The 144,179-nt window shown below is 43.6% G+C and overlaps 1 protein-coding gene and 1 long non-coding RNA gene across 6 annotated transcripts; one reads left to right on the forward strand and one right to left on the reverse strand.

Annotated features, from left to right (window-relative positions):
- Window positions 1-28,519: 28,519 nt before the first annotated feature.
- On the forward strand, window positions 28,520-29,572 carry LOC129148878 (uncharacterized). Its single transcript, XR_008555891.1, has 3 exons — window positions 28,520-28,561; window positions 29,271-29,361; window positions 29,480-29,572. It is a non-coding gene; the product is annotated as an uncharacterized LOC129148878 (long non-coding RNA).
- A 43,920-nt stretch (window positions 29,573-73,492) lies between these two features.
- On the reverse strand, window positions 73,493-113,395 carry MED10 (mediator complex subunit 10). Of its 5 annotated transcripts, none has more exons than XR_008555888.1 (5): window positions 113,193-113,395; window positions 111,957-112,040; window positions 108,629-108,731; window positions 101,850-102,099; window positions 73,493-73,581 (listed from the first exon to the last, which is right to left on the reverse strand). XR_008555888.1 is itself a non-coding variant. In XM_008161804.3 (4 exons), exons 1-4 carry the CDS (start codon window positions 113,312-113,314, stop codon window positions 106,756-106,758), a joined length of 408 nt encoding a protein of 135 aa, XP_008160026.1. In that variant the 5' UTR covers window positions 113,315-113,395; the 3' UTR covers window positions 106,304-106,755. The 5 variants fall into 5 exon arrangements, 1 of the variants encoding a protein (XP_008160026.1); XR_008555889.1 differs by lacking the exon at window positions 73,493-73,581 and adding an exon at window positions 84,648-84,974; XR_008555887.1 differs by lacking the exon at window positions 73,493-73,581 and adding an exon at window positions 100,524-100,811.
- Window positions 113,396-144,179: the final 30,784 nt, after the last annotated feature.

Consider the following 144,179-nt stretch of genomic DNA (forward strand, 5'->3'; position numbering starts at 1 on the left):
AACGTGTGTAGATATTCTAAATATACATTTTAGAGTCTTCCATCTATCAAAAAGTTGATATTTGTAGCATTCAGCTAATGTCTACTGTTTTACTTGTCTCTTTTTGGGAACAGCATCCCCCTTTTTTGGCAAACTGATCCCAGCTTCCATGTGGTTCCACTGGAGACAGAGAGAGGCAGAACACAGCAGGCTGGTGAAGAGTTTGGGCTCTGCAATAGACCCTATAAGATGATAGTATTGTTATTCTCATAAAATAGGTGAGGAAATTATGACATGGAGAGGTTATATAACTCTCCTTATGTCAGGCAGGTTTTACTATATTGGCAAGAAATGAATACAGACCTACTTCTCCCAGTTTTTAGCTATCAGGATCTATCCAAACCATACCTCTCCAGCTCAATCAGAGAGAAAGAGGGGGGAGCTTTACTTCTTTGTGATGCTGAATCATTTCCCTAGGGTTGTCATAACAAATTAACACAAAATTGATGTCAGCATCAAGGTGTCAGCAGGGCCACACTCCCTGCGAAGGCTCCAGGGGAGGGTCTATTCCATGCTTCTTCCATTTCCAGCAGCTCCAGGAAATCCTTGACATTTCTGGGCTCATCTACATCACCCAAATCTCTGCCATATTCATCCATCTTCTCTGCCTCTCTGTGCGTCCTCTCCTACCATTATAAGAACACATCATTGGATTAAAGGCCCATCCTAAATTCAGGATGATCTCATCTCAAGATCCTTAACTTATTTACATCTGTGAAGACCCTATTTCCAGTAAGGTCATATTCTTTTTTTTTTTTTTAAAGCTGTTTTGTTTGTTTGTTTTAATATATTTTTATTGATTCTTTTACAGAGAGGAAGGGAGAGGGACAGAGAGTTAGAAACATTGATGAGAGAGAAACATCGATCAGCTGCCTCCTGCACACCCCTACTGGGGATGTGCCCCAACCAAGGTACATGACCTTGACCGGAATCGAACCTGGGACCCTTCAGTCCGCAGGCCGATGCTCTATCCACTGAGCCAAACCGGTTAGGGCCAGTAAGGTCATATTCTAAGGTTCAAGGTGGGCATACATTCTGGGAAAACACTATTCAACCCACTCTAAATGCTTACAGCTAAAAGAGAGATTTCACATTCACTCTACTTGTCCCATCACACCAAACTCAAGTGTAGCAACATGCCACGTCCTTGAACTCATGCCCACTTCTCTGACCCACTTTGTTGCACATTCACTCCCACACTTGTTGAACGTGATCACGAATGGAGGAGAGGAAGAGGGAGGGAAGAGCTGGTTTGGGGTGGGAGGTAATGAGACCCTTTTCAAGCATGTCACATCAAAACATCTCTCAGGCACACAAATGGAAATGGCCAGTGGACAGGCACATCGGCTGTCTGGAGCTCAGGGGAAAATGGGGCTGGGATAATTTGGAGAGTCACCAGTATATAATAGTATTTAAAGCAAAGGTATTGGATGAGAGCACTTCGGAATGAGGATAGATAAGAAAACAGTTCAAGGACTGAGCCATGGGGCTGAAAGAAGAGGAAGACCAAGAAAATAGTCTGAAAGAAAACTTAGGGCAGAGGGTCAGAATCCTATTAATGGAAAGTTGAAGCTTTTGCTCTAGTGGAAAGCAAAGAACTATAGAGAAAAGGGATATGCAAGATCCAAAAGGTTTATGTTTTATCTTTGTTTTTCTTAGGAATGGCATTGAGCACAGTATGGCTTTTGGCTGATAGGAATGAGGAGATATTGATGCAGAAGAGAGAAATGATCATTAGGAGCTCAAACTTAGCAGTTAGGACCCACACAAGTGGAATTACAGGGAAGATGAAATGGGTACTTAAGTCCAAAGGCTGATGAATACTAAGATGGAGAGACAAATAAAAGACTAATGGATAAGAAAGAATGGATTGATGAAAGAGGAGAACAACAACATACCCAAACTATGAATATGCACTATCCATAGTACCTGCAGTTTTCTCAAGTACAATTGTTTCTCCAGAAGGCATTTGTCCTACATAATTGTCTTTAAAATACAAAGCCAAGACCCTGCTTCTTTGGATAAGCACCACACATTATGACATAGACAGGCAGCCGCTAGTTTGCGAATGTGTGACTCATGCAACAGGAAGTAGCCTGAGAATGAGCACACTTGTGACTGGATGGCTCTAATGGCCCTTCTGGGATGACATCCAGGGAAGCTTCTGGTGGCTGGATGCAAGATTACTAGCAACATTTGTGCGAACTATATATTAATCAGTTGTTTACAGCTTTTATTTTTCAGGAAGATATGTGTCCCATGGCAGAGAATGTAATTACTAACTGTCTTATAATGAGTTTCCTTGAATCTTTATTTCTTCTGGAACTAATATTCTTCTGTTTCTGGCTAGATAAGATGCACTCTCAGAAAGCGGGAGTGGAAAATGGCCCATCCACTCCCCAGCTCCGTGCCCCTGCATGTGTCCCTTCACCTCTCTTAGCTCTGTTTGCTCCTCTATAAATAGGTGCAATCGCACCTGCCTCTTGAAGTTGTCATTTAGATTAAGTGAGACAGTATGTTTGAAAACACCTGATGGAGTGCAAAAAACATAGGAGTTGCCGAATAAGGAAAATCTTTGTTTCTTAAAAGAGCTATCAAAGCTGGAGTAGGCTGGGTACCTGTGTTGTTCATACCAGCTACTCCAGAATTATTCCCAAGAACATTCACACAACAGTTGATTTTTTAGTACAGTCTTTTTTCTTGTGCATGTCTTATAACTTCACAATTCAACACTCTGATGATCATCACATCACTCATATACATATTATGTCTGAGTATTTGGATTCTGAATGGCATTAAGTTCACCCCGATATTAGCTGGGAAGCTGATTCTCTTTGTTTTAGGTTTTTAATATTAAAAAAAAACTGATTTGATGTCAGCCTTTAGGCCTTTACACTCTAATAAAAATGCGCCAAGGAGGAATATGAATTTGGCATAGTACTGTTTGGTTTGGTTTGATGATATTTACCTCTTCACCCAGAAGGATTTCTCAGCCAGGAATCATAGGACCAGGAATCTGTGTCTCTTACTGGAACCTGAGAAAGGTGTGTGGGAGTGGCAGAATGCAGTGGTCAGGAACCTGGGTCCTAGAAACCCTAGGAGAGGATTGAATTCCCAGTTCTTCCATTTGCTCTATTCTGTCATGTCCCAACATGAGATAGAAGGCACATTGTAAATTGGGGCATTTGAAGAGAATTTTTACCCAGGGATTATTTTAAAATTTTCAGTGCATTTTTGACTCAGAGTAGGAGACACACAGGGTTTTGCACAAGGCAGGAAACCAGGGCTGGCAGCAAAAAGAGCTATCGCCAAGTTGAGACTGAAAAGATGACAGGAAAGGGCAGCAACCAGGCCAAAGGAGGCAAATCCTATAGATTTGGTCCCTTGAGAGAAACTGGCCCAAAGGGATCTCCCAGAAAAGATATCAGGAGAATATTTTACTTCCTGCTGAAGCTTTCTACTGGGCAACCCCAAATGGAAGCCGAGGACAGAGAGCAGGGAACAGTGAGGAGGCAGGGTAGCAAATGGAAGGGACCAGCACACTCTCTGTGCAAAAGTACTAATTCCCAGCCTGGACTCCCTGGTGATAATGTCTATTTTATAGGGTTAAGGTAACATTACATAAAATACAGCCCTTAGCACATAAAAATACATCATTAAATAGTTCTTGATGACGTCTTCATCTACCTCCTCAAAGAAAGAAGATGATGCTATTGATGCAATGTTGTAGGACAAGAATTGAAAAGCCAGGTGATGAAGCAAAGAAAGAGATATTATTCTTGTAAGTTACTGCCTGATCATGTCTCGCATTCTTTACTCTGACTCTAGACTTCCTAAAGGAAGCAACAGCAAGATGAAGCCTCTAGGAACTGAAACAAATAAGGGGAAATGTGGAGATGAATGTTGGCAGGCAGAGGAAAGAGTGTGTCCAAGACTCAGAGTAGGAGACACACAGGGGTTTCTGTACTGCAAGTATTTCCAGAATGGTGGCAATGGTGAGGGAGGCTGATGAAAGGCAAGGCTAGCAAGAAAGGCAGCGGTGAGGTTGGGAAGTGCCCTGGATGCCATGCATGGAATTGGAGTTCTATCTTATAGGAAATAGAAACCTTTTGCATTATTTTAACCAGGATTATGTCTTGAGAATTTTTTTTAAATATAATCAATAATATTAAGAATGAAATGGGAGATATCACTATAGATCCTGCAGCCATTAACAAGATAATCAGGAAATATTATAAACAATGTTATGCTCATAAATTTAACAACTTAGAAGAAATGAACCAATTGCTCAAAACTATAAATGACTAAAATGCAATCAAGATGAAATAGATAATCTAAAACGCCCTATTAAACACAACTTCCCTCCTCTGCTGGCCTGGTCACCCCTAACTGCCCTCCCCTGCAGGCTTGATCGCCCCCAACTGCCCTCTCTTGCAGACCTGGTCTTTCCCCTGCTGGCCATCTTGTGGCGGCCATCTTGTGTCCACATGGGGGCAGGATCTTTGACCACATAGGGGCAGCCATCTTGTGTGTTAGAGTGATGGTCAATTTGCATATTACTCTTTTATTAGATAGGATAGAGGCCTGGTGCACAAGTGGAGACCGGCTGGTTTGCCCTGAAGAGTATCCCGGATCAGGGTGGGGGTTCCCTTAGGGCGTGGGGTGGCCTGGGTGAGGGGCCTGTGGTGGTTTGCAGGCCGGCCATGCCCCCCAGCAACCCAAGCGGAGGCCCTGGTATCTGGGATTTATTTATCTTCTATAATTGAAACTTTGTAGCCTTGAGCGGAGGCTAGGGCAGGCCAGGAAGTTTGACTTCCTCCATCACCTGTGAAACCCAAGCCTTCTGCTCGCTCAGTGGCTGCAGCCATTTTTGTTGGGATTTATTTATCTTCTCTAATTGAAACTTTGTAGCCTTGAGTGGAGTCCACGGCTGGCCAGGGTGTGTGGGAAGCTTGGCTTCCTCCATTGCCAGGGAAACCCAAGCCTCCTGTTCACTCCATGGCCACAGCCATCTTGGTTGGGTTAATTTGCATACTCACTCCTGACTGGCTGGTGAGCGTGGCTTGTGGGTGTAGCAGAGGTACGGTCAATTTGCATATTACTCTTTTATTATATAGGATTTGCCCATTTTAAATAAAATCAGATTTTGTTTGCTTGTTTTTTGCTATTGAGTTGTAGGAGTTCCTTGTGTGTTTTGAATGTTAATTCTTTTCATGTATGGTTTTTAAATAAGTTCTCCCATTATGAGTATGTAGGTTGCTTTTTTACTCTGTTGATGGTTTCCTTTGCTGTCTAGAAGCTTTTTAGTTTGATGTAGTTGCACTTGTTAATTTTGCTTTTGTTGCTTGTGCTTTTTGTGTCATAACCAAAAAAATCAATACCAAGCCCAATGTCATGAAGCTTTTCTCCTTTATTTTCTTCTAAGAATTTTGCAGTTTCAGGTCTTGCATTTAAATCTTTAATCCATTTGAATTGATTGTTTTGTATAGTGTAAAATAAGAATCCAATTTTGTTCTTTTACATGTGCATATCCAGCTTTCCCAGCAAATTTTTTTTTAAAAAAACTATCCTTTCCTCACTGTGTATTCTTTCACCATTGTTGAAAATCAGTTGACTATATATATGTGGTTTTTTCTGGGCTCTCTATTCTGTTCCATTGGCCTTCTGGATATAAACAAAAAAAAAATTGAAATCAAGATCTCAAAGAGATATCCACACTTTCATGTTTATTGCAGCACTATTTGTGGTAGCCAAGATATGGAAACAACCTATGTGTCCATTAACAGATAAATGAAAAGAAAAGGTGGTATATACATACAATGGGATATATTGGACCTTATAAAAAGAAGTTCTGTTATTTGTGACAACATGGATGAGCTGAGGGATATTATGCTAAGTGAAATAAGCTAGTAACAGGACAAATACTGCACAATTTCACTTATATGAGATATATAAAGTAGTCAAACTTACAAAGTAGAGACTATAACAGTTATCAGGGGTTGGGAAATGGGAAGCTGTTCAATTGATGTAGTTTCAGTTACACAAGATGAGTAAGTTCTAGATCAGCTGTACAACAAAGCACCTAGAGTTAGCAACAAGATATTTTTCACTTAAAACATTTGTTGAGAGTAGATTTTATGTTAAGTGTCACCACAAAAAAATGGGTAGAACACCAAAAAAATTTTGGAGGTGGTGGATATGTCTATTACCTTGATTTGTGTGATGATAACAAGGATATTTATATATGTCCAAACGCATAAAAATGTGTATTGTGTACATTAAATATGTGCAGTTTATTGTATGTCAATTGCACCTCAATAAAGCTGTTAACATTTTTTTTTGCTTGGAGTCCTACAATTTCAACCTATAGCAGGGATAGGATCCGAGGGTAACAGATGCATCAATGGGAGGGGGGAGGTCATTGAAATCAAGTTAAGATGAGGTCATAGTGGATTAGAGTAGGCCCTAACTCAATGACTTATTTCTCTATAAGAAACTTGGGCAGACACACACACACTGAGAACACGATGTGAAGACTCAGGCAGAGACTGGAGTTTTGATGCCACAGTAAAGAACGCCAAGGATTACCAAGGATAACAGTAAACACCAGAAACTGAAGAGACAAGGAAGAATAGTCTTCCCTAGAGCTTCAGAGGCTCTTCCCCACTGACTCCTTAATTTTGGATTTCCAGCCTTCAGAACCTGAGATAATAACTTTCTATTGTGTTACTGTGTATAGCAGCCACAGGAAACTAATCCATGACTTTATAGGAATTCAATAGGCTTGGATGAGCCACATGCATGAAAGAGCTTCACCAGTTACCACCAACATTACCCTTCTGTTTCACTCTTGGGGCTACCCTAGCAATCTTGCCACCTCCTTCTTCCTGAACTCACTGTCATTCACCAAAACTCCCCTTCACGTTCACAGGTGCACATCTGTGCAGTTTGGGTGTGTGTTCTAGGGTTCAGACTAGTGATCGTAGAGATGTAGCTCGTCCCCATGGAGACAAGAGCATCACAAGGATGTCATGGAAACTGCAGAGCCAAAAATTAAACATGAATCATAGGCTTGTCATACACAGGACATGCGACCAAGCATGCACACACACATGCTCACCCACCTCCACCAGCTGTCACATAGAGTTCAACTGCATTACATAAGACATGGCCATCATGTGGGTGTCCAGCCCCCTGAGCCAGGTTCAGCAAGCATGTCATGTGCTGGTGACCTGGCCCAAAGGCTACTATAGTCAACAGATTGTCTGCAACTTTGGGCTTTGGGATTACTGGGTCCACACTGTGACCACCTAATTCACACATTGCTGCAGCAAACTATTTTGAATTTATGGTGAGTATAAAGGCTTTTATGATTGCAATCCATATTTCATTTCCTGCCATAAAATAATAACTTGAGAAATGCAGAGGAATACACCGTTAACAATTTAACATTCGCTTTCAATAAATAGGAAGCATTTTACAGGGAACTACAGCCTATTATGGAGATCATAATTTGTGCTCTGTGCCAGAAAAAATGTATTCTCAATTTCACTGCACCCTCTGCCCAGCCACAAAACCTGAAACTCCCTTTGCATTATAGATTCTCATTATGATAGATTAGCAAATCTAGTGTAAAAACTCCTGTTGAACACAGCTTGCACCATTTTAAATGAAGATGCCAAAACATGTCAGCCTTTCTTGCAGTGATGGCAGAATTGAAATTACCCCTCATTTATATGAGACAGCTATAAATGCTGAGATACAGATTACCATACATTCACAACGGTCCTGCCTGTGCACGTCCCCTGCTAATTTATGCTTTCTGCAGTCCCTGGTGCAGCAAGCCTCTTCTTCTGAACTTTTCAGAAAATACCAGTATTTGAATCTTGAAATTAAATTGCATCAAAGCAACACCACAAATCCTGCCCCTGTTAAGATCTTTTCCTGTGCTCTTATGACTTGCATTTATGATAATCTGCACCCATCTGTCATCTAATCTGGAATTCAGATCTAATAAGACATAAGGCTTCCGTGGTACAAAGGCAGCAATCTCGTTCATCTTATGGGTAAAGAGTAATAAAAAGATGTCAGGTAATGTAAATACCATGATTTCAATGAATTAGAATTAGAGGTGAGGAATGACTCAGCTATTTATTTTGCTGGTTAAAGAAAGGGCTTTTTTCTTACATCCAAGTCAGAAGTGACATTCAGATACCAGATAGTCATCCACAGAGGGTGGGGAGGAAGTGAATGAAACCTTTAAGTGTATCATTGCACCTACAAAGAAATTCCCAGATCAAGTCAGATTCTATGTTAATGAGGAATCTCAAGCAGATATGACTTTCTTTCCTATATTCCAGAACATGCTTTGTGAAATAAAATAAAAATATATCTTTAAAAAAAACAACAAACAATGAATTCCCTAATAAAAATATAATTATTTCACATTTCTTCACAGCTTAGAGGTAAATGGGGTAGAGTGAGAGAAAATGGAGGACATTTGATTTATTTAATTCCCAACACAATAAACACAGCATTTCTGCACCTTGATATTATAGTGGAAATACTATGTAATTTGTTGAATTCCCTTAAAAATGTGGAATTGAGCATAAGGTACTTTTTTACATTTTTGCTGTCTTCATGAATTGTCATCCTGTGTACTTACTTCCTATCAAGGTTGTGAGTGTGAAGTATTTCCCAGTGGGATGCAAAGGGCAGAGATAGAAAGCAAGAAATGAAGCAGGCCTAGAACTTAGGAGGGTCTGGGCCAAGGGGACAAACCGGCAGAGGAGGCCAGATAACTTCTTGGTTTAAAGATGACCTTGAATTTGGCTCTGCTCCCTTGAATCTGTGCTTTCCTCCTGTCCATACTGTAAATCGAAATGGCAAGACTCCAAGCAAACTTGTACAAAGGGTACTTAGGCTTGCCCACGTTCACCAAAATTCTGTTAATTCAAAGCTCGGTGAGGATGGTGGTATGTTCACCTCAGTCTATGGGTAATAGCTAAAAAGCCTGACAAGGGGCTCTCAAACCCCATTGTCCAAATCTATCAGCTGCTATGTCATGGGGAGCAGCAGTATTCTGTGTGATTATAAAAGTAGAAGAGCCACTGACAAGAGGAAATTACAGGCAGGAGAGTTTTAGCTGACCCTAGGAAGAGCTTCTCCACACTCAGAGCTGCTGACCAGACCATGGGCTGTTGAGGGAGAAATTTGATTCTTTGGCTTCAGAAGAGTGGAGTGGAGCCTGAGTGATGGAGGTCTCATGTTTGGAGTAATTTGAATTCCAAGATTCTAGCATTCCTGGCGTGTGTGGGGCGGGGGATGGGGGGGAGTAGCGGGGGGAATGAGTGAAGTTCTGCATGCTGGCAAGTACTGTGGGGTTGTTAGAATCCCAAGATGTCCTGAATTGGAAGTTGGATGCACCAAGAAATGGAGCAAGAATAAGCACTAGCAACACGTGGAGCCTCTCGGGTGAAGGTAAAAGAGACTTGACTCCCACTTTTGGCTCCATCCCACTTGTGTCATCACCACATAGACTTCTCATCATTAAAGCAGGCCATGCTGGAAGATGATCAGTGAAATCGGCCAGGTGGCTTAAAGAATGCTGGGTAGCTGAGCTGGAATGTCCCTGGCTGAGTCAGAACAGGATGATAGCACATGAGGCACGCTGAAAATAACTCCAGCCTAGGAGTTAGCCAAATGAGAGTTGGAATCTCACTGTATATGAGACCTTGGGAAAGTCACTTAACCGCTTTGAGCCTCCCTTCCTCATGTATGAGTGAGGATGAAACTTTCCCCCAGACTTAGTATAAAAATGAAGTATCCCTGGCACACATGAAGCACTCAATAACAACCTTTATAATAAGGTTAATTGAGAATGCCACATATTGAATGTAATTGAAATCTTTGCAAAGGAAAAGCTTTCTAAGCACTTCCTATGTGTCATTTGGTTTATTGTCAGCTGCTCACACCAGTCACAGGAGAAACCATTCAATACCCACAAGAAAAGATGTCCCAGATGAACTCCCCTCTTAGAGTTTGAAGTTTCACAGTAATCTCTCTCTAAAATCCTGCTGACCAGCAGAACCCAAGAACACTTGAACACTCTGTCATGATCCGACCGGAGCACGCAGCCAGCATTCTCATTTTTCCCAGCAGCCTTGCAAGAAGATGAAAAGGCTGGCTTCCCAGTTCAGTCCTCACCTATATGTACATCCATCTTAAACAATTAGTCAAAGCCTTGGTCAGCTGTTTGCAAAGAGCCACCAATTTCAGCTACACACTAGTAAAGCAGATGACTCTCCAGTAATCTTGAAGTGTCCCTTGTACTTTTTTGCTCGATTGCATGCCTTTTCTCTGTATATTATCTTTTTTAATGAATAAACTTTGTTTTTAAGAGCAGTTTTAGGTTCATAGAAAAACTGTGTGGAAAGTACAGAGATTTCCCTTGTCTTCACACATGCACAGCCTTTCCCTCCATCAACATCTCCTACCAGGGTGCATTTATTACAATAATGAAGCTACAATAACTCATCATTATCACCCAGAGGCCATAGTTTACATTAGGGTTCACTCATGATATTGTACCTTCTATGGGTTTGGAAAAATATATAATGGCATGTAAAAATGTGTAATGACATGTCATATAGTGTAGTTTCCCTGTACTAAAAATCCTCTGTGCTCAGCCTATTCATCTCTCCTCGCACCAAACACCTGGAAACCACTGTCTCCATAATTTTGCCTTTTCCTGGATGTCATATAGTTGGAATTACACAGTATGCAGCCCTTTTAGACTGGCTTCTCTTACTTAGTAACATGCATTGAAGTTTCCTCCCTGTTTTCATGGCTTGATAGCTCATGTCTTTTTAGTGTTGAGTAATATTCCATTGTCTGGATAGACCACAGTTTATCTATCACCTACGGAAGGACACCATGGTTACTTCCAACTTTTCACAATTATGAATAAAATTGCTATAAACGTTTGTGTGCAGATTTTTGTGTGAACATAAATTTTCTAATTCTTTGAGTGTATACCAATGACCTCAACTGCTGGAACGTAGGATAAGAGTATGTTTAGTTTTGTAAAAAAAAAAAACAACAAAAAAAAAACACCAAACTTCCAAAGTGGCTGCACCATTTTGCATCCCCACCAGCAAAGAATGAATGTTCCTGTTGCTCCACCCTTTCTCAGCATTTGTTGTCAGTGTTCTAGGTTTGGGGCATCTGATAGGTTGTAGGGATATCTCATTGTGTTTTCAGTTTACATTTCCCTGATAATATAGGATGTGGAGCATCTTTTCACATGCTTGTTAGCCATCTGTGTATCTTCTTTGGTGAGGTTCAAGTCTTTTGTACATTTTTAAATCAAGATGTTAATTTTCTTACTGTTGAATTTTAAGAGTTCTTTGTTTATTTTGAAAAACAGTTATCAGCTGTGTCTTCTGCAAGTATTTTCTCCCAGTGTGTGGCTTGTCTTCTTTTCTTGATGGTTTCTTTCACAGAACAGAAGTTTTAAAATTTTTTAGACCTCTCCTTCAAGCAATACTGGCTCACTGGAAATTTTAAAATATGGCTTTGGTTTTCTACCTCCTGTAGTCTTGACCAACTGAGAGCTAGCTTTTACTGTGACATTCACTGTCAAAGCTAGATGGCACCGAGACTGGCTATGTCCCTGTGACCTGCAGAGATGCACAGTAAGAATGGCCCCTGCTGGTACCCTGCTGACACCAGCCCACATCCATCTGGATGTGGAGGATTCAGCGTGCTGATGGGAACGCAGCCTCCAGCTGTTAGACCACATCAGACTAAGAGGAAAAACAATGTGTATTACTAGCACAGAACCTCAGTGATTATGCCTGTCCTCTAAATGACAGCACTGATTAAATAGTAATTAATTCCTCAACAGGCTGAATTAAATAATCTAGTAAGCTGCAGGTAATACACTTACAATAGTTATTTAATACTTAATGAAATACTTTTGTACGTACCAATATGGCAAGTCTCCCCTCTATCTTGAAGCAGCCCCATTATTATGGAATGAGTTTCCAACAAGGATCTAAGTAAGGATCTGATTATCAATCCATGGTCCCCTGGTAGGACTAAATAATTAGGGGGAAATGAGTCCTGTTTCTAAATGAGTCCTGTTTCTCACCCTCTGCCCAGACTGCAATATGCACCAGCCCAGGCCTGCCAACCAGCAATGAGACTAAGCACACCTGATGGGCCTCTGGGCAACCAAGACCCGAGTGACCAGAAGAGGAGGAAATGGGCCAAAACCAGAGCACTGTTGTTTCTATACAAATCTGACCACCAGGTGAGCACAAGCCCCTGAAGAGGACACAGCTCAGGCCCAATTGAACTGGTAAAAGGGAAGAAAGAAAAGGTGAGTACCAGAAAGAGGTGTTACCTTTAGCAACCATCTCCCTAGCTCCTGGGAACTCAGACTTCTGGGGTCAAGCTCCTGGGGAAAAGTGCTCAAAACAACATTCAGGTTTTACTTGAAGTTGCCTGTGCCCATACCCATTTCTTCTTTTGTGGAACTCTCTGAAGGAAGAGTGCCTCAGAGGGCAGACATCTGTGTCATAGACAGAGCACCTCAGGTTGGCTCATCCGAATGTGTCTCACAGGAAGGTAGAAGCATGTTATGAGACCAGGGGCTCTGAGGCTACTCAGAAGACTATTAATTACACGTTGACTGTCTCAGGTTTTAATCCCATTTCCCTGTGACCCAGTATTATTAAACAAATGGACTGGACAAGGTGCTATTACGGTAACATTACCAGTTAATAAAGATATCCCTATATTCCTTCTACCTCCATGGAAAGATTGGACATTAATGAAGTCAAACCTCAACTGTGAGGAGTGTTCACACTTCCCAGGGAATTTTCTAGAGTTTGATACTTTAGCTTCCCTGTTTTAGCCTTAAGACAAATTAGCTTCCTTTTTTCACCCCCAGCAGCGTAATGCTGACCGTGAATAATAAAACCCATTGACAATGCAGTTTCTAACCTCACAGTCTTATCATGAATATTTACTATCTGGCTGGGAGCTGGCACTGGGCTGCCTGCCTCTCTGCTTCTCCCCCTGCAGCAGCCTAAGCCATTGTTAGGAGAGTGTTGCCATGGCAACAGAGGGCCTCAGAAGGCAAAGAAACCGACAGTCACCCACACAAAATGTACTGTATCTGTGGGCTAATTAAAAGGTTCTGTGCTCAGGGGTCACCTTGTAAACGAGAAATGTCAGTCGGAAACCCATGACCACAAACAGCACCTCCCAGAAGCCCCAGGAACTCCCAGCCACACCGCAGGTGCTGGCTGTTCCTGAGCCCAGTCTGTTGCTCACTGGGTGAGGCACTCACCGGTCTTCCTAACTCATTGGCCAGGCCATCTTATTAAATGGACTGAATCTATTTTTTGCTAGTAGGCACATAAAGCAGTGAACTGGAGTGATTGTTTACAAGGAAGCTGCTTTCCTGATTTAGATCTGATATCATTTGTAATTAAAATTGCTTTCCAGCCGAAACCGGTTTGGCTCAGTGGATAGAGCGTTAGCCTGCGGACTCAGGGGTCCCAGGTTTGATTCCGGTCAAGGGCATGTACCTTGGTTGCGGGCACATCCCCAGTGGGGGGTGTGCAGGAGGCAGCTGATCGATGTTCTCTCTCATCGATGTTTCTAACTCTCTATCCCTCTCTCTTCCTCTCTGTAAAAAAATCAATAAAATATAAATAAAATAAATAAATAAATAAAATAAAATAAAATAAAATAAAATAAAATAAAATTGCTTTCCAAAGCCTATTGGCTGGAAGATGGTGAGGGTGTGGGTGGGGAGGGGCAGTTGGAAATTTAAGACTAGCTTTCAGGGTCTAGGAATATGGTAGAATACCATCAGTCTAAACAAGGCTGAGCTGGGACAAGCACTTTCCTTGGACCTTAATCAGTAGATGTCATATTATAGGGTTTTTTCTGGGACAGCTGGACTCTTAAGTATCTCTAATATATCAAGTAACTTCAAGAACATAGGATCTGGATCTTGCCCCAAAATGGCATAGCTGCTCATTGGCCAATCGGTTCTCCATTATCCAGCTCCAACAGAACTCTGCAGCCATCCCCAACACTACACCTCATATAGTATACTCACCTCCAAATAAATAGCTCCATGAACAACATAGAGGAGCCTGGATTCCCATACTGAAGCTGAACTCTGGCCCTTTAGTAATCCACGGATGTTATGCAAAAACAGAAAGTGAAGTTCCCAGAGAAACAGCCACAAGGAGACAGATTTCATACAAGAGTCCAACACTCACAAAGTAAATCCCACAGACACAAGAAGCAGCAGCTTCTGAATTCCAAAAACTTCACTGTGACCTGCCTTGGGCTCCCAAAAGACTGATCCATGAACTCCTAGTACAGGCACTGATGTTGTCATCCTGGTATTGGAATCTCTCTGCGACCTCTCGGATCAAAATAGTCTAACATCTGAAGTCATCTGGGGAGTGCTTGGTGGGGCTAAGATTCCCAGAGACAGACTCATCCATTGTTCCTCTTCTTCCCAATGGCCAAGGATTCTAGATACAAGCTGGGGTCTAGATTCAGACTTGTCCATACACTAAGGTGACCAGACGTCCCGCTTTTGGCGGAACAGTCCCGATTTTTAACAATTTGTCCCGCGGCCCGCGGCGTTTTAAAAAAGTCCCGATTTTTGGAAAGAATGCACGACAAGCTAGGGAACAGCAGGAGAATGGGAAGGAAATATACGGTTTTCGGCGGCCATGTGGCTATTTAGCCAGGATATGAGTTTTATATTATTTTTGTTAATTTTATAATGTTAAACTTTAATAATAACAAATAATTGTTGAGAACTGATTATCGAGAACTGCTTATCAAAGTTTGCATTGTTGATCAGTTGTTAGAATTCGACCACCATTGTTTGGACTTAATGAACAATGGCATTTTTTGGGATTGGCAACGACGACAGACGATACACATCGTACTGCGTGCTAGTAAGCTAGTTAAACAAGTGATGTCATTACAAATCAGCTATTCAGATAATTTAGGTAAGTAATTTATTTATTTATTTCATAAATACATAAATTTGCAGACAGTACTCATATTATTTATATTTTATAGTGGCGGCAAAAAGTCTAGCGCCGGCCTTGAAAGTGACACTTACAACTTAAGTTACGGCAAATTCAGAGGAAAAATAATACAAGTTAGTATTGTTATTATTTAGAAAGAAATATAGGATTAAAATAATTTTTAAATATAGTTACTTTATAACAATCAAATTAATTTAATTTATAAACTAACAATAAAATACGTTCATGTAATTATGTACCTACTTACTGTGTTTTTAAGCAATATGTATATAATAATTTATAATATAATTTTAAATTATATATTTTAGATTTTTAACATAATGAGTAAGAAAAGAGGATGCAAATTCAATGATGATCTAAGAAGTGAATTTCCTTTTATTAAAAAAAACAAAAGCGATTACAATATAGACCAAATTTTTAATCAAGAACCCCCCCTCCCCCCTCCCCTGGGCCAAAACCAGTTTGGCTCAGTGAATAGAGCGTCGGCTTGCAGACTCAAGGGTCCCAGGTTCAATTCCAGTCAAGGGCATGTACTTTGGTTGAGGGCACATCCCCAGTAGGAGGTGTGCAGGAGGCAGCTGATCGATGTTTCTCTCTCATCGATGTTTCTAACTCTCTATCCCTCTCTCTTCCTCTCTGTAAAAAATCAATAAAATATTTTTTTTTTTAAAGGAACCCCCCCCCCACCCCGGTCAATGGTGTCCCGCTTTACCAATGTTAAAATCTGGTCACCTTACCATACACCCAGTAACCTTAGCCACTGTGTGGCCTGTAGCAAGTTCTCTCCTATTTCTACATGCCTGTTTCATAATCTTATGAAGCAAGAACAGCAGTACTTCCTTCATAAAGTTACTGTGATAATTAAATAAGGTAATCTGTGTAGAGGCTTGGAAAGAAGCTTACAATGTTTACAATAAGTCCTCAGTAAACATTGATGTGCATTATGGGTTGAATTGTGTCTCCCAAAAAGGTACATTGAAGTCCCAGCCTCCAGTACCTCAAAATGTAACCTTATTTGGAAATGGCCTCTTTACAGAGGAAATGAAACTAAGATGAAATCATTATGGTGGGCCCCAAACCACTATGACTGGTGTCCTTATAAAAAGTAGAATTTGGAGAAAGAGGCAGACATATATAAAGGAAAGACACACCATGTGAAGATGGAAGATTGGTGATGCAGCTACAAGCCAAGGAGTGCCAGAGATCGCCAGCAGACCACCAGAAACCGTAAAGAGGCAAGGAAGATTCCCCTACAGGCTTCAGAAGGTCATGGCCATGCTGATACCTTGATTTCAGACTTTTAGCCTCCAGACCAATGAGATAATAAATTTCTGTTTGTATAAGCCACCCAGTTTCTTATGGAAGCTTTAGGAACTAACACAGTGTGATCATTAGAGTGCATGTTAATAGGTTCTCACCTTAAAATGCAGTGCTTTTACAAAGAAGTTTCTCATTAACCAGTCACATACATTGTGTTCAGTCCTGGGCAGGCAGAACTGCTCTGCTCCACAAGCTCATGGAAGGACCCAGAGTCTTTCCATCTTGTGGCTTCACCAGCTGCAATCCAATCAGGAGACACTCTGGGGCATGTGACACTGGAGCTTAGAAGTTCAGGATGTAAGTCAGAGGTTCCGGAATAACTTCCACCCACTTCCCATCAGCACTGGCTAAGTCATATGTGACACCAGTGCTTCCTGTTGTAATTTTTCTATTGTTATTACAGTATTTATTGGATGAGAAAGCAATGCCAGATTAGTTCGTGTTAAAACCAAGAACACAGACATGTACGATGCAATGATTAAGGTTGGACAGAATCAGCCCATTCAGAGCAAGGGGTCTCCCTAAAGTAGCTGGGCAGAATGTCCCAGGAGACTTGCTGGGAATGCTCACAACTGAGCAGGCCATGCATTGCACCTCGGCTCTTTATTAAGAATTAGGCCTCCCAGGGACCAGTTTAATTGCTGTCTGCAGCCTCTGGCAGCTAAATTGTCATTTCTTTAGCTGCTGCAAGGGTTGTGTCATCTCTCTGTCTAGCAGGTATATTAATATCTATTTTTTAGTCACAACTGAGAGATAAATAGGCAAGGAATTCATGATTGATATAAACCTTTTCGTTAAAAATAGCCATTCATCATGGACTGCCTTAGAAATTACAGACAAACCATGCACCATCTGAAATAATTTGAAACATAAAGATGCAGTGATTTATCAATTAATTTAAACTCCAGTGGACATTCTGTATGTACAGGGACTTTAGGGTTTGCTCTAAAGGATTGAATTTAGACTACTCCACAAATGAATTCCCAGATCTGGGTTATATATACTCACAGAGCTGAGACTTTGCGAAGTTTCCTTGGCAGAGCGAAGGAATATATTAAAATCTGGCCTCCTTATGTGTTTCCCAGAAGAAATCAGCAGTCAGTTTCTTCTACCATAAAATTAATCCAGAAAGTAAATGAAATAATGTAAAAAAAAAAAAATCTTTCTGTTGGGACAGTCAGGTACTTTAATGGCAACAATACCGAACAAGGCTTTGGCCCTGTTATTCTGAGGCTATTTGAAAAATATGTCAAATCTTATCAAATAGATTTTGAAACAGACCATAAAAGATTTCCAGGAAGCCCTTTGTGGGAATAAAAATTAAGATTTATAACAATGGAAATAAATTTGATTTCTAAAATGACTTTTGGTAACATTGTGTTAATGACCTTTAGGAAAATTTTTCCCGGGAGGAATATTCGGTCACAGAGTATTAAATCAGTGAAGCAATGTTGAAGTAGGGAACTTACAAATTAAAGATCACACCATTGGTTTCAAATCAATAAGAGGTAAGATTACAGGAAAAAAAGTTCCCCAAATATAAAGCAGAAATCAAGACTGATTTGGTTTATGTTGCCCAGCTCCTGGTGATCTAAATACCACAAGACTTTATTCCAAAAATGCTATAGATGAATTCATGGTCAGAGAAATTAGTTAAATGATTCCACAGAAGGAGGAGAAAAGGAGAAAGAAAGGGAAAAAGAGGTGTGGGAGGGGAAGGAGTGAAATGCCTGAATGTTTCCCAAAAAAGATGGTTATAAATTGTCCAGTGACTTGGAATTGGGTTTAGATCAAAACTAGAAACTGGCAGAAATACCCCATCTTATCCTGATTTGTATGTTAACAATCCTCAACCTGGATGCTGCACAGGGCCCTGAACATCTGGGCCAAGAGCAAAGCTAGGGACTCAGTCTCCCCTTCTTCAGTGGCCTTGGGCTGCTGGACACCCACATGGCAGACCCAAAGAGACGGGGAGGGTGCTTCACCCAGAAGCAATCAGAGAACACGCAGCCCAGAGACTCATGACTGCAGACTCTTCGGGTCCTGGAGAGACCAGCGCCCAACCTTGATACCTGCACTCAAGGTTTGCCCCAGATGCCCTGTACCAGCCACACCTGAGCAATGGGGCACCCTACCCTGGCCACTCATGGAAGACTCTTATAGACTGTATGTGCCAGTCTCATGGCTGTCATTTCATTTCTTAATGGGAGAGAGATATCGAATTTGGGCTCATCCCCCTCGGAAAAGTTACAGAACTGGAAACTGTCAACCATTTTCTGGGAACAGATACATTCTAGTACATTTTTGTTTAATGTACAATGAGCCCAGCCTGGCTCCCTGGGAGAGGGTCAAGGCAGCTGGGCCTCTGGGAAGGTTACATCACAACATGAGAGAAAGCTAACATCCAAGAACCCAACCATTAAAACTCGGCCAACAGCTGACCAGGGAGGTAACAGGCTGCTCCTGCCATCTCTATATCTCGGTTGTCCTGAGAGCTAAGATATCTCTTACAGTAAATATGGGTTGCAAGTGACTACATTTGTACCCAGCACAGAAAACCCCTTGATCCAGAAAGGAGATCAAAGCTTAACATGTGCAGTAAGTTCCTTGAAAACAGAAGAGAAACAGCTTAGGGAACATTCTGGCTACCTCTATGAATTTTCCCCAGAGCCTCCCTCCCTCTCATGGATCCTGTGGTTAAAATCCAGAGGTCTCTGGACAGAATCAAACAGGTTGTCAAGACAATATGAGTAGGTGAGTGGGTGGTCCATAGAATATTTCTTGAGATAATGTCAAAAAGGCTCCTTGGCAAAGGCAGTGGTCATGGCAGCCAACAAGCAGCACGTTAAAAGCATAAAAAGAAAGTCATTTGGACTGCATCTTAACTAGCTCCAGAATTTTCAAAGCTCAAACAGCTCCTTTAACAACTGAATAAGGAGGCAGGGCCTTGAAGTTTCCATTACCTCTTGTGCTGATGATAATGACAAGGCCAGTCCTCTCCTCACTCTTTCCCCTCCCTCTCAGATGCTATAAAAGGACAAAGGATGGAGGAACTAACAGGCTTAATGGAAACATTTGAGTCTCCTTTGCAGCCATTTCAACCTCAGTTTAAATGAATAATCCTGTGTGTGCAGTCAGGAAGAAGTGAGAGAGAAATATAACCTGTGACCCAGTGTCCTCTCCCTGTCCCGAAGGTGGCTTCAACTCCTATGTACCAATGTTTGGCACCCTCTTTTTCCCTCAGATGCATTCTATGTCCTAAGCTTCCCAAGGACTCTACCCTTAATCCTAAGCAACAGAGTCCAGTAGCTAACCCTCTCCTTGACATCTCCACTTGAGGGAGAGAGGGGTATATCATGTTCTATTAGGAACCTCAAGCATGGCACACACAAACCCCCAAAGTCTGATGCTCATCCAGTATCCCCCACTTTGTACATTGGAACACCATAGTTCCAGTTGCTCAGACAAAGACATTAAGAATTATTATTGATTTCTACCTTTTTTGTCATATCCCACATCCAACTCTTCAGCAAATCTCATTAGCTCCACCTACAAGACATAACCCAAAGCCATCCCCTTCTCACAATTACTACTTTTGCCAAGATTCCCAACTTACCCCATCTCTCACCTGAATTATCAAGATAGAATCATCCAGTTTCTCTGCTCCACTGACACCCATCAATCTACTCACCACAAAGCAGTCAGAGTGACCTTTAAGAAATGCAAATTGACCACTTCACTCTTCTCCTTAGGTTCTCATTGACAGAAATTCTGGATCTAATAGAACTAGTAGCTAAAAATATTAATATGTTGATGATAAGATGATGCAGACTCTCTCTGTAGGCAACTTTATGGATGGTAGTGTCATCCCCCAAAGATCCTCGGGTGTATTTTAGGTGCGGACCTCCTACAGAGCTTTAGACATTCATATCCAAGGGCTTGCTCAATATCTTCACTTGGATGTCTCAACACAATCTCAAGCTCTTCACAGCAGATGCTGAACTCATCATCTCCACCCATATCTCTCCACCACAAATGGGGTCCCCAAATGTTCCCACCCACCCACTGCCAAAGTCATAGCCTTAACACGATCCTTGCATCCTCCTCTCCTCTCCCAGTGTCAACTCAGCACCAACTTCTGTCTGTCTCATCTCCTAAATATTTCTTAAATAAACTCATTCCTCACCATAGCCACACCCCCCACTGGTCCAGGAGAGCCTTGTCTTTCACCTAATTGGTCTCCCTGAATCCACTGTGGCCTCTCAAGCCAATCCATTTCCAAAGTGTAGACATCTCAACAAGTGACCTTCTCCTCATGCTCCATGTTCTTTGTGCAGTGTCTTCTGTTTCTTCAAAAAAATGTATCTAACATATTCATCAGTGTGATTCTTTGATTAATGACTATCTTCACATCAAAGTGATCTCCAAGATGGCAGGGACCACCCCTGATTTGCTTATCATTCTATCCAAGGGCCCAGTGCCATATCTGTCTCAATGACTAATTTTTTGAATGAATGTCTTCTTACTAGCAACATATTTTCCTAGAGAAGCAAAGTCTGAACCTAAGAACTCTCACTAACCCTAAAGGATAGGTCAGCTTAGTATTTTGGTGCAGTTAAGCTTTCTCTTTTTGAGAAGATGCTTTTAGTTCTGATATCAACAACATCTGACACAATTCCCTGATGTCCAGAATTAGTTAAAATAACAGTAATAATGCCCTCATAGGGTGGCTCAGTTGGTTGGAACATTGTCCCATACACCAGAGGTTTACATACACCAAAATGTTATAGGTTTGATCCCCAGTTGGAGTGCATATGGGAGTCAACCTATGAATGTTTCTCTCTCACATTCATGTATCTCTCTCTCTCTCTCTCTCTCTCTCATAGTAATAATAATTATTCTATAGTTTCAGAGCACCCATTACTAAATGCTGCAAAGATGTCTGAGGGAAGTCACAGCCACCAGGCAGAGTTGATGCAGCCCCACTCCCTAACCTATTTGCAATATTGGTTGGATGAGGAGTGGAAATGGTCCAAGGAATGCACTGAGCTGATACATGCTCAATACACAGCCACAGACAAGCAGAATGTGGATTGAAAGCAGTTTCTGGTTCAGTGAAAGATGACACCACCCTCCAAAGATGGATGAGAGCCAGTCCAGAGAATGGCAATAGCTTCTCCTTTACACATTCTCACCTGTCTTGTAGTGCTCTCGTGTCCTATATCATCAAGATGCCACTGCCAGGACCTTCCTTACATCATTGCCCAAGTCCTGATCACCTCTCCTTTAAAGAGAGCCCTTGGTTAGCACATAAATTGTGAATACATGTGCCTCATGTCTGTATAAGGAAGCAAAGCCCATCAGGTGATCTATTGTTCAGCACCACATTGTGCTGTGCATCATGAATGACTCTCTCTGTACCCTCATCAGCCTTCATGCAAACATTGTCATGTAAACAGGAGACCTGACAGTGAATGCTGCTTCCCAGCAAAGTCAGATGAAGTGTTCTCATTCCACCGGAAAGACCTATCTATCTGCCTCTTTTACAGGAATTAGAAAAGGGCTCTGAAATGTGGTCTTGCATGCCAGATTTTAACGTCAGAGGCTACAAATTCACCTGCTGAAATGCCTTGTTAATCCAAACTGCTCTGCTATTCTTATCATTTTATTTGAGCTGATTGTTTTTATTTCATTTTTTTCTCCCCATGAATCAGTGTTGTTTTCATGTAGCAGATGTTCAAGGGTTTCATAGAAAATGGTGTTAAGCATGTGCATGCATGCATACTTCCTATAGTTATGGAATATAATCCAAATCTAATCCTGCCTTGTAATATAGCCCAAATATTGTTCTGCTTAGAAAAAAGGTCAAAAGCAACAAAAAGTGAAGGAGAGTCAGGGCAGAGAAAGTCTTTACCAGCGGCTTCTAAGTTACTCTCTGCCAGATACCTGATCAATAATTCTTAATCCCCACTGTGCCTCCAAATTGCAAGGAGAGCTTGTGAAAAATTTAGATTCCTGGACCCCACCCCAAAAAGTCTGACTTAGTAGGTTGTGTGTGGCTATAAATCAGATATTTTGCCAGCACATTGTTTGATTCAGCTCTTGATCCAAGGAGCTAACTGAGATCTGACCTTGAATGTGCTGTTCTCTTACTTATGCCCTTTAATCATCCTCTGAAAAGAGAGAAGAAACACCCAGGCCAGGCCTGGGGTGCTCTGGCCCTGCCTCATTTCTTCACTTCTCTCCACTCTGCAGGTTCATCTCATGTTCCAATCACAGGGAACAGTCTCCTTGACAACATATGCTGAATGCATCCCTCCTGGTCCTTAGCTTGTGGCTAAAATACCTTTCCCTCTAGGAAGTCATCCCCACTTCTCAGAAGACCATGTTGTGATCAGCTCAGCAGCTTCCCTTACTTCTGGCCCTTTCCCTGCCTCCAGAGTGGCCCCTCCAAATCATTCACATGGTTACCCCAGCACAGCTAAGTTGGCCTAAGGTAAGCCAATTCAAGTCCTGCCCTAGGGAATTTTAAAATTTAAACTGAGTCAAGGATATCAGTGTTTTCTCTAGGTGGCTGAAGGCCCACTCTATAAAACATAGGGAATTTAGGACTAGTGGGTCAGAAGCATGAATTCAAGTGTACCTGGAATAGAGTGGTCCTGGCTGCCCAGAGGCAGGGAGCTAAATGGGGAGCCAGGGTCCAGGCTCCCTGAGAGGTGGAGAGTAAGTGAGTCACCTGTAAATGCATAGTTCAGTCATGATATTAGCAATCAACAAGGCTTGGTAAGTAAGTCTCTAAAAAAATTTGAGCATTCAATAGACATGTTTCCACTGTGTAGACTAGAGAAGAGGAGAAAGGGGCTGGGGGTAAGAAACAAAGTAGATGGGTACCAGCAGACTCTCCTGCTTCCATACCCATACCTGTCACTGCAAGTCTTCCCTGAGGTCAGTTCGTTATTGTCTTCAAGTCCTTCAATGATACACCCTATATTCATTTCTGAGGGCTGCCATAATGAAGAACCAAAGACTGGGCACTTCAACAACAGAAATTTATTTTCTAACAATTTTGGAGGCTGGATATCCAAAATCAAGATGTTAGCAAGATTGGTTCCTTATGAAGGTTTTCTCCCTGACTTATAGATGAATGTCTTTTCCCTGTGTCTCCACACCACCTGTCCTCTGCACTTTCTGTGTCCTAATCTCTGCTTCAGTATGACCTCAGTTGTATTAGATTAGGACCCATCCTATTTTAACTTAATTATCTCTGTAAAGATCCTATCTACAAATACAGTCACATTCTGAGGTGCTGGGGGTTGGAAAAACAGCATATAAATTTTGGAGATACATAGTTTAGCCTTTTACATACCTCAGTATTGTCATATTAAGTTCTGCTTTTAGGTTTAAGCTTCTCTAAGTTGGAAGTTCTCCTGCAAACCACAGTCATTCTCACCTTCTCTGTTTCCTAGGCAGATCCCCAGGGAGGACAGCTTGGGTACTGCTGATTAGGTGTCCTTTGCCCCCTGGACTAGGAGTGTCTCCTCTACTGGACTGAGTCTCCCCAGAAAGGACACAGCACCGGCAGATGCTCAGTAACATCTATAAAACCCGTGAATGGACATCCTCCTCCTGTCCTCCTGTCACAGGAAATCCAGAGAAGAGAGCCCCTGTAGAAATCCTTGCTGAGATATGCAAAACATCTACCTTGCATCAGGCCCTATTCCTAGTGTCCCTCAGTCAAAAAAAAATAAAAAAGTACTGTTAAGAATGATTGCTTAGATATTAGAGTTTTTATTGGAGTTCTAGGAAGCCAGGGATTTCTGAGTAGTGTATGAATCACAGGAAAGAACTCTGATTATTTTTTATGCAGAAACTGGCAGTATTTTGTGATGAGTCATTGTTATAGCTCATGATCTGCAACTTCTTTTGATGCTATTTCAATGTTATTCAGGCGCACCCTTGCCAGAGATGGACATGGTTAGGGAGGATCAGCCTCTGCACTGTCTCTCTGTCTGGCCCTGATCCTATATGCACTACTTCCAGCAGCTTCTTTACCTGTAAGCACTCTTGCTTCCCAGGTGTATGTATTCCTTAAGAACTGTAATCAAGGGAAACCTCCCCTCATTCTGACTGGATCAGTAAAAATTGGGCTAATAAACATTGGCAAAGAGGTAAAGAAGCAAGTGGAATTGTAAGGTAGGTACAATTTGGAGAGTACCTTCTTGTGCCTAGCAAAGTTGAAGATATGTATACATTATAGTCCAGAGATATCTTGTACATGTCCAAGAACACAGAAGAATGTTTCTTGTAGTAGTATTTGCAGCCATGAAAAATAAGGAACAACTTAAATGTTCATCAACAGAATACTATAAAAATTCAATAAACTAAACATATCAGATACATAAATCTTAAAATCAAAATGTTGCCTATAAAAAGCAGCAATATAGACACTGTACAGAAAAGAGATAATATGATTGATTGAGACTGCTGTCCTTAGAAAGGCCTGGTTGCAAGGTGGGCCCTAGGCTGACATCCGGGAACTTAGATTTCAAGGAGGGTCCCACCATTCCCTAAATGATAAGAGAGGATGTGAATAAACTATTTGTACAGAAATGTGGTTTATGCTAAGTACCTGCTTTCCTTTGGGGAGTCCAGAGTTTTGGTGCCATGCCAGGAAGTTTTGGTGACCATGCCTGTGTGGTCAGCCCCCAAGGAAAACCCTAGGCCCTGAGTCTCTAATGAGCTTCACTGGTGGACACTTCTCACATATTGTCATAACGTGTTTCTAGAGGAATTCAGAACATTCTGTGTGACTCCTCTGGGAGAGGGTTTTGGAAGCTTGCATCTGGCTTCTCTCTGACTTTGCCCCATGAGCCATTTTTGTTGCTAATTCTGCTCTGTATTCTTCACTGTAATAAGTCAGAGCTGTGAGTACCACTATATGCCAAGTGCTGTGAGTCCTCCTCTGGGATTGCCAAACCTAGGGGCAGTCTTAGAGACCCCCAACATAGATACGAGCAAAATGACATCATTTAGTTTTTTTAATATTTTTATTGATTTCAGAGAGGAAAAGAAAAGGGAGAGAGAGATAGAAACATCAGTGATGAGAGAGAATTATTAATCAACTGCTTCTTGCACACCTCCTACTGGGGATTAAGCCTGCAATCCTGGCATGTGCCCTTGACTGGAATTGAACTCAGAACCCTTCAGTCCACAGACCAATGTCTATTTGTTAGACAACTTTATATGAGATATGAAAGCTGAGTCCAAAGGCAGCATTCAAAATATAGTGTCAGGAATAGTATAAAGGACTTTGAAATGAGTAAATATAATTACTGTCTAGGGCGCCCTCCCAGGCGATTTCTGCCTTTCATTGTCTTTGAGCTATTACACAACTGGGTAAGTTGTAGAATACTGACAAAATTCAAATGATTCTTGCCCAAAGAAAAGCAGATTGTGTCTCGTGGAGATGCACTTGATTATTACTCTGTGGCTATTGATCAATTTTATATCTATTTTAAAATATATTTCTAGCCCTAGCTGGTTTGACTCAGTGGATAGAGCATTGGCCTGCAGACTGAAGGGTCCCGAGTTCAATTCTGGTCAAGGGCACATGCCCAGGTTGCAGGCTCAATCCCCAGTATGGGGGCATGCAAAAGGCAGCAGATCAATGGTTCTCTCATCATTGATGTTTCTATCTCTTTCTACCTCTCCTTTCCTTTCTGAAATAAATAAAAAATAATAAAGAAATAAATAAGTAATATGTGTTTCTATAGTCCTGATGGTCTATATGTATGTGTTTATTTGTTTGAATTTTTCTTGAACCAGTTATAACATTGTACTGATTCCCCCATTAATTAAAGAATTAAATAAAATATTTGATGTGTGTTTGTTAAAATCAACTCAAATAAAATGGTATCAAAGGTGTCTTGTGACTTTAACCATTCAAAATTAATTCTATGGTTATATATAAATGGCCATGGTTATGTACATTTTTTAATCTGCAAAAAAAATGCCTGATGTGAATCAGAATTAATCCATTTCATTGCAATGCACAAATTCTTTCTAACTAGTTGTTTAAAAATGTATCCTTGCATGGAAGCTGCATGAAATACTTTTCAATCTGAAGTCATTTTTGAGAATATTTTTATGGAAATAGAAGGTTAACCTAATGTAATGAAATTCAGAGGATGGGAGTAATAATACTTCTGATTGGCATCTCCATGGAGCTTCACAGCTCCTGGGAGGCAGGTACACTTTTCTTTCATTCCCATGTTTAAAGGTTGTAAATGTCACTCATTCAGATGGAGGCAACAAGAAGTTGACAGCAGAAGTTCCCTGAGAGCTGGCAAAGATAATGACTGTCTCAAATTGTGTTTATATATAGTGTCGGCTCTGTGTTTAAACAATTAGGGAGTCATTTTGACCTCCCTTGGAATCCTATTGATAAGTTTTATTTGGAATATGAAAAGACTTTCTGGTTTTACCATAGTCTCTTTGAGTGTGACTTGATGTGCTAAGCAAAAGGAATCAAGTCTGACAGCAAATTGCTTATTTGAATCTGAAGGAGGCTGGAACTTCTGCTCTGAGACAGCTATCTCAAGGATGTGGCTTCCAAGACACTTACTCTTGAGTTTCTGACCTGGGATATTTAAGATTATTAAAAAGACCCCAAGACCACTTAACATTTAAACATGTCCAATCCCCTTATAGGGGCCTGAAACTCAGAGCCACCAGAAGGTACTGACCTACCAAGATCATTTTGCTTAATCAGGGATGGCACCAGCTGCTCAGAACTTCCTCACCCAAGATCATGCTTTCCCAGGGATGGTTTATGTTCAATGCCTGCTTGAAACAAGAGTATAAAGGACCAGCTACTTCAGCTAATTTAGAACTCTGATGGGCTATTCTAAATCCAGCAGTCTCATGGAGACAGCCAAGGCATCACAGTCCAACTTCTCCCTCTGTCCAGTCCTGCTTATCTTCCCTCCCTTCTGCAGCTGATGATCTGGTGAGCGTAAGGGACCTCCACAACAAATGTCCTGCACCCTAAACTCTATTTCAAAGCCTGCTTCCTGGAGAAATCAACCTGCAAAGGAGCAGAAGACATGGGAGTGAACATACTCAGACCTCAAACCTCAGAGCACTGGGGAAATCACCATGAATAAGAGCCAGGCAAAGCCTTTATTTCTTGCAAACCACCCAACATTTTACCAGTCTAGGAGTGACCTCATAAAGGTAACATGAAACAGCTTTCCTCTCGTTGTAGGATCTAGCACACAAAGGTACTCTTTTGGGAGAAAATTGTCCTGCACTGCTATTTGCTTCCCAATAATAGTGCTGGGCAAGGAGAGGTCTCTCTCAAAACTTGTGGCCCCAAAATGGGATAAACACTGTGGTGGCTGGCACGTCTTGGCTCCCCCTCATACTCCCCTATAGATGGTCCTAATGTGACAACTTAGGCAGTTTCTTTGGATATTTTATTTTATTCTTTATAAAAAAGATGTGGAGAAAAAATAAATCTTTAATTTCAATAATATTAGCAAATCACATAAAGGGAAAACCAATTTCTCATGTGTTAAAGATCACAGTATAAAAGCTCATTAGTCTCTAAAGCTGTGCTATTCATTGAATAATATCAATAAATGGAAGTCATAGGCTTCTCCCATCTCAATTGCAAAGGGCTGAGGTCAAAGACATCCATTCTAGGGAAGACCTATATTTGTTGAGTAAAGGCTCCTGCACCATTACATCACACACACACACACACACACACACACACACACACACACACACACAGGTTTTATATGTATGTAAACCTGTTAGCCATGGTTGGGAAGAAACAAATGGTGAGCATCCATGATATTGAATGTTTTTGGTGTTACTAACGATACATGATTAGAAAGATTTTGAGAGCACTCCGGTGTTCCAGGCTTTGCATAGCATGTCTTTTGTGACATCATTTTTCTTTCTGAAATGGTGGAATATGTGTCTGGTGTTTTATTTCTCTCTTCTCTTTTGCCACTCTTTTCAGGAAAGCTCAACTGTGTTTCTAACAGTTCAACCTGCATCTTCAGCTATTTCTTGCCTTTTCCACAAAACAGAAGGTTAACAAGATTTGCTAGAATTCAGTATCATTCTTTGTTTATCTTCTTTTACCTCCCTAGCCTTTGACATTTGTTTCTCTAGCTTATCCCACTAGATTTTGTCTTGTGAAGTATCCCATACTGAGAGATGTGATAGGGAATTTCTAAAGATGCCAAAGGCATCCACTGTTCAAAGTAGCAATGCCTTTATGCCTCTGATAATCTTTCCCAGGCATGGTCCTTTATCAGAGCCAATCTAATCCACTCCTAAACTCATGTTACATATCCTGGCTCACCTGGAATATTTCATCTTTCATGTGCCCTCTCTTGAGGTCCTAATTCCATAACTGCCTTGGTATGCTATTGTTGGGCAAAGACATCAAACTAACTGGGTCTTACATTGCTTAGACATTATTTGAATTCTTTACGCTGACTTTCCCAGTCTTCCCCTCTCAAATCCCCAGTTTCTGGCCTGCCAGGTTGACACAGTCCACAGAATGCAGTTGGTCTCCAGGTTCTCTGCCCAGGTCACTAGGTGGCCCAGACCCCAACTCCCTCCTGAGGAGTCACCCCACAATGTTTTCAGAGACCTCCCTTCTCCTCTGTTAAATATCTCTGGTCTTATCACCCGCCAGTGATCTGACAAAAACAAAGAAATCTTCTCATTTAAAATATCCTCCTTAAGAGAAGTTAGACTGAGTGTAGCTCGTATTCACTTTTATGTCTGAAGGCTTCGAGCTTTCCCAGCTTCTCCAGCCTGCCTCACGAAACGCAGCTTCTGCTCCCCACAGCTCCTGCCCTGATTGTGAGTCTAAAAACAGGTTAAGTATCACTGCAGTGACTCCCTGATTCTGAGACAACCAACTATGGCAGGTCAGCAGTTCCCTAACTCTTGTTTTTGCACTAGCTCTATTTCATTTTTTCTCCATCTTCACCCAGGTAGGTAGCATATGATGATAATGGTGGAGAGGAGCCAGAGAACCATGGAGACAACACAGAAAGAAACCATATTGCTCTCCACAAAACAGCCCAGAGGAAGAGAGCTGAGAGCTTTCTAATAAAATTGCTGCTGGAAGCTGAAAAACAAGAAGGATGCAAAGGCTCTTCTGTATTTCGAGTCCCATAAACTGCACGTCACCTGTCATCTCAGAAACCTGCACACCACATCCGATCCCTCCTTCTTCTCCAAACAGAAGAACCTCTGGATCCTACTTATTTAACCACCTATCTATTCTCCCCTTCTCGGTCCCTGCTGCCAGAGCCTTGGTTCCTGTGTCAACATCTCCAGTTTGATCAGTGCAGCAGTGCCCCTCTACACACCCATCCACTCTCCACAAAGTGGATTTTTCCAAACATATCTCTTGGTGTTCCACTCCTTGTTTAAAAACAAGGTTAGTTAGGAGCAGGGACAAACAAGATGGGTCGGGAGCATAATCTGGTGCGACAAAGTAAGAAAGTGCCCAAAAAATAAAAAGAAATAGAAGGAAGGAAAGAAGGAAGGACACAGGAGCCAACCTAAAACAGTTCTCAATGGCCAAAGCAAAGGGATTTGAGTAATAAAATACATAATAATGATAGTATTGTATTATAACCCAAAGAATCAAATATTCACAAATGCATACTGATATAACTAAATGATTGAATAAATAAAGTGGTAAATATTCTTACAGATGATTCTAATTAATAAATGTAAAAGGAATTAGGGAAATAGAAAATCACCATTAGAACACTGAGTATAAATTCTTGCAGGCAAGGTCCACCAATGAATGCCAACATCAATGGGCAGAAAACATTAATGTGCAAGAAAAATGAGAAAAATGATATTTACATAGACTCAAAGTATCTCCCCCCACCCCCAATTAAAAAGGGGAAAATACAATGAAAAAAACACACAACAGAGAGAACACCTTAGCCAAGTGACCAAGGTTCATATCAGCAGTTGAATACCCCCTGATTTCCCGGGCTGAGAATGGCCTGTGTGGTACTCTTCCTAAAAACTCATGATCTTAACCTATCATGAGAAAACATTGCACAAACCCCAATTGAGAGACATTTCACAAACTACTTGACCAATAGTCTTCAAACTTTTCCAGGCAATGAAAGGTTTAGGAAATACTGAGGAACAGAATGGCGGAGAGAGAAGAGACATGAGGACTAAATGCATCATGGAACCTGGATTGGCTCCTAGAATAGAAAAGGGCATTAGTGGAAAATATGTTGATACTTTAATAGTCTGTGGTTTAGCTAATAATACTATACCAGTGTTAATTTCTTACTTTTGACCAATGCACCATCCTATATAATAAAGAGGTAATATTCAAATTGACCCTCACACCCTTGCACAAGATGGCTGCCCCCATGTGGCTGCCACAAGATGGCTGGCAGGAGAGGGTAGTTGTTGGCGATCAGGCCAGCAGGGGAGGGCAGTTAGGGGTGATCAGGCCAGCAGGGGAGGGCAGTTGTGGGGGACCAGGCCTGCAGGGGAGGGCAGTTAGGGGCAACCGGGCCTGCAGGAGAGGGCAGTTGGGGGTGACCAGGCCAGCAGGGGAGAGCAGTTGGGGGTGACCAGGCATGCAGGGGAGGGCAGTTGTGGATACAAGGCCTGCAAGGAGGGGCAGTTGAGAGCAACCAGGCCGGCAGGGGAGGGCAGTTGGGGGCGACCAGGCCTGCAGGGAAGGGCAGTTGGGGGGGGACTAAGACTGCAGGGGAGGGCAGTTGGGGGAACAGGCCTACAGGGGAGGGCAGTTGGGGGAGACCGGGCCAGCAGGGGAGCAGTTAGGCATCAATCAGGCTGGCAGGAGAGTGGTTAGGGGGTGATCAGGCTGGTAGGCAAGCAAGCGGTTGGGAGCCAGCAGTCCCGGATTGTGAGAGGGATGTCTGGCAGTCAGACATCCCCAAGGAGTCCCAGATTGGAGAGGGTGCAGGCTGGGCTGAGGGAAACCCCCCTCCAGTGCACGAATTTCATGTACTGGGCCTCTAGTAGTAATATAAGATGCTACTCTTAAAGAAAGTTGGATGAAATGTATACAGGAACTGTCTGTGCTATCCTTGCAACTCTTCTGTAAATCAAATATTATTTCAAAATAAAAAGTAAAAAGAAATGCAAAAGCCCATTAGCTAGCTCCCCATAGTCACTAGAGTAAAACCTAAATTCTTTGCTGTGGCATTGAGACCACTCGTGAGCTTAGCTCCTTTTGTTATCTGTCTGTTCCATCTGTCCAGATCCATGATGAAAGGTCTCCCTCCACCCCCCACACATACACTCAAACACCATCCTATCCAACCACACAAATTTATTCACAGGCTCCCAAAGGCAGCACACACCTCATTCCCAGGGTGCCAGGCCTTCATAGCTCTTTCATGTTAAATTTTCTTTCTCAGCCAAACCTTTTTTCAAATCTTAAACAAAACATAACTTTTCTAATCCCCCACTTTCACCACAAGCTGAATCAACTACTCCCTCCCCATATCCCCCAATCCCTACACACCCTGAGCTCACTCTTCTTCATGGCCCCACCCCAGTAACTGGACTCTGATGCCCAAGACAGGTGTATATTTATCTTCATAGTCCTCACTCAATACAAAGTCTGGGTGGCTTAATTGGGAAGAAGAGTGTTCTGGAGTGGAATAAACCTGTCTGGTTAATCAGAATCTGTAGACAGAACCTTCTGAGGGGGCTGGCAGTGTGAGTCCTGGGAGGTGTTGTTCATCCATCACTGTCCAGGGTGTGGGACCTGCCAGCAGCCACCGGCAGAGTGCCGGCACCAAAGGTCACATCTTTGGGTTCTATGAAAAACCAGTGTCTAAGTTAAAATGTATAACAATTATGAATAAGGGTTTACTACTCCAGAGAATGAATTGCTTTTAAATCTATCTGAACTAACTGTTAATGAAAGCAGGGTTACTGAACCATGAACAGGAACCAAAATTTTTCCTTATTAAATCAAGCCCTTTAATAGGGAGCACTTTCCATGGCCAGCTTGACTTAGTCCATGTATCTAAAAGTAATAAATCTGCATTATTTTATAAAAGTCTAAACTTCACATTTTTCAATATTTTGCTCCTTCATGCTCCCCTGTACCCCAGTGACAGCAGACTCTAGGCCACCACTACCGCCCACACATGGGATGTGGGGATTCTGAAAGAAAGATGTTCGTCTTATGATTTAGAGTATCCTCTCTCTTACGTGATATCAGTACTTTTCCCATACCTTAAATTAACTGATGTGAGCACTTTTTGAGTCTTGCTTTTTTAGGTCAGCAGAGATTTAAAAAAAAAAAAAAAGATGTTCCTGGTATGTATGTTTTCATATTGATTTCCACAATTCCCAAATAGAGTTCAAACAGTACTCCCTTGATAGGGCTGGGGCCCCCCACCCCACCCCCACCCCCATCTCAATGTACGGCACTTAATGTTTCATTCCTGTGGCTCTTACATTACTCCGCTCCTCCACCTTGGTATCAATTTCCCCACATTCACCTTCAATATTTGATCACAGAGATGAGAACAACCAAATACATAATGGCAGCTTTTGGAGCTAAACTCCAACTTAATTCTTTTTCCTGTTAGTGCAGACAAAAAAAAAGAAGAAAGAAAATAGCATTTATTTTTCAGAAGAGAATCTTACTGGATTTTTTTAAATGATGATTTTATTGAGTCTCTTTTCACAGGGAAACACTGAAAAGAGATCTATGAGCAACCCTCACTGTCTCCTTCCAGCTCCTTCTCTGCCTCTGGACATGCTGAGATCAGCAGCAACTGGCTGTCCCCTCTGGTTCTCTGTCAATGAAAAGTGAGACAAGAGAAGCCTGGAATATTTCTGCCCCAAAACCTCCCAGTGACCTGCAATAATGAGTCCTTTTTCTATCCTCCTGAGCACACACTATAAAGCACAAACATGACCACAGCAGTACTCCTATTTTAGCTTCAGTGGCCCTCTTGATTTTCCCATCATCATGGAAAGATCTATCAGTTTTTCAGATATGTTCAGGGCATAATTAACCAATGACTCATCCAGCCAATCAACTTCTCTTCCTGGCACTTGAACCCTGGGAAGCCTGGTGTGAGGCTAGGACCCCTCGCTCCTGAGTGAGGAACTCTGCAGCTGAGATACCCCTCCCGATTTTTAGCCTCCACATTTGGGTATGGGACCAGCCCATTCAGAGTATCTGTCCCTCTTACCAGCCTCCACATGGATTATTCTAGATCCTTAATTATAGGACTTCTGTTTGGCTCAACCTCAGGTGGTTGTTCTGTAGTTTAGTTGTAATTTTGATGTGCTCATCGGAAGAGGTGAATAGAACATTTACCTATTCTGACATCTTGACTGGAAGTTCTTACTTAATTCTTAACTAACTGAATTTCTTAAGTTCTTTTTTTAACTTGTTCAATTCTGAAATATTATAAAGAAAACCCAAACTGACATAATGTTGATCAATCTACTCAAATCCCTCTTCAGTTGAGATTGTATCATGATTCACAATGGACACAAGTTTTACAATCATTAATGCATAATCTTCTTCATAGTCATGTAAGCATTTTTGTTCCCTGGTTTTATGTTTTTAAATTGTATTAGAATGTCACCTTTAGTGCATAGTTCACAGAAACAAAATCCACTTCTCTCTAAAAATAAAGTTCAAACTATTTTAATCCTAAGGGCAAAATACCTAAATTTAGATTTGGCTTTTTGTAAGCTTTTTGCTATGTATTATTAGCATGCAATGGTTCATACTAAATTTCACATTAATTTAATCTGTTTGCTGAATACCATATTAACTTTTGATTTGGAGATCCTCTTCTGTTTTACTTGACTCTTCTAGTGAATTTTTTACTTTGTATAAACCAAATCTAATTTATCTAATAACAGCATCTATTTGGTGTTCCCTTTTATGTGTTCAATAATGGTTTAAAGGTCACATTTGTAAGAGATTCTATCTTTGGAAAGATCCAGAAAATAGCATATGTAGTTACTGCATTCATTGCTCTAAAATTGTTATCACTATGGGTATAATTGAGTCATGACTCCTAGTAACAAATGGATTTTCAGCCAAAATTCTGACTTTTACATTTTTCTCTTTACCAACATTTTTAGTGCCTTTACCATAGGCACTCAACTATCTTTTAAATCAATGTCAAAACTGAAAGTTGTTCATCCTATCTTTTATTTAACTCAAAACCAATACACTTTACAATAAATTTTAAACTAATAACATAAATACTCTTTTTGATGTCCCTGTGCTCTTTATTCTGGTATTTAACACTGCATATCATAAATATTAGTTGTTCAACAGAACATTTGTCCCTGGTGCAATCTGATTGAAATGAGTAATATTCACTTTTTTAAACACCCTATCTAATAAAAGAGTAATATGCAAATTGACCGTTACTCCAACACACAAGATGGCTGCCCCCATGTGGACACAAGATGGCTGCCACAAGATGGCCAGCAGGGGAGGGCAGTTGGGAGGGATCAGGCCTGCAGGGGAGGGCAGTTGTGGGTGATCAGGTCAGCAGGGGAGAGAAGTTGGGAGGGACCAGGCCTGCAAGGGAGGGCAGTTGGGGGCAATCAAGACTGCAGGGGAGGGCAGTTGGGGGCGACCAAGCCAGCAGGGGAGCAGTTAGGTGTCAATCAGTTGGCAGGGGAGTGGTTAGGGGGTGATCAGGCTGACAGGCAGAAGCAGTTAGGGGCAATCAGGAAGGCAGGCAGGCAAGCAGTTGGGAGCCAGCAATCCTGGATTGTGAGAGGGATGTCCGGCTGCTCGTTCAGGCCCGATCCTACTGGATCCAGTAGGATCGGGCCTAAACCCAGTAGGATCTGGCCTAAACAGGCAGTTGGACATCCCTCGAGGAGTCCCAGATTGGAGAGAGTGCAGGCTGGGCTGAGGGACACACACCCCCGTACACGAATTTTGTGCACCGGGCCTCTAGATTAGTATAATTTCTTTAGTATTCATTAAAATCTGGGTCTCATATGAATATTCCATCCTTGATAATGTTCCTGTGCTTCATTTTTGTTTATATTCCAATTTCAGTCATTCTATAATCTAATTTTGAAATCATTTCTCTAAAACTAGGAGATTTATATTGTTTTCTCTAAATATTGTACTAGTGGCATCACACACAAAAAAAGAACACATCATTATGTTTGCTAAATATTGGACATCAATTTACTCTGATAAAGACATGTTCATGCATCTTTCTTGAACACTATTGATCGTTTGCTGTTCATTCAGACTTTTTTCCATGTTGTTAATTACATGTGTATTATGCTCAAGGGATGTTTTATGTTCTTATAATTAAGAAGTTGAATGTTTCCAGCCACAGATACCATCGTAGCCAAAACTGACTTATAAAATATGGGGAAAAGTTACCAAATACTTTGCCTTTAAACCTAAAATATAATAGTTGGTTTCTATACCCTTTTTGCATTTGTAATAATTTTTTTGTAAAATACTAAATTTTCTGTCAGGCTTACCAAAGGAAAATCAGAATCAACCATTTAAATCAGTGAGTTTGCAAGAAATATTCACACGCTATCAAAACAATGTGATGAGATTTCATCTTTCTTGCCCAATTTCATGAATATCATTTCTTTCACCTTCTAATAGCAGGCTGAATCTGAGTCTGTTGCTTCTAGTTGTGGATTTGATAAAAATTACTCTTTCAATTCTTGTAAGTTGATCAAAAATTCAGTGTCCCTTTAGTGCTGAGTGGGAAGTAATTATATCTGACCTGTTTACATTTTATGTTTGGTGAGAATAATTTTCTTGCTCATTGTCATTATTTTTTCAATAATTTAATCTGACTATAATATTTAAAATATACTCCTTGTAAAGTTCATATAACTCACACTGCACAATTTTATTGTTTCCAGATTATTTTTTAATTTCAGCAGCACTCCCTCTTTGAAGATTTTTTTATTTCCTTTTCAACTTTTTCCATAGGAGGTCCACTTCTATATTTTCTATTTCTACTGAAAAAAAATTGACTTACATTTATTCTCTATGATCAAAGACAATCCTTTAGTTTATAATATATATATTTCATATTAAAATTTATAATGAAGCATATTTTAAATGCATAACTTTGAATATTCCTATCAAAAAATATAAATTATGTACATGAAATATAGAAGTCTATAAACATATAAATTAAAATAATACCTAAAGTCAGCCATTTAAAAATACTTTTTATGATTTTCTTTAATAGTTATTTTTTTCTAAAATACCTTTTAAAGTTAAATTAAACATAACTTGTAATTTATAAACTCAAAAAATTTAAATCAAAGTTGTATTTAAAGAGCTGTAATTATGTAAATTTTTAAAACTATAATTCAATTGTAATAAATGTTTTGTAGAAATTAAACTCTTCACCATTCTTGTGCTGAAAACCTTCTAGATGCCAATGTGAAGAATTACCATCTAGTATAGCTAGACCTTCCCAAGCAGCTTCTCCCTCACAGCTTCCACACTTCTGGGGTGACTTGCACTTCTCCAAGCATTCAGAGGCAGATGGGAAGAAGTTTATCTTGGGGCCTGAAAGGTGTCTGCCACAAGGTGGGAGGTCACGGGTTAAGGGCCATGCTGTGCCCATGCCGAGGGACAGGTGCTGAGTGGGGGAGGTGTCCCCGTGTCCCTAAATAAATGTGTGCTTGTCTATATCTGTTCTATGCACAGCCCAGTATAGGGACCTCCTGCTGAAGTTCAGGGGCAGCACTGCCTACATGTATTCCCCTACAGAAGCACAGGCATGGGTGATAAGGGCCCATGTGTGGTGCTGCTCACAGAGCATGCCCACAGCCCAGATGTCCATTAAGAGTAAGATAGTCGGTTGGAACCAAGATGGCGGCAAAGTTAAACAACTAAACTGCGCTGCTCACAACAATTTCAAAAATACAACTAAAAGACAAAGCATCTACCACCCAGAACCATGGCAAAGCTGGCTGAGTGGTAGATTTACAACTAAGAAGGAAAAAGAAAGAACAAACGCGGAAGGGCTGAGATATGGAGGCGCGTGAATCGGGCTGGTGGCGGGCAATGGGGCACGTGGCTTTTTTTCCAACCCGAAGGGAGATAAGCTCCTGATCACTCTGAAATCCAGTTTCTGGGGACGCGCAGGGGACCCAGACACCTACGGGGAGAAGCTGGATTCTTGGCCATCGTGTCAGAAAGTGAGAGTGACTTTCTTGCAGAGGTGCACCCAGCAATCAGTGTTTACTGAGCTGGAGCACGGGATGCAGGGACTTGGAAAAATGCAGAAAGGCAGAAAAGGCAGACCAGCAGCCATTGCTGTTTGCCACGCCCTAGCCTAGTGACGCCCTGAGACCCTGCCCCGCCCTGAGACCTACCCCTCCCTGAGACCCACCCTGCACATTCTACAAACCCACCCAAGCTCCAAACAGCAGCTTTTGCAAATAAATGGCCTGCCCTGTGGCAGCTTAACCAAATAAACTGCAGCTCCAGTCAGACTGCTCCAAAACCACCCAAGCAAAGAGGAGAAAACTGCAGTTTTTGCTGTAACTCCTGCTGCGTGGCCACAGACAGTAGCTGACCTGCACCCCATTGGAGATCCAGAAACGAGGGCATCTAGTGGTCAGTGTGAGACAACACCAGATTTCAACCACTCACATAAGGGACACATTCAAGAGGCAGACTCAGTGAGCACCAAAGCCCTACTGGAACAAGTCCCAGCCCATAAAAGTGTCTCCAGCACAGCAATTCTTCCTTTATAGACACAGCGGGTCCTCACAGCCAATTGGCCTGGAGGTCAATTCCTCCCAGTGACACCAACAACAATCAAGACTTAACTACAACAAGGCTGTACACACAGTCTAAAAAGGGGTGCACCAAGAGCGTCCACCTCAGGTAACTGGGAGGCTGACCGTTGAACCAATAGGACACAATAGGACACAAAGCTACCCTACCAACTCAGGGAAGCAGCAAAAATGAGGAGGCAAGGAAACAGATCCCAAACAAAAGAAATGGAGGAGAACAAACGACTGGACATAGAGTTCAAAACCACGGTTATAAGGTTTTTCAAGAATTTCATGGAAAAAGCCGATAAATTTAATGAGACTCTCAAGGATATGAAAAAGGTCCAACTAGAAATGAAACATACACTGACTGAAATAAAAAATATTATACAGAGACCCAGCAGCAGACTAGAAGAACGCAAGAATCAAGTCAAAGATTTGGAATACAAAGAGGCAAAGGACACGCCTCCAGAAAAGCAAGAAGAGAAGAGAATTCAGAAAGTAGAAAATAGTGTAAGAAGCCTCTGGGACAACTTCAAGCATACCAGCATCCGAATTTTGGGGGTGCCAGAAGAAGAGAGAGAGCAAGACGCTGAAAACCTATTTGAAGAAATAATGACCGAAAACTTCCCCCACCTGTTAAAAGAAATAGACTTACAAGTACAGGAAGCGCAAAGAACCCCAAACAAAAGGAATCCAAAGAGGACCACACCAAGACACCTCATAATTAAAATGCCAAGGGAAAAAGACAAAGAGAGAATCTTACAAGCAGCAAGAGAAAAACAGTTAGTTACTTACAAGGGAGCACCCATACGATTATCAGCTGATTTCTCAACAGAAACTATGCAGGCCAGACAGGAATGGCAAGAAATATTCAAAGTGATGAATAGCAAGAACCTACAACCAAGACTACTCTACCCAGCAAAGTTATCATTCAGAATTGAAGGGCAGATAAAGAGCTTCACAGATAAGAAAAAGCTAAAGTAATTCATCACCACCAAACCAGTATTACATGAAATGCTGAAAGGTATTATTTAAAAGGAGGAAAAAGAAGAAAAAAGTAAAGATAAAAATTATGAGCAACAAATACATACCTATCAACAAGTGAATCTAAAAGTCAAGTGAATTAAAAATCTGAAGAACAGAATAGACTGGCAAACATAATAGAATCAGGGGCATAGAATGGGAGTGGATTGATAATTCTCAGGGGGAAGGGGGTGTCTGTGTGGAGGGCACGGGAAGAGACTAGACAAAATCATACACCTATGGATAAGGATAGCAAGGGGGGGAGGTAAGGGCAGAGGGAAGGGTGAGAACTGGGTGGAGGGGAGATATGGCGGGGGAAGGAGAAACAATTGTAATAATCTGAACAATAAAGATTTATTTTTTAAAAAGAATAAGATAGTCACATAAAGTGTTGTTCATTCATACAACATAATGCTAAACCACAAGACAATTAAAGTACTACGACATGCAACAATGCAAATGAACATCACACACATAAAGTAATCAAGAAAACCAAACCCAAAAGGAAACATACTGATTAATTTTATTTACAAAAATCAGCTCTGGCAGGGATGTTGCCTGCCAGGTATAATTGTAAAGAGAATCCAGGAGGGGGTCACCACCAAAGTCGGGATGCTGGGAGCCTTTCAGGAGAGAAAGGGGCAATGACTGGGAGGGAGCACAGGGGGTTTCTAGAGTGCTGGAAATGCTCTTGTTATTGTCTGCGTGTTTGTTTGTATCCCTCAAAATTCACTTGTTGAAAACCTAATGTCCAAGGTAATGGTATTAAGAGCTAGGGCCTTTGGGAGGTGATTAGGTTATAAGGGTGGAGTCCTCATGAATGAGATGAGCAATCTTATAAAAAGTGGCCCCTGAAAGCTCCCACACCCCTTCCACCATGTGAGGACACAGAGAAATATGTCACCCAGAAGATGGCTCTCTCCTGACATGTTGGCACTCTGATCTTGGACTTCCAGCCTCCAGAACTATGATAAATAAATCTGTTTTTAAACAACCCATTCTTTGGTACTTTGTTATAGCAGCCTGAGTAGGCCAAGATAGTTCTCTTTCTGAATTTGAAGGGAGGTTACATGGTGTTTCATTGGTATGTTTCACTATATAATTTATTAAACTTTACATTTATGCTGGTGCATTTTTCTCTATACGTTATACTTCATGAGAAAAAAAACTGAGTGAATGGGGGGTTAAAAAGTAAAGAGAGCAACTCTAGACAATTATTTAATCATTCAGCAAATATTTATCAGCACTGTAAACCAGGCTCCTCACAAACTTTTTAGAAGTAAATTCAATATCTGAGCCTCTGCTTTGTCCTCTAAGCTGATGTCCATAAATTGTCCTGTCACTTCCTCTCATCTTGTGGTTCAAAGTACTACAAAGAATAAGACATGGGAGTGCACTCTTGTAACCTGGACCCTGCCCTTCCTAAGAGCCAGTCGGATTCAGGGATCTTTTGTAATGATAACTCTGGACAGAAAATATTGGCATGTGTCACACTCATCCATTAGCGTCCTTTATTAAGTAACCTTCAAACTCCCTTCCCTCCACTTTCCATAGAGGCAGGGAGAGCTGGGAATATGGAGGCCCACCCTAGAGCTGGCCTTGGTGCTGAACCTCCCAGCGGAAGGAACACTGATCTTTCAAATCTCCTTTGTTCTTAAAAATCTATCAGCTTAAATGTAAGACCCAACACCATAAAACTCCTAGAGAAAAACATAGGCAGTAAACTCTTTGACATGGGTGTTAGAAATATTTTTTTGTATTGACTCCCTGGGTAACAGCAAAAATAAACAATGATATTCTGGCAAACTTAAAAGCTTTTGCGCAATGAAGGAAGCCATCAACAAAACAAAAATAAACTTACTGAATGGGAGAAGTTATTTGCAAATGACATATCCAATAAGGGGGCTATATCCAAAATATATAAAAACTCATATAACTCAATATAAAAAAATTGAATAAAAATTGGGTAATATAAAAAATGAATAAAAATAAAAATCAATAGATATTTCTTCCAAAGAGGACCTGAAGATGGTCAATAGACATATGAAAAGATGATCAACATAATTAACCTTCAGGGAAACTCAAATATAAACCATAATGAGTACATACCTGTCAGAATGACAATAAATCAAAAAGATAACAAATAACAAGTGTTGGTGAGGATGTGAAGAAAAAGGAACCCTAGTATACTGTTGGTGGGAAAGTAAATTAGTGCAGCCACTACGGAAAACAGTATGGAGGTTTCTCAAAAAATTAAAAATAAAACTACCATGCAACCTATCAATTATATTTCTGGATATTTATCCAAAGAAAACAAAAACACTAATTCAAACAGATATAGGCACCCCTATGTTCATTGTAGCATTATTGACAATAGCCAAGATATGGAAACAACCTAGGTGTCTACCAATAAATGGATAAAGAATATGAGAAGATGTGAGATTATATATATATATATATATATATATATATATATATATATATATATATATATATATTACTCAACAACAACAACAAAGAATGAAATCTTGCCATTTGAAACAATGTGGATGGTCTTAGATGGTATTAAGCTACATGAAGTAAGTCAGACAGAAAAAGACAACTACCATATGGTTTCACTTACATGTGAAATCTTAAAAAACACAGAAAACAAACTGATGGTTGCCAGAGGGGAGATCATGGGGAGATAGGTGAAAAAAGTAAAGGGGAATAAGAGATACAAACTTCCAATTGTAAAATACAGAAGCCTTGGGCATGTAATGTACTCACAGGTAATATAGTCAATAACATCATAATAATTTTGTATCGTGACAGGTGGTTACTAAACTTATCATGGTGATCACATCGTAATATATATAATTGTTGAATTCTTCAGTTGTACATCTGAAACTAATGTAATGTTGTATGTCAACTATACTTTAATAAAAATATCCATCAGCTTTTGGTGTGTTTTCTACCATATTACTTTTGAATTTATTGTAAATAGGTAATCATAGTGAAAAAATTTAAAACACAAATATAAAAAATTCTTACATCATATTTTTAGTGGGACAAAACACCACACATCAATTATGAGGAAAGGCAGGGGAGGGTGGATGGGAAGGGATCAACCAATGAACTTGTATGCATATATGCATAACCTATGGACACAGACAATGGGGTGGTGAGGGCCTGGGGTGGGGGGTAGGGGTGGGCTGGAAGAAGTCAATGGGGGAAAGGAAGGGGACATATGTAATACTTTCAACAATAAATATTTTTTAAAATAAATAATTAATCAATATGATGGCCAGCTTTCTAATAGACCAAGTGCTCCGATAATCCCAAGTGGATACCAATAATGAGGCTCAAAGGAGTGTTTAGCTCAAAATCTCACAATCCTATCATAGTCAGGATACATAGATACTGTTTTTAGAGTATGTGTAGCTGAAATTCATAGACCAACATCCCAGCAGAGGTGGTCAATCTGGCCTCTACTAGAAAGCACATCAGATGAATTCAAATTCTCCAAAGTGCCATGGCTGATAAGCTCTGCATTCCTTATAAATGAGTGCAGTGAACAACCACCTTTGAATGGTAGTGGTGAAACTGTGTATTATATTTCCACTCAGAAAATTTCTAATAAGTATAAAACTTAACATACTAGTAAACAAACCACATTGCAATCTTAGTAGACTACCTAGCATTATTGATTTTTACTGTAATTCTCACTATCTTTCTTGATTTCTCAATATCTGTTCATGGCATTTGGAGAACATTTCCAAAAACCCCTTGTAGCTAATTTAATACCTATGAATTCCCCATGGGTATTACAGAAAGACTGTGCAGCATAGGGGATTAAGTACTTTACATCTTATTACAAAGGTATGGGCTCAAAAAATATAAAGGTCTTATTATCTGAAGAATACTTTCCCTATTTAAAACTCAGAAGATATAATGAATTATTTAAGGGCAAAATTATTATGTTAAACATATCCCACCAATAAAATAATGTGTTTAAATACAATTCAAAGATTTAAAAGTCAAGAAAATTGAGAAAAGCGTTCTACTTTCAGTATACTATTTTCTGTATTTATAGAAACCCCTTTTAATGGAATTATTATTCACATAATTTTATATTTCTTTCATTACTGTTCACTAACATTTTCCTAACTACAAGTACTGTTCTTGCTCTTTCATTTTTTTTTCTCTTTCATATTAGTTAAAAAACACCCCTCAGAGGAACTCAAAGTAAATAAGTTTAATTAAAATAAATCTTTAAAATCCCCACTGAGGTAAAAATAAGGTGGGCGTGTGCTCCATTTGTATGTAAGAATGCATATCCACTAGAAGAACCCCATGTGAAGACTGTGGTGTTAGCAAGATGGAAGTGTCAAGGTCTTTGTGTTCCTGGATACTTATTAGTTGCTGTGTCAATGCTTCTTGGTTACATGTTTTCAGTTTATTGGCAAGCATGCATTAACCCCTGGGGGTGATATTCAGATCAATACTTACTCTCACACATCACCTCCAGAGCCATGCACTGGACTAACCTGGCTCATTGGCATCAAGGTGAGGTCAGGAGAAAGGGAAAAAAAAGAGAGAGATGAAGGAGGAGGAGGAATACGAGGAGAAGGAGAGAGAGGAAGAGGTGAGAAGGAGGAAAAGGACTGGAAGAGGAGGAGATGGGGAAGAACAGGAGGAGGAGGAGGACGGAACAAGAGGAGAGGGAGAGCTACAATTTCATCCTGCCCATTTTCAGCACAGTTCCAAAAGCCCAATCCAACAAAATAGTTTGCTTTAAGGGCTATTGTCTCAATGGAAATGGAGAAATGTTTTATATCAGTGTTTTTTTACTTCTTCATCAAGTCATCATTTACTTAAGTGACAATGACAAGCAAGATCAATTTTTAAGAGCCAGGAACATTTAGAGCTTTAAAAGGCAAATGTGGCCACTCTTGGTATCTTGTGTCATCTCTTTTTAAAATCCTTTTTATGGTATAATATACCTAGAGAATGTGTACAAACGAAAAGCAAAACCTTAATAAAATGTCATAAATTAATCAGTGTAACCACCATCTAGGTTAAGAAATAACTCCAGGATTTCCTTCATAGCCTATGTAAAGTTGAATATTCAAAGGAAACAGTGTTTACACCTTCTTCTTTTTCAAGAATGTCTTGGCATAGTTTTCATATAAATTTTAGAATCAGCTTCTCAAGTTAAACACACACACACACACACACACACACACACACACAAACACACACACACCATGTTGGCATTTCAACTGGGATTGCATTGAGCCCATAGATCAGTTTGGAAGAGCTGATATATAAATAATATTGAGTCATTGCATCTATAAACATGGAAACCCTTACATTTATTGCTTTAAATTCCTCTTATTATTATTAACCAATGTCACCCCAATAAATTTAGCCTAGAAAATAGTCTTCTGCATAAAGTTTTATACATGGTTTCTTTTTTATTTTTATTTTGCTATTTAAAATATATTTTATTTAATTTTCTAACTGCATGTTGCTTATATAAAGCAATGTTTTTTAATTTGTATACATTAATTTAACATCCTGGCTACCCTTATTGTAAATTTCAACAATCTATTTATTTATATTGCAATACATTATATGTGGGGAAAGCTTTTCTTACTTTCTCTAATCTTCATACTTTTAAAATTCTTATTATTATACTATTTTCAATATCTTTACTAAAATTCAAATGCAATAGTGTATATAAAATCCCTAATGCATCACCTTGATAAGAAGGCATGCAATAATGTTAATGAATGAATATCAGTGAGTGGCAGGCTCACTTGGCCAGTCCTCTTTTCATGAGGCCAGTCATATATTGGCTGGTACCATCCCCATGAAGCCCAGTGAGCTTCACACTGCTCCAGAGGCAGCAGCTATTCTGCCAACCCCAGGAAACTATAATGCAAAAAGTGATCCCCATTTTTTGCATTGTAATAATGGGAAGCACCCCCCTAACATTATGCAGTTACCTGGTACATTTTAATTTGAGAAGGTTACACAAAGTTACCACCCTTGTCACCCAAAGGAGGTGCCATCTCACACCAACAACATGACTTGGGGACCATATAAAATAGAGTTTATTGGAAAAACTGAGAAAATGGGAATGGTGTACTCCAAACTCTCATTACTGCAGAAGGGTGTGTCCTTATCACAAAGTAGGCAGGGACCTCACCCCTAGAACACTCCAGGAACTTGCCAGCAAGTTAAGAGGACAGAGCATGGAGACAGGAAATGTCTTCCTTCCTGCGCAGTACAGCTTGCCCTTCTTTAGTCTCATCTTTGTCTTTTCTGGCTGAATAGTGTTTGCCTTGAGTTTATGCCGACTTGAATCTTCAAGCTGCATTTACTGAAAATGCAATGCCACGGTTGATTTCACGCCAAGTGAAATTTCTCTATAACTCTATCTTACTGTGCTGCTGAAGAGCTGTGCAGCTTCCCTAATTAAGAAATTTGCCCCATAAAGTCCTTATTTATAACTTTTCTAGAATCCTTTGAACTTAACTTCAAGCACAATGTTAGAATCCAATTCTTCAATGTTGAAATATTAGAGTAATAATGACGTTTTGAAACCTCTGTTGACCCAAAGGTGGATTTCCTCATAGTGGTACATGTAATTATTTGTCCTGGACAAATAATTCTGCAAAGAGGGGGATGATCCCAAGGTGTTAAAATAAACAGTTTCGTTCCGGAGCCTCAAGAACATCCCTTGGCTCAGGAAGCTTATGCTTCAGGGAGCTGAAATCATCCAAACAGATCGATGGGGCTCAGTGCCAGAGTCCCAGATCCTCAGTGCTCACTTAGAGAAGCAAACCCAAGCTCCAATAATAATGCTGACATGTGAGCCTCAGGACTAAACCACAGGAACGCTTCTAGGCAGCTTTTCCAGCTGCTCTTCCCTGCAAGCAGGCCATCCTCAGAGGCTGGCTTCAATCTGGCTTCTCAGCTAGCTCACATTTAAATCTTTCCATTTTTCCAAACGTATCTTAAGAAGAATTTTAAAAACAGGGTTATTTTCTAGCATTATTTTTATTCAATAAGTGTAAATAAAAATGTATGGTAATAATTAGAAATTAATGATGATGCAATGTTGATCATCAAACTAAGCTTATTAGGGAAAAAATGTTTTCAAAGTCTTCTGTTAAGAGGCCACTGCCTTTCTGAGATGAAAGTGACTTGGTGCCTCATGTTGAAAGCAAAAGTTGAATAGAATTGTTATTTCAAGCTAAAAGGGAGGATCTTCTTTAAAAGAAGGTAGCTCAGACTGTTCCCTGCACCTTTCAAACTAATTGTAGTTGAATAAAAATAGTATAATTTGGATAGCTTTCACAAGACTGTTTTAGAAAAAGAGAATTGTGTTTAGGAAAACATTTTGATAAGCTACTTGGAAGAAATGTAAGATTTTGAGGAGAAAAGTCATTAAAGGGTTCAGTAGACATGAGCAGGTAGTTGGTGCCAAGAGCAGGAGAATGACAAAAAAAAATAAGGAAAAGTGGATGTTGGAGACAACATGGCAGATGATGAGGAATAAATTGAAGAAATGGAGAGGAGCTTTTGTGAATAGAACAATCTAATATTAACTTTGCACTGATATAATATGAACTCTATCATGTTTCTAAAAGTTACCATAAAGTGTTATACATATTTAAATGTGTGGGTGAGTGATGTCAGGATTAAAGTCATGTAGATTGAAGGTCACACATGCTGATTGGTAAGATAATTGCTACATTCAACTAAGTCAGTAAAAGCAGGTTCTAACTAGTCCAACGGCCACCCTGAGACTGTACACCATTAGAAAATTTATCAAAATGTAGGTGAAAGTACTATAGTTCCACATGGATGAAATAGGGATTTAGACCAGGTATTAAGGGGGAAAAGTCAACCTAGGGGATATATTGGGTAAAATAATGATGATGGTAGGAATGAGGATCATTATTTTGACAATGATGATAATAATGATGGAGATATTGGTGATTATGACAGAAATAGTATGATGATGATAATAATCATGGTGATGGTGATGATGATGATGGTGGTGATGATAATGATGGTGATGGTGGTGGTGAAGGTGATTGTGGTAGTGATGGTGACAATGATGATAATGGTGGTGATGGTGATGATGATGATGGTGGTGATGATAATGATGGTGATGGTGGTGGTGAAGGTGATTGTGGTAGTGATAGTGACAATGATGATAATGGTGGTGATGGTGATGATGATGATGATAATGATGGTGATGGAGATGCTGGTAATAATAATTATAGTGATAATGATGATGGTGGTGATAACAATGATATTGGGAACCAAGATGGCGCCATAGGTTGAACACCTAACCTGCAGCCGGGCACAACAATTTCAAGAATACAACTAGAGGTCAGAACGGACATCGTCCAGAACCACAGGAAAGTTGGTGGACTGAAATGCCCACAGCTGGGGGGAAGGAGAGGGCCACGGGGACATTCGGGGAAGCCGTGGAAGCCTGAGGTATGGAGAAACGGGCGGAGACACGAGCACACGCGCCTGCGGGGAGGATGGAACCGGAGAGGAAGGGGCGGCTGATGACCTGGCCGGCGTTCACTGGCAGGAAGGAGATAAAGGCTCCGGAGTGCGCTGAGCGTCGGCTCCGATTGCACTGAACCCCATTCCGGGCGAAACTCTGGGACACTCACTCACTTTCGCAACTCCGCCGCCCCCGCAGGCCGCCCGGCCCGGGACGCTGGGGACGCCGCCGCAGCGGCGGCGCCCGGAGCCCGGCGGCCTCCCAGCACCCGTCCCCGCCGCGCAGCCCCCCGCGCGCCTGGCGCCGCGGGCCCGCGCGCCCCGCACACCGGACGGAGGCCCGGGAGCCCTCTCCGTGCACCTCCCGGCGGCGCTAGACTTCAGTAGAGTTGACTGAATTCACGGGATTAAGTACAATTTGGGGGGACGCCGCGGCGGCGACGCCCGGAACGCGGCGATGGCGGTGCCTGGAGCTCGGCGGCCGCCCAGCGCCCGTCCCCGCCGCGCAGCCCTCGCGCGCCTGGTTCCGCGGGATGCGCGCACCGCGCACCGGACGGAGGCCCGGGCGCCCTCTCCGTGCACCTCCCGACGGCGCTAGACTTCAGTAGAGTTGACTGAATTCAAGGGATTAAGAAGTACAATTTGGGGGGACGCCGCGGCGGCGACGCCCGGAACGCGGCGATGGCGGTGCCTGGAGCTCGGCGGCCGCCCAGCACCCGTCCCCGCCGCTCAGCCCTCGAGCGCCTGGTTCCGCGGGACGCGCGCACCGCGCACCGGACGGAGGCCCGGGCGCCCTTTCCGTGCACCTCCCGGCGGCGCTAGACTTCAGTAGAGTTGACTGAAATGAAGGGATTAAGAAGTACAAATTGGGAAGTTTGAAAAAGATGGCGGCGGAGGTTAAAGGATGTTCTGTTGCCTCGCACCCAGCGAAATCGGAGGGGATGAGGTGTGGAGGCGCGTGGGTCTGGCTGGTGGCGGGGGAAAGGGGCTTTTGTTCCAAACCTAGGGGAGATTAGCTCTCCATCACCCTGAAATCCATCTTCTGGCGAACCGCGGGAGACCCAGATGCCTGCGGGGAGAGGCGGGACTCTTGCGAAGGTGCGCCCAGCAATCAGTGATTGCTGCGCTGGAGTGCGGAACGAGGGGACTTAGATACGTGGAAGGCAGAAGGACCAGACTCACAGCCATCGCGGCTCGCCGCACCATGGCCTGTTGGCGCCCTGAGACCCCGCCCCGCCCTGGGACCCGCCCCGCACGTTTTGAAGACCTGCCCCGCAAGTCTTGCAGGCACACCTGCGCCCCAAGCAACGGCTTATGCATGTGGGTGGCCTGCTCTCTGGCAGCGGACCAGATGAACTGCTGTTCTAGTCGGACTGCTCCAGGGCCACTCAGACAGGAGGAAGAAACTACAGTTTTTGCTGTAATCCTTGCTGAGTGCCTAAGGCAGTAGCTGATCTACACCCCATTGGAGACCCAGAAACGAGGGCATCTAGTGGTCTGTGGGAGATGACACCAGATTTCAACCATGTGCATAAGGGACACATTCAACAGGAATATTCAGTGAGCGCCAAAGCTTTGCTGCACCAAGACCCGGCCCATAAACGTGTCTCCTGCACAGCAACTCTTCCTTTATAGACAAAGAGAGCCCCCCCAGTGACACCAACAACAATCAAGACTTAACTATACAAAGGAGGACCAAGATGGAGGCATAGGGCGGAAGCCTGATTGTTGCCTACCACAACAACTTTGAGACTACGACAAGAGAGCAGAGCAGACACCATCCAAGACCACCATAGGGCTGGCTGAGTAGATGCTCTACAACTAGAATAAAAGAGGGGTATGTGGGATGATGCTGATGCCGGTGACCCAAAGACCACACTTTAAGAACTACGGCTCAGGCGACACAAAAGAACTATGGCTCAGGCGATACAACAGCGGCCTGGAACGTGCTCGGCGCAGTTCCCCCGGCGGTCTCCGGCTGGGGGGACGGCTCCACTGGCAGCCAAGCACGGACAGACGAGCCCCTATGAGACATGGGGTGGGAGACTCCGCGCTTGCTGACCTCCGAGTCCGTCAAGAATCTCAACGCCCCGGAAGCGGCCAGGTGCGCATGCTCGGCGACCGGCCACCGATGCAGACCCAAGGGCCGACGCAGCGACGCCAGACCGGCCCACCGCCATGCACCGGGCGCACCGGAGCTTCGCCGAGCCGCCGCCCGACGAGTTCTGCAGCAGCCATACTGGAGCTCTGGAAGGATGGCCAGGGGAATTGCTGAGGGGGGATTGACCGGCAGGAATTGGGATCGGGAAGACGGGGCCCCGCTGAGACCCGGGTGCGGGCGGGGTTGCGCGCCTCTGGGCTAGGGTGTGGTCACACGCCTCTGGGTATAAGTGAGGCCTCACGTCCCTGGGTCTAGGTGAGGCCACATGCCCCTGGGTCCAGGTGAGGCCGGACTCCGGGTCCGGGTGAGGCCATGTGCCCCTGGACCCGGATGACGCTGGATCCCGTGCCCGGGCGAGGCCAAGCGCCCCTGGGTCTGGGAGAGCCCACACACCCCTGGGTCCAGGCGAGACCATGTGTCCCTGGATCCGGGTGAGACCTTGTGCACCTAGGCCTGGGTGAAGTCACGTGCCCCGGGGTCTGAGAGGCCAAGCGTCCCTGGGTCCGGGTGAGACCATGTGTCCCTGGATCCGGGTGAGGCCGCGTGCACCTAGGCCCGGGTGAGCCCAAGTGGCCCTGGGTCTGGGAGAGGCCAAGCGTCCCTGGGTCCGGGTGCGACCATGTGTCCCTGGATCCGGGTGAGGCCTCGTGCACCTAGGCCCGGGTGAGGCCACGTGCCCCTGGGTCTGGGAGAGGCCAAGCGTCCCTGGGTCCGGGTGAGACCATGCGTCCCTGGATCCGGATGAGGCCTCGTGCACCTAGGCCCAGGTGAGCCCAAGTGGCCCTGGGTCTGGGAGAGGCCAAGCGTCCCTGGGTCCGGGTGATACCATGTGTCCCAGGATCCGGGTGAGGCCTCGTGCACCTAGGCCCGGGTGAGCCCAAGTGGCCCTGGGTCTGGGAGAGGCCAAGCGTCCCTGGGTCCGGGTGAGACCATGTGTCCCTGGATCCGGGTGAGGCCTCGTGCACCTAGGCCCGGGTGAGCCCAAGTGGCCCTGGGTCTGGGAGAGGCCAAGCGTCCCTGGGTCCGGGTGAGACCATGTGTCCCAGGATCCGGGTGAGGCCTCGTGCACCTAGGCCCGGGTGAGCCCAAGTGGCCCTGGGTCTGGGAGAGGCCAAGCGTCCCTGGGTCCGGGTGAGACCATGTGTCCCTGGATCCGGGTGAGGCCTCGTGCACCTAGGCCTGGGTGAGCCCAAGTGGCCCTGGGTCTGGGAGAGGCCAAGCGTCCCTGGGTCCGGGTGAGACCAAGTGTCCCAGGATCCGGGTGAGGCCTCGTGCACCTAGGCCCGGGTGAGCCCAAGTGGCCCTGGGTCTGGGAGAGGCCAAGCGTCCCTGGGTCCGGGTGAGACCATGTGTCCCTGGATCCGGGTGAGGCCTTGTGCACCTAGGCCCGGGTGAGCCCAAGTGGCCCTGGGTCTGGGAGAGGCCAAGCGTCCCTGGGTCCGGGTGAGACCATGTGTCCCTGGATCCGGGTGAGGCCTCGTGCACCTAGGCCCGGGTGAGGCCACGTGCCCCTGGGTCTGGGAGAGGCCAAGCGTCCCTGGGTCCGGGTGAGACCATGTGTCCCTGGATCCGGGTGAGGCCTCGTGCACCTAGGCCCGGGTGAGCCCAAGTGGCCCTGGGTCTGGAAGAGGCCAAGCGTCCCTGGGTCCGGGTGAGACCATGTGTCCCTGGATCCGGGTGAGGCCTTGTGCACCTAGGCCCGGGTGAGGCCACGTGCCCCTGGGTCTGGGAGAGGCCAAGCGTCCCTGGGTCCGGGTGAGACCATGCGTCCCTGGATCCGGATGAGGCCTCGTGCACCTAGGCCCGGGTGAGCCCAAGTGGCCCTGGGTCTGGGAGAGGCCAAGCGTCCCTGGGTCCGGGTGAGACCATGTGTCCCTGGATCCGGGTGAGGCCTCGTGCACCTAGGCCCGGGTGAGCCCAAGTGGCCCTGGGTCTGGGAGAGGCCAAGCGTCCCTGGGTCCGGATGAGACCATGTGTCCCAGGATCCGGGTGAGGCCTCGTGCACCTAGGCCCGGGTGAGCCCAAGTGGCCCTGGGTCTGGGAGAGGCCAAGCGTCCCTGGGTCCGGGTGAGACCATGTGTCCCTGGATCCGGGTGAGGCCTTGTGCACCTAGGCCCGGGTGAGCCCAAGTGGCCCTGGGTCTGGGAGAGGCCAAGCGTCCCTGGGTCCGGGTGAGACCATGTGCCCCTGGATCCGGGTGAGGCCTCGTGCACCTAGGCCCGGGTGAGGCCACGTGCCCCTGGGTCTGGGAGAGGCCAAGCGTCCCTGGGTCCGGGTGAGACCATGCGTCCCTGGATCCGGATGAGGCCTCGTGCACCTAGGCCCGGGTGAGCCCAAGTGGCCCTGGGTCTGGGAGAGGCTAAGCGTCCCTGGGTCCGGGTGAGACCATGTGTCCCTGGATCCGGGTGAGGCCTCGTGCACCTAGGCCCGGGTGAGCCCAAATGGCCCTGGGTCTGGGAGAGGCCAAACGTTCCTGCGTCTGGGTGAGACCATGTGTCCCTGGATCCGGGTGAGGCCTCGTGCACCTAGGCCCGGGTGAGCCCAAGTGGCCCTGGGTCTGGGAGAGGCCAAGCGTCCCTGGGTCCGGGTGAGACCATGTGTCCCTGGATCCGGGTGAGGCCTTGTGCACCTAGGCCCGGGTGAGCCCAAGTGGCCCTGGGTCTGGGAGAGGCCAAGCGTCCCTGGGTCCGGGTGAGACCATGTGCCCCTGGATCCGGGTGAGGCCTCGTGCACCTAGGCCCGGGTGAGGCCACGTGCCCCTGGGTCTGGGAGAGGCCAAGCGTCCCTGGGTCCGGGTGAGACCATGCGTCCCTGGATCCGGATGAGGCCTCGTGCACCTAGGCCCGGGTGAGCCCAAGTGGCCCTGGGTCTGGGAGAGGCTAAGCGTCCCTGGGTCCGGGTGAGACCATGTGTCCCTGGATCCGGGTGAGGCCTCGTGCACCTAGGCCCGGGTGAGCCCAAATGGCCCTGGGTCTGGGAGAGGCCAAACGTTCCTGCGTCTGGGTGAGACCATGTGTCCCTGGATCCGGGTGAGGCCTCGTGCACCTAGGCCCGGGTGAGCCCAAGTGGCCCTGGGTCTGGGAGAGGCCAAGCGTCCCTGGGTCCGGGAGAGACCATGTGTCCCTGGATCCAGGTGAGGCCTTGTGCAACTAAGCCCGGGTGAGGCCACGTGCCCCTGGGTCTGGGAGAGGCCAAGCGTCCCTGGGTACGGGTGAAGCCAGATCCTGGGTCCGGGTGAGGCCATGCGCCCCTGGATCCATCCGGGTGAGGCTGGGTCCCAGGCCCGGGTGAGACCACGCGCCCCTTGGGTATGGGTGAGGCCACGTGCCCCTTAACCCGGGTGACGCCGTGCCCCTGGGTTCGGCCGAGACCAAGCCAGAGGGAGTCGGACCTCCATTACCACCATTTGTCCACCATCCAGAGCTGAGGGGTCAGGGCTGACATGTACACATAAGGAACTACTGGACATTGAAATTGGGTCTCAAAAGAACTGTTGGTCCAGGGGGAAGCTCGCTACAGATTGATTCATTTGCCTGTCAGCATAACTATTATTGCTCGTCTCACATTTAGTTCTTATTAGTATATATCTAGTGACATATGATCTCGCTCATCTAGGGGAAATGATGAACAACATAGACTGAGGAACAAGAACAGAACCAGAAGCAAGGAGGCATCGATCGGACTATCGGGCCTCAGAGGGAGGATAGGGCAGGGTAGGGGGAGGGTGGGGGGAGGGGGAGAGTTCAACTAAAGGACCTGTATGCATGCATATAAGCCTATCCAACGGTTAAGTTCAACAGGGGATTGGGGCATGCGTGGGGAGAGGGGTGGGATGGGAATGGGGGGATGAGGACAAATATGTGACACCTTAATCAATAAAGAAATATAAAAAAAAAAAAAAAAAAAAAAAACAATGATATTGATAATGATGACCAAGAGGCTACTCAAAAAGACAGAGAATACTCAAAGCCAAATTGATCTTGAGTCTAGGGAATTTACAGTCTTCTTATGAACAATGAGAGTTCAGTTCCTAGTGGAAACACGCCTAGGAAGTGATAGAGTGAGTCTTGGGCCTCAGATGTGGGGCCAGTTGCCTGTAGAAAGAGATTGGAGCAGAAATCACTACCACTGTCAATGCAGTACTTAGTATAAGCACTGTGTAGGAACATACTACTTACTGTCTAAGGAAGACTACTATCTTAGAGAAAGCAAAGAATAGGCAGAAAGAAAGGAAATGCATATGGCAAGTGGAGAGGTACTCTGGAACTGTTTGAACCTGAGTCAGAGGAGCCAAACAGATGGAACATAGCCACATCACATTTATCTGGAGCTCTGCCTTCCTCTCCTCTCCCCACTCAGAGTCCTCATCAGCCTGCCTCCTCCTCTTCAATCTCCAGAGAAGTCTGCCTGCAACTTTCAATAGACCAGTGCACCACCAAGGTGCCAACCACTCTTGGGTTGCCAGACAAAATACAGGGCATTCAGTTAAATTTGTATTTCAGATAAATAACCAATATTTTTATAAGTATGTCCCATTCAATACTTGGGAAATTTACATTTATAAAGGGCATTCTATATTTTTATTTGCTAAATCTGTAAACCGTCCCTTTACCAAGACAAAACTCTATCAACTATTCATTAATCTAGGAGAGAAAGAGAAGATCAAATTCACTGTGTTTTTCCACAAACTCAGATTCTCAAATATTGGTACTGGAAAAGAAAGACAGGACAGATTGGATGATCTGCCTGATTCTTGTGTGGTTAGGGCCATCTCAAGATATCTGTGGGTAGTTGTTATTTTATAGGTTGCTACATGTGCTTGGGAGCAAGGGAGGGTGAGCTAATCTTAGATAAACAGCTTTTATTCATTCATTCATTCATTCATTCATTCAGGCACTCCCTCTGGTAAGACAACATGCTAGGCTCAGGGGCTACCCCTGAAAATAAAAACAAACTCTAACTTCATGGATGTGGCACCTATAGGCTGACTTGTGTTCCCTAAAAATTCATTTGTTGACATTCTAACCCCCAATACCTCAGAATGCGACCTTATTTGGAAACAAGGTCTTTCTGAGGTAACCCAGTTAAAATGAATTAGTTATGGTTGGGTCCAAATTCAGTATAACTGGTGTCCTTATAAAAAAGATGGGGGGAATGGGGTAAAAGAGACAGACAAGCACACAGAGAAGACCATGTGGAGAGATGGAGAAGTGCTATGTGAAGACAATGGGTGCAGTGACACATCTACAAGTCCCAGGGAACACCTGATTCTGCTAGAAGCCAGGAGAGAAGCCTGGAGCAGACCCCTCCCTAGAGCCTTCAGAGGGAATTCAGCCCTGTTGACACCTTGTTTTCAGACTTCCAGCCTCCATAACCATGAGACAACAAATGTCTGCAGTTCTTAGCCCCCAATTTATGGTACTTTATTATGATAACCCTAGGAATTAATATGCACATTAACAAAATAAAACTCAAAATGAGGGTGAAATTATCCTCCTAGTGCCAAGCACTAAGAAGAGGGCTGTGCAGTGCTGTGAAGGACAATACCAGAAGGTCTTTCCTGGTCAGAAGACTCAGAGACACCTCCCTGAGGAAGCCACACTTGTCTCTGGATGACCTGTCCCCCTCCACACTGTGAAAGTAGGTCAGCAGGTGTCATTCTCCATCTGAAAATCCAGGACTTGACATGGGTGTGGGGGAGGTCAGATTCACTCGTCAGCAAAAATCTTCCCAGAAGCAATCTGCTCAGTGATAAGATCTATAAATACACCACTGCTGAGATTAAGGTATCCCCTCAAAATCTCATCAGGAAGCAAGTGATGCAAATGGAGCTAATAAAGATGAAATGCAATCTTGAAACCTAACGCATGGTGCTGCAATTGCAGCAGGCTTTGGTGAATGATGGCAATAGTTTAAAAGAAGCAGGGAGGAAGGTGTGCTCTTCCAGCCCTGTTGGGGGGATGGATGCTGGAATTTCAGATGTCCCCTCCCAGGTCTTTTTCTGAAAATAGCCCCAGAGTTGAAAAGGACACTGTATCTTGCTACCACAGCACATTGGAAACATCCCTTAAGAATATCCAGCCTTCCTTGCTCCAATTTTATGCTCACTAAGCAACCTTCTGAGTTGTAATTTGCTGTCCTGACTAGGTGACTTTTTTCCAGGCCCTGAGCCAGGACTATTCTCAGAATCAGGGTTCAGGCTGCAAAGGTACAGAGCCGTTGGAGGCCAGCACTCTGACACCAGAAAGGGCCATGTAAGCCAAATGGGTGAAGGAGGACTGAGTCAATTATGAAGAGCAGTGAAGTCAAAGTATCACTCAGGTATCACAAAGTCCAGGCAGCACAACTAGCAGCCATGTGGAGGTTCAGCTGGTATTCCCTGGGCATGTGAAGGGGCCCATGGAGTCTGGGGAAGCAGGGAAGCAGCCCTAGGAGATGAGGAAAGCTGACCATTATCTTTAGTCTAGAAGGATGTGGCCCTGTGGTTAGTGGTGTCTGTGGAGAGCTGCCAGGCTGCTTCCAGAAGACTTATTGATGTCTCCGCTGCCAAAGACCCTCCTCCTTTGGTGCCAAGACTTCCGGTTCTAACACCTGCACAGTGCATTTCTTAGAGTTCGGGTATGTTGCACAACCATTGATAATTGGGTGAAGAATGAAACCAGTTTCAGGTTACTTTCCTTTGCGTGTGTTTTCTTTTCCATAAGCCAAGCCCCATTGATGTTGACAGTAAGTACAGTTGGTGGAAAGTATTTCACAATTCAAAACTAATCGAGAACTATTCTGCAACACCCAGTGGAAAACTCTGACTTATTGAAAATCTTGTCCAATTATAGATAAGGTAGTTGTGTCAATTAGCAACATAGTGAGTTTGAAATGTGTGGTCACAAACTTGGAAGCCCAAAAATGGAGGGTTCTAGTTCTATGTTGGACATCCATTGAATTTAAACTTCTTTCAGACCAATTATGTAGCCCCTTCCACCCACCTCATTCACCCACATCTTCTTCATTCATGGTGTCAGAGAAGAGGGGCAGTTTGGTCTGTGGTTGTTCTGTGTCTTGCTGGTGTCCATGGAAGAGTATCTGATCCCATGTGGGCCTTCTGCAGCAAGGGCAGACATGTCCAGAGCTGCTCCCACCCAACTCAGGCTCCCTCTTCAGAGCTCCCATAGCCTCTGCTGCTCCCACTTGACCCACATGCTTGATATGGGCCATTCTCCATCAGCACCTGTGTCTCCCTGGGGTGGGGCATATTGTTGGTGAATCTCAGGTGCTCCTCTGTGCCAATATGAGGTCTTGAGAGCTGACTGGGTGTGGTGTGACTTCATTCGTCTCTGCTTAGCCCTGCCTGTTCAATGGTGGTTGCCCCACATGGATAAGGGACCCCTCCATCTCTCTATGGGCTCTCTGTCTCCCATCTCCACAGAGGCTTCTCCTTCAGAAGGTGCCCCATTCAGGTTTGGTTCCCTTCTTTTAGTCCCCTCCAATCTCTCTTTAGTCCTGTGAGGCTCCTACCCTCTCTCTGAGAAGGGCAACTGCTCTTGCTCCCTCCACACTCCTCCCTTTCATGGCTTACAGTGTAGCCTTTATTGAAGACCAACATTGGGCATTCAAAATCCAAAATGCATGAACACATGAATAAACACATAATACCAGTATGTTTCCCTCTCTTCAGAATCTCTTGCATTTAGCACTAGAGCTCTCAAGACCATTTGGGGATACAAAGCCAAGAATGTAAATGTGTCCTTTGTTCCTGAGGCAATGAGCCTCAGCATTCAGGTTAATGTAGAAGAGTTACTGGGTGAAAGGGAATGACAAGAACAAAACTGTATCAGGATCTGAGGGTGGAAGCTCATATTTGACAAGAATGAGGAACGGGGTTCAGGAAGATGTGGGCTTTATTCCTCAGGACAGGAGCTGGTGGGACGCCAGAATGTCTGAGCCAGAGATGGACAGACTGGAGCTGCTGCTGCTGGTGGTATCACATCCATCCCCCACGTATTTGCCCCCCTCTGCAGAATGAGAAAAGGGGAGACTTAAAGAGAGTCCCCTAAGAAGGCTGGTTGCCACTGCCTCTCTCAGCCCAAAAATGCAACACCACCACCTCAGCCCCCCTCTTTTTCCCCCTCCCCCCACACATGGACACAGCAGGACCACCCTTTAGCCCACACTTCCCTTTCATTTATTCCTTATTCCTTTGTGATTTGCCCCCCGACTGACTGTAGCAGCAGTGAGGAGACCAGATCCTCACACCCTGTGCTTTAAACCAAGATTCCCAGCAAGAGCAACCTCCTGACAGAGGGCCCCTTATCAGCCTCTCCCACTGCCTAACCCTTTGCATACTACTTCCAAAATACTGAGCTGCTATGTAGCTAAAAATATGGAGAAATTTTTATAGAGAAACAGAGAGGTGAGTGGACAGTTCAATTTGAAATAATGAAACCACCAGAGCACTTTGCTGATCAGGCTAATGCAATCTCAATGGCCAGGAAGGGATTATACTTGATAAAATGGCAGGGAAAAAATGGCTTAGTGCTGTCCTCTCAGAGCCCCCAGCAATCACCATGATGGGCTCACCAGACCTCCATGACCTGGGCGGACACTTTCTTAAATTAAAAGGTGACTTCTATGTGGAGAGCCACTTGGCAGCCATGAGAACTCAGGTCTGGCTCTCTTCAATTATCTTCCTCTTTGGATTGTGACCCACATATAGAAACTGGTGAAACTTGAGGAAATGCAAGACCAGCACTTTCACATTTATGTATGGACTTTTCACTGGGAGCTTAAAGAAATCATCCTGTGACGTGAGCATAAAACCCCATAACCTTGGAAATACTGCCAGGTGCTACATTTCCCTGGCCTCCCTCAGACCCTCAGCTACACATCTCTGTAATCCCAGTAAATGACAGATTTTCCACAGTGAAGTCATAGCTATTGACTTCATTATTGTTCTATATTTACAACCTCATGATTTATTCCTCCCATATTCATAGAAAGAATAAAGCCATTTCAATATCGCTATAAATTCTTTTGCCTGCATAGAGGGGCCTATAATCTCATCACTTCCATCTGTTCTTTCTCCCAAGATGCTAACAAAATAATTTTCTGCCTTAAAGAAATAACTTCAGAGGAAATGAAAGCCCTGAGTAAATTCAAAAGCCTATTTAATTATTTTGTATTTTTGCCAGAAAGATCTCAAAGTTGTGCTTAGTTGGTTTCAGGGATTGTGAGCAGTTCTTAATTCTAACATCCTAGAAGAGGGGGCGGATGCCTGCTGAGGTCCCATACATCTCCATTCTTCCCCAAGCTCAGGAGCTCATTCTGTACTGGAGTTCCTAAGTCCTCCAATGAGGGGCAGTGGCATGTCAGCTACTACAGGGAGCTCTGGAAGAAAGCAGATTCAAGAGAGAGAAGAAACAATGGAAGCACAGAAAACTGAATCTCTCATCCCTGGAGCTCTCCACCCACAGACCAAGGAGATGTTTTGAGCAAGAGGGTAATCCAAAGAGTGTCCTTTTTTTTTCTTTTTAAAAATAGCTTTATGGAGGTTTAATTTGCATACAATAAACTGCAAATTTTTTAATCCTCACCCAAGGATACATTTCACTGATCTTTTAGAGAGAGAGAGAGAGAGAGAGAAGCATCCATGTGAAAGAGAAACATCGATTAGTTGCCTCCCATATGCACCCTAACCAGGATTGAATCCTCAATCTAAGTATGTGTCCTGACCAAGAATCAAACCACAACCGTTTGGTATACCAGACACATTCTAAACAACTGAGCCACCCAGTCAGGGCTAAATTGTACATATTTTAAGCTTATAATTTAATGTTAGAATATGGATACACCATATTATCACCATAATCAAAATAATGAATATATCCATCATCCCATAGTTTATTTTCTTACTGAGTTTATTTGGGTGACATTGGTTAACAAAAACATGCAGAATTCAAGTGTACAATTCACACTATCTCACACGGCATCATGCACCCACCATGAAAAGCAGTCTCTTTCCTTCCCCATTTATCCCCCCTTTGCCCACTTCCACCTGCCCAACCCCCCTATCCCTCTGACTATCACCACACTGTTGTCTGTGTCTATGTGTACCTTCACACTTCACCCTCAGTTCCTCAGCCAAGGGTACACAATCACCCAGATGCAGGAGTAAGGAGGCAGGTCTTGGTAACTGTGCCTCAGTAGCAATTTAATGGTTCTTCCAGACTCCAGCATGTGTTTGTGTCTTAATTAAAGTTCTTCCCATTTCTTATTTTTCTCTAACACTCTTATACTTCCTTTTCTATCTAACACATTGCCTGCATTCGCTTTTGTTCAAGAAAATCTTAGTTCCACCCAGCCAGGTAGTTCAGTTGGTTGAGCATCATCCCATACACCAAAAAGGTTGTGGGTTCAATTTTTGCTCAGGGCACATACCTAGGTTGCAGGTTCAATCTCCAGTCAAGGTGCATACAAGAGACAATTGATCCATGTTTCTCTCTCTCTCTCTCTCTCTCTCTCTCTCTCTCTCTCTCTCTCTCTCTCTCTCATTGCAGTGATGAAAGGGGGTGTTCTCTTTATTTAGGATGTTCCTTTTTTAGCCAAACCAGAGATGACAACTTTCTCAGCTCCTATGGAGTCCCAATAGACAAAAATAAAATATTCTAAATCTGGTACATGCCTTCCTTAGAGATGGTAGTGTTCATCCAGGATGGAATTGATCAAGATGGGTAAGAACAGTACAAAAATAGACATACAAAAAGTCGAGAGCACTAATGGGAGACCAATATACAACTGCCACTCCATTCATGCAAGAGACAGCAGTGCACTCCAGGTGACAGGACAGTCTGTGTAGCCTGCACAGTTGTACTGGTCACCCCACTCCTCCTGCAAGGTGACTATTGCAGGGTGACTCAATTTTTTATAAACATTTCCAGAAGAATTTGCATTTCCCTTTTACTTCATCACACAGAAAGACAGGCAAGTGCACACATCTCTCTTCAATGTAGAGAGGTAGCTCACACCTGGGGAAAGCATCACACCCCAAGGAAAACCCTCACCCTGATTATTGATAGCTGGTGGTTGCCAAGTTTTCTGTCTTCAGAATAGATCAATTTCAGTTGACTCATGGGCATGCCTTTTCTGACAGAGCTGTTTTTATTAATTAATACGTCTTTAAAGCATCCCAAGTGGGAGAGAGAGCATGACACCATCAAGCACCCTACTAAAATAAGCCTTTGGCAGGAGAGAATGCCACATTATTGGCTTGAACACGTATAGTTTCCAATAGTGTTGCTTCAGTGGGCAGAAGTTCCTCCCCTTTCTTTTCCTATCTTCCTCCCTTTCTTTTCTTATAAGCATAATAAAGTGTTTTACAACTTTTCTGTTGCTTGGCTGGGGGGAAAACATGGCCCATTTACCAAGTTGATTTCTTCCAAGGTTGTACAATTTCTTTTTGTTTATGAACAATTTTTGTCCACAGGAATGGCAGCAAATATTGGTTACAATGTTATCAGATGGATAGAGCCAGAGGTAGAAAAATAAATCCTTTGAATTATCATCACAGCTTCCTCATAGGCCTTGTGATTGGGAGCAATTTGTGAGTGTGTCATGGCTAAAGGTCAAACTAATCTGTAGTAAAGAAAAAGAAATAGAAAATCCAGGAACTGCATCTCTGCATTATTGTCGCCTCCCCAATCTAATTGTGGAAATAAATGACTCTCCCCAAGTACACAGAGTCCTCCCTTGTTGAATGAATGTTGACTGATTTTACTACATATGGTGTATTAGTCAGCTCATAACAAATACCACAGACTGGATGACAAAAAGAACAGACATTTAGTTCTCACAAATCCAAAGGCTGGAAAGACCAAGGTCAGGGACCAGCAGGGTGGAGTGGGGTCAGGGCCCTCTTCTTGTCTTGTACACAGCTGCCTCCCCATGTCCTCACATAGCCTTTCCATGGTGTATACCTGTGGAGAAAGACACTGTGCTTTCTCTTCTCTTCTTGTAAGGCCACCAATCCCATAGATTAGGATCCCACCCTTATGACTTCATTTAAACTTAATTACCTCTTAAAAGCTTTATCTCCAAATATATTGACAGTGAGGTTAGAGCTTCAACCTATAAATTTTTGGGGGACACAATTCAGTTCATAGCATATGGCCACTCTGTAAAATAATGTCCAGAGCTTTGAGTTCAATAGCTTAAAAAATTTATGTAATATATGTATATATGTATATATGTATATATATTACATAATACATAATATATATTACATATTACATAATACATAATATATAACATATTTATAATGATCAGGATGGGTAAGAACAGTACAAAAATAGACATACAAAATAGACATTATGTATTATATAATAATAAATTATGTATTATATATGATATATTTACATATATTTTTATAATTTATATTTATATATTTATATGTATTGTACATACATGTATGCAGATGATCCTATCTAATAAAAGAGCAATATGCAAATTAACATCACTCTGTTACACCCACAAGCCACGCCCATCAGCCAATCAGGAGTGAGTATGCAAATTAACCTAACCAAGATGGCTTCAGCCACAGAGAGAGCAGGAGGGAGGCTTGGGTTTCCCCGGCGATGGAGGAAGCAAAGCTTTCCGCACCCCTGGCCAGTCCAGGCCTCCGCTTAAGGCTACAAAGTTTCAATGATAGTAGATAAATAAATCCCAACAAAAATGGCGGCAGCCATGGAGCTGGAGAGAGCAGGAAGCTAGGGTTGCCCCTGGTGATGGAGGACGCCAAGCTTCTACAGCCCTGGCCTGCTTTGGCCTCCGCTTAAGGCTACAAAGTTTCAATTATAGAAGATAAATAAATCCCAACAGAAATGGCTGCTACCACAGAGCAAGCAGGAGGCTTGGCTCTGCTCTAGGCTACAAAGTTTCAATTGTAGAAGATAAATAAATCCCAGATACCAGGGCCTTCGCTTGGGTCACTGGGGGGCATGGCCAGCCTGCAAACCACCACAGGCCCCTCGCTCAGGCTACCCCATGCCCCAAGGGAACCCCCACTCTGATCCGGGACACCCTTCAGAGCAAACCAGCTTGCCCCCACCCATGCACCAGGCCTCTATCCTATCTAATAAAAGAGTAATATGCAGATTGACCATCACTCCAACACACAAGATAGCTGCCCCCATGTGGTCAAAGATCCTGCCCCGATGTGGACACAAATGGCCAGCAGGGAAGGGCAGTTGGGAGGGACCATGCCTGCAAGGGAGGGCAGTTGGAGATGATCAAGCCTGCAGGTGAGGGCAATTAGGGGTGACCAGGCTGGCAGAGGAGGGAAGTTGGGGGCAAACAGGCTGGCAGGGGAGCAGTTAGACATCAATCAGTCTGGCAGGGGAGTGGTTAGGGGGTGATCAGGCTGGCAGGCAGAAGCAGTTAGGGGCAATCAGGAAGGCAGGCAGGCGAGCAGTTGGGAGCCAGCAGTCCTGGATTGTGAGAGGGATGTCCCACTGCCCGTTTAGGCCCGATCCTACTAGGGGTCCCAGATTAGAGAGGAGGCAGGCTGGGCTGAGGGACACCCCGCCCCCCGTGCACTAATTTCATGCACCAGGCCTCTAGTATAGATATAAAGGATATAGATATAGATAATATAACCATATAGATATAGATATGTAGATACAGAGAACATAGCTATAGATATAAAGGATATAGATATAGATGTTTTAAATATAGATATATGACAAAGAGGTAAAAAACATAAAAAGCCATGGGGATTCCATGAAAGATGAGTTGGTATATAATATATAGGGTGGTATCATTGTAGGCAAACAGAAGAAGGCATTGAGCCTTCTAAATGGCTCTCAGGAATCAATAGGATTTCAATAGGCAGGACTGAGGTGGGGTGAAGGTGAGCATCCAGGTGCTGGTCAAGGCACCCAGGTAGATGAGGTCATACCCAGGTGTGAGAGGAAGTGCAGAGTCACTGTGAGGGAAGTGCTGAGATCAGATGGGTGGGAGCATTAGTGCTCTTGAGTTCAAAGCTAAGGATTTGAGGAACAACCATTTCAATGTAGAGAATTATCACAATCTGGGGGTGAGGGGGGCATATGTGGTCAAAGGGGTGCTTTGAGGTCATGGGTCTCCCAGAAGTCAGGAGAATGGGCTGGAAGGGGGCACCTCAGAACTACTCTAGCAACCAGGTAAGAGGGGGGAGGTGGGCAAAGGCAAGGGTGACGTGGGCAAACACTTTCATTGATATATCTTTATGTTTGAGCTCAGAACTTACATTTCACACCAAGTTGGTGTCTGATTCATAATAAAAACATGTTTTTCATGCACTGAACTGCTGATCCAGTCCAAAATCCTTCTGAAACTGATCACATGAGGTTAGAAGAGCAAACAGAAATATAACTTAGAATATCTGAAGTTTTTCTTTGTGCTAAAAATCAGAGGTAATTAAATAGTTAGTTGTAGCCAATCCATGATATGGATTCTTGGACCATATAAATGAAAAGTTATGAATCTATACAAAATAAATATCATTTGCTGTACTAATCAAAATGAGTGGCTGTGCAGGGAATGCTAAATGCTAAGTATAGCTACTAATGTACTATGATATACTAATGTTTTCCCATCAAAAGTGAAAGAGTAAAAAGTTTTTTTTTATTTCAGTAATCACAATGTTTATAAAAGGCATGTTATAATCTTCTTAAATGTAGTAGGTAAGTAGATAGGCATGAGCAGAGGAGGAATGATAGGCCAGGTGCAGAGGGTCACCAGGGTGGAGACCCCCAGGTGCCCAGTCACAGGCAAAACTACAAGCCCTTGCATGACCACTCCCATAACCACTCCCAGCAGGTGACATCTAGGCCTCAGCTGTGTTTCAGCTTCAGGCCCAGAAAAACAAAATCAGCCAGAGAGACACCATGGCTGGCATCAGGACCAGCTTCCAAGATGTCTGGTGCCAGCCAGTCAGTGGAGATCATGACACTGAGGGGGCACAATTGGAAAGCTGATGACTATTCTATTGAGATCTTCCCGAGACCTCCAGATAAAAGCGCTAAGACAGAGACCTGTGCATGCTCTTCCTCTCTCTTTTTCTGGAGCACACCCACGATTTTCCTCCCTCTTTTGTCTCTCAAGGTGCTTATCTACCTCTCTCCTAAGCTCCAAGGACTCTTCTTTTGCTTCTGTAACTCATTTCCTGAGCCTATTTCTTTTACAGCTCACTGCTTCTACCTCTGTGACTTTCTAAATGAACTTTCTCTTGTAGTTTGAATCTTGGTTCTGAATTCTTTCTTAGCCAGAACTCAAGTACCGAGGTTGCTGAATGGAAGACACACCTGGTACTATTTTATTGCCAACATTAAATATTTCACAATTCACCCAATAGAAATGAAAATAAAAATAGAAGTGCTTTCTCAGGACTTTTGGTATACTAGTATATCAAAAGCTATTATTCAGATATAATTTCTACTGAAATTTTAGAAACACACAGGCTGGTTAAGAACGAGAGACCCCTACAATAATGGCAGCTCGATTGTTCATCCTGCCACATGCAGAGTAAATGAAGCAGACCACTATTATTAGGTTTTGTTTCATAATAAGGAGAGAATAGTTGGTGGAAGGGAAATTGATTTTTGCTAAGTTGAAAACAAAACCAATTTTGTCAGATAAGGCATGTGCTCATTAAAGTGTTTACAGAGCTGGTACAAATGATTTAAAGAAAGAAACACTGAACTCCAAAAGTAAAAAAATAAAAAGCACAGCGATGCCTAGCCTTGTTAACACATTCCTGGGAAAGTGAAACATCATTCCATTCCTGTCATGGATGGAAAATGCTACAGATGTGGAAAAATCTATCAGATCATCGCTAGTAACAATAATGGGGACCAGCGATGTCATTTGAGGCCGCCCTCTAGATATATCTCAGGTACTATTGAATAGAGACTTCCCTTGGAGCATGGTGAGCAATTGGGAAGAGGGGAAAAAAGCTGCATGTGAACCACTTCTTTTTTAAATTGAAAATGAAATTAGCTTTATGGAGGCATCCAATGAAGGTAGAAATATCTTCCCTCAAAATCAGATTACCTAATCCAATAAGTGGCACACTATCAAAGAAAAAATTAAAATGGGTTTCTAATTATAGAAAGTAAATATCTGAGCACATGTGAGAAGTCCCAACATACAGTCAACTTTCTTCAGGAGAAGCCCTGTCACCAGGGTTCACCTGACTGACACCAGGTGTCCTCCCTGATCCCTCACTCAACCTTGGCCAGGACTGGGTGAGAAGCACCAACAGCTGCCTCCCAGAAGGACTTCAATTCTTCCTATGAAACCCACTTGTTCTCCTCCTCTGCAGTTCCTGTCTCGCCAGCTCTCTGGCACAGTAGGGAGCCCATTAATGTGCTATCATTACTCACGAATATTTCCAAACAGCACTGCAAGGGAGGACTTTAATTCACTAGGGCATCATCCTGGGAGAGGAAATTTGTCAATGAATAACCAATACACAAACACACACACACACACACACACACACACACACACACACACAGTATTCAATGGAGAGTATTGTTTCATTATTCACACTTACTGTGACTCCCAATCCTCAGGACTGTTTTGCATTTTCTGAGAAAAAGGGCTACCCTCTGTGAGAATTGTAAGTAAGAGAGCAAAGGGACTGAAATCACCCTGAAGAGTAGAGGCTCCCAGGCAGGGGACTGCTGGAGCTGACTCAGCAGATGTGAGCAGATGTGAGAAGGAACACAGCACGCCAACCAGAAGGGAGGTGGGACAGACGGCTGAGGGAAAGAGACCCAGAGAGATGCTGGTCCCACCAATGAAGGCCCTGGCAGGTTGTTTGGCCTTCCACCCCAGTGGTGAGAGGATCCTTAGTGTAAAATGGGTGCTAAGCCTGGCACTATTAAACCACTCAGCTCAACCAGCTTCGGATCCCACCACTTGTGGACAGAAAGTGTGCTGATCTCACCAAGTCAAACCACCCATGTACTGGGCCAGCTGGGCCCGAGTTTTCATGGTGACTTGAACAAATCAGCCTGCTGGTTTTATACATCAGTCCTACTAGCTTGGCTAATGTGAGTCTACCTCTAAAAAATGGAACCACTCTCAGTGTGGCTGACCAAGCCACCTGATCAATCCTGTGAGGTTTCTTGGGAGACTGGCTAAGAGAAAGGCCAGTCAACCATACCCCCACATGGCTGCAGGAACAAGACCAGGGTGATTTCTCCTTGAGACATCTACCATAATTCTGCTCTCAGGCTTCAGACAAGAAGATATATAATAAACAGAACCTCCATCCTCCCTACTGAGCTCCTCCCCACCAAATGAAATACCCCCAACCATAATTGCACCAGAAAGCTCAAGACTCTGGAGATGCCATTCTGGGGGTATATTCAAAGACTTAAGAGATGCCTCAACCTATCCCTGCAGGAACAGGCTTCTATCAAATGGGCAAATGACAGCCTTGCAGCATCCCAATAAGAGACAGGTCTAAGATTATCATGTACACAAATCGTTGCATTCTTCAGAAGATACCAGCCCAAGAGCATTCATCTGGGAGATTTAGACACTTTAGTACTTGAGATTGGTGTAGAGACCTGAGATCAGAGAAGATTTGGGGGGTTAAAAAGGATATTCTGATTTAATAAAGCACACCACGTGTCAATCAGAATATGGAGAAATAGGCAAGCAGGTAGGAGTATAAATTTTTGCAAGCTCTGTAAAGACAACTTAGTAATATCGATTAAACAATTAAAATCATGTGCCTTTTGACCAACTCATTCTACCTCTAAGAATTTTTTGGAGATATTTTCAAGGTTTACAGAGAAATAGATCACTTTAGCAATGTTTTTTATAAGGAAAAATACAAACTGGAAACCACAAAAATATGCAATAATTAAATATGTTTTGCCACATCCATACAATGCAACATTATACAGCTTTTGAAAAGGGTAAGAAATGTCCTATGTACTGGCATAAAAAGCTATCTCAGGGATATTAAGTTTCACAAACTGTGTGTATATATTACATGTGTGCTTGTACAAGTGTGCAATGTTCTGGCTGCAAAAGCTTTCTCTTCCCCTCTTGCTCTTCTGCCTCCTGGCAACAGTCTAATTCATCACCTATGGTCCAGAGGGCTTGTTCCAGGTCACTCATGGCTCTGAAAGGGAGGCAGCTGCAGCAGCTGGGGTGGGCCAGCAGCCTCTCTCCTCTCTGCCACAGCCAGAGTCCCCACATGAGGGTTTTTACAATCTCAATTTCCTTGGTGTTCTTTAAAAAATAAAAATACCAAGACTCCAGTTAGGAATATAATTTTTTAACTAGAAAAATGATGATTTGAGCACTATTTACATCAAATCCTGAAATACAAGAGCCCTGTGGTCCCCCTGAGGAAGACAGGAGATTTGGGGATGGGTCTCCAAAAGGAAGTGCCCCTTTGCCTGATGTGTGATCACCATAGAGAAATCACAACCCCAGACTTGGGTTTAAGCTAAAAACTCCAAACCAAGACAACTACAGACTCAGAGGTGGTGGGGAAGGGTTAGGGGTAATTTCACAGACTTTCAAGATGGCATCCAAAAAGGTAAGCAGGAGCTGCCCCTAGCTCACAGGCCTCAGAAACCACCCCCCCCCCCATCACCCTGCCGGTGGCCCCACAGATCAGCTCTGATCGCCAGCCAGGCCTAGGGACCCTACCCATGCACGAATTGCATGCATCAGGCCTCTAGTACTGCTAATAATAACAAGCACTCTAAATTTGAAAGCACATCATAGCTTTCAGAGGGCTTTTGAATGCATTAGCTGCTTCCTTTCTTGTCTCCAATGACCCTGAAAATATACAGGTAATCACTACTGTTGCCACATCTTTAAAAGTTCCTGTGATTTTAAATCAAGATTCAAGGGTGGAGGATAAAGGAAACTTTATCAGCACATTGAAGGAGATTTATGCAACCCATTCACTGGATTATTTCAGGAGGGGTAGGCACCATCTTTGTGGCAAGGGCCCTGAGTGCAGGGATGGTGATCTGGCTTCCCAATCCTGTTGTCCACAATGGTCACGGGTGCTCAGTAAACAAATGGGTAGCAATCGCAATGTGAGACTCTATAGGTTCAGGATGCCAGAGAGTGACCTTCTAAGGCTGTGTCACAATCTTATTTATTTTCCTTCTCACTGGAATTTTAATCAGTCTGAGCATCAGTTAATGACTCCTTCATATCCATTTGATTAAAACACAAAGTCACTGAGGCAGCAGTAAATTGGATTTTTTTCCCTTGGCCCTTAATGCACTGTAGTAATGAAATCTATGACTTCCAACCTCTGCTAGGGAAGAGCCAACATGTGCAGTATGAGAGCCAGGAAGGCTCATTTGTCTCCTGGCTGATTTCCCTTCCCAAAGAAGGCCCCCCCAGGAGCCCTGCATCAATGGAATGGGGCACCTGTGCTGGTGCAGCTGAAGATTGAATGTCAAGTGCAATACAACTTCATTTCTTTAAAGCAGCTGCAGCTTTTATTACTTAAATGAAATCATATCCCACATACTAATTTAATAAACTCATTTAAGCTTACACAAAGTCCTTCTTGGAAAGGATGCATTACTATCCCACTGGCCAGTGCACTGAACAATTTCCATCTACAACCCGAGGGAGAAAGAGTAGTCAAGATTAAAAACAAGGCAAAGCTACTCGAGTTCACATTCTGATTAAACTTTACAGAGTCAGATTACCACAAAATCAGGTCATAAAAATGAAATAGCAAGGTGAGCATCCAAACCCTTATCATTCAAATATATAAAGAAAGTGGTTCCCCACTGTCCTTGGTTAGGCCTTTTTAATGATCCCCTTTTGTCCCCTCTTGTATTTCATTGACTCAGGTCCCAAGATCGCCAACCCTGGGCAAAGACTCTCTTTTCAGAGCTCGTTACTAGTCCTACCAGTGGGGTGGTCTAGAGTAGTTGCTTTCAAGTGGGCAGAAGAACTTGTGGCCCACCATTCACTCCCCATTTTTTCTTTCAAGGAGAAAAGAAACCAGGAACAAACTATTGAAGTAGACTACTTCTTAGAAACATGAAAGGCCTTATTATTTATTTTATAATAGGATAATGTGAGCCTATACACTTGATTTTATAGTTATTCATTCAACAAAAAATGTATTGGTTTTTTTCTATGTATCAAGCACTGGAAATATAGCCATAAACAAAATAGACAAAAACTTATGTCCTCACAGAGATTTCCATTGTATTATAAAACTATGCCCTATAATCTTAAAAATAACTCAGTAGTTTTACTGCACTTATGTAGTAAGTTGATCCTTGGGATGAATAACACACAACATCCTCTCAATCCCTGAAACTTCAGTACCACTGAGGTGGACAGCTCCACTCACACTAGTAAGTGCTTCCAGGCCAAGCAGGGCCAATTGTCTCTCCACATCCCAAAGTTGCACAACGCTGCTGAACTATATGCAGACTTAATCTGGAAGTGGGGAAAGCAGGGCACCAGGACAGCCCTTGGGAGATGGGAATCCATGGTAAATGTCCTAGCATCAACATCCTCCTGTGAGACAACTCTGAAGCATGGTTCCTCAAGTCTCCAGGGGATTAAGGTCTAGCCACACAGTAAGGGAACCCTTACTGATGTTTCTCTTTTTTCCTGAAACACATTCCCACTCCTCACTTCGGTTTCCCTGAGTTGGTCCCCTTTATTAGTTCTTCAGAGAAACTGAACCAACAAGATGCATAGATATAGATATAGGTATATAGATATAGATATAGACATAGACATGGATTCCATTATAAGAGGATAATATGAGAGAAATAAAGATAGAGATGGATGGATAGATAGATGATGATGATAGATGATAGATAGATAGATAGATAGATAGATAATAAATAATCAGCTTATGCAATTAGGAATTCTGAGAAGTCCCAGGATCTGTAGTCGACAAGCTGGAGACCCAGGAAAGCCAGTGATGTGAAGGCCTGAGAATAAGGAGAACCTATGATGTAAATTCTAATCCAGGGCAGGAGAAAACCAATGTGCAGCTCAAACAGTCAGGCAGCTGAAGGAAATGTTACTCAATAATTGTGCTCTTCAGGCCTTCAGGTGATTGGATGAGGGCCAGCAACACTGAGGAGGACAACCTGCTTTACTTAATACGCCTATACAATGGTTAATCTCACCCCAAAACACCTCCACAGACACATTTTAAATAATGTTTTATCAAATGTCTTGGCACCCCTTGGTCAACAAAATAGTAGAAAATCATATTTAAACCATAGTGTATGTATCCTTAAGTTTTCATATTGGATTTTAAGGGGGGGGGGAGGCTTTCTAATGAGCTTAAATGCTAATACTACACACTGAAGGGTTAACAAAAACCTGGGGGGACTATATTACAAAGCTAAATTAATAGTAGTTTATCATTAAAGTCAAAAGGATCAGCCAGTAAAAACACTGAGCAATTCAAGAGAAGTGAAAGACTGCAGCATCTGCTGTAGAAGTTGGCCATGGTGCCTGGTTATGTGGGGCAGCCAGGCTTCTTAGAGAGCCTGAATTAATCCTCAAAAAACTAGGTTAAACATTCACTGTCTCCCCCAATCTGCTGTTTGACTCATATTTAGCCTTTGGAAGGAAATTAGCCAAATTTTTATCTCTAAACTTGTGAATGCTCAGCAGTCATATGATGCATAGGCTACCGTCATATCCAGTCAGCATAGAAGTGCCAGCATAATGCAGCAATCATGTCACTTGAATTTATTGTCCTTATCTGAATGAATTTAAAAATCATGTATTAGAAGTTGAAGTGAAATCTCCTAAAGTTTTTCATGTGTTAAAATTTTGTCCATCTGTTGAGCATAAATTTACATTTATTATCACAAAACATAATGCTGCCAAAATCACCTTCCTGAGGCCACTAAACCACCTTCACTGCAGTGGCCTTGCTCAGCAGCATCCATGCTGGTCCTGCATCTGCTCTAACATTGTCAATGGAAAGAGAGCAAGTACCTTACATCAAAATGTTCATTGTAGGATGATCACAGAGGCAATCTATCAAACTTAAAATCTGACCACCAAAAATTAATAATGATCACATTTTTAACAAGATTCAAATTTATTCTTATATCCTAGCAATTTAGCCTATGATGGCAATACTCAGCTGGCAGTTGAATTTTTATTATTTGGCATGTTGTCATTTGGTGCATCTCTGATTTAAATGCCAGGTTTATTAGCCCTTAATCACTTGGCAGGGTAATAATAAGTAGGCCTTAATCACAGGTAAAAATAAAAGTCTATGAATTACTTTCCCTTCATCTATAGCAGCAAAGATATGTCTTATGTTTGGGGATGAGTGTACAGCTCATGAAGGTGTCTTAAGTCCACTTTGGGGCCATGGACCACATGCTGAGCAGCACTGTTGTCTAGTCCTGCCCAGGTAACAGGGCACACACCTGCCCTTTGTTGAGAGACCTTTCTCCATGGGTCTTCCATGTTTCCATCTGCCTTGTGAGCAGACGCACTAACTGACCTTTGTTGTAAGAATGCCCTTTCTTCTCAAGGATGTTTGAATAGAGAGAATACACATGTATATATAATACAGAACAGTGGTTCTCAACCAGGCATGATTTTGGCAATGTCTGGAGGCATTTTTGCTTGTCATAATTGGGGTAGGGATGCTAATAGCATTTGATGGTAGAGGCCTGAGATGCTGCCAAATATCTTACAATGCACAGAAACAACCCCAACAGTGAATAATTATTCATCCCAAAATGTTCCTGGTGCCTACGTTGAGAATCCCTCTATACAAATAGTCTCTCCATCCAAAGCAAAGGGCAGGCTTGCTCCCTGCCTATTATGAAAAGATTCAGGTCACCTAAGCTCAAGTTACCTCAGGTAAAATACACCTAATGGGTACACAGGCATCCATCCAGTCCTACCTGCTTCGTGCCTTGAGAGTTGGGGGCAACTCAAGAACTACTGTGCTGCATTTAATGAACTCTTTTGTCTCTGAGCCAGGAGTGTTATGTCTCCTACCAGCCTCAAGGAAACTGACAGGCTAACTTGTGAACTTTCCAGCAGGGTAAAAACTCTCACTCTTCACAATCTTGACACCTTTCTAGGGACAACTGTTGCCCTTTGGATCCAATATGTTGATGTCTGAACTCTGAGACTAGAGTTTGCTAGAGTTGCTAGAAAAGTGATTGTAGAACAGGCCAGCAGTCTGCAGGGTCCGCAGGAACAAGAGAAGAGCTTTGTGCCAGCATGCCTCCACCCTGCCTAACATACTATTCACCAGGGATGCAGAGAGTGGCAGCTCTCAGGGCCCAGGAGCAGTCCCTGGAGCAGGAAGGGACTGTTATAGCTCAACCCAAGGCTAGTATGCAGCCAGACAAAGCTGTGGCTGTGGCTGCCATGTGGGACTGTATTAGGCTGGGAGTCCATCAAAACAATTCAATAACTCATGTTGTATTACCGGTTTCAATTCATTTTTCCAACTGGCATCTGTTCCAATTTGAGCTGGGCAAAGGGAGTTGGGTACAGCAAGCTCAGCATCCACACGCCCAGCAGCAGCTCCTAGGGAGGGGTTCACACAGAAAGGAAGGTGAGAGTGAGGAGGAAGAAAGCGACACTATATCTACATCAGAAGATCAGGCACTAAAACTGCTTCCGAGCTAATCAAAGCCCATCTATAATTTTCAGGACAACGGAACCAGAAGCCATCACTTGGTGACCCCAGAGTCAGAGTCCTCACCTCTTGCTCACCGACTCCCAAGTGGGCCACTACTGACAGACAGTCCTAAGCATTAGAGAGGGTATTAATGAAACCTTGAACCAGCTCAGCCTGAGTCACCCACAAGCATCCTCGGTCAAGTTCCCCAGGGAAGGGAGATTCTCACTTTCTCCCAGTCACAGCCTTCTCACTCCGAGTGCAGACATCTTATTCTTCACACATTCATTCATTCAACAACACGCAAGCTCTTCTGAAGCATAGGTACCTATGACTTCATGCACATGTGTGCACATGTACACAGAAAAATCATGGGCCATGGGGAGCTGTGTCCTTGCTTCTCTAGGTCAGGTTTGGACTCTGCAAATGCTGGGAGGTAGGAAGCTTCGGGGTCCAACAGAGAGAAAGGACAACTCAACAGAACTGAGCTGGGAGAATAAGAAAATCTGAAAATGTGTTTCTTGATGTTTCCTGATCCCTAGCCTGTATGTTCAGTACACACCCAGCCCATGTGCACAATTTAGCACTGCACACACATCCATGTACTCCTATGCTCCTTTGGAAGCACTGTTCTTAAAGATTTTTTTTTATTGTACACTATGACAGGGTCTGAGCACTATGGAGGCAATGGAGAAATTCCAAACCTCCTATATCTAGCGCGGGGCAGAGACTCAATGATGGCCATGAAGTAATTAAATAGCAGCCACTACGCAGTTTCCAGGGCTGGGGCCAAATGATTCAGCCTCCCTCTCACCCACCCCTCATCTAAGGCCTCCCAAGCTCCCGCCAAGAATATCAGCTCAGCTCTTGGCTCCCCTCACTGGACTTTTTCACAAATAGCACACACACACACATGCTCACATGCAGGCATACATATGTGTGCACACACACATGAAAACATGCACACACAGGTACACGTACTAGTACATCCGTGCACTCGCAAACACTCTAAGTGACTGCTCACATACACACACACACACACACACACACACACACACACACACACACACCAGCTCTTGACTTTGAGCCTATTTCCCCTGCATATGAAATGTCCTTCCCTCAGACCTTAAAGCAAACCAACCTTCAAGATGAAGGCAAGACTCTACCTCCCCCAGGATGGCAACCTCCCAAGATGGAACCGAATTCTTCCTTTCCTCATTCTCCTGCATAGGCTTGTACAGAATCTCGATCACAAGGCTCCTCACCAAAGTCAATCTCCCTCAGTACAGACGCCCTCTGCCCTCTTCCTTTCAGTGTCATTCATTCCCTGGGGAGGAGGGTGGTGCTCTTTCCAACTTGGCAGCCTCTCATGGTCCCTAGCAGAGAGCACCCCAAAAGGTGCTCCCACAAGCTGTTGCATTGGAAAGAAAGGCAAGGAGAGCTTGAACTACAGAAAACAGGAAAATCTGGTTGCTCGAGGAGTCTCACGGCTGCCCCCCAAGTCCTGGCCCAGGCAGCACTAACTCCTCTCTCTCTCTCACTTTCCCTACACCAGCAGTTCTCAACCTTTATTGCAACAGAGCATTCTCTCCAGCACCTGGTGAAGCTGTAAAATCTTGTGCACAAGAATGTTGTTTTAAAATGCATAAAATAAACAAAGATTACAAAGAACCCAATAATACTGAAGTCCAGGTCTGAGTGGACTTGAGTGGGAGACCCTCCCCCACAACCAACTACAGAGCTGTGTTATAGCCCATCCCCATCCTCCACATCTCTTATCTCCAACCCCCTCTGGGTGGACCCTCATTCTGGTAGAAAATACCCTGAGGCGGTGAGATGCAGAGACAATAGGCAGGATAGCTCTTTTCTAAAAGGCTGTGGCTGCTGTTTCATACAGCAAGATCTGAATCATGATTTATGGTTTGCAGAGCTTGGGGGGAGGGAGGGAGGGAGGAAGAGAGAGAGAGAGAGAGAGAGAGAGAGAGAGAGAGAGAGAGAGAGAACACTGTTCTCATGGACAAAGCACAAGAAATAGCCAAAGCTGGTGCATAATTGTTCCCACTGCAGTGATGTCTTTGAACTGAAATCTGTGGACTTTAGAAGTATTTTCTGTGCTTTTATTGTTGACTCCACCGGGCACTGTATACATAAAGCATTAGGACCAGCAGGGACATAAGTCATATGAATTCAAGGATCACACAAGCTCAGAGTAGAAAAAGAGCTTGTTTTTTGTGTTTTTTTTTTCTTTCTTTTAACCAGTGGCAAAGCATAGGAAATGAAGTAATTTTTATATTAGATATTTAGGGGGTTTTTCATACTATGTCTATTTCCTTTTAATGACAGTTGTCAGAAGTCACTTTTAAGAAAGTACTTTGAAATTGAATAGACAGTGTTTCACACATTTACTTTTCCTATTTTTTGTGAAAGTCAAATAAGATGTGAGGACAGGCACTGGGTGCTTCGTCCCCCCATGCTCAGCAAATGCAAGCTTTTTAAAAGCTTCTCTTTTCAGAAGTGGGAGAGGAGACCAGGGGTCTGTTAGGAGGCACCTGGCTGGGTTCCTGTCTTTGTGGCTCAGCTCCCTCCAGAAATGCTGTATAGGGTATGGTAGACAGGAGGAGGACTCCCCCACATTGTTCACGCCCTGATCCCTGGGATCTGTGAATATGGTAGGTTACACAGTGAAAAGGAATTGAGGTGGCAGATGGAATTAAGGCTGCTCACCACCTGGCCTTAAAATTAGGAGGTCACCCTGGATCACCTGGGTAGCCTTGGCATCATCACAAGAATCCTTAAATATGCAAAAGGGAGGCAGAAAAGGGCTGGAGAGATGTGACCATTGAAAAAGGCACACAAAGGCCCCATGTTGGCTGTGAAGATAGAGGAAGGGGCCACAAGCCAAGGAGTGCAGGCAGCCTCTAGACACTGGAAAAGGCAAGAGACGGATTCTTCCCTGGAACCTATCAAAAGGACACAGCCATTTGGCCTCTAGAACTGTAAAATAATAAATTTGTATTGTTACGCTGTTAAATTTGTGGTAATTTGCTACAGCAGCCCTAACCGGTTTGGCTCAGTGATAGAGCGTCAGCCTGCAGACTCAAGGGTCCAGGGTTCGATTCCGGTCAAGGGCATGTACCTTGGTTGCGGGCACATACCCAGTAGGGAGTGTGCAGGAGGCAGCTGATCGATGTTTCTCTCATCGATGTTTCTAACTCTCTATCCCTCTCCCTTCCTCCCTGTAAAAAATCAATAAAATATATATATTTTTAAAATTTGCTACAGCAGCCAAACTAATATAGAGCAGGCTTCCCAGTGCCATCATGGGGAACCGAACTCCAAAGTCCAGAACCTGCACCTGCAGCCACTTGAATGCTGTGTGACCTGAGCAACCTCTCTGCATCCCCATTATTTCATTTTAAAGTGTGTGCAATCAAGCCTCCAGTAGGATTGTTAGTCCTACATGAAATTGGGCTAATTAATTATAAACAAGAAAAGTATGGGTTAGTTTATTGACTTTTTTCAAGCAGCCTGAGGGGGAAAAAATTTCAGATTTTTTTAAAACCTAAGACAGAAATTCCTAATTGTTATTAACTAGTTTTTCCCATTCATAGCAAAAAAAAAAAAAGTTTAAATATATGTAAACATTTACTTTTTGATAATCACATATATGGCTTTAAATCAATATAATAAGCCCTCTTGGCAAGGAACCAGGAAGTCAGTAGGAACTCCCCTGTGGGGTAAAGGAACAGTCCTGGGCAGGCCTTCCCAAGTCATAACACTGATTCACCAGAACTTGGGATTGGCAAACAGATAACCAGGCAGGAACTGCCCCGTTGGCCTCCCTCAGGCAGAGCACAGGGTGACTCCTGCGTCACCTGTATTGTGAGCTGTGGGAAACCAGCCCCTCACTCTGGGGCTGTATAGCTATGACAGAAAACCACATCTGCATGCCTTTGCCACTGGGACCACATTAAATGTAATGGGTACTGCTGTAATTAGATTCCCTGCGGTGAATTCCTCCATGGAGAGGCATTTTTCTAATTTCAGAAATTACTCCTTTTTTATTTCTGGTTGTAGGGTTTTAGAAGTTTAATACATCACATTCTTACAAAGGCCAGCACAGAGAACTTGGCATAGATTTTATAAGGGGCCATCACTTACTGAACTTCTACATTGGGCCAGACCCCAATTATATATAATCTCTCACACTCAACGCCTTCCTTCATGAAATATGTATAATATCTACTTCATAAGGCTGTCAAGGATTAAGTTAAATGGAATGAAACAGCATAGCCAGGGACACAGCTGGGAAGAAATAGAACTGAAGTCACCCCATGGGCTCCCTGGTTTTCCCCCATGAGCTTTTTTCATTCCCCCCACTCTGCATACCCGCATTATGGAAGTCCCTAGGTCTTTCCTCCCTGTGAATTTATTTATCATTCCATCACATGACCTGGCTTTTCATTCCATACCTTATCAACTATTGAACCAATATTCTACTCCCCACCTATACATTCACTTAAAGTAGTGCATTTTTTAAGTTTGTCAATAATAAAAGGAAGTGTTGTGCCCTGACCTCCATTAGGAAACTGTAAAATTCATTCATCAATATCCACCAAGTCCCTGTGGTTTTTAGGAACTCCTTTAGAAACCAGGGGTGCAGAGGGCCCAGCCCTCTTGAGCTGACATTATAGACAATGAACAATCAACAAATTAAAAAAGAAGAACTCGCCAGCTGTTCCGAGTGTCATGCAGAGAATGCTTTAGACTGATGTCCAATGAAAGTGTCTCCGTAAAGGTTGAGTTTTATTAAAAAGAAACCAGGAGGAACCTGCTGCCCGCAGAGAGAACAGCTGGTGTGAAGGCCCTACAGCAAGAACAAGCTGATGTACTGGAGGAACAAAGGAGGATAGAGTGGCTGGAGAGTGTGGGAGGGGGAGCTGCCCCAGATGACTTCAGGATGCAGGCAGGAGCCAGATCCCATCAGGCTTTATGGCCAATGGCAGGAGAATGGATTTTTCTCTAAGGGTAATGAGAAGCCAAAGGGTAGTGTTAAGCAAGAGAGTAACAAGGCCTGTTTTGCATTTTGTTGTGTGTTTTTAGATCTCTCCAGCTGCTGTATGCAGAATGGACCTGAGAGGTCCGGTGGAGAGTGGAAGCAGAGAGAGGGCTTCTCCCAGGGGAGGAAGATAGTGGCTTGTCATGGAGGGGCAGAGGTGGAGGTGGAGAGAAGAGGGCAAGGGTGAAGTTTGTTCTGGATAGACAGGCAACAGAACTTGAACTAGGCAAGGGTTTCTCCAGTTAATCCATCCCACCCTGAATATGGCTCCTGAGGGGAGAGCACATGTCCCTCTCCATTCACTTCAGACTTGTCCACATGACTTTCTCCAGCCAATGGGATGTGCACAGAAGTGACAGTGTGTAGATACAGCAGAGATTTTAGTGGGCAAAGGGAGGGTGGATTACAAACTCTTGTTTCTGCTGCCCTTCCTGAGCTTCTACCTGCACCATGAGAAAAGCACGCCCCAGGCAGTGCCTGCTCTGCCAGCCTGGGTCTTGGATGAGAATACACATAGACCCCCTCTGGGCCCCAATTGAGTTTACCCAAGAGCATCAGATCCCAGAAAGCTTCAGCCTACCTGCTGACCGATGAGCAAAAGCAAATATTCATGAATATGTAAGTTACAGGGGGTCTGTTATGCCTCCTATGCACCAGGGAGGTCTGCCTTTTCCTGAGATTCCAGGAGTATTTGTTTCTGTGGCAGAAGCTACCTTCTACAAGAACACTTTCTAGTAGTTTGGCTTAAGCAGCTGTGTAAAGAGTGATTCAGTTTACCAACTTATGGGGCAGGGGGTTGACAAAGTGGAGTGGGACTACATTTTAGAACAAATTTAACAAACAGGAATACCTCCTAGTTTATGGAGGATGAGATATAACTTTTACACACTTGGATATGTTGGAAAATCAAATTATTTCCATTTGGAGTTTAATATCCCAAATAAAATTTTAAATCTTTTATACTCACTCTAATCATTGTCAAACATTTTATTCCCTGAAATTGTTTAATTCACATTTATTCAAAAAGAAAGTTCATCTAAAGTTAAATCTAGTTCCCCCCAATAGTTTCTAAAGAGCTTAAAAATGGGATTACAAAGGATGACACCCACTAACTGTCATCATCTCATCCTCATCATTCAGCTGGGTGGGGCTGGGGAGCAAGCCTGTTGAGATCAAGGTGGGAAAGTGACTCCCCTTGAACTCACACCTGGGTCATTCTGAGAAATAATGCTCACTGTGTTATGGATGGTCCACTGTGAAGACAGCCAAGGGAAGCTTTCCACGCAAAGCAGGAGTTTTTGTGTGTTTTTTAAATCAAAACAAAGTCATCTTTTTTGAAATTTTTAAAAATTTATTGAGGTGACATTGGTTAATAAAATTATATAGGTTTCAAGTATACAATTCTATAATACATTATCTGTATATTACATTGTATGTTCACCACCCAAAGGCAAGTCTCCTATCATCATATATTTGACCCCTATGCCCTCTTGTACCTCCCACCAACCCCCTTTTCCCTTGATAACCACCCTACTATTATCTGTGTCCATGAGTTTTAAGACAAAGTCATCTTAAACAACATAAGATACATGGGGTTTGTGGGGGAGAATTCTAACCTGATATTTGATTCATGAGTAACTTTAAATCAATTTTCATTCATTGAATATCATAGTTCCATGTAACAATGTAATATTTATAATTAATTTAATGCTGCCCAATGAATAGATACATATACCATAACGTACCTTTAGTTTATCTTTTTGTAACATAATTTTCTACCAAATAGTAACATACATTCATGGAAAGTAGTTGAATATGCATTATTAAGTAGAAAAATAGATATAAAATAATACCCTTTGTATGATATAACAAAATTAAATATAATAATAAACATTGTATACATATATAATATATATTACATATTTATGTATATAAAGATCTCTGGATGGATTAACATTATACTATACTAGAGGCCCAATGCATGAAGATTCATGCAAGAATGGGCCTTCTTTCCCCTGGCTGCTGGCACCGTCTTTGCTCTAGCCTGAGCAGCCTTTTTGCTCTAGACCGGAGCCGCCTTTCCACCTTCTCATGCTGCCCAGAGGCCCGGAGCGGCTGGGGTGGTGCGGAACACCTACGTCATGGCCATGGCCACTCGGCGCCTGTGTATGCAAATTAACCCACCATCTTTGTTGGGTTAATTTGCGTACTCACTCCTGATTGGCTGGTGGGCGTTGCAAAGGTACGGTCAATTAGCATGTTACTCTTTTATTAGTGTAGGTTATAAACCTATAAAGTTTTCTATTTTATGTTTTTTGTTTCTACATCACTTAAATCCCATATGATGAATACACATTTTTTCTAGAATTAAAAAAAATCAACAAAGATGTTTTTACCTAGAGGAAATACAGGAAGAAATCATTCAGACCAGAAAAGCCTGAGGGGAAGATCCTAACACTAAAGCTTTGCAGCTAAAATGTTCTGAAACAGGCCTGCAAGAGAATCACATCGTTAGTGAGGCTTTCGGTCCACAGGATAATGAAGACCCCAACTTACATTTCACAGTCCATGCCTCCTGACAGTCTAACACATGCTTACTGCTGCTTAGTACACTTTAATATGGATACAGTATTAATATTTTATGTCCACCGATTGTTTCTCTGTTTAAGGGTATCTACAGCCTGAACAAGCAAGTCGCAGCCTGGAGACATAAAAGCACACAGCTAAATGCACACTTCCCCTTACTGTCAGGAACTACGGATACATTAAAAGGCATCATTGGGAGGAAGATACACTTTGGAGGTTTGATCTAACCCATTTTCACATTCAAAGGGTGCTTTGGGTATTTCTCAGAAATACATAATTGTGCTGAGAGCAGAAAGCACTTAGCATCAGCTGAACGCTTGTTCGAAGTCTGAGTTGTAGATTTACAGTAACGTGTCAGCCGACGGGCTGCTGCGCTCCGAAGGGCTGGCCAGGCGCCGACTGCTGGAAGTGGGCTCTGAGGGGGTCTGTTATGCCTCCTATGCACCAGGGAGGTCTGCCTTTTCCTGAGCCCTCTCTACCCTCCCTCTCCTTCCTGCTTCACCCCCGCCCCTTGGGAAAGGAAAGCCAAGAGGTAAATAAGATTCAATTCAGTCCTGCAGCAGATGAGTTAATTTCAGACTCCTGGTTGTACAATCTTCACAAGAGTTTGTGATCCACCCTCCCTTTGCCCTTGGCGTTTGAACTTGAATGAAACCCAAAGGTCACCTAAAGCTTCAGGAGAAAATTGCTGAAGTTCACTGACGGCTGAGTGAAAATCTCCAAATTAGGCCAGATCTGTCTTCAAACACTGATTCACCAGGCTTTGAAGCTGGATGCGTCCAACAAGGCTGGCTGGCCAAGGGAAAATTGAACAGACTCTTAAACCTTGCAAGTTTCAAACTATTTAAGCCCTTTGCCCCTGAGCTCTCTGCATAATAACCAAATGGAAGTGTTAGTATTGGACAAGGGCCGTAATCATAATTTGATAGTATGTCCAAGACCAGCATCACACTCAAAATAGCCTACGTGGATATGCCAGTCAGTCAGCCTGAAACTGATGCTCTGCAGGTTTCTTTCAAAGTCCTGTCTTTTATAAGACTGTGGTCATCTCATGAATTGCTGTTTTTAAAAAAAGGAATCGTTTTTTTAAAGTTGATTCAAAAAATCGATCTTCTATTTCTAGCTGTAACACTTCAAAGTCAATAAATGCTGGAACTTTCCTATAACTCTCACTTCTAGATCATGAGTCAATCCAAAGAGGTGTTTTATTAAAAAGCACCAGAATGAGATGGACACCATAATATATTGCTTCCTCTGTGGCAGGCCACCCCTCCTGGTCCTGAGGGCCATGAAGGTGAACTGCTATTACCTTGGGGAGACGGAGGAGCCAGATGTCCACAGCCTTGACAGAGGTGTGTTTGTAACCACCACAGAAGCTCATGATCTCCGTGGAATCATCTGAGGCTCCTAATAAAATACCCACATGGAGGCCAAACCAAGATTCACTACATCAGATGCTCTGCAGGTGACGGCATTGGGCAGGACACTGAGTCTGTGGTAACTTCACTGTCCTGTCCACCAGTGCCATGTTTTCCTGGGTGTGACCCACAGGGACCTCCAGGAAAGGAGGTGGGCAGGTCAGGCAAGAAAGCAGGAGTCGGACCTCAGCATCACAGACTTGGCAACCTCATTAAAGAGACAACACTCATACTATTTAAAGAAAACATGGTATAAAATGAATGCCAAAGTGTAGGCTTCAGAGAGTTAGAGACTGAGACAAACCAGGTGACAGGAAGGTGATTATGCAACGCAAACCAGCTCTGCTCAGCATTCAGCCCCTTCAAGTCACAGAGGAAAACCAGAGCACGAAGAAGTCACATGGGATCACAGAATTCGATGGCGAGTCTGGCACACGAACCTCCGACTCCGGCTCCCTCGGACCCACCCAAAGTGGAATGGAACACTTGGGCCAATTACAGTTTTTTGACCCCCCCCAAAGTGATTTTTTTCTTTTTGAATTATCAATACAATTGCCTTGATTTCCACTTCATTTTGCTTTTGTAACTATAACCTCACTTCCTCCTTTTGTATAATCAGTATGAAGCAAATATTTTCCTTGATAATCTACATATATTGAGTTATTATATACTAGAGGCCCGGTGCACAAAATTCATGCACGGAGCGGGGGGGGGGGGGGGTGGTTCTCAGCCAGCCTGCACCCTCTCGCAATCCAGGACCTCTCAGGGGATGTCAGACTGCCAGTTTAGGCCCGATCTGGCAGTCAGACATCCCTCTCACAATCTGGGACTGCTGGCTCCTAACCACTCACCTGCCTGCCTACCTGCCTGATCACCCCTAACCACCTCTGCCTCGGCCCCCCACACCACGGCTTCATCCGGAAGGACGTCCAGAATGACATCCGGAAGGTTGTTCGGCTATCCAGTCTAATTAGCATATTATGCTTTTATTATTATAGATAAGTCAGTATAATTGGTATGGTGAGGAACTGTGAACACAAATTATAAACATATACAAGTGCCATGCCTTCCTAAGCTCACAGCCTGTTCCATACATAGTTTCAGGAGAAGGTAACTCACAAGATAAGCAAGGTGTGATGAGTGCAGGAGGTGAGCAGAGCTGGATGGAGGAGAAGGGGAGAGAGAAGAGAGCATGAGAATGGTCAGAGCAGAAATGTAGAGATGAAAAGTTAGTTAGGTTGTGTTGGGAGGGTCCTATGGGTGCTCGGCTGAGTGAGAGGAAGTGGAACATAAGTGTCAGTCTGAGGGCATTGGGTGTCTGATTGTTTAAGACCAGATCTGACTGGGCTAAACCAGTTAAGAAGCTGGGTCATTTGTACAAGTCACTTCACCTCTCTGGGCCTCATTTGTAAGTGGGTGTAATAATAACTTTCCTTGTTAGGCTATTGTCTTAGTTTGGGCTGCTATCACAAAAATAAGTCATAAACATTTATTTCTCACAGTTCTGAAACTGGGGAAGTCCAAGATCAAAAAGCTGGTGGGTCTGGTATTCAATGAGGGCCTACTTCCCAGCTTCTAGATAGCTGCCTTCCAGTGTAGCCTCCATGGCTGATAGAGAAAGCTCTGGTCCTTTCATCTCCTAAATGGCACTAATTCCATCATAGGGGCCCCAAACTCATGACTCCATCTAACTTTGATAACCTCCCAAAGTCCTTGCTTTCAAAGCCTATCACATTGGGAATTGGGATTTCATATAGATTTGAGGAGGACAGAGACATTTAGTCCAAAGCAGTTATTTTGATGATTAAATGAGTTGATATATCTGTAAATCATCCTAGAAGTGCCAGGAGCATCATAAGCACCACATTATTGTTAGTTAACTGTTCTACAGATCCCAGGGGCTATAAGGTGTCATTCTAGGCTCTGAGCAGGGATGCAGTATGACAGTTCCATCTCTCCCCTTTGCAGAATGGGTAGATGAGCAGCCACACTGTGCCAGGAGAGAACCATGGAGCCCTGACCTGGCACTGGAAACATCACTAAGTCACAAATAAAAAGGACATGGGAATGAAGGAACAGGATGCCCTGGTTGATGTTGCTACCAAAGTGTGTTGAGGCAAGGCACACAAGTGACCTTAGTGTCCTTCACAGCATGTTCCAGGTGGAGAAAAGACAGCACCCCTCATCTCTGCTGAAGTGAGGTCTCTTGTGGTCCTCAGGTAGGAAATCCAGTGGTCTGTTGGAGAGGAGAGATCAGATGTGGTTGGGAGTTTGTGCAGGAGGTGGTGCTCCAAGGAGAGGATCTAGGGAAAGGTGAGAGATGTGCTGAGGCCTGGAGAGCCAGGAAAGAGGCTTTGTCGCACTGTAGAGGATAGTGGTACTGGAGATGGAACCAGGGCTCTGTATGGAGCCCACATATATGCCAGCATGCCTGGAACTTTGTGGGAAATACTAAAACCAGGATACAGTTCAAGGTGGCTTGCACTTTGGAGGATTTACAAATCCCATGGTCTCAAAGTGGCAAAGACCCTGGGTTAACACTGGGAATCAGTAAGGACACAGGGGGATCATCTGATGCTGGCTGGCCTTGTGGGCATCTTGGAATGTTTTTAATGCCTTCAGTTTTGACCATGTATTCAATGTTTAAATCCATACAAAGGACCATGACTTTGTAAATCTATTAGGAACTCTGAATTGAATACATGGTAAAATATATCAGTTATAGCCAAAATGATACTTCTGACAGATATGTGAAGGCCCTGAAGATGAAGAATAAAAAGAGCCAGGCTGTGTATAGAGAAACACAATGCCAGCAGGAACCTGAATGGGTTGGCATTCTGAACAGAAGCTGTTAGTCCTCTCAGGTGACACACTGGGGCCCTGAGTCTTTTTTGTTTTACTTCAAAAACCACAGAAAACCCTCTAAATGTTGTGGCTATTTTTCCAATAATTATGAAAGAAGATGGATAGAGGCATGGAGGGGCAGAGTGAAGAATGGAAGGAAGAATAGAAAGAAGAATGGAAGGATGGATGGGTGGGTGGGTGGATGGATGGATGGATGGATGGATGGATGGATGGATGGAAGGATGGTTGGATGGTTGGATGGTTGGATGGAGAGACGGTCTGCAAAATAAACCTTCCACCCAAATTGAGCTTAAAACTTACAATAACATTAGTTTCCCATCTGTGAAATGAAACTGCTTCTTTCTATAGCCTTTGTCTTACAAAATCAGACTCCAATAAATGAAGTGACACTTCTTATGTTGTATGCCTACACAAAGCTCTTCCAAACTCACTTTGACCCACCACTTGTCCCCTGCCCTTTATTTCTAGTTCAACTCCAGAGCCCCTGTCCTCCTCACATTCTTCAGCGCCCAGCACAAGGTCACCTGTGTTTGGTGTCTCACCCTGATTCTGAGTAATATCAGAACATGTGAAGAACAGTTGTATGGTTGTTTCTGAATGTGTCTCTCATCTTTGAAGGTGCTGATTAATACCACAGGAATGGAGTCAGGTCATTGCTTGAAGCTGTCTACACATGACCACTTGTATTTATTATTATTATTGACTAGAGGCCTGGTGCACGAAATTTGTGCATGGGGGCGGGGGGTGTCGCTCAGCCCAGCCTGCACCCTCTCCAATCTGGAACCCTCATTAGGCCTAAACAGGCAGTCAGACATCCCTCTCACAATCCAGGACTGCTGGCTCCCAACTTCTCACCTGCCTGCCTTCCTGGTTGCCCCTAATCGCTTCTGCCTGCCAGCCTGATCACCCCCTAACCACTCCCCTGCCAGCCTGATTGATGCCTAACTGCTCCCCTGCCAGCCTGTTTGCCCCTAACTGCCCTCCCCTGCGGGCCTGGTTCCCCTCAACTGCTCTCCCCTGCAGGCCTGGGTCCCCCCCAACTGCCCTTCCCTGCAGGCCCAGTCGCCCCCAACTTCCCTCCCTTGCAGGCCTGGTCCCTCCCAACTGCCCTCCCTTGCTGGCCATCTTGTGGCATCCATCTTGTGTCCACATGGGGGCAGCCATCTTTGACCACATGGGGGAAGCCATCTTGTGTGTTGGAGTGATGGTCAATCTGCATATTACTCTTTTATTAGATAGGATAGAGGCCTGGTGCATGGGTGGGGGCAAGCTGGTTTGCCCTGAAGGGTGTCCTGGATCAGGGTGGGGGTTCCCTTGGGGCGTGAGGCAGCCTGGGCGAGGGGCCTGTGGTGGTTTGCAGGCCAACCACGCCCCCCCGTGACCCAAGCAGAGGCCCTGGTATCTGGGATTTATTTATCTTCTACAATTGAAACTTTGTCGCCTTGAGCAGAGCCAAGCCTCCTGCTTGCTCCATGGCCGCAGCCATTTTTGTTGGTATTTATTTATCTTCTATAATTGAAACTTTGTAGCCTTGAGTGGAGGCCTAGGCTGGCCAGGGTGTACGGAAATCTTGGCTTCCTCAATTGACGGGAGCAACTCAAGCCTCCTGCTCTCTCCAGCTCCATGGCTGCCGCCATTTTTGTTGGGATTTATTTATCTTCTATAATTGAAACTTTGTAGCCTTGAGTGGAGGCCTGGGTCCGCCAGGGTGTGCGGAAAGCTTGGCTTCCTCCATTACCAGGGAAACCCAAGCCTCCTGCTTGCTCTGTGGCCGCAGCCATCTTGGTTGGGTTAACTTGCATACTCGTTCCTGATTGGATGGTGGGCATGGCTTGTGGGTGTAGCAGAGGTATGTACAATTTGCATATTACTCTTTTATTAGATAGGATGGTCAGATAGGAAGGAAAGAAGATGGAAGGAACCAATCAATGGGCTTCTCCTATACCAGTGATGGCGAACCTATGACACGCGTGTCAGCACTGACACATGTAGCCATTTCTGATGACACACAGCCGCTGAGGCAGCCGCATGCCAAGGATGAAACATTTGCTGCTCCTGAGGATGAAACATTTGCGAAATAATGTTTTTTCCTCAAAGTGACACACTACCCAAGTTATGCTCAGTTTTTTGGCGAAGTTTGACACACCAAGCTCAAAAGGTTGCCCATCACTGTCCTATACCATCAGAATACAGGCCTCCAGCACTTAATGCTAACTCTGTTCAGACCCTGGAAAAATAAATACCAGAAAATTTGAAAATGAGACTGAAAATAAAACCCTGTAAAGTCTGGGGAAATGTAATCTACTCACTTTCCTAAATTTAGCACATGTCCCACACGAACTAGAGAAATCATCTCAAAACATATGAGAATTATTATTCTGCCCAGAACATTAACTGCATCACTGTAAGCAAAATGATATAGAATGCATATTAATACTAAGGTGTATTTTAAGTAGTGTTCATTATAAGTGATCTGATTCTAATGGAAATCTGATTACTAAAATTAAGTTTATTTTTTCATTCCTAATCTTATCAACATCAATTTTAATATCATTTAAGTGGGTTTTCTAGCCAGTGGACAGGACAATTCTGGAGCAATTATCTTTATAATGTTTTTGTAAAAGCTTTTTTTGTAAACATAAATAAGTGGCACCAGTTTAATTTTTCCTTTGAGTTCTAACCAGCATCGTTCAAAAGAAAAAAAAAAAGCTAAACATAAAAGTCACTAATTTATTTTTATGAAACTCATCGAACATACAGCATGATATGATGATGAGCTGATGCTCATGCAATCTGAACCAGTTCTGGGTTAAAATCACACGGCGTAGCTAACCAAACATCCAGCACAAACATTTACCAAGAAACAAACATCTACTGGGGAGGCCACCTGTCAACCACTCCAGAGGCCATGGCACCTATGGTAGGGTCACCAACATCTATGCCCAGGGCAGGTGGATGGAGACAAGAGGACTACGTTACCTCTAGGGCCAGATGGGGGTGGGAATTTCTTTGCAGAGCAAGGAAGGGGGCCTTCTGGAGCATCTAAACTTGGCAGACGTGTACAAGCAAGACAGGGAGGCAGCAGCTCCCTGATACTGAAACAGCAGCCCTGCAGAATGGAGATTCCTGATGCAGGGACTGAGGGGACTGGAGAGGACAGAGGAGGCTCTCAAATGGCAGGTGGCTGCACTGAGCCATGTCTACTGAGCTGCAGGGCTGGGCCATCTGAGGATTGCTGGGCGGAGGGGAAAGGATGCAAGAGTGACAAGGCCACTCTGCAGGGCCAAGGAGGATGGATTTGAGTGAGGGTGGGGATGGAGCTGGGGGAGGTGTAGGGACCAGTCAGGGGACTGCTGCAGTCCCTGCCTGGACAGCAGGAGCAGAAGCAGCAAGTGTCGGGGAAGCTGGGAGCAGACTCCAAGGACCATGTATCAGTCTGCTGGGCTGCATAACAGTGGCAGGGGAGGGCTCTGGCCAATGGCCATGCTGGTGGGCAGGAGACCAAGGTTTTAGTCCCTGAGAGGGGCCCAGAGCAGGAGCACAGCTTCATGTAGCTTTGGGGCTTCTGACCACCAGGAGGTGCCCAGGTGACTGCTGAGTTCTACTTGCTGCTGTTGCTACTTCCTTGTGTTCATGGAAAGTCCCCACTGCCTCCACACAAACCTGAGCCACAAGAGCCTGGGGGGGTGGCCTAGGCCTGAGGCTTGTGACATGCTGGATCCCAGACACTGGCAGAGGGAACCAGTCCCTATCTCTTCCAGAAAAGAAAGGCCAACTAGTGTCTCTGGAAAACCCTAGGGCTGAGCCCCAGGGGTCTGGATTCCAGAGCCAGCCCAGGGCCTCCTGAGCCTGCTTAATCTCAACAGCCTCCTGTCTTCTTATCCAGAAAAAAAGGGCTTTGCTTGCAAATCTCTAAGGTGATTTCAGCTTTAAACCGCTCTGAATCCCATCTTCCTGCTGACTGACATTATAATTTTACAGAGGCCTTATCTTCCCTGCAAATGATCTTTAGCGGCAGCAGCCTTTCATCCCAGCTTAAGTCGCCCTGACCTTTTTATCTAGTGGTTAATAAACACCCCGGGTGCTGAAGGCGCTGTCCTGGCTGCGTGTGTGTGGTCCTGGAGGGTCCTTCCAGGCGTGGGAAAGCCGCTTACAAGATTAACACCAAGAACACGAATCTCCCTTTGGCTCCTAATGTGGTTTCCTCAAGCGCAGTGCAGGAGAAGGCGGACTGCAGCGGGGCCCTGAATCCAGAATGCTGGCTCACGTTTCCTGCCTCATTTTTATCATCAGAAGGGCTTGTCTCGTAGAAGCCACATGGTACTGTCTGTCACCCACCGAGGAGGCTGCAGACATGGCCAGAAAGGCCCCACATCAGAAGGTCAGTCTCATCTTGGTGCCAGGAGAACCTCCCACACTAGACACCTGTCCTCACACTACCAGGAGGGGGCAGGCATGAGTGTGTCCCTGACAGACCAGGGGACAGTGCACAGGAGCTCTAAGACATGATAGGTTCTGAGGTGCCCAGTCAGATTTTCTAAAATAGAGGGGTGCATGCAGCAAAATGGACCCTCGGGCTAATTCTTATATCTCTATTTGCCTTGCATTCATATTTTGGGACATCATTTTATCAATTGGCCATTAATGAATACAAGTGTATGAGATAAGGAGTGGTAAATGCATATGTTCTCATCACACACCAAAAAATGCTGTAACTATGTATGGTAATGGATGTTAACTAGACTACTTGTGGGGATTATTCCACAATGTAAACAGTATTGAATCATTATTCTGTACACCTGAAACTAATATAATGTTATGTCAATGATAGCACAGTTAAAAACACACACACATATATATATGTTAAAACATTAGGGAAGGTATTTAATGTAACTAGCCAGTCTGATATCATTGATCTGGCATCTATCCATACTTGTCTTATTAAAGGTACAAGGAAAATGAATGTGGTGTTTTTTTTTCACACATTATGCAATTATATATGGGATATTGCCCCTATACGTAGCTTTAAAATAATTTCACTTGTCAAACTGGGCCAGTAATAAAAGTGGAATACTATTTTTAATTAGTTACAAGACATTCATGAACTATTTAATAACAAGCTTCTTTTAATTGAATTTCATTTTTTTTTGTCTCAATAATTCTGACAATATTATGTGCCACCCCAAAAAGCAATAACTGTACTGAAAGGCAATAATCTTGGACTGGGGATCTGTCTATAAAATATTTTCCTCTTATAGCTGGAACTTTAATATAATATCAGCGACTGGTGGAGAGGTGGGAAGGGGGGGTAGGAGAGACACAGGGTTTGAAAGCTGACACGGGGCCAAGGGGGCTGGCTATGGCGGCGGCTGTTGTTTGTTCCACTTGAGCTTCATTTTATAAGGTCCACGTAAGGGCATCACTTGGTAAATACCAGGGAACTCTCAGCAGGACTCCTGGGCTCAGTAAACACACTCAGGCAGGATGCTCATAAACTGGCTGTCAATCACACAGGCTCCTGGCAGGGGAGGACATCCCAGCAGGTGCCATCTGGCCTTGGGTGTCTTTGGCTAAGCAGTGTTGGGAAGTGCCTCTGGGCAGTGCAGACCCCACCCCTTCTCTTCAGGACCTAAACTACTGTCCTCAGCACTGACTATATCACAGCTCCTCTCCTCTCTTTCCACAGAGCAGGGACAAGGCACCAACAGTGGCAAGAGGCTTAGCAGAGGGTGCCAGTACCAGTTTCAAATGAAATCAGGACATCCCCTCCCCCGCCTGGAGCAAGGGCCAGCAGGAGCTTACTGTCCCTTAGCACCTAACCCAGGCCTGGCTGGAGCCCCTTCACTTCCTCCAAAACCATGGAAGGAGTGTTGCGGGTAAGCCGGTGGCCACTCGAGCCAGCCCACAAACACCTGGTAACTTCGGTAGTTGACAATCACACTCCCCAATAGTGTTACAATGCACTCGAGGATCTAATTTAAGCTTCAGGTCCGAATTACAAAACACCCACATTTTCCTGGGCTGTACTGAAGAGTATTCGAGTTCCATGCCATTCAACAGACAGTGACGCCCAGAGGAAAAGGGCAGAGCACTTACCCTGGAAAGGCTCCTGGACACTGTAAGGAAAGCACTGCAGTGTGATGTGCTGTGCAACCTCATGAAGGGGCAGAGGAGGCATGGCTGTTCCCTTGGAACAGGCAAGCAGGGCAACCAGCATCTGACCTGGGTCTGGGAGGATTAGAGACAGAAGCGAGTTGCACTCCAGAAAGAGCTGACAAGGTGGAGGGGGCAGGGCAGGAAGGTGGCCTGTAGATGTGACTAGCTTTAAGCAGAGGAGAGGCTTTGGAAAATGAAGAGCAGATGGGGCCCCAAGGTGAGAAATAAGGGGTTGGTATGGGTCAGATGCACTCACTGCCCAGACTGGAGGGGGCCAGGTGACAGGGGGAGACAGGAGGGTCAATCACACGGGTTCCTGGCAGGGGAGGACATCCCAGCAGATGCCATCTGGCCTTAGGCGTCTTTGGCTAAGCAGTGTCAAGGGAGGAGCAAAGCTACTGGAGCTTGTTGCCTCCCCATCTCTCTCTGCCCTGTCACCACCACCCACACAAAATGAGCCCTAGGAAATACAAGAAAGAAGAATCCCCAGATCTAAGACAAGGAGAAAGTGGGAAACCTCAATTGGTTGATTCAAACATCAGAGGGCAATCCACACGTATATGATCCTTACCTCACGCCATTCAGAATTTAATTCCAAATAGATTATAAATCGCAATGTGAAAGGCAAAATAATGAAGCTTTAAGAAGAACACAGGGGAAAAGAAAAGAAAAAAAAAAGCACTAACCATAAAAAGGAAAACATTGTTAAATTGGACCACATTAAAACTAAGAACTTTTGTTCATCAAAAAACACCACTGAGAGAGGAAAAAACCAACCTACAGAGGAAAAAGACATTTACAAGACGTATATGCAAAAAAGGTCATATGTCCAGAGTAAAGCAAAAACACCTACAATTCAATAAAAAATAAAAAATACAGACAATCAAATTCAAAGAACTGGACAAAGGGACTAGCGCTTCACAAGAGGATAGCCACATTGTCTGTGAACAGATGAAAAGATGGTCAACATCACCTGCCAGTATATCACAACATGGCATGGCCAACACACTCACCAGAGCTGCTGAAAAGAGAAGGAGGCAATGCCAGCTATGGGCAGAGTGAGTGACGGGCTCTGGTCCTCCCCTGGGAAAGTGGACTCATCGCCTTGGGAACAGCATATATAGATGCTGAGACCATGCCTCTCTCTGGCCAGCTCTCACACTGCTGGGTGTTCACACACAGCAGTGAGTGTGTGTGTGTGTGTGTGTGTGTGTGCACCAAGAGATGTGATCCGACAGTAGTCATAGCAGCACACTTGTAGTGGCCAAAAAGCAAAAATGATCCACTGCCCATTTAGGGCTAAATGGATTAACAACGTTGGTGAGGTCACACGTAGGAGGACACCAGAATGAGAATGAAGGAGCTACAACCACATGAGGATCAAATTCACACAAGATGGCAAGTGAGAGAAGCAAACACAGAACACACACAAAACTCCATGAATGTGTAATTCAAAATCAGGCTGTTCAGAGGTGGGGTAGAGGGTCCCTGGAGTAGGGAGCAATGACAGACAGGAGGCACAGGGGGTTCTGTTACTTTATCTGTACCCTATTTGCCGGGGTATATCCAGTTTGCAGCAATTTGCTGAATTATGCCTTCAGGATTGGTCCATTTTCCTGTATATCTGTGTATAGTGGGCTGCATGGTGGCCGCCAAAAAAAATATGCCCATGTCTTTATTCCCAAAATCATATATGACAAAAGAGTTAATGCCCCCTTATTTAGCAAAAGAAGTCATTAAATTAAGGCTCTTGAGAGGAGGCGCTCATCCTGGATTGCCCTCTTGGGCTCTCAATCTGAAATGAGATTGTCCTAAGGGACATAAGGACACACAGAGACACAGAGAGAGCCAGGTGAAGACAGAGGCAGAGATTGGAGTGATGCTGCCATGAGCCAGAAGCTGGAAGAGGCAGGCAGGGTCCTCCCCCAGGGCCTTTAAAGGGAGCTCGGCCCTGCTGACACTTCAATTTCAGACTTCCGGCCCCTAGAACTGTGAGGGAATACTTTTCTGTTGCTTTAAGCCACTACCTGTGTGCCAATTTGTCACAGCAGCCCCAGGAAACTAATACTCTCATACGTCAGTGAAATAGAAAAGAAAGAACAAATAATACCTAAGGAGGCCTGGGCCCTACCCTAGACCAAACAAGAGAAAACAGTTGGGAGATGGGGCCTTAGCAGCCTTACAGGGATGCCAACAATACCTCGCCAGGTTTAAGAATCACAGAGAGAGCCGAAACCGGTTTGGCTCAGTGGATAGAGCGTCGGCCTGCGGACTGAAAGGTCCCGGGTTCGATTCTGGTCAAGGGCATGTACCTTGGTTGCGGGCACATCCCTAGTAGGGGTTGTGCAAGAGGCAGCTGATCGATGTTTCTCTATCATCGATGTTTCTAACTCTCTATCCCTCTCCCTTCCTCTCTGTAAAAAATCAATAAAATATATTTTAAAAAAAAAATTAAGAATCACAGAGAGAGACACGTGGCTGCCTAACGCCCCATGGAAAGGCCCTCAGAGGGGAGCTGAGGCCTTGCCAGGAAAACGCAGGCAATTTCGGGCTCCACGGCCCTTCAAGCCTGGCTGTCATGAATCTAAAGTGAGCGCATAGCCCAGTCGTGTAATTTTCTCCTGCAATGTTCAGACACTCGGGGCAGATGGATGGGTTTAATCAGAGCTGGGATGTTTCCAAGTGAATTATAAAATAGAGGGAAGAGGGCAAGGGAATTGAGGGTGCATAAAAGGAGTGGGTATAGGGAAAACTGCAGAATCTTAGCTGGGGAGGGAAATGAGAAGGGGGGAGCTGGGGAGTGGATTTGGGTAAGATGGAAGAATCAGAGGCCTCCAGGAGGGTAAGAGAGCTCGGCAGTGGGAGACCGGGCAGGCAGTCCGAGGGAGAAGGCTTGCAAGAGATTTCGGAGGAGGCAGGACTCTGTGGGAATGGCAGGCCTCGGGTATGTCCGTGGGAGTAGGTGGCTGAGGTGAGCAGGGGAAAGATAGTTGGAGCTCTGAGGAGGTCACGGAACAGTGACCAGGCACTGAAGATAGTTCCCTGGATTATCTTCTAAGGGACCCATGACATAAAAATGGTGATTGGAGAGAAAACAGAGGGAACACCATGATCTGGAGCCACAGTCTCAGGGAATGAGGGAGAGGACCCACAGGTTCCATGCTGTCACGCCTGGGTGTGAGGGAGGAGGAAGGAGAAGGCTCAGGACGAGGTGGGGGGACCCAGGAGGGCCCCTGCTCCACGGGGACCATGGACAGTGAGAGGTAGAACAGCGTCCCTTTGTAGGGCCTCAGGGGATGGCCGATTTCTGCAAAGGGAGCTTTCAGAGAAGAGGCTGAGGATCAGCGAGGGTTTCTGCACACAGGTCTCTGGAGTTGATGGAAAAGAAATACGTCAGGGAGAAAATGGATGGACACTGGTATTCCACTATCCATGAGAATCCTACTATCCGGACAGATTGACGAAAACGCATGAGACAGGCATCTTCCTAACCTTCCAGCCCTGAGAGTTCACAGAAAAGGTCCACGCTACGTCGCTGCTGCCTTCAAACCCTGACCAGGCAGGTTGTTTTATCACGCCCCCTTATAGATGTGGAAAGCAGGTGAACTGGGAGTGGAATGAGTCTGTCCCATTCCAAGGGACATTCCTTGGTCCCTGTTGTGTGACATCAGCTGGGAGGCAAGTGAGGCTCAGAGAGCGTCCGTGGGAGACACCTCTCCTGTGGTTGTTCTCTGCTGGAGTTGAGCAGATCGGGAACTAGGTTGCCTTGACCCACACCCTCACTCCAGTATCTGTGGGGTCTCTCACACTGCTTCTTGCTGGGCTGCTCATGAAGAGGGTTGCCTTAGTGCCTAGAAGCCCTGTTTCAACCTCAGTCTCTGCAATGGCAGGGCCCTCCTGCTGCCCTTGCCGGAGGCTCTCCTGTACTTCCTGGAGAGAACCTCTTGTGTTCTGCCCAGCCAATGGAGATTTCTACAAAGGATCCTCTCTGTGTCCAGATGCACACTCTTTGTATGCATTTGAGGGTACCACAGAATGAGACCCCACCCCCTGCAGAATCTAAGATGCCCCTGGCCAGTGGAAAGTGAATGACCTCAGGGTTGGGAGACTTTCAGGAAACCTCATGTATTAGTTTTCTGCGGATGCTGGAACAGCTTACCACTATCTTAGTGGCTTAAAAGAGCACAAATGTATCTTCATGATCTAGAGGTGAGAAGTCCAAAGAAGTTTTCACTGGGCTAACCTCAGGGTGTTGCCAGCGCTGCATTCCTCCTGGAGGCTCCGGGGGAGAATCCGTTTCCTTGCCTTTTCCAGTTTCTAGAGGCTCGTGGCCCTCCCTCTATCTTCAGGGCAGCAACATTGTCTCTGCTCTCTTTCCCTTCTGTCCTCACATCGCCCTCTGATTCTCTTCTTCAGACTCCCTCTTCCACTTTTAAGAACTCTTGTGATGGCATTGGGCCCAGATAATCCAGGATAATCTCCCTATGTGAAGGTCAGCCTATTAGCAATCCTGATTCCCCTTCCTCACTCACTAACATATCCTCAGGCCCCACAGAGTAGGATGTGGACAGCCCTGGAGGCCATTATTCAGCCTATCACACCTCAGAAGCAAGCTCTCCTCTTGCCCCGGCTTACATTATTCCATTGGGTTCCTGACGTGGCAGAGGAAAAGACGATGGGCTCCCTTGGCACCACCCAGAATAAGGCTGAAGCATCCTGATGGAGAGGCCCCCTCCAGCAACTACACAACCTGTACAGGAGCCAACAGCATCGATAAGTAGAGAGAGCTCTAAATCACAGCTGCCAAAGAGCCTGAAATTCTAAAGTTTACCATTAAAGACTGGAGAGGTTTTGCAATTTGTGCTTTGTTCCCACGTTACCAACAGGGAGCAAAAACCCACTAGGACTGAAGTGACATGGGCTCCAAGCTGAGAGACTGAGAACAGACCCCAGAGAGAAGCAGGATAGAGACAGGGTCCAGCCCTCCTTCTTAAGGACTTTACTTGGGAGAGAGGGAAACAGCTGGTACCCACCTGCATTGCATCAAGAGCCATTCAGGATAATTGCTTAGAGGTGATTTAATTGTTTAATAATGGTACCTCATTTGTTCTGTTCTCAACCAAACCTCTTGTGTTCTTCCCAGCAGAGAAGGAAATACATATATTAAGCACCTATTTATTAATGGATCAGACCCTGATCAGAGCTTTCTCTACTTTGCCTACAGGCATTGCTGAGAATGCACACATGGGTCTCAAGAACCAACTGGTAACTCGGTTTCAAATTCTAGCAGTCAATCCTTTCACAGTTCTACCCCCTCACTGCCATGGGGGCCCGAGGGTAGAAAAGTAACTGGATAAACCATGAGAGATTTTCAGGCCAACAATTTTACTCAATGCAAATAATTTTAACTTATTTTATTTATTTATTTTTATTATTGTCAACACTATTTTATTTAAAACAAATACCAGCCTATGAAGCTATAGATAAGAAATATTTTTTTAAAAGTCTGCAGAGGAAGGTTTTTGTTTGTTGTTTGTTTGTTTTGTTTTTTGCTTCTAAACTGTATGAATCCAGGCAGAAGTCCTTTTCCTCTGATATGAGGGGATGCTTTGCTGGAAAGGTTTGAAGATAACTGTCAGAGCATCTGCTCACTCTCCTCGTCTGCCCAGCTGCGAGGCCCAGCATGTTAAAATCCTTGTCAACCTCTTGGCCTATTGTTCCTCCCAGAGCCTCACACCAATAGCATTAGAGATGTCTGCAGAACTGGGCACAGGTTGTGTATGACTGTGTTTAACTTCCTCTCAGAGTAAAGTACAGTATTTATGTCATGGAGCCCTCAGGCCAGCTCTAGAAGTCTTCCTCTGTGACAGTGGGGTTAGACTCAGCGGGGCAGTTCTGGTCTTGGCTGGGCTTACTCATGGATCTGTGCTCAGTTGCCAGGTTGGCTGGGGGCTGGTTGGGGTTGGCAGGGGACTGGGGTTTGGACATCTTGAGGTCCATCATTCAGCCCACCACAGCAGCAATACCTCGATCCACCAGTGAGGGAGCTGCAGCAATTGCAAGGGATGAGTGAGAACCTCAAGTGCATTCTGGCTGCAACTAGCTTGAGTTAGCCCTGCACATGCTGACAAGGGAGGATCTCCAGAGATATTTTAAGTAAAAAAAGTGAAATGCTAAAAAGTGCATATCATAAGATCCATTTGTATCTATATACGCATGAACATACTTAAAGGATTTCTGGTTTGCCCAAAAGAAAGGATATATGTAGTTAAGGAGGAGGCTAGAGTCTGGAAGGTACCATCCATACTGCACCATTTGCATTTCACACCATGGAAAACAGCACATGAAATAACAGTAGTAAGTGTACTATTTGGTTTTTCTTGCCGTATAAGATAACATTTGTACAAACAAAGGACTACTGAAGCTTAACAAAAGGTGCAATAAAAAACTGATCCAAATCAATACCGTTTAAGCCATTATATATATGGGAAGGCTGCTGAGCTCTGAGCTGAGTAAGATTTCCGGATAGACAATGTAGACAGCGAATACATGGTTATTAATAATAGTAACGATAATGGCCTCCATTTGCTCCTGCAATGCAATTAGTTTCACAGTGGGGCATGATATACATCTGAGGACTAGCATTCGATTTTCACTCGCACCCCCAACTTAAAGGGGTCAGACAACAGTTTACATAAAAGGCCCATCCTGTGTTTTGCTTTGTGCCTTAATTTCATAACTCAACCTCACCCTGAGCCCCAGCTGCTTCTTTTGATTAAATCAGTGGACAACTGTGTTAGCAGCCCCTTGGGATGCTGATGCTGCAGCCTGCGCATGCTCCAGAATTAATAAACACCACAGCACGAATGGGCTGCCCAGAGGGCACCTTAAAATATGTGCATCTTCCCCCAACACACTGCCAGGGACACATGAGGGTTCCCACGGGGTTGACTGGGGGAGGTGAATGGAGAGCATGTGAAAGGGAGGGCAGGACCAACCTCTTCTTCATCCTGAGCAATCTCAAACTCAGCTCCTTTGTGGGAGGGAGGGCGACTGAGAAGGACACAGATCAGAGCTCAGGGCATTTTCAGGAGAAGAGTGGGAGGGAGAGGGAGGAAAAAGGAAGGAGGTGGAGGGGAAACAGATAGAAAGAGGAGGCGGGAGACCCATAAACTCTGGAACTGTCTATTCATCCATCACCTTCCCCAGCCTCGGGAAGGCAAAGGCGCCAGGAATAGCAAGGTCGAAAGAGATGATCCCAGATAAAAGAGAAAAGATGAGAAGTTGAAAATAAACTGGGGATGATGCTGTAAAGAGGTTGCTGCTGCTGATACAGATACTGGCACTGTCGCCAAGGCAGGAAGACAAGGACCACTGTCCTCCTAGACCCCCAGCCTCCCTCACCCGTCACAGGAAGTGTTTTAGAGCCACTGTGCTTCCAAGTCCTTACAGCTCTACACCCAGGGGTCGGCCACCTCAGGGACCAGGGCCGACACCTTCGGGCTTTTTTAGCAGTTTGTGCATCTCAGCTGCGGCATCTGGACACTGACGGGACACACAGACAGGGCAGAGGTGAATGCAGCCTGGGAGGCATTGGTGTAGACCTGGGGCGGGACGGTGTCACTCACCTGCAGCTCATAATGCAAGGAGAAATGGCCATGAACCCCAATGCTGCTCTAGCATCTTTACCATTGATGTAATTACCCAGCGTTCCCAGAGTGAGCCTGTGGAGGACCCACGTCCTGGTCCTTCTCATTCCAGATTCTGTCTAGACGGTGGGATGTGACACAGCCTTTCTTGTACCTTGTGCCCTTGGTTCCTAATATAAGTCCCCACATATTTGCCAAATAACCAAACTTAAAAAATTCGTAACACTGCATCAGGGACCTAAACTTACTTATATAAAATTTAAAGTTCTAGCTCTAAGTTACCCCTACCAGTAAGTTTCTGCAGGAAAGGACCAACATCAGCACCCGGTGTGTGGGGATCGAGGTCTCTTTGTTCTGTATGTGCCAGAGCCAGCCCTGAAGGTTGCCTGACAACTCCCGTTCCCAGTCCCCTCCCCTCCTGCCTGCCTCTGCTCTAGGTTGTAAAAGCTAAGATCTAGATCACCTAACCTCCCTTGCAACTAGGAGTGGCCATGAGATACCACTGTGATCAATGACATGTGGGCAAAAGTCTCAGAGGGAGAGCCCTTCTGGAATAAAATGGCAATGCCTCCACAGGAGAAGTCTTTTTGCTCATCACCGTTTGCCTTTCTCTTTTATGTTCCCTTATGTGGAATGCAGATGATGCCTGGAGGTGCAGCAGCCTTCCTGTGATGTGAAGACAAAGCCACTTATTTTCAGTTATCCAATTTATTCCATTTTAATTTATCCAGTGAGATCTAGTATGTAAAATTGTTTTTAAATTTCAAAGTATTGCCTTGGTCGGTGTGGCTCAGTTAGTTGCATCACAAGGTTGCCAGTTCCATTTCTGGTCAGGATACATGCCTGGGTTGGGGGCTCATTCTCCAGTAGAAGACGTGCAGGGGGTAGCCAATTGATGTTTCATTCTCACATCAATGTTTTTCTCTCTCTCCCTCCCTCTCCTTTCCTCTCTCTCTAAAAATCAAAATATATTTTTAAAATATCATTAAATAAATAAATAACTTTTAAAGTATTATTGATGTTATATAAGATTGCTCACTCCTAAAAGCCTTTGAAACTTCAAAATTACTGAAAACAAAAATAAATGTTTCTGAACCATTGTTCCTAGTCCGATGGGGACTCACAAAAATAAAAAGTCAGAAAAGCCCTGCTGAAAGCAAGATTCCAGCAATCCTGCTTGTCTCGCACACGAGTCCCCTAATTACTGGGCAGTAAAAGGCCTTGTGAAATGTAACTCAGCCACAGAACCCCAAGGAGCTCAGGTGAACTGATAAAGTGCAGAGCTGGATGTGGACTGGGACATGAAAGAAAACAAAGGGACAAGTCTGACAGCCTGAGCACCATGTGAGGGCGGTCCCACCTCTCTGCTGCTTTGCTGATTTCAGATTCTGCACCAGACGATGCTATAAATAAAGTCAGAAATAAATATTCCATCAGCGCATCCCTTGTTCTTGCAGCCTGTGTGTGTTCAGCTGCAGAGCAATCCTGGCCTCCCTTCAGCTCTCATTATCCTAATGGCTCTGCCATAAAAATGGTAAAAAAAAAACGACTGCTCCTGTGACCACACTTGTCTGTGCCCACATCGCAGGAGTGGCCAATCTGTCTGAGTCCATGTCTTGGCAGGAAAAGTTTAAAAGGAAATAACAAAGGGCCTGAGCACTGTCTTACCAAGCATGTCGTTGCCCACCATGGGGACATCACAGTATCTCTCTCTTCCTCCTCACCCTCCTCCAACCGGTGCTAAGTGTCCCGCTGGGCCAATGTGTTAGCAGCCAAGAAAACCAAACAGCTGCTCTGGGAACCAAGACTAGCAATGGGACTCAGTAGAATTAAGAGGGAATTAATCAAAGGAAGTGACTCCTATTGACTGGTCACTATTTACTGACTTATTGAGTGAGAGCTAAAACGTTCCAAGCACGGTAGAGGGTACACATGGGTGTCTGTCTGTCTGGACGCCGTAACATCTGCACATGTGGGAACGTGGACCTGAAGCACGGGCTCTGGGTAATATAAGTAACTATAGCCAACGATGGCCACGAATCAGCACTGGCCTGCTCCTGTATCTCCGAGGTGCTTTAAAACTAAATGGATGTGTGCATCGCATTTCTTTGTGTTCACAGTGTATTTACCAAATGAAGCAAGCCATTTTCAATGTTTGTTTTTAAAATGGTACTCACAGAAATGCTTAGTGAGAGCCTCTGGATGATGTGCTACCGGAGGGAGCCTGTACTCACCAGCTCAACAGAAAGATACAAACATCCCCTCGGTAGGCTCATATCAAACGAGGATGAGGATGTGCAGTTTGGGGTCACTGCATGTGTCAGTTATCCTCTCCCAGAGCATCCACATGAGCATCACCCAGCACTGCTCCACACGGGGCCCGGGATCCCCTCCGTGAACCTCGGTCCCAGAGCTCCCGAAGCTCCCACAGGGGCTATTACCTGTGTCAGAGCTGCCTGGGCAGCACACACCTTTCCCGCACTGCTGGGTCTTCCTGCTGCATGAAAGCCAGTCCCACCATCAGCACATTTGCAATAATGAGGATTTACTGAAGTGTGTGCGTGTCAAGGCCGTCCGCAAAGATTCCTGCTTTCTCAGCTTTATAACTTTCACTGTCACCCACATTTCTTCCTTATCACCGAGCCAGAAGGCCTGTGTCTTTTTCTTCTTTTTGTATAATTCCATTTCTTCCTTTCAAAAAGCAAAAAAAGAATCATATGGGACAAGGAAGAAGACAAATGGTGCTGTCTTCTCATGGACACACACTAGATTAGTGTTTTCACAAGTCCTCTGTCTTAAACTCTGAAGGTATGGCCTGTGTCCACTGGGAAAAGGGGCACAGATGTGTACTGTGGGCAGTGGCTGGGCTCTGGGCCAGAGGCACCTGTCTCTTGCCATGTGGGCCTCTCCATAGGGCAGCTCCCAAAAGGCAGCCAATGGTCTTGTTTAATACTGCTGCTCTGCCGACCGAGACCAGTCAGGCTGCAAGTAAGAGAAATAATCTTCTATTTTATCTTTATTTTTGGTCTCCTTGTTATAGTGATTTCACCTTCGCCTTAATACAAAACTATTTGACTTTTCATTTTTACCTAAGAAATATAAGTACATGCATTAAAATTTTTATGTTAAAAAAAAAAATCAATGAAATCTAAAGTTGGGGTACAACAATTCAATGATAACGAATGCTATGTAATAAAGTTATTTGTATTTAGTATAGCCCTGGACCAAAATGGTATTACAATAGATTCTTAGAAACTATAATAAATTGGATATGAAGTCATTTTAGAGTCAAACATATGGCTGTTACCTTTTTAAGACAAGCAACATTCTTTCTATAACAATAGGAATAGCTATCACATATCTGGATCCTTTTGTCAACAACCAAAATTTGACCAAAGGCTGTGTGAGAGTCCCAAAAAGGAAAGAGGCAAACATGAGAAGGCCCTACATCGCTGATCCAGGGACATCAGCTCAGCTGGGCAAAGGCAAAGTTAATGGACCAGAAGTCCCTGCAAAGCGCCTGCCCTCAACAGATCCTAAATGGGCCAGGATGAAGGGAGTGAATGAGAATGTGAAGCCATTTTGAACCAGGTCTTTTTTTTCTGTGCAGAAACACACAGGGTGGTCCGGGAGGATCATTTCACAACCATCTCCACTCAAAGTTTCAGTTACAGAGTCTTCAGCCAGCCAACCAGAACTGCTTTTGATGGAGTCTGGCCCATTTTCTTCATATCAAGAGCTCTGCCCCCTATTATGTCATAGAGTGTAGATGTATGGTCTGGGCAACACCCAGAACTTTCCTCCTGTGGGAACAGAACAGTCCTCTCTAGGGTCCAATGCAATTGTGACACTTCATTTCCGTTCTGTCACACAACTGCTTTGTGCAGTTTCACTTGGCCACTGCTGGATCCATGCATGATTCCCCAAATACCTAGACTTGTTTGTATCAGGCACATTGTAAATCCTTGAGCAAGCATGTCAAACTCGCTGCCCACAATGAATATTTTTGCAGCCCAGCCAATCTAACAGTATGTAAGAAACGTTTTAATAAAAATTTCGTAACTTAATTTTTACAATATCCCATTATACATAATCCTATATAATAAAAGGCTACTATGCAAATCAACCAAATGGCAGAATGACCAGTTGCTATGACACACACTGACCACCAGGGGGCAGATGCTCAACACGAGTACAGCTCAGCCAGAAGCCCGAGCTGGCACGTGCAGTGGCAGTGGCAGGAGCCTCTCCCACCTCTGCAGCAGCGCTAAGGATGTCCAACTGTCAGGATGGATGAAAGAGGGAGCAGGCCGGGCTGAGGGACCTCCCTGAGTGTACAAATTTCATGCACAGGGCCTCTAGTTATTAATAACGAAATACAATGTTCACTAATGACTGATTACTATAATCATGTTGCATTAATTTCCCTTACACACCTTACAAGCAGGCGCACCATTTCTCTCCACTAATACTAGCAGCGAATATTTTAGCAGCCAATCGCCATGTCATTAATCTTGGACTGACTTGTTTGGCGTGTGCGACAGGAAATATTTCGCTTTCAGAGAACAAGAAAAATAGGTTTATTTGCATTACACCTATTAATTTGTGCAGTTATTCAGTGTCTGCTAAGTTAATGTTCAAGAAAAAATATTTTTATTAAAATGTTCTATTATTTTGATAACGATTACTCATTTATTTCAGCCCTTTGTATTCCACATGTCTCTATCGAAATAAACCTACATTTCTATGAAAATTGAAGCTTTTTTTTTTTTTTTTTGCAGCCCACATAAACTTAAACCTTGTTTATTTGGCCCCTGTTAGCCTTTGAGTTTGACACACTTGTCTCAGAGCAAAGGAACGAGTAAGGCTGGCAAGATCCAGGCTCTTAGGGAGATTACAGTTTCTGCTGTAACTCTCAGTGCCTTTGATACTGAGTGTCAAAGGAAAAATTAACAAATAGCCCTAACGGGTTTGGCTCAGTGGATAGAGCGTCGGCCTGCGGACTGAAGGGTCCCAGGTTCGGTTCCGGTCAAGGAAATGTACCTTGGTTGCAAGCACATTCCCAGTAGGGGGTGTGCAGGAGGCAGCTGATTGATGTTTCTCTCATCGATGTTTCTGACTCTATCCTTTTCCCTTCCTCTCTGTAAAAAATCAATAAAATATATATTAAAAAAGAAAAATTAACAAATAGACCAGCTCTGCTCCGAGGTCTCAGAGCAGGTGAGCTAATGCATGTGCTTTTACACTGCAACCTGGAATATGAGTGAAGTAGCCAGGTAGGGAGATGAAGCATGAAGGAAGGGAAGTGCTGTATTGGGAGAACCAAAGACTAGCATCAGGGAAGTAAAAATAGCAAGGAAATGGGGCATTTAGGAGACTTAGTGATGCCTCCAAAGGCAGGAGAAATGGTGAGGGAGAAAAAGGAGGCAAGAATGATGGACCTGGACACAGGGCAGGGCCACTTTCTGAGGGGGAGACACCAAGGAGATGTTTGGGTGGGAAAGATGTTGAGTCCAGCTTTAGGGACACTGAGCTGAAAGCACCTGGGAGACAGCCAAGTGGAGAGGAGCAGAAAGTTGGGTTAAGGATATGTAGGACTCCCTTAGCAGGGATGTATACAAACCTGAGGATCTTGGCACGGAGTGTAACTGGAGCCATGAGATGGATGAGCTTGCCCAGGGAGAAGGTGTACAATGAAAGAGAACCACTGAGAAACCCAACACTGAATTCGTAGGTGGAGTGTGTTGGTTAGAAGTCAAGGGAGGAAAGGACTCACTCGAGTGCAGCAGCCCTGGAGGAGTGGGGCCTAGAATCAGCATTTTTAATAAGCTCCCCAGTGGTCCCACCAGTGGGCAGATCACCTTGGAGAAACACTCGCTCCAATTTGCATATAGATTAGATTACCGTAGGTAGACTCTTAATTAATGCTTGTTGAACAAACTTGTTTTTTAATAACAATATATATTGGCAATTTCTCCTTATCATTGCATATATTCTTTATTCTTTCATTCTTTTTAATCACTGTGTAGTACTCCATCAAATGGATAAACCATAATTTAATCTAGCTACTGTTTATGGACATTCGACTTACTGCTTTTCCTTTTCCTTTTTTTCCTATTATAAACAATGTAACAATGAACATCTGCCTATTCTTCCATTAAGTTTATCTTCTTTTTCTTATTAGTGTAAGAGCTTTATATACAATAGATATTTAGCCTTTTGTCATACATAGCCATATTTTTCCTTAGCTTTTTGTCTTTGAGGTTTATATTGTATTTTTGTAACTTCATGTTAGTTTGGGGTGTTTTTTAACATTTATATAGCCAAATGTATTCATTTTTTCCTATGTAGCTTCTTGGGTTTGTGGCATTCTTAAAAAGGACAGCTGCCACCTAACATTGCTGGGTCTTTAAAGAATCAAGCACTGTATGCTGTCACTCCTTCCTGGATCAATGGTACCTCTGTCACTTGGACGGAAAGGTTGTTTCTGTACAGGTGAGTGGCAAGAAACAGAGCAGGCTATCTGGTTGTTCAGGGTTACCATGTGACAACAGCAGTAGTAAGCATCTGGGTCGTCACTGACTACAATACTTCAACAAGCCATTCATATATTTTTTATTTGATAACAACACAATAAACTACCCAGGGACATTACTGATGTTCCCCATAGATGAACATTTGCCTTTGAAACTAATACCTCGTTATTTCAGAGCTTGAGGGCAATAGAAAATTAGTATGGCAACCCTGAACAAGCGTAAATCCCATGATCCACTTCCAGAAGAACAAATTTTATGAGTATTATTCACACTTTAGGGAAGTAATAACTGACTGTTTACAAGATGCACTGCACTACACTGTAAAAATGTTATAAAATAATTACATGGAGTAAGTCATATAAGTACTTAAAAGACTTTATTATATGCTTATGTCTAATTGAAATCCACGTAAACAGTTACATTGAACACATTCTTTATGCACTATACTTGAAAATATAAAATACAAAACCAATTCCAGTACTTCTCATATTAAACCTTTTAATTTTTTTTAGCTTTCTTTGACATAATAAAAAAATGAAAAAGTACACAAAAAGAAAAGTCTTAGGTAATATTTTTAAACCCTTTACTTTACCTACCATATTTATTATTTCCAAGATAATTCTGCCATACAGGATCAAATGCATCACGCTCAAAAATGTGCGCTCACCAGCCCTCTGCAAAGAGGGGGCCGCTGGCAGCACAGCTCTACAAAGCCCTCTAGGCCTCCTGTCTCTGAGGCCGCTCAGTCACAAGCTGCCTGAAGGTCATGGTGACTCACACAGGACTAGATGTTCAAAGTGGAAGGATGAAGTTACGACGGGGGATGGTCCTCCCCTCGGATGCTTCGGTATTTAGCCATGTCTTCTGGAAAGACTTTAGAAAGCTCTTGAATCAACAGGCTTTTAAATTTCTAAGAAGAAAAATGTACACTGTCAAAAACAGCTTTGTTTGTGACCCATCACCCAAGTTAAAGACTACCCCCACCCCTATAGCCCTCTGAAGGAACAGAATCTGCTTTGCCCTTACGCAAACCCATGTTCCAGTGCTGCCTGCTCATTGCCCACGGGATGCAATACTTGGTGAACCATCTGCAAATAACACTTGCAACTATGTTACAGGTACATTAAGAACTACCTGAAAGAGAAATTCACCTTCAAATACAACTTCTTCCCTCCTGCTTCTAAGTGAAAACAGGCCATCCTATAGGGAGCCAGCCACACAGGTGGAAATGATTTTTGCACAGAGCACACGTAACAGGAATCTTCAAATAATACTTAATTAAGTAATTAATGATTCGAACCACATCACACACAGTGTGTGAAAACAGCTCAATCAAAGCTTTCAGAGCACCTGGAAACCTGTCTACACCAAATGCCATGGCTTCCTGACCCTACTTATCCGCTTAACATTCGTTGTACGCCAGTCTTAAAGGCAGTTAAGTACCTATCAGCACCTCAGAATCTTTCTTATAAGCTACACTAAGAAGAAGCTGTGTGGATATAAACAAAGATGTAATACTTACACAGGCAAGAATACACTGTCAAAGGAGATTGCACTCCAACAGGATAATAAACATGCACTGCGCAAAGGCAGGCCATGGGACAGCACAGTGACATTCACAGGTCTCAGACAGAATGATGCCAAGCGACAACAGAGGCAAACTGAAGATAAATCATACAGTCCCCGTGCAGTACCTCCAACAGGAAACCTCTGCATCACCCACAGAAGCGTGGTGGGACCAAGCAGAACACATTTGGACCACACCCTGTCCATATAGAGGAGATTTCTGCTTGACAATGCACTCACTCACAAAACAGTCCAAAGAGTCACAACTCACTACTGATTAACATTGTACTATGCTCCAAGGGTGACACTGAGTTCAACAGCAACTCAGTCCCAAGGTGACAAAATAGAAATGAAGCCACATTAACAGTTACAGCAAAGCCACCTCCAGGCACGCTGCCTATCAGCAGTACAGATACCCTGGGGGGGCGGGAGGGGAGACACACTGAGAAGCCCTGCGACCTCACAGGTGATGCCTGTCATCCTGAGTGTCTCTCTGCTTGCTCCTCACACTGTCTGACCCTAAGAGGTCACAACAGAAACGGAAACAATGTGGCCGGGGCAGAATCAGGAATGGGGATGGTGAGGCAGGAGGGCTCATTATATGAGGCCAGCAGAAATGGGAAACCAGAAAAGGAATGGCACCATCCAATTAGAGGAAAAACAAACCACACAGGCTCCAACTGGGACCACATTTGAGTGAATTTAAGTAAGAAAAAACAACATATTTCCTGTGGTACATGCCTCATCAGACCTTTCCTAGACCTCATCACAGCAAAGAAACAGAGCAGGTTCTCTGTGGAGAAGTGTGACCAGAGATATGGTATTAAGGAGTCTGGAGTCAGGAGCTGGAGACCAGCACCCAAGAAGAAAAACAGAATGAGGATTCAAGACTCCTCCAAACCAAAGAACCACAATTACAGGAAAAGGCCCAACAGAAGGCATCACTGATATTTAACTTTGTTTACTACCTGGTATAGAGTTCAGAAATCTCAATTGTGTAATGTAATAAAATAGGTGATGTTTTACCAAATATGGAAAAGAATGACAAGTCTATTAGCCAAATTTGCTTTTTAAGGCTTTCTTTATGTCCTGACGTTTTCTGTTTATAGGAGCCTTACCTTCATCGTATCAATCTTCCCTTTAACTTGTTCATTTTTCGCCAGAGCTCTTTCCAGGCACTCTTTGGTGTAGAGTTGTGGGTTTCGACCTTGATCTATATATCTGGAAACAGGAAACATCTTATTAACACTCTCTTGGCTGATATCTATTCTCAGTTTTCTTAAGGGAAAAAAAAAATTAGTTGTATATAACTTCACATGGCCTGTTCAGAAGAAACGGTGTCCAGGAACCAGGTACGTTAGGATTCCTTCATTTATACAATAGATAATGTGCTCTCATATTACTTGTAATAACATGAACAACTCATAAAATCAAGCAATGATCACTTAATAACCTGGCAAGCTCCACAGCCACACCACTTCACCTGGGCAGCATCGATGCCTCCCAAAGGCTTCATGGCCATTACCTTCTCATCCTCACATACTGCGAGGTTAGGAAGCTCTTGATAAGAGAGAACTAAAAGTGGGCCAGGGCTTCAGGCCCAGCAACATGGGAGAGCCAGAGAGAGCCCTCCAAGATGCAGCCTACACTCCAGGTCCAAGTCCCCTAGGGGATCCTCTGTGGAGGGACCTTGGGCTGCTGGAAGAAGAAGTGGGGAGAGCTGCAAGCGGATAGCCGGGCCCTGCTCACCCCAACATTGCTTTAAACACTATTCCACTCTTTCGGTTCCATTAAATAACCTACGTAACTTGAATTTAACAGAGAGAGGGATTCTCTCCAATAATTTCTTAACAGCATAAAACTGTTTCTTGAAATTTTCAACACTTGTCTCCAAAATGTATTCATTATCCCAAAGATTTCCCAAAGATTTCACTAAGCATACTGCCTAGACAAATATGCACATTTTACCAGCTGTGGGCCACCTGCCTACTTCTGTACCCTGAAGACCTCACTCAATTAAACTGAATTATTCATTACAAAGAAACAAAAATTACCTCTACCACACTAAGTCCGATTTATGTATTTTAACGCGTCAGTTAAAAAAATGTATCACTTCAGATCGAAGGCACTGTTAAGTTACTGTTAGCGGCATAAAAACTGGCCTCTAATCATGGCAGACAGCAAAAATTAATAAATCACAAGTTCTAGAAATTCCATTGTATTGCAATGTTTTTTTTTGAAATGATGGAATGAAGGAAGCAGAATTATGGTTAATTCTAAACAAAATCCGTTCCATTTCTGGAGGGAAAAAAAAACCTTACAGGTTCAAGTGTCCTAAATAAACAACCATTCAACAGCAATATTATTCAGACTGGCCCCCACTTCTGCCAACACACCACCCTGTGAGGTCAGGAAGTGCTGGACAGAAGGGCCCAGACTTGCATCTTTATCTTTGTTACAGACACAATGTGTCTGCCAAGTATGTGAAGGCCACTGTGAGCCTGGAAACTCCTTCTACTTCATGCAAAAATGACTAATAGTTTGTATCACTGCTTATTAGAGTCCAGAGGCCACCCCATTCCCAATACCCTAAGTGAGTCTCCACTGCCCCTTCTGCCCACCTGCTGGGGCTGGGACTGTGGCTGAGCTGGCTGAGGCCCCACTCCCGCTGTCCTTTAGCAACCTCTCCCCATCATCTTACTCTCATTTGTCCCTCTTTAATGACTCAAGTAGTTACTGATCTGTCAGTACACCCATCCTGCACATTCATGACCAGAAGAGCACTGATGAGGAAGGCAAAGTAGCCTCCACCTTCCCACACTTCACAAGCCGGCATCATCACCAAAAGTCCAGAGTTGTAACACATGTACATAACCTTCACCCACCTGAAGCCAGAGAACTCAGTGGAGCTGAGTGAGAAAACATGACACCATGGCCAAAAGGCGAGGATGGAACCAAGCCTGTGAAAACTGCAGTGTCCTATCTTTGTGGACAGCTGCTGAGCTGTGTTGTTACTTGGACTTGTATCTCTAACTTCTGGGGATGTAAAGTAACGACAGCTCTTCCTTTATTGGTCAAGGAAATTGGTGGTTTACATTTGCAGTTATACCACAAAAAGGGCTAGCATGCTTTTGTAGATCGGAGCCAGATCCAGGAGGGAGAGGCTGTCTGTCAGGAAAACAGCACTGGATGAGGAAGGACAAGTCCAGGATTTTAGTCTTAATTCTGACACTGACTAGTAAATAGCCCACTGTAGTTACTTACCAGTTCCTTCCCCTGTGAAAGCAGGGGTGTGATAACCAAACCAGTGTGATAAAGCTTGGATTAAAAAGACGTAAGAAGTTTACTTCCTGGATGCATTCTCTGGGCCATGACTGTGGTAGGCACATATAAACTCCTGTAGAAAACCATGAACAGTCTTCCCACACTTACTTGGCCTAAGAAACTTTTTTTTCAACTGTGTGAGTGTGTGTGTACACTGTACTTTCCAGCGTATAAGACCACTTTTTAACCCAGGAAAATCTTCTCAAAAGTCGGGGGTCTTATACGCCGGAAAATACGGTAGGTTAGAAAAATCTCTGACAATGTATATCAGATTGCTTAAAACCCAAATACCGTATTTTCCGGCGTACAAGACCCCCGACTTTTGAGATTTTCCTGGGTTAAAAAGTCGTCTTATACACCAGAAAATACGGTATATATATATATATATATATATATATATATATATATATATATATATATATATATATATATATATATATATCTCCACCTCCCAGAAGTAGCAGTCCCAGGGCAGTATCAGAGATACTAGACCAGATTACTTTTCAGGTTGTTTCTGGCTATAATTTTTTAAAAATACAAACCACTTAAGACTTTCTACCTCTTTTTTCTCTTTTTTTAAGTTACAAAGGAAAGTTATATGGCTATCCTTCTAGCTAAACAAAACTCTGAGGGCCTATGATGTTTTTCATATTTCATATACCTCTATTCACAAGTAACTCATTTTCAACAATATTGAGATTTTTAAATTGCTAATCCCATCAGAACAGGAAACTCCATGTGGGCAGATGTATTTGCCTGTTTTCTTCACTGGCATATCTCCAAGCACCTAGGCCAGTGATGGGCAACCTTTTGAGCTTGGTGTGTCAAACTTCGCCAAAAAACTGAGCATAACTTGGGTAGTGTGTCACTTTGAGGAAAAAACATTATTTCGCGATATTTATAGTGTAAATAACATAAATGTATAATTGTTATATATAATTGTATTTAATAAACCAAAAACTAGATATTTAGTGCTGACACGCGTGTCAGAGGTTCGCCATCACTGACCTAGGCTGTGCCTACAACATAGCAGCAGGCACTAAAACACCCATGACTGAAGCAGTCATTACACTACAATTAAACAAGAATTATACTTGAATGAATATCAGAAATGGTACTTACTCAAAAACTTCTAAAGGTACAGTAATATCATGAAGTTGCTGTCTGCACTTATCAATATCCTGTAAGCCAGTCACGATAAAATTCCTGGGGGAAAAAGGCAAAAATGGGGGCATTTGGTTAACTCTCCATGACACCATGAGCACCACCCACAAAAGTGGTCCTTCCACATGCGGGCGTTACACATAGCTCATAACTTTTTGGTTACATACAGAATTCCAAGGAAGGGTTTGGAATTACAGAATATCCTCAGATCTTTGTTGATTTGCTTCCTAAATGAGCAATTGCCAATATTGGGGGGCAGGAACCAATCCCCTTGAGAATCTAATGAAAAATATAAACCTTCTCTCAAAAACAATTACCGTGATGTGCATGTGATTTTGTGTGTGGGTTTCAGAGAACACATGGGGTAGTGGACTCCAGCTTAAGAACCCATCCTCCAAATCTGGGGGGAAGAATGCCATCACTACCTGGTTGAATTTTAGATCCCCTGGTGGGGTGCCTTCCTACATCACCGGGCTAGTCCCACAGTTCTGGGTATGTAACTATGTTTGTAAGCCTATCCTCCCTATAAAGCTGTGAGCTCTTCTCCAGAGCATTCTCTTTGTGTGTTTGCCTTGGTCCACCCCAAGGCCTAACGCTATGGCCAGAACAACGCTGTTGCCAAAAAATATTAGTTAATAAACGGTCTGCGGCCTTTCTCACCGCCCCTCCCTTCAATTCCTCCACATTCAAACCTATGCAACAGGTGGTGTCAGCCAGCAGCCCCGGCTCCCCGGGCCCGCTTCAGAGCACTCCCAGTGAAGCCCGCCTCCCCTCTGGAGAGAGGCAGACTCTGAATTCCCCAGAGTTCAGGAGGAAACCCTGGGAGTCACAAGTGCGCAGGGAGAGGCTTAGATAATGAAGCGTGACTCCCTCGGATGTGGCCCCAGTACACAAACTGTATTTATTGTCTGGCATGATAACGTCTCCGCATGGGCCCTCAAGGTCCCACCAAGGCAAAGCGGGAAGGAGACGGGTGGGCAACAGGCGGCAGCTAAGGCCCGCCATGGCTCACAGCCTGGAGCGGGAGGAGTCCGAGAGGGACCAGGCCCAGAGGAAAGAAGGAGAGAGGATGAGGCTCTCCGTCCGGCCCTCGCTCCCCGACCCCCGCTCCCGGCTCTCGGATCCCGGTTCCCCATCCCCGACCCCCATTCCGGCTCCCCGAGCGGACGCCGCCGGACTCGGGCCGCCACTTACAGTTTTTGGTTGAGCCCGGCCTGGCTGCTGGGCTGGAAGTCGCTGACGATGATACCGAGCTGCCGGATGTTCTCCACGAACTTCTCCAGATGCTCCTCCAGGTGGTCGAACTTCTCGGCCATGGCCCCACAGTCGGCTGCACCACCACTGGCGTCGTCCTGCTCCGCCGCTTCCTGCTTCCGCCCGAGCCTACCACCACTTCCGTTTCCTCTAGGGGCGGGAGGAGGGGGCTGGATCTGGATCCTGGAGTGCCTTGGGGGCGGGAGGGGCGGGCTTTATCTAGGCCCCGCCCCAGAAGCCCTAAGCGGCACCGGTGAGCGGACAACCAGGTGTCAATCATCAGGACTCCCGAGCGTGCTGCGAGGGCCACAAAGGACCGGTGGTGAGGACCCGCAAGACCCCGCTCTACTTCCACTGGCCCTGAACAAGTTCCCTTGTCCCTGAGCCTCTGTTCACGTCGATAAAATCAGGAAAATGAGACAGGTTAGAGGAAGTAACACGAGGAAAAGGGGAAAAGCACAACGGTTAGGGCTTGGAGAGAGTAGCTTGTACCCACAATAAAAATGACTTTATTTTCTGGATATACAAATTACATGTATTCATTGTAAGTAATTAAAAACTACAGATAAAAGTATAATGAAGAAAGTGGAAACCCTACGCCGCCCCCCATCTTCTCCCCGCCCCCCCTCCCGCCAGCCATCTTTAAGATCTTGGAGACCATCCCTTCCTGCATTTCTTTATGCAAAGGTTGGGGGGATGGAGTAAGGCTTTCTCAGCTTCTCATTCACACACCCTTAAGATGCTGTGCAGGATCCAGCAGGCCTGAAAGGCTGCTCAAGCTGGTCTTCAGACCTGTGATTTTCCCAGTAGGGATTTGCCATCCCCAAATGAATAAATTAGCAGCCAAGACAACTCACCTTGACTTAAACCCTAATGTCACAACTGAGGCCTTCTAGTACTAACTGCTGCCAGTCCCACCAGAGGTCTTGGTCCCCTCCATGCTCCACACAATGCAGCATCTTCACAAACACCACCTGGATGAAAACCCTAAAGTTTTCATGAAGGAACCAATAAAGGCAGTTTCACCGCCCCTCAGTTGGAATCCTTGAGGACAGCTTCCCTTCTTTCCTCTTGTATACAATTAGCCACCACCTCTTCTAACCCTTGCTTTTCCCAAGAAGGAGATGGTCTCTCACTGAGCTCTTCCCCCCCTAATTCCTTCCACATGCCTAGGTGAGGCAATTACCTTCTGGGCCAACTCTAATAAAACAACACCCTGTGCGGTTTCCCTATCAAGAATAACCTTTCCTACTTCACTAAGCTTTTAGTAAACTGAACTTCCATTTTGATCACATCACTCTTGCACTTAAGAAGTTCTTCTGCTCATTCTTCTAGGACTACCCAATGTTTGCTCATACACTCACCTGTCAACTCCTCAAGCCAGAGTGCTTCATTTTACTGAATATCATAATATTCAACACCTGTACTTTTCAGTTCTTAGAATCCAGAAAAAGGAGGAAGATCCTTTTCTAAATAATCTGCAACCTTCTCCCAGCTGTTACCAGAAATGGAAACTCAGAGAAGGTAGGTAATTTGTAAACTTACTGAATCAGGGACTCAATCCATGTGGTGAACAGAACTGACATGGGAAGTCTCTGTTCCCACTCTGAGTACACAGAAATGTTATGTTAAACACCTCCCTCCCAATTTAATGACAATTAACTTAAGGGGAATTTTAAAACAAGGTGGAAATAAAATATCTGACAAAAGAAAAAAGTATATCTGGGGAAAGGTCAGAATATGAAATTAACACTATTTCTCAATATTATAAGAAAAAAGAGATAGATATTGATGCAACTTAGGTTTTATTAAATATGTATTTTTTTTAATTAAGGTTATCTCTGTAGTAGAATATGTAACTTCCAAACTAATAGAGGGATAAAAGAAAACAATTAGATAAAAGGTAAGAAAAAGGGAATAAGTGAAGCACAGAACAAGCATGGAAACGAAAAAGCACAAAATAAGATGAAAGAATTGAAGACAAATATCGTGATTAATGTAAACAAATGTTACTAGTTTAAAAGAGAGATTCTCTCAGATTGGAAGTATTTTCTCTTGTTGCTATTTCAATCTAGCTATGTGGTTTTTCGAAGGCACACCTAAAACAAACATACATAAAAGTTAAAATAAAGGGAAAAATTAGAATAAGGTATGCCAGGCAACCAAAAGAAAATTGTTAAAACATATAATATTAAAAATCAATGGAAATGTAAAATACTTTTTTAACTATTTTAAAATATATTTTTATGTATTTGAGAGAGAGAAAGGGAAAGAGAGAGATAGAAACATCAATGATGAGAGAGAAACATTGATCAGCTGCCTCCTGCATGCCCCAAAACTAGGGGTCGAGCCTGCAACCCAGGCATGTGTCCTGACCAGGAAATCAAACTGTGATTTCCTGGTTCATGGATCCATGGTAAATCACTGAGCCCACACCAACTAGGCTAAATTAACTTTTTTCATGATAAAGGGAAAATTTCACAAGATAATATACTAATGTCAAACTAAAACAATTAACAACATAGTCTTATAATATCAAGCCCACAATTTGACAAATTATGAGGGAACATTAAAAAATCCATATTTATAACAAGAACCTTGGACTACCTCTATCAGAAAATAATAAATCAAGTGGACCAAAATATATAAAAAATATGAAAACTTGAATAATATGATTAATAAATGTGATCTGTGAGAAACAGTGATGTCTGAAAACAGATTGCTTCCAATCACATATGGAATATTTATAAAATTTCACCATTTGCTAGATCACAAAGTTAGTTTCAGCAAATTATAAATTATACTAGAGGCCCAGTGCATGAAATTCATGCACGAGGTGGGGGAGGGGTGTCCCTCAGCCCAGCCTGCACCCTCTCCAATCTGGGACCCCACTGGTGGGATCGGGCCTAAACGGGCAGTCGAACATTCCTCTCACAATCCAGGACTGCTGGCTCCCAACTGCTCACCTGCCTGCCTTCTTGATTGCCCCTAACTGCTTCTGCCTGCCAGCCTGATCACCCCCTAACCACTCCCCTGCCAGTCTGATTGATGCCTAACTGCTCCCCTGCCAGCCTGTTTGCCCCTAACTCCCCTCCCCTGCAGGCCTGGTCACCCCTAACTGCCCTCCCCTGCAGGCCTGGTCCCCCGCAACTGCTCTCCACTACAGGCCTGGGTCCCCCCCAACTGCCCTTCCCTGCAGGCCTGGGTCCCCCCTAACTTCCCTCCTCTGCCAGCTTGGTCACCCCTAACTGCCCTCCCCTGCAGGCTTGATCGCCCCCAATTGCCCTCCCTTGCAGACCTGGTCCCTCCCAACTGCCCTCCCCTGCTGGCCTGATTGCCCACAACTGCCCTCCCTTGCAGGCCTGGTCCCTCCCAACTGCCCTCCCCTGCTGGCCATCTTGTGGTAGCCATCTTGTGTCCACATAGGGGCAGCCATCTTGTGTGTTGGAGTGATGGTAAATCTGCATATTACTCTTTTATTAGATAGGATAGAGGCCTGGTGCACGGGTGGGGGCAGGCTGGTTTGCCCTGAAGGGTGTCCTGGATCAAGGTGGAGGTTCCCTTGGGGTGTGGGGCAAACTAGGCGAGGGGCCTATAGTGGTTTGCAGGCCAGCCACGCCCCCTGTCAACCCAAACAGAGGCCCTGGTATCTGGGGTTTATTTATCTTCTACAATTGAAACTTTGTAGCCTGGAGCGGAGCCAAGCCTTCTGCTTGCTCCGTGGTGGCAGCCATTTCTGTTGGGATTTATGTATCTTCTATAATTAAAACTTTGTAACCTTAAGCGGAGGCCTGGGCAGGCCAGGGTGTGCAGAAAGCTTGGCTTCCTCCATCGCCAGGGGCAACCCTAGCCTCCCACTCTTTCCAGCTCCGTGGCTGTCGCCATTTCTGTTTGGATTTACGTATCTTCTATCATTGAAACTTTGTAGCCTTGAGTGAAGGCCTAGGCCAGCAAGGGCAGGCAGAAAGCTTGGTTTCCTCCATTGCCTGGGAAACCCAAGCCTCCTTCCTGCTCTCTGTGGCTGTAGCCATCTTGGTTGGGTTTATTTGCATATTCACTCCTGATTGGCTTTGTGGGCGTGGCTTGTGGGCATGGTTTATGGGTGTAGCAGAGTGATGGTTAATTTGCATATTACTCTTTTATTAGATAGGATTATGTAGACCAGATTTTGGGACCTCAATGTAACAACAGTGGAAATCAATGAAGTTGATTGCTTTTTAGATACATAGGCACACCCACACAGATACTTGGAAACCTAAACACACTCTTTGAAATCATTTATGGGTTTCATACATACATCTGAATTTGTAGGGGCAAGATCCTATTTATACCTGTCATAAAGACATACTTAATAAAACCTAAGTTACATCAATATGTAGCTCTGGTGTAATTATTAATAGCACTTCCTTTTACTCACTATCAAGTGTCTCAGTTTGGTTGATACATTATATGTCATCCTAGTTAAAGGGGAAATTGTAAAATATTTGGAAATGAATAACAAGTACTTCTTATCAAACTTCAGCTTTGTTTCTAAAGTGATATTTCGAGGGAAAATAGCCTGGAAACAATAAGCTGTGGTTTCAACTCAAAAAAAAAATAAAGGAGCAAGAGAAAAAGCAAAAGCTCAACAATTATATAGAAAGGAGTGATTAAAGCAAAGACATATACTGATGAAAATAAAAGTGTTTCACTAGTTTTCTTTCTATTCTCAGAAGCTAGAAAGATGAACAGTAAGGAAAACTTGAAAAGCCAAATATACATACTTTGGCAAGTCCCATCAGGGAGACAGAAAGAGAGAATGGCGAGAATGGAATGATGGAACATAATCCATTTACAGTGAAACTTGATGTTCATATTTTGTTTGTTTGTTTTGATATTCATATTTTGAAAGTTTGGAAGATATGGAAAATTTTCTAGGAAACTACCAAAAATTAACTTAAGAAATACTAGGAAGGCCCTAGCTAGTTTGGCTCAGTGGATAGAGCATCAGGCCTGTGGACTGAAGGGTCCCAGGTTTGATTCCGGTCAAGGGCATGTACCTTGGTTGCCGTCACATCCCCAGTGGGAGGTGTGCAGGAGGCAGCTGATCGATGTTTCTCTCTCATCGATGTTTCCAACTCTCTATCCCTCTCCCTTCCTCTCTGTAAAAAATCAATAAAATATATTTTTTTAAGAAAAGAAATACTAGGAAGTCAGAATAGACCCTAACCTTTCAATAAACTGGTCTGTGGCAAATTCTCTTTTAAAGAAATGAAAGGCTCAAGCCCTGACAGCTACTTGCATTAGATTGTCTAAACAAACGAACACATCCCAGCTCATTTTTAAAGGGTTGTATAAGTTTGATATGAAAATCAGATAACAAGGACTGTGGGGTCGGGGGAAGGAAGAAAAGAAAATATAGTACAATCTTTCTTCTGAGAGTGGATGAAAAAAATCCTAAATAAAACATAAGCAAATTATATCAAATATCATGTGTCAGCTATCTATTGTTACATAGCAAACCTCCCTAAAACTTAGTGGCTTAAAACAACCACTGTCCTCCTATTTGCTCCCAAATCTGCAATGTGGGCTATGCATGGCATTCACAGCTCCTTGTCACATTGGTGGGGGTAGCCTCACTGGGGCTAGAGGATCTGCTTTCAAGGTGGCTGGCTGGCTTGGCTGCCATGTTGATAGTGGATGCCAGCTGGGAGCTCAGCTGGCCTGTAGACTAAAGACCAGGGTCCCCCTCATGTTAGTCTCTCTGCGGGCTTTTGAGGGTTTCTCACCTCATCATGGCTGGATTCCAGGAGCACATAGCTCAAGAGAAGCAGGCAGAAGCTGTACTGCCTTTTATGGCCTAGCCTTAGAAGTCCCATCATGTCACTTCAACCAGAGCCTTGGCACATTTAGATTTCCGGAGAGGGAACCTAAACCCAACCTGTCCATGGAAGAAGCAAATCACATTGTTGGAAGAACAGGTAACATGGAAAGTCTTATTGAAGCCATTCTCATATAATACAACCTGTCACACTTCATATTGCAAAAAATAATAATGATCTACCGGCCTTTTCCTAGGACTGCAGGAATGGTTAAACATCTTCAAATCTTTTCTATAATTAAGTCCATGAAAGAGTATAGAAGAAAAAATACCCCCAGTAGATTTAAAAAGTAGACATTTGATAAAATGCAACCCAAATTCATGATTAATAAAAAAAAGAAACCTCTGAGAAAATTAACCCTTTGCACTCTCTTGCTTTTTTCTCGATTCCTTTATTCTACTCGGGATTTAATTTTTTAAATACCCCAGAGTTTACAAAGCGCGGCAGTAGAATAAAAAACTGGAGTTTCTTTTCATACAAACTTACTATTGATACATTCAAAGAGTAATTTTAATCTTGACATCCGAGTGCAAAAGGTTAAGAATAGAAAGAAACGTCCTGAATCTAATAAAGGATAAATAGTAAACTCTTGCAGAAGGCGGCACTTAATGATGAAACTGTCACCCAACTATTTAGTATTACTTTACACTGGAGTTCCAGTCAGCTTGGAGACAGTCATGGAAGTAAGTAGCACATGGCTATTCTTTATGTCCTTGCTATTGTCTGCCCTTATTTTGACATTGAATCTCCTGAATTGTCATTAAAATTTATTTTTCATACCTAAGCTTTTCAATTATATTCTAGACATTTTGAGGACAGGAACCTAAACTTACATATTCCTCAGCGTCCCAAGTATATGCAAACTAGCTCAATAAATGATTTTTTATTATTTAAAGGCTACAGGAAAAAAGAGACAAAGGAAGAAGCAGAAAGAAACCAAATGCCTACTTTTCCACTATGAATGTAACTCCTCGGGAAGTTATTCTTGTATGTGGGGATAGAACCTGGCAGCAACTTGCTTTCCAAATAATTAAGAGAAATGGGTTCTTCTGCAGTTTTGACTTATGGCTCATCTGCTGTGCCCCTCTCCTATGTCTTTTGTTTGTTGTTTCAGCATTTACTGAGTTGTTTCTCTCTACTCCTGTACTTGCCTGTGTCGCCTGCAAGGGCCAGTTTCTGACAGCCGTGGAGATGTCTGCACTGCTGCTTTTCCCTGCCTAATAACAGTCATCCTGGTCTGTTATGCTACCCTTGTATTAATTCCCTGGGGCTGCTGCAAGCAAATGTCACAGACCAGGTGGGCTTAAACAACATAAGAGTATTCTCTTACAGGTCTGGAGGCCAGAACTCTGAGTTCAAGGTGTTGGCAGGGTTGGTTCCTTCTGAGACTACGGCAGAATCTGTTCCAGGCCTCTCCCTTGGCTTCTGGTGGTTTGATGGCAATCTTCGGGGTTCCTTGGCTTGTGGAAGCATCACCCTGATCTCTGCCTGCATGCCTCATGGCCTTCTCCCCACGTGTCTGTCAGAATTTTCCCCTTTCCCCCAGTCATTTTGGATTAGAGCCCAACCTGATGATCTGATTTTAACTCGATCATAACTATGAAGACCCTATTTCCAAAAAAGGTCACATTCTGAGGTACGGGGAGTTAGGATTCCAACGTATCTTTTTTTTCCAGGACACAATTCAACCTTCCTCTTCTGTTCAGAAACACTAGCCCCAGCTCTGCATTGTGACTGCGATATTCGATATTCGTGTCAGGTCGTAATGAGTGCAATTATGGTATCAATCCCTACGTTTCAGCTCCAATTTTCATTTTTATAAACTTTCTCCTTCCCCTTGCTTCTTATTTGCATTGGCTAGAGAGAGAACAGAAATTGAGGTTTTAAAGTTTGACTTTGAAACCATCCCAAATGAAGCCATTGAGATCTACTGAATACACAGGACTTTAAAAGCATTTCTAAAGCACTTATCTCACAGTTCTCCAAAATTATTGCTCCATTGACTATTCTCTGCTGAAACAAAAGGCATTCAAAACCCACTGAAATCTACATTTGAAATTCACCCTTTGCCTCCTTAAACATCTAAGTAGTGACTGCTTTCCCTTAACATCCTAAATACTGTTGATTTGTTTGCAAGAACCATTTAAAAATTTTAACACCCCAAGCTCCAAATGTAAATGAAATTAGGCTGAAAAATTCCAGCAAGTCTGGTGTATCTGGTAGGATGCTGCATGCAGAAAGCCATCCGAGCTCTGCTGACTGTAAACCTGGCTGCCTTGTTCTCCCTCCGTGGACATGATCTGCCACTGGGAAATTTCCTTACTGCTAAATCTTTGTGACCTTGGAATCTGGAGGCTGGTTTTGGGTTTATTTGTTATTTGTTTTTGTTTTTTTCCCCACTCACATTATTGTTGCTCCATCAGCACTTATGGCCCTTTGTGATGCCATTTGGAGCATCTTTTTGCCATTCATTCTAATTTATTCTGAGAACTAGATTCAGCTTAATTTTTTTTTAATGCAGCTATCCTGCCAAGAGGGCAAAACAGCTGGTTTCTGCTTTTCACTTTGCGGATTTTCAGCACATTAACCATTGAGCAGAGGGAATATGTGTAACTCTGTTGTTTTGATGATGGTGATGATGATGATGATGATGATGATGATGATGATGATGATGATGGTGGTGGTGGTCATGATCATACTGATGACAATAGCAATTTATATAGATTATCTTATTTATTCTTCATAACCCTAAGAGAAAGCTACTATAATTTGCACCATGGATGGTCAGCTATAGGCCAAAAAATTTCTCTAAATAGACAATTGGGAGGCAGAATAATTCTAGCAGGTAGAGTATGCTGATATTGTTTTTCCCCAGGAGCCACACTGACACATGAATGTTCAAATAAATTAGATTTACCACTCATTCTAGTAGGTTCACATATCAATGAGAGGGCATGACTTGTGCAATAAAAAATATAAATTGTGTCTTGTTTTTACATTACTTAGTACTAAGAAACAGTAAGATTTTTCTTCATTTTCTTTTACATGCAACATTTGTGGTTCTACCTTGGAATTTTGATTAATGAAAGTGTAACAATATTTTAAAAGCTACAAAATGAGATTACACTTATAAAGCCTACAGATTGGCAAGTGAACCAATCAGGTAATAGAAGGGTGCAGTTGACTTTCACTATCAAATTTCTATGAAAAGTTTGTCACAAATTCAAGAGAGGACAGGGCAAATCACAGAAATGGAATAAGATAAGATATCTAAATCTTTCGACAATTGTACACTCAGACACACAAACACAGACATATAAACTTTTTAGACTTCATACCCATTTTCACCCTACTAGTTCCTTCAGTACACTGCTTAAGTCCTGATACCACATAGTTTTCTGTAAAAATTAATGACCTTCAGCTGAAGTCTAAGTTTGTCTTAAACACTCCAAAGAGAAATGAGTTGTGCTCAAGTACATTCCTCTAATTGTGATGATCAAAAAACATCTTACCTTGCAGAAAATCAGCACCTGGACCTGGAATACCTGCTTTTGGTTCTGACCAAGAAAGACAGATAATCAGGACCCTATCCAGCAAAGAGCACCTGAAATAAGCAAAAATGAAGCAGATTTTGTCATAAAACTAAGTAAAAATATATTAAGACTCTCCAGTATGGAAGATGGAAGCTAAGAAGGGACACAATCAGGGTCTACACATCTTTGAACAAACATGCTTGTTAGTGCCTAGGACACAAGAATTAGTGTTAATCTCCTTAACCTTCTAGCAAATGGCTTTAGTTGTTTGTGCTAGTCCAGGTCCTCTGGAGTCAAATCCCAAGATGGGATTAAACATGTAAGAAAGTTTTAAGGAAACTGTTAGAGAAAATAAGGAAGAAATCAGAAACATCTGGAAGAACTATCAGACCAACGTCTGACCCCAAGAGCAGGAGAGAAGGGAAGAAGCAAGTAGGGAAGGAAGCAAGTAGGGAAGGAAGGAAGGAACAAAGGAAGAGAGGGAGGGAGGGAGGGAGGGAGGGAGGGAGGGAGGGAGGGAGGAAACCTAGAAGCATTAGAGACTTCAGAGCAGTTCTAAGGAGAGTTTAGTAAGACCTCTACGGAGTCCTCAAACCCAAATCCCTCATCAGCAAGTCCCAGGTCTCTCCGGATGAATAAGCTTTAGCCTCCCTGCTTTACCCAGTTGTTGGCTGGAAGCAGCCACTGGAATACAAGCTGCAATAGATCTCAGAGTGGAGCATTATAGCCCTTGGTCAATTACAGGCCCTGTAATCAGAGAGCTGAGAGATACATTTCCATGAGCACCACATTAGGACAAATAACAATCATAATAATGGCCATTTGTTGACATTCGAGTATTGCACTAGATATTTTATTATATTAAACAAAATTGCCAAAACAACCTTCCAGAATAGGTATGGTTAGTCCCCAATTTCAATGAGGCAATCGAAGCTTAAATGCGTAAGAGCTCTGCCAAGACCACACAACTGGCTGGTGCAGAGGTGACATTAGATCCTGGTCCACTGACTTTCAAAGTCCATATTCTTACATCCACAAACAAATGAGAGGACTTTTACTTCTACAATAATAAATACTGAATATATTAAGCTTGTTAAGCCAAAAGGTTGAGTATTTTAAAAATATAAACAAATGGTATGTGTGTTCTACATAATTCATAAGTGTTGTGCTTTGAGACCTACACCATCACACCTTCACACCAATGACTCATCATTGCACTGAACCCTCAATGACCCCAAGTGGTATTCCTTATGTTCTTCTGACTGTCTAAAAATGAAATTTAGGCCCAGCCAGCGTGGATCCGTGGTTGAGCATTGAACCATAAACCAGGATATTGCAGTTCAATTCCCCGGTCAGGGCACATGCCTGGGTAGCAGGCTCCATCCCCAGTAGGGGGCATGCAGGAGGCAGCCAATCAATGATTCTCTCTCATCATTGATGTTTCTATCTCTTTCTCTCTCCCTCTCCCTTCCATTCTCTGAAATCATATAAAAAATAAATAAATAAAATAAAAAAGGAATTTAGGTATGGCCAGGAAGAAACAAAGCCCCAGCACATCTTTGATATGACTTGTGCCACATTTTGATTTACCTTGGACATCAGTTTTCTCCCCCTGGAAATAAAGGGAGCATCTATCAATATGTAAGACATCCAGAATAGCAATTGGACTGTGGAAGGCATTTGACAAATCTGGTTCCCTCTATTGGCTTCAATGCAACATGCACACAAACAACCTTAACTTCTTGTAACATAAACTGGCTCTTTCTTCTAAAAAGGCATTGATTATATCATTCCTCAACCTAAAATCTTCTGTCATCTTCCAATTGTCTACAGCATGGATTTTTAAATCTACTCTCTGCATTACCCTATTCACATGCCCCACATACTTGATCCATTACAAGACCCCAGTTATGTGGGTGGGGGCAGAGGGGATCAGGTGTTTGTGCCCCTGGAAGAACCATGAGACCCTCCAAGGAGTGGAACATGTAGTCTGGAAATATTCATCCTCTAGGAAGTTAGGCTTCAGCCCTCATCTTCCCTTTGAGAGTTTCCAGTCCTCAGCATGAACTCTGAGTCTTTCTCAAGGACTTAAAACTGCCTCCCACTGACCCACACCCTAGGGCCTGGCTGGACCCTTGCAGTCCCTGCCTCCTCGCCTTCACAGGTTTCCTCCCTCTGCTTGGAAGTCCTCTTTTTGCACTTTTGTCCCATGCTTGGGGATACTCACTCATCCATTTCAATGAAGCTTTCACTTATTCCCTTGGGTAGAATTATAACTCCCTGGTCAGAATGCTGGCACATCTGGGACCTGTCCCTTCCTACAGAGGTAGTGGATCAGCGAGAGGCTAAATGAGCAGGCTCTACCTTCAGGCAGATGCATATGGTGGAGACCACTTGAATCCCAATAAAATCTGCTCTCCCTTCTCCCACAGAAATGGAAGTGAAGCCAGATCCATGGCTTCCCCAGCTGGTCCACCTTGCCCAGGTTTGCTTGAAGTTACTTGTGGCCTTGATACTAAGAAATGTGAGCAGAAGCAATGTGTGCCAGACCTGTGTCTGAGGCTTAACCCATCCAGTGAGTCCTCTCAATGATCACCTCTCTCATCTCTCTGGCTGGACCTGACCATGGCAGTTACTTCCAATAAAACTTCCTGAAATGATGAAAATGTTATAGATCTGTGCTATCCAATAGGGTAGCAACTGTGCAGCTGAAATGTGGCTAGTGCAACTGAGAAACTGAATTTTAAATTGTATTTTAATTCATTTAAATAACCTCATGTTGCCAATGGCTATTATATCAGATTTGGTGCCCTTGAGAATAGAGGATGAATGACAGAAGAAATATGGGACTTGGAATGCCCAGTGGAGCAGTTGCCCCACTGAAATGGTCTACTTAACTTGGAACTGTTGGGTGATTGAGCAAAAAATAAAATAAGTGAATGCTTTTAACTCTTTGCACTCACTTGCTTTTTTCTCGATTCCTTTATTCTACTCGGGATTTAATTTTTTAAATATCCCAGATTTTACAAAGCGCGGCAGTAGAATAAAATACTGGAATGTCTTTTCATACAAGCTTATTTATTTGGATTTTTTTATATTTCAAATTATTGATACATTCAATAACCGTCACACTCGACATCCGAGTGCAAAAGGTTAAGACAGGGAAGTGTGCATCATGATAGCAAATCCCAGCTCTGCCACTTAATAGCTATGACCTTGAGCAGATCACTTAATCTCCTTGTCTCAGATTTCTCATCACTGAACTGGCGAGATTAAGAATACACATGACACCTCAGGTGGTTGTGATAATTAAATGAAGAATTAAATGCAAAAACACTTAGAATATTGTATCCACTATATAATTGTTCTCTATTGCTATAAAATTTGGGGTCTCTTTGTTATACAGCATTTAGCTTTGCACTAACTAATACATGTGGGTTTAAATTATGGCTCTTCTGTTTACTTGTAGATATTGGCAAGTCATTGACCCATGTTAAGCACTCAATATCTGTAACTATTACTATAACACACATCATGTTATAGTTTCGGTTGCTGTTTAGGTGTTTCTCTTTATCTCAAGGATAAAGACTGTCATGTATCTTTTTGTAATTCAGTGATTAGCACAGTGAAGATGCCCAACAATTGTTTATTGAATAAATGGATCCATAACTCCTCCAGCGTTAGTTTACCTGAAAACCCAATTATTTGGCTGTTGAAATGCTGCTTCTGAGACTTCACTTGGATGGCAAATCCCAATGGTACTCTAATAGCATGCCTGAACAAGGGTGTTTTGTTTCTTCAACCCAGATCATCCCCAGGGACAACAGCTCTTATGACACAAATAAAGTGTTACTCTGTGGCCTCAGCCCAGCACAAGACTAGCCAATATGACTCACTCAAGCTGCTGTTGGCAAAGGACACCAGCGGGATCACTCTCATCAATTCCTGCTTATTAAGTGCCTGCCTCTGAGGGGTGCCAGGGATAACTGGTGGCATGTGGCTTGAATCTAAGGGCTTGGCAGGCTCTGCAGTATACCCTGACTCATGCAAATAAGTCGCCATAAGCAGAAGCCTGGCAGGAAATTTTTATTCAAGCCTTTACTGGAAGGAAGACCTGGAATTTTCCCTGTGGTCAGGGCTAGAGAAGGAGAGAGCTGGGCAGTCGTGGTACCCAGAGACCCAGGCAGTGATCCCTGGGGTGAGGTGGTATATTAATCAGGGTTCTCCAGAGGAACAGAACCAATAGAATGGAGGAAGAGGGGGAGGATGAGAAGGGGGAGAGGGAGAAAGGAAGGGAGAGAGGAGAGAGAGAGAGAGAGAGAGAGAGAGAGAGAGAGAGAGAGAGAGAGAGGAAAGAGAGATCATTTTAAGAAATTGGCTCTTGTGATTGTAGAAGGTAGCAAGGTCTTGTGATTGTAGAAGGTAGCAAGGTACCAAAATCTGCAGGTTGGCCAGGAGGCTGCAGAACCAGGGAAAATTTAACGCTGCAGCTCAAGTCTGAAGGCTGTCTGGAGGCAGAATTCCCTTTTACTTGGAGGCCCTCAATGGTGTTCTCTTAAAGTCTTCAACTGATTGGATGGGGTATCATCTGCTTTACTCAAAGTCTACTGATTTAAATGTTAATCTCGTCTAAAAAATACTTCCACAGAATCTTCTAGAACAAATTTTGACTAAATATATGGGTACCATGGCCCAGCCAAGTTAACACATAAAATTAACCACCACAAACACATCACTTTATAAAACCAGAAAAACTGAATGCTGACACAGGTCTGGGCATTTGGACAAGAACAGTGGGTTCTGTCCCAACAGGAGCAGAGGGTCTCGTGGGGTGAGTACAATGAGGGGAAAGGACCAATTTGCAGAGACCTTCACCTACACCCAATGGGGAGCCCCTAAAGGTATGAGCAGGTGAGCAGGAGTCCATCCACAGCACACAGTGGTCCCAGCTACAGCATCAGTCCACATGAGGAATGATGAAAAGTAGAATAGAGGGATGGTTGTGAGAATGTTTAGGATGAGAGTCAGTGGAACAAAAGAACTAGTATGGGAGGGAGCTGCACCTGACTCTGGTTCTGGCTTGAACACCTGGAGAGGGTGAAAGAATGAAATGTGACAGAAGATTCCAGAGAAAGAAATCAAGGGAGCACGGGGTGTTATATTTTAGCCATCTTGAGGTTGTGGTGCTTTGGGGATGTTCAAGTGGAAATACCCAGAAGACAGTTGAGTGGATGCCCCAGTGCGCAGTGTCTCGGTCATGACAGAGCCATGGAAAGAGGGGTTGAGGAGACACAGAATTATAGGCCATTAATGTCATGACTAGGGTGAAATTGTCAAGGGACAGAGCATGGAGTGAGACCTGAAGGGCTCAGGGCAAGAATGTGGGAGGTCTGCAATGAATAAGGAAGGGCAGAAAGAGCCACCAGCAAGGTTTTGAGAGGAGCATCTGAGAAGTGTGAGGTGAAGCCAGAGAAGGAGGAGCAGGTGATGCTGAGAGTGGGGACTGTCTTGAGTAGGACTTGGGCACAGGAACTGGGTGACCACAGGAGAGAACAAGAATGGAAATGCACTCATGGGAGAGAGAAAGGCAACTTTGCAGGGTCAAGGAGAGGTCTTCTCCAGCATCCTGTGGTATGTGAGCAGTGACCAGGCTGCAGGATGAGGCAGCTTGCAAGGTCATGAAAAGTCTCACTGCAGTTTTGGACTCTGCATTTCATAGATGGTAATTGTGAAAGGAAAAAGGGCTGCATAGCAGACCTGACAAGCTCAATAACTGAAAGTAGCCACACAGGATGTTCTGGTCATTAAAATTCCTAACTGAACAGGTTATAATGAGAAGTCATGTCCTAAGGCCCATGTGATAGATTAATCTTTATCTTGAGCAAGCCCCATCCATCGCTTTTGTGCATCTAGGATAACATACTTAAAATGTCAGAATGATCTCTTCTCCAGGCCTCCAGAGATAAACACCCGGTACCGGGGTGAGATGACCCTAACATTCTTCATTTTATCTTTTAGCCTCATACCTCTGTAAACTATGCATATTAAACCCTGCACCCACCAATGTAAAGGAAGCATGTATCTCTCATTTATCTTTTTATCCAGACCTAGAGATTTTCCCACTTTACTTTCTCCTGCTTTCTTAATCTACCACCAATGGATTTCATGCACCCTTCCTTAATCTTTCTCCTTTGGTTTTAATATATAAAATAAGCTATGAAACTGCTATTCCTCAGAACATTTCTCAGCCCTTTGAGATTTTGCTTCTGGGTCTGGTCCTCAACTCTGGCTTGAATAAACTCATTAAACCTTTATTTAGGTTTAAAATTTCTTTTGTGGACACAATCACCGGCATCTTGGGTGGTGAAAATGAAACCAGCACTCTAGGGCCTGCCCTGGTCCGGCTATCTTGTAATCACTTCACGCATATTAACTCCTTTAATCCTCACAACAGCCTTTCCATACAGTTGTTAGTGTTCTTGCCAAATGTCAGATAAAGGACAGAGGCAGGGGTTACCCAAGTAACTTGTCTGAGGTTGTGCAGCCATTGAAGCTCCACACTGGGACTGAATGTTGGCCATGGGATCCAGGGTCTAATTCCTAAGACACAGTGCTACCTACTCACAGAGCAGCTGGTTAAGATGCCACCAGGAAATTCTACTTGACAGCTTTCCTGTGTTACTCAGATAATCTTTGTAATGGGTTGAATGGTGCCCTCGACACACACCTGAAAAGACATGTCTATTGTCCTAGCTAGCCCCTGAAACCTGTGAATATGACTTAATTTGGGGAGAGAAAAGAGCCTTTGCTTAAATAATTAAATTAAGCATGTGAAGATGAGGAGATCATCTTAGGTAGACTAATACCAAGTGTCCCTACAAAAGACAGAAGTGAGGAGAGACACCAGGGAGAAGGCCATGTGAAGACAACAGGATTGGAGGCAGAGATTGGACAAGCCAAGGAATGGCAGAAGCCACCAAAAAGCTGGAAGAGACAGGAAGACGCCTCCCCCAGAGCCTTCAGATACCTGGTTTCAGACTTACACCTTCCAGAATGTTGAGAAAATTTCTGCTGTTTTAAGTCACCACTTCTTTGTGGTTATTTGTTATGGTGGCAATACGAAACTAACACACTTGTACCAAAACCATTTAGGATTTCGGAGTCTGTCCTGAGTTCCTTCCCTGCTAACTCTGAGACTTGAACATCATTGTTCTTGTTACCACACCTGGAATTCTAGGAAGGGAGATCTCCAGAAAGTATTTTAAAGTTCCACAAGCACCAAGCATTTCAAACTAGAACACTCAGCTTGGAATGTCTGAGTTCAAGAATCGTTCAGGTTAAATGCTTAGTAATTCTTTTTGTACTATATAGATTTTACTGCCATTGTTTAAACCCATGCTCACCACCTGAAATAATAATGTGCCATATAGCAGGGAATGACTCATCTTAGCCCTCCTTCGGTCCTCAGCTGCCTGCCTCCCACAGCTGGAACTCAAAGCATGCCCAAGGCACTAAACCTGGACCACAGAATCTCCTTCCCACATATGACACTGAAGCAAGATAGTAAGAAGCTAGGAAAATTTCTGGGCCAGTGGAACAAGGCCAAACAACATGAACAACTTACAGCCAGCTAGTGAATCACAAGACCTTATCTTCTCTAACCAAGGACACTTAAGAATAAATGGTTTATACCTCTCCTCCCTAACCAGAGAATACATAGCTTAAATTGCCCTAGTCAGGGAAATAGAGGACAAGACCAAATTAATGCCATTTGTGCCAGCTAATCCCAAGGAAGAATGAAGTCAGAGGAACAAATAACAAAAACAACAACAACAACAACAAACCTGGTTAGAGTCAGACAGACCCAAGATAAAAGTAAAGCAGTGAAGTTCACCAGAGAATAATACCAAACTCTCCTATCCACTCATTATGATGCATCAGCATATTAAAAACACACCTGGAAGGTTGATGAATATTCATTCCACTGAAACTATCCCCTAAGATTCTCGACCCACAGAAGAGAGATAAAAATCCTCAAGACAAAGGATGCTGGCTCTGGCTCTCTCTAGAGCATGCCCATACCCCTTCTCGGGCGTGAACTTTTTACTATCTTTCTCTTAAACTCTAAGGGTCCCCACGAGACTTGCAACTAAGGGAGCAGAGGGCAGTAGCAGCTCATCCTGGGCTAACCCCCTGAACCTGGCTCCAAAGCCCCCTTTTCTCTGACTTTTCAGTGAGCTAACAGCAGCCTTGCCTTGGCTCACTTCTTTCCCAAAAAGCGTCTAGAGAGCCAAAGCAGAGCACCGCCTAGGCTCTCTCCTGTTGCTTTCGTCTACCCCAGTGGTCGGCAAACTGCAGCTCGCATACCACATGCAGCTCTTTGGCCCCTTGAGTATGGCTCTTCCACAAAATACCACCGCCTGGGCGAGTCTATTTTGAAGAAGTGGCGTTAGAAGAAGTTTAAGTTTAAAAAATTGGCTCTCAAAAGAAATTTCAATCGTTGTACTGTTGATATTTGGCTCTGTTGACTAATGAGTTTGCCAACCACTGGTCTATCCCAACTCCTTCCTTGTTTCACTGTCCCCAGCTTTAATAAATGTACTCTCAAAATCACCTGGACACATGTTGTGAAGTATTTCCTGCATGAAGTCAAGAACCCATATACTATAGCCAGCCCAAGGCAGACCCCCTCTGGCCCAGCCCCTTTCCAGTGACAGCATCACATCCCCCAACACCTTTTATACATATGGCAGTAATTACCCTGGTAGTTAAGAGTTGGGTGTTGGCTCACTTCAATATCATACCTTTTTCAAATCTTAGATAAAGGTCTAATAATTTGTTAGCTATATACAATTGCTCAAGAAAATACTTATTTACAAACAATGACATGGGTCTATTGGTTGTATCTGCCAAGCTGAATTAGGTATATATACTTCTAGTCAGAGCATGATCACCCCAGAATTGCAATTTCCTAGCCTTTACTCTTACATATTAATCTCCAGCCTATTGATCTAAATATTTCACAATAATCATCACAAAAATTATCCAGGTTTATTCTAAATAAAATACAAATAATATTATTCTATATAATAAAAGGGTAATATGCAAATCGACCAAACTGCAGAATAACCGGTTGCTATGACACGCACTGACCACCAGGGAGCAGGTGCTCAATGCAGGAGCTGCCCCCTGGTGATCAGTGCGCTCCCACAGGGGGAACACCGCTCAGCCAGAAGCTGGGCTCATGGCTGGCGAACGCAGCAGCAGTGGCAGGAGCCTCTCCCACCTCTGAGGCAGCAGTAAGGATGTCCGACTGATGGCTTAGGTCCGCTCCCCATGTGATGTCAGTCGGACATCCCCTAAGGGCTCCTGGATTGTGAGAGGGCACGGGCCAGGCTGAGGGATCCCCCCGCTCCGAGTGCACAAATTTCATGCACCAGGCTTCTAGTTTTTTCATAATCATGACAGTAAATTGAACCAAGAAATGTCTGGCCACTAAATTCTCAAAGGATTTTTTCACCTAACATATAAACTACTCTGAACAATAATCTATTGTAAGGTATATACTTTACTTTGGCTTCTGTAATCATTGTTGGCTTTTAAAATTCCATTATTTTCCAAATAGCATGTGGACTCTTATTCCCTGAGAGGGTAAATTAGCAGTTCTCAAAGCTTATCACTATTTACAGATGCTAAATTGGGGGCAGGGACCCCTTTTTAAGCTAACAAGTATTAAGGAACCACTCTATGGCAGGCATTTTTACATATATTATTGCAATTACTTTTGAAAATCTGTTTTTTCTTTTATTATTACTTGGCAGCTCCTTGGCCTGATTCTTACATTCTGTTTTCTCTGTAGCAGGTTCTTTCTTTATGGGATCCCTCTGGGCAGAAATAGTGATTTCTCCATGCACAAATTTGCCTTTCTGTTCAGTGCTGAGGTTGTAAGACTCACAGCTGATAAATTACTTCATACAGTGAACCTGGTGTTGGCTTACTCAAATGTGAGTCAGACACAGCTTGGAAAAGTCCCCTCAGGTCATGTCCTGGGGAATATGGGGATATCCTGGAATGTACATGTGAGAGAGTGAATATGTGACTATGTGTGAATGTGTGAGAGTGTGTGTTCATGTGTGAATGTGCAAGTGTGTGTATGTGTGTGTGTGTGGATATGTGTATAAAGGTGTATATATGCATATCTGTACTGTGTGTCTGTAAATGTGTGTGAGTGTAAGAAAGTGTGTATATATGTATATGCAATTGTGTGTGCACAAAAGGGGGTGTACATGTGAGTGTATGTGTGACTGTATATGAGTGTGAGAGAAATATGTGAGAATGTGTATATGTGAACATGTGTGACAGTGTGTGGACATGTGTAGATGTGAATATGCATAAGTGTGTGTGTGAGTGTGCATGTAAGTGTGTATCTGTGTGTGTGAGTATGTGTGTACTGATGAGAAAGCTGCAAACAACTGGTGAGGAATGATCTTTAAAGATTTTTTTTTATAAAGTTGTTGCAAGCGGGATGAAACTCAGCTAATAGTTCCCTTGGATGTCTAGAAATCAAAGTTGAGGATTAATGGCTTCTTACAAAACTGAAGGCAGCCTGCATCCTTGGGCATGGGCAGAAATGGCAGGAATTTCCTGGAGTAGGGAGTTAGGGTGGGAGGGAGGTAACTTTAGTCGGGAGCAGAGGATCTGTCTACTTTGATAGTTTGGCTGAATAGAGAAATCTTGATTCAAAGTCAATTTTCTTCAGAACTTGGAAGATGCCACTCCATAATCTTTTAGCATCTGCTATGGATAACAAGAGATCTTATTACAAACTGATTCTCATTTCCAGAAAGTCTTTCTGCATTCTTGGTTTTCTGAAAATTTTCAGGAATATATCTGGGCCTAGATCTTCTATTCACAGCATTGAGAACTCAGAGGGGTTTTTCAACTGAACATATTTGTCCTTTAATTCTGGAAAATTCTCAGTATTTTTTTTTATATATAATTCCTTCCACTCTTATTTTATTTTATTGACTCCTTTAGTCATGTATTGGACATCATGCATTGATCCTCCAGGTCTTTTGTTTTTTCTCTATGTTCTGTCTCTATTATTGCTATTCTTTTGTCTAGGAGATTTTTTTTTTCTATTTTATCTTCCAACCCTTCACTGGGGGTTTTGTTTCATCAATTATCTTTTATTTCAACAGCCTTTCTTAGTCTCTATTTGTTTCCTTTCCTTATAAAACCCTTTTCTTGCTTAGCAAAAGCAATGTATCTTGAATCTCTGAGAATACAAATAGTGGGTGGTTGTTGTTGTTTTCACACACACACACACACAAAAAAAATGCTCCTTGTTCCCTGTATTAGCTCTATTTGTTTGGGATGTTTCTTTTTTCTTTCTTTTCCTATATTCATATAGTTTGGTCTTTCTAGTCACTGGCAGGGCTTTTCTCATCAGCTGGTCCCTACTTACCCATTCTCAGTGAAGTATAAAGCTGCCTATAAGCTCAGTATATGTAGATGGAACTAATTTACTTAATTTGGCTTAGAATGGTGGGAGGAAACCATGCTTTAGGGCCTCTAAATGCAAGAAGGCAGAGTGTGTTGCTTGGGAAACCAGTTCCCACAACTAGCTACCTGAGTTCTCTGCAGACATTTCACTTAATGTCTTCAGAAAATAATTCTACTTTGGGGAAGGGAGATGGATAAAATTATGGGGATTGTTCATATTTGCTGTTATTATTATTACTATTTTTGCTAGAAAATAAATCCTAGAGGTTTAATAGTCCCATCTTTGGGAAGATAGAGAACTATTTGGTTCTTTAAAAGGTATAGCATATCCTGCAACCATGTCAAAATCCCTTACAGTAATGAGCAAGGGAATTGCATCAAATATCTATCTATACTAATAAAAGAGTAATATGCTAATTAGACCGGAAGACCTTCTGGAGACCTTCCAGACATCCTTCCGGACAAAGCCGGGGGCTTGGCCAGCCCTCAGCCCCTCACCCAGGCTGACCACACCCCCCAGTGGGGACTCTCACCCTGATGGGGGCATGGCCAGCCTGCAAACAGACATCAGCAGCTCGCCCACACCGGCCATGCCCCCCAGCAGGGACCCTCCCCCAATGGGGGTGTGGTCAGCCTGCAAACTGCCCCAGGCCCCTCACCCAGGCTGGCCCCGCCCCCCAAGGGGACTCCCACTCTGTTCCAGGACCCCCTTAAGGCCAGACCAGCCAGCCCCCACCTGTGCACCAGGCCTCTATCTATACTTATAGAAGGGTAATATGCTAATTAGACTGGGAGACCTTCCGGGAGACCTTCCTGGACATCCTTCCAGACAAAGCCATGGTGGCAGGGCTGAGGCAGAGGTGGTTAGGGGCAATCAGGCCAGGAGGGGAGGGCAGTTTGGGGTGATCAGGCTGGTGGGGGGGCAGTTGGGGGCAAGCAGTCCGGCAGGGGGGCAATTGGGGGCAATCAGGCTGACAGGCAGAATGGTTAGGGGCAATCAGGCAGGCAGGAAGGCAAGTGGTTAGGAGCCAGCTGTCCTGGATTGCGAGAGGGTGCAGGCCGGGCTGAGGGACACCCACCCCCCTGTGCACGAATTTTGTGCACCGGGCCACTAGTATATATATAAAAGGTTCATATGCAAATTGTCCCCACAGGAGTTCAACTGAGAGTTCGATCACTCGCTATGACATGCAATGACCACCAGGGTGTGACGCGGAATAAAGGAAGGCCCCAGCCAGCAGCCAGAAGGCCCCAGTCAGCCGTGATCATCAGCCAGGCCTAGGGACCCTACCCATGCATGATTTTGTGCACTGGGACTCTAGTTTCTGATAAGTCCACAAAACTAGTGAAATTCAAACCCACTTTGAAAACTGGTCTGGCCTCCTCAGGTCATGATAAAACTGAAATTTCTATGACATCCCTGATGAATACAAAACTACAGTGCTTTCTGGCATATAAAGTTTGAACCCAAATGAAAAAGAACTCTTAAGTCTTATCAAGATGGGAGGATGGTCTGCATGTTTCTACTATCCATGGCTTTCCCTGGCCTGTTTATATCAACTCCTCAAATTACATATGAAACCAGATAGCTTCACTTTCTAGTGTGCAATGTTAGAAGTAAACTGCCTTAATAATCACCTGGGTTGTGTTCTAATTTTAGAGATGAAGAAACTGAAGCCTAAGGAATTTTTAAAAGTGTAACATCAAAGGTCACACAACCAGCTTGTGAGAAAATAAAAGAAGGAACATGGCATTGGAGTGAGAAAGTCTGGGTCTGGCTCCAGTTTTGCTGGTTTGGATTGGCCAACATATTGGCTGTGATATGTTTCTGGTAGATTAATATGTGAACATAAGTTCTGTTTGCAGAAATACAGGGTGTTCTAAATCCCAGCAGATCCTGCAAGATAGCAAAATTATGAGAAATGTAAGCTTAGTGTTCTGGTTGGTACAGAAGACACCCCTGAACACATTTGCCTAAATCCATTCTAACTATCATTGCCTGCACATATACTAGGAGGTGAGTTTTGGGAAGCCAGGTGGTTCTCTCACACCCTCATGAGGCTCTCAGAACCAATGGCAAAGGATCTAAAGAGGGTCAGAGAGTTGAACATTAATTAAGTTTTAAGATTCCAAAAAGGCTTTGAGATAATCCATTCTGATGCCTTCATTTTACAGGTGAAGGACAGAATACATAAGTAGCTTGACCAAATAGACACAGCAAGTTAAATGACAGAGGCCACAAGAACCATGTACAGTCTGGTACTTTTCCACTAACTGCTGTGTCACCAGCAGAACTCTATCCACAAACCAGTATTGTGGGTTTCAAACCATGAGAAACAAGATGTGTGAACAAATACTGGCTGACACATTTTCCAAGACTATTTATTCCAGGTGCACATGGACCATTTAAAAAAATAGAACCATGAATGGCCAGAATATCTCTGTGTGGTTAACATGCTTTGCAAAACATGTGGCTATATCCTAATTAACGATTTTTAGTAGAATTCTGGAGTGATAAGCTTCTTCAAGTGCATCTTAAGGTCTTAAAGATGGAAATTTCCTCAAATAGCTGTTTTGAGAAATTATTTTCAAAACATTTTCTCAGAAATCTCCAGACTCCAAAGCTTTACATGTACTTAAAAAAAATATTTTCATTCTGCTATTAACTTTCCTCAATTTGGTTTGCTTTTAACTTTGGTCTGCTATTAACTTTTCTCAAATTCAGTAGGGAAACAAAAGATGGTGCTTCCAGGCTTTAACTTAATTTGGGGAGAACATCTTTTCTTTGAAGAGTTTTTGTTTTTGTTTTTGTTTGTTTGTTTTTAAATATATTTTTATTGATTTCAGAGAGAGAGAGAGAGAGAGAGAGAGAGAGAGAGAGAGAGAGAGAAATACCAATGATGAGAATCACTGATTGGCTTCTTCCTGCATACCCCACACTGGGAATCCAGCCCACAACCTGGGCATGTGCCCTGACCAAAAATTGAACCGTGACCTCCTGGTTCATTGGTCAATGCTCAACCACTGAGCCACACTGGCTGGGCAAGAGTTTTAATGGGATGATAGTGTATACATTTACATGGGGCATTTATGCCACTGATAACTTTAAAATTTTGTTAGTTTTTAATAAGTGGTCCTCAGGAGACAGAAACTCAATGGTAAATATTTGTTTACCAGACCAACTGAACAAATAAGTTCCCGTTTCCATGGACCTGGCACCTTCCTGTTGTCCTGTTTGATACAGGTGGTTTCGGACAGGACAGTACTAGCTGGCTGTCATGATAAAAGCTGCTCATGATAACAGATCTTTTGACTATCCTGTCTGATTTATCTCTGCCCAGCATTTTTAGGCAGTAACTGGATATTGACAAACTATGGAAATTTCAAGATCTAAAAAAGGATCTTTGAGAATAACAAGGTTTTGGGGTATAGGTGGGGGGTCCAGACCATCCAGATGTTATTTCTGAGGCCAACAAAGGCCTGAATCCTCACCACAGTTAGTGGCAGCCTCAGTGGCCACTTGCCCTCCTGTGGCCTCCAGATAGCTCATTTTTGAGATGAGGAATTCAGGCCAAGACTCCTGGGGATTGTTCCAGTAAATAAAAATGTATTTTCTGTAGAATGTGATTCAAGAACAAGCCACTTAAAATCCCCTCTCTGACTCTCGCAACAGAGTTCTTAACTGAAAACCACAGAGTTCTTCACCAACGTGCTGATGCATTTCGGGTCACACAAAAATTGAAAATTCAACACTCCTGGTGGGAGTATTTCTATGGCCCAGAGTCATATTTTATCTTGAATTATGATGTTGACATTGAATTATAAATACTAAAAGTGCAAATAGATATGTCCAGTTATATAATACAGACAGACAATCTTGCTTAGATAAGTTTAATTAAAAACCTCATGTGCGACCCATGGACATTCATATCAGCACTTTGAAATTGATACGGTGACTTATTTTTGCGTCACAAGCAGTGTGAGCAAGAAATCCTATAATAAACCCAATTCCTCCTTGACCAAGGCCCAGTCAATATACGGTCCATCTGTCATCCTTATTAGAGTTGATCATGTGACAGCTGACTTACAGAAATGCAAGATATAACTTGTAGACAAAGCTCAGCTCCCTGGGGGCTGGGCGCCTCTCCTCAAGGTCGCATAGTTGTGGTCACCTCAAAGAGACATTCTGGCCCCTGGCCTCTTGCCTCCTCACAATTCCAGCAACTCTAGGAATGTCCATTCTATGCCAAAAGCTTCCCTGGAAAAACACAGGTTAAACCAAAGCCAGCTGCTATGTGGGCAGTGACCTGCTTCACCATGACAACACAGGCAGTCAGGCAAGAGAGGGTGTTGAGGACAGAGAGCGATAGTCTCCGTTCTTTCTTTACATCTTTTAAGACTCCCTGGACCCTAGTTTACTTGTGTTCATAGGGTTCTGTTTTAAAGAAGGATGTGAAGTCTAAAATGAGAAGCATATTTACCTGAACACCAGTCCAGAAAATTCTAGGGCATGAGCCAGTGGTCATTAGGAAGAAGGTGTGTGTTTTCAGGTGAAGAAAGGAATAAAACTCCAAGCACAGATTTTTGAGCCTCATGGCCCTGTACCCTCCAACCTCACAGCTCTCACAGGGTCCAGGACCATTTTGCTTAACTAGCTCCCAGGACAAAGCAGTGACGCTGGTGGGGAGGGGAACAGGGGAACACATCAGCTCCCTGATGGAATGGGACAAGAGAGTGATAAAGAGACCCTGGAGATGAAATAAGTAACTCCTCAGACTCCGGAACTGCAAATATTTGGCAGGGCTTACCAAAAACTTAATTTCTTATCTCCCATCAGAGTGACCCCTTTGAGAATTTCACATAACCCTATCTAAGATGAATTCTCAATATTCTAAGTCCTGAGCCACCCGACTTGAGAAAAAGAAATCGGCCCAGATCCTCAGTGCTAACCAAGCAGGAGTGAATGAAGTCACCACGCTGGTTTCTTGATGATCATGAGTGACGGCCCTCCTCTGGCCCACAGGTAGCTCGTTTTCAAGATGAGGAATTGGGGCCGAGACTCCTAGGGATTGTGCCAGCAAATAAAAATGTATTTTCTGTAGAATATGGGCGAGTGCCCACAATGCCATCAGCCCTGAGCACATCAAGACAGATCCTGCCTCCTGTCTTTGGGACAGCACCACCTTGCCGTGAGAGGAAATGCCAGCTCAGTCCTGGGCTGACCCTCCCAAGTGAGAACAGGCCTTGTTTCCTTTTGCCTTCAAGATCGATGGGCCCAGATCTGGCCACATGGATCCCCTGGGGGTGAAAAGTACCGCCTCTAATTAATTGAATGACATAAATTGCTGAAAGGAAAAATACACAAACACTAGAGTTTTACATCTCCACAGAAAAATGCCCTTTAATGATTAAGAAGTACAAATTGACAGTTACAAAATAGTCATGGGGCATAGGAAATATAATCAACTAGAGGCCTGGTGCATGAAATTCATGCATGGGTAGGGTCCCTAGGCCTGGCCGGTGATCAGGGCCAATCGGGGCCTTCCTTTCCCTGGCTGCAGGCTGCTGTCTGGGGCCTTCCTTTGTTCCATGCCACCCCCTGGTGGTCAGCACACGTCGTAGCGAGTGGTCAAACTCCTGGTTGGTCAAACTCCTGAGGGGACAATTTGCGTATTAGCCCTTTATTATATAGGATAATATGTATGGTGCCAGGAAGGTGCTAGACTTAACTGGGGTAATAATTTCATAAGTTATATAAATATATAATCACTATGTTGTACACCTAAAACAAATATAATATTGTAATTTAAAATTTTTTAATGTTTTACAGAACAAAAGAAAAATACCCTAAAAAACAAATGTGAAATAAAGGCATTTTAATATAAATGAAAAAAAAAAAAGAAAAGTACCGCCTCTCCTTTGAGATTCAACAATAAACAAGTACTATGAATAATGCTGCTGCATCAGAGATTTTAAATTAGAGAAACAAAATCCTAGGCTTCCTGGGCAGAGCTCACTGAATAATTTCCAGACTCCAGTCCATTTTTCTGATAACACTGTTGATTATTCCCATCAAAAAAAAAAATCTAATGGAAAAAAAATCCATCCAAAAAGGTTGGGTTTTCAATGAGATTGTCCCCAGCTTGGTAACTGAAGTAATTGTTAAAGACATAAAGTGGATTTGCTTTTTGTTGAACTATCAGACTCCACCCCATCTCCCCAGATCTAGATAGCCCTTTAAAGATGTAAGCTCTGCTAGCAAAAGCACTCCAGGTAAAGGCATAAGAAATGATCTGTGCAAGCAGGTGTCTGAAAGTGACAACCGAGACCTAAGAGGGAGTTTAACAATATGTTTGTGACAGATAAGTTTGCACATGCAGGATGAGAAAGATAACATTTCTCAACTGCTTCTTTAATTATAGCTTTGGAAGAGGAGGTTGTCAGTTCCACCTTCATTCAAGAAACTGTCTTGTGATGTCTCTGCTAATTACTGCTATCTATGTATTGTCGAGAAAGTTCCCAGTTCCCTGGCCTTGTGGTAGGTCTCAGTTGGGGCAGAAAATTACCCATGGGTGGTCAGTTTAGTTCTCCAAAGGGGTCAAGATCAATGGACCATCCACTCAGACTCATGCAGCCCCAACTGCTTTTGACAAAAAGCCCATCAGCACAAGTGCCACACCATCTACATAGCGTTGGTCCCTGGACTCCAAACACCAACATCATTCATGGTCATTAACATTACTGACCAGAGCTGTCTGAGTCACTGATTGTTTCTGGCATCTGTCGTTTGCAAAGGGTTAAGTTCAGGGAACACCTGGACCCACCTCTCAAAGCAGCTCACTTCCAAATTATTCATGCAAATACCTTCCCATCTAGGATGTGGAACTTAGCACCACCTCTGACCCCTTGAGTATGGATTCAACTGTGCGACTTGCTTCCAAAGGATAGCGTACAGAAAGGGGAGAGGGAAGTGTTAAGGTGAAGAAATCTGGCAGACTCCACCAGAACCAAATGGTCAAGTTTATCCATGCCCAGCAATGTCACATCACATTATGTGCCCTGATATGATGCGATGCAAAGGGACCTTCACCTTTGCAGTATTATTTCCAAAAAGTCCCAGGACTACAGTATAAACATAAGAAAAACATCAGAGAAGCCAAATTGAGGGACATTCTACAAAATACTGGACCAGCACTCCTCGAACTGACAAGGTCATCAAAAACAACAACGAGGGGGTGGGGGCATGTGTGGGGAGGGGTGTGGGATGAGGACAAATATGTGATACCTTAATCAATAAAGAAATTAAAAAAAAAATCACAACAACAACGAAAGACTGAGAAGCCGTTATAGACCAGAGGAGCCTAAGGACACACTAATTGCAATGTGCTGCCCTATGTGTGACCTGGGACCAAAGCATAGCATGAGTGGGAAAACTAGAAAAATCCAAACAAAGACCAAGGAAGCCCCTGTTTGGTTAATAGTAATGCAGCAAAATTAATCTCTTAGCCCGGCAACTGCACTACGGGAATGGAGGAAGTTGACATCCAGGGAAACTGGGTGGGAGGTACATGAGAATGGGGCTAAGACTCGATGTATGTGAATAAGGCACCTAGGGTGCAAATTTAGGGAGGTTCTCATTCTCATCACCATGTGTGGGAGCTCTTGCTATCTTTGCAATTTTTCTGTCAATCTAAAATTATTCCAAAACAAAAATTTTGGAATTTTTATAAAAAAAAAGGCATTGGTTGAAATCTTGCCATATCCTCATTAGGATATTCCTGGAATAGTGATATTAATGGCAAGGAAGAAGGAGAATTTGGAACAATGAAGAGACAGGGCCCACTCTGTTCCAAGCCTGTGATTGCTGAAGTCAGCACGTAGACCTGCAACAAAATGAGAGACAGTGACATCAGACAGTCCCAACAGCCCAATTTGGGCATAATACCCACGCACGAGGTCCCCAAGTAAGGTATTCATGTTTAACAATACCCAAAGGGACTCCTTAACTTGGAGCTTTATAAATGCAATCAAAGTATCTGTTGAGTATATATTGACCCACATGCCATTGGAAGTATATTAATGGACTATAGTTATTGTTCATAGGGATGATAAAGTGTGGATTCTGATAAGAACCCCTAAAGAACCACCTATAGACCCAAATAAGGATAAACCACATCCAGTTGGGTCCTGACTTGTGAGGCTCATGTTATTCTGGCCACATATGGTCTGGACTGGTTGGAATGGAGCTATTGTCCAGAGGCCCCATGGCCAGCAGCTCTCAGCCTTCACTTATGAACCACAGTAAGGAACAACACAGTGTTACAACTCTTTCTCTTACCCTGGACATTCTATGTCATTGGTAGCATCTGAAGGATCAACGTTTCATTGTCTTTGTCCTTGATAGAGAGCAACCAGGCATGATACAGGATGAAGGAAGTGGGTAGGAGATTTAAAATTTGGGGGAGAAGAGTCACCTCCTACTTGAATTGAGAGCTGAAAAACAGTTTTTCCATTTGTGCAGTGCCACGTAACTTCCGCTGTCATGCCACAAAACACCCACTGGTAGAACACTGGTGCCAGATCTTCCTCCTCCACTGCCCACCACCAGGGGAGTTCTAAAGGGCCAACCACCGCTGGAAGCAGCCGATGTTGGTGTGGCTACAACGATAAACAAATAAGCATTGTTTAAAATTGACAAAGTGAAGGAAAAAAAAGATTTAGGATTGGAGAATCTTGCCTGAGGAATATCTAAATGTCATTGAGGAGAAAGAGCACTGAATAAACCCAAAATATGTTTTAAGGAGGTCCTGAAAATGCATAATATTATCTCCCTCTGCTAGAACTGCCAATTTTGAGTCTCACTATTTTTATTTTCTTGAGAAATAATCACTTTTATAAATAGCTTTTTAAATGTCAAACTAACTGGTTGAAAAATGTATCTCTACTTCTAATCCTGAATAACTTAACCCTTGCTTAGCTTTCTTGGGTATATCTAAAGGGTTAGGAGAAAGGGGTTAGCTGGAAAGTGGTCATCTTCTTAATGTCCCATTGGCTCTGGCCACTCAACAGTCACAACCAAGGTCAGTTAGGACAGATTCAAACCCCCGAGAAGCCACTAACCAGAGATCATTGGAGAGCTTCCCTGTAGCCACAGCAAGACTTTGACTCTCGTTCCTCAAGCAGCAGGAGGCACTGCCTGTACATCTGCCCAGGCTGGGGCACTGTGGACACTTGTTCTCTAGGATGGCTCTGGGCCACTTTGTTGTGGCCAGCCAATCTGAAGAGACCAGGAGGTTTCTCTTGGCCTAGAATATTGTTCTCCAAGGTCATGCCAGCAGCATTGGGGTCATCTGGGAACTTGTTAGAAATGCACAGGGTAAAGAATCAGGAACTAGGGGTGAGAAGGGGGTAATGACCTGTGAGTTAACATGCCCATTGGGTCACTCTGATGCACTCACACCTATGAAGACCCCTAATCTTCAACCCTGGTTCTCAAACCTAGCTGTACATTAAACAAAAACCTGACACCAGATCACCAGAGCTTACCATTCTACTGATTTGTTGTGTGGTATGGACACTAGGATTCTCAAAACTCCTCAGGTGATTGTGATGGACAGCCAAGTTGGAGAAATGCTGGTCAGGAACAACCCAGAAGTTCTGAGTCTAGGTCCTTCCCGGACTTAGTGCACTACAGGAGCCCTGCTCTGTCTAAAAAATCTATTTCTTCACTGGAGATCAGTCTAGAACAGAGTCCACTGATCTGGCTATACATTAGAATCTGGAAAGATCTCAGAAATTCTTATTTTATTGTTTTTAAATTTATTTCACTATTATTTCTCAGGCAATTCTAATGTCCAACCAGGGCTAAGAACCCATGCCCCATTTTAATCTGGGTAGAATTTCTTCTCTCCCAACAAGACCTTGAATAATTTCAGAGATGAGATTAGGCTGCTGTGATATTGCAAGTTATAAGAAGAAATGCATATTTTGGTTTTGCCCATTGCTGACACAGACCTCCTAAAATCCTT

This window comes from Eptesicus fuscus, chromosome 4 (assembly GCF_027574615.1).
Source record: "Eptesicus fuscus isolate TK198812 chromosome 4, DD_ASM_mEF_20220401, whole genome shotgun sequence".
Classification (NCBI taxonomy): Eukaryota; Metazoa; Chordata; class Mammalia; order Chiroptera; family Vespertilionidae; genus Eptesicus; species Eptesicus fuscus.

Excerpts from the sequence above, each read along its gene's own strand:
- MED10 (XM_008161804.3), bottom strand. The coding sequence starts at position 113,314 with ATGGCCGAGAAGTTCGACCACCTGGAGGAGCATCTGGAGAAGTTCGTG. Across the intron at positions 108,732-111,956 it reads GTACCTTTAGAAGTTTTTGA|ATATATAGATCAAGGTCGAA; the intron begins GTAAGTACCATT and ends TCCTGTTTCCAG. Across the intron at positions 106,855-108,628 it reads GGAAGATTGATACGATGAAG|AAATTTAAAAGCCTGTTGAT; the intron begins GTAAGGCTCCTA and ends TTTTCTTCTTAG.